This window comes from Engystomops pustulosus, chromosome 8 (genome assembly GCF_040894005.1).
Source record: "Engystomops pustulosus chromosome 8, aEngPut4.maternal, whole genome shotgun sequence".
NCBI lineage: Eukaryota > Metazoa > Chordata > Amphibia > Anura > Leptodactylidae > Engystomops > Engystomops pustulosus.
Window position 1 is genome coordinate 113,973,037 of NC_092418.1, and position 144,179 is coordinate 114,117,215.

Here is a 144,179-nt window from a genome sequence, read left to right on the forward strand (position 1 = left end):
ATAAAAAAACCAAAAACTGTACACCTTCTCCGTGTCATAAATAACTAAATAAAAATACTCCACATATGTTAAATATATACATAATTATCTCGGACATGCCCTTAAAAAAACCATGATACTGTACAAGCTGTATATATATATATATATATAATTTCTCTGTAACTCTAATGCTACTGTCTCTCGACTATCTCCAAAACTAGCTAAGACAGCATGATGACCACTTCACGGTTCTATCAACATTTTCTGTGCCCGCCCAAAGGGTCCTAGGAGGAGCTTAAGGTGCGGTCAGCCAATGGCCTGGCAGTTTCTGTGACCGGGACAGCGGGGCAGGAAGTTTTGTACTTTCAGACAAAATCTTGCAACACCAGCGTTGCGATCCATCAGTAGTCATGCGTTAGGACATGGCCGGCCCCTGTGTGCGATCCTCTGCGACCTCTGCAGCATGCGGTGAGGGTCCTCGTGATCCCCGGATGTCTCATCGGACAGGTCGCCAGCTTTGGAAACATATATTAATTTTGGGGGGGGGGGGGGGGGGGGGGGGAGCAGCGCAGAGGTGGAAGGTCATAGAATCTGATTAACCGTTCCTTTCACGTACTTTGAGCTCACAAGACACCCCTGAAACATGGTGTAGAGAAAGTGCGCCCCCCTGTGGCAGGGATGAAACACTCGTCCATCTCCAGGAAGGTCGATGTGTAAAGGGGGGGGGGCGAGAAACCTCACTGTGCCCCTGCACCAGCTTTGAATGGACCCCATTCAGATACAAAGGAGGAGGGAGGGCATGGAGTGCTATAGACAGTCCTTGCAGATGGCCACCTGTCCTTTCATGTAGTCCCTGCAGGGACAGACCCTCCTGTGGTTACTGTGGGACCCGGCGCAGCTGAACAGCAAGAGATCCCCTTGAAACACGCAATGTTTTTTATTCTCGTCCACTGACGGGACCACAATGTCGCTTGCGGTGTCCGAAGACTGGCAGTGGATTCCGAACCTACGGGAGAAACACAAAGATTGAGTGATGAATATTTACAACAGCGGGGGAGGAGGGTGTTGATCTTGTTGGGGGTCAGTGGGAGGAAGAGGTGGAGAAGAAATACAGATGGGTCATGGAGTTGGGGGGAGGTATATAGTAGGAGGAGCCCTTCTGCAGAATGTATATGCTGTGCTGATTTTGTAGCAGGCAGTGACCTGCTCATGCCGGTGATGGTATATGAAGGCCAGGGCTGTATGTAACATTGGGAGGTAGAATGTGGAGAAAAGAAGGTTACAAAGTTACGCTTTACATCGCTTGGGGACCCTGCTCCTATCACCATCAGCAAAAGATTGTGCCGATTTTGTAGGAGGCAGTGACCAGTTTCCTCAAGCGACAGGACTGGGGTGTAAAAGCTCTAACAGTGAAAGCGCCATGATGCAAGGAGCCTCAGGATGCAAAGAGAGGTCACTCTGATACACAGTGGGTGGGGAAGGGCCTACAGAAACACAAAGGAGAGCAGTACGTTGGTCTTTTGGGAACCGATGCCTTGTCTCCTGTACGCTGCCCAAGTTCCAGCAGCCCTGACCTTACAGAGATGGGAATAGACAGGTGAAAGGTCACATATGCATCACAGTGTATTTCAGGCACTTACTTGGCCAGGTCTTTATCTTTGTTGAGATGCTGGAAATACGAGGGCTCGCAGATCAGCTGGTTCTCCTGGCACACCTGTTTACAGGACTTGCCCGGCTCTGCCAGCTTCACCTGCAGGGCACCTAATGGCGGCCACATGACTTGTCCATGACAGAAGTCCTACATAGGAGAAAAAGAAGGACGGATATTCATTTAATGCAGCCTGCAGGTACAGGCTTTGGCCTGCAGGCGGCGCCCTAGTTCCTAATATGAAAGCAGAGGCGAGAAGTTGTACGAGCACATATGGTTTATTTCTACAAGAATAACGGACCCCGAGATGATCTATAAGGGATGCAATAGCTGTGCAGATAGATGCAGTCTGTTTGTATCGCAAATTATTGCACAACTACAACTCCTAACATTTCTCAGGCCACCAAAAACCATAATTCCTGAAGCTTTGTTTTTCATACTCTTGCACAACTACAACTCCTTTGGCAGAGGTTGCTGGGAGTTGTAGTTTTCTCAACAGCTTCCGTACCCGACTATAACCATGGTTTACAACCTCCAGCATGCCTTTAGCCATAGTAGTGTGCGATTATGCAGAACTGGTAAATTCTCCTAGTGCTGCAGAACTACAACTCCCAGCATGCACAGGAATGGTAATTTTGGAGCAGTGGGAGTTGCATGACTGTGTCAAACTGTTTTACGATGCCCTCGGGTACTGAAGCTGCTGGTGACCTCCCATTTGGGGTTATCGCCATCACACAAACTAAATATTTCCCCAGAGGGGGTGAAAAGAGTTAAGAATCTTTGAATTCTTGCACAACTTCATGCCTCAGTCATACAGAAAGGTCCCTGCCATGACCTGTGTGTGTCCTCCTTACCTGATTTTCAATGAAGGCGTTGACCCTCTGGAGCATTCCTTCACACGTGAACTCGTAGGGCAGGTACGGTTCATTCTGGGAGGAAAAACAAGGAATTTAATCCGTGGCATCCGGAGAGGTTAGGATGGAGCAAGCAGCTCAGGCAGAAGGAGGTGAAGGTTTTAGGATCAGCCGCAAGCCTCCTCTGCCAATGTACATTACATCAGCGTGCCAGACACCTTCTATTACTTCCGGCACTAAAGTGGAGCATAATTCGGCCCGATATCTGCCGCCATCTCCATCGGCTTGTGGCGGCTGGGAAGAGGAGCTAGGATAAAAGATAAAGGAGTAAAACTCTACCTTCTGATTCAATATCCCCTTCACCGCCTTCTCCACTTCATCAGGGTCGTTGATGTTCACCGTCCAGACATGAGGTTTTCCGATATACACTTCGGCGTAGGGATGCTGGGACGTTAGCTGCAGGAACATTAGACAAGGTCCGGGATTACAGATGCGACGCCCTCTCCTTGTTAGTGATCAATACCCCCCATACTTTACACTGCTCACCTCTCGCAATGTTGGTTTTCCTTTAAAGAAGTCCGTATTCCTGCTGCTTTTTGGTGGGTCGAATTTAGGGTTCAGGAATGCGCAGCCATTAGCAATGGCCTCAAGCGGAGCCGGGCCTTCATATGGGAAACCCAAGCCTACGAAAAGCTGAAACAGAACACAAAGAGCGTGAGCCAGGGAGCAAAATTACCTATATGGAGAATGACGAGGCAGATCTGCTGCATAGTGTAAACATAGCCATGGATTGGACAGCAATCACAACACTGGTCCATAGCACCTGGTCTGTCTCTTTTGTAAAGGTAAAAGTTGTACTGGGAAGAGGTTGAGGGCAGAGTAGAGCGATGAGTTGGCCTTGCACTGACCGATGTAGCGTAGAAGGTGGATACCATGTGGTTACAGCGGCATCACCCACTGTATTAACCACTCATGTTCATACTTTGTACAGTAGAGCCCAAAAAAGCACTTCAAAAGTTTCTGGGCAGGATGACATTGTAAAATAATGTAATATCTGCTCCCACAGCTCATGGAGGGAAGTCTCGCTGCAGGAGCGACCCTCTAAAATAAGCTGGAGCAGTGCCAGACGGTGGCTCTCGCACATTAGACGCGCTGTAGCGCCTCGATTCATTGTGTGTAAATGCTGAACTGTAACACAGCGAGTGAGCGCGCACCCACGCAAGTCTGACTGCTGCCAAAGAACATGGAGAATTACAGGCAAACAGCAGGGATCCAGGGCTGAAATCATCCGGGACCCTTTGGGTTATTCAGCGTGTCACCAAGCCTATAAATCTGTGCACAGCTGGAAATACAGAGAGACAAGGGCCACTGCTGCAGGATCAAGCGATAAACAGGGGAAATCAATGGTAAAAGGACAAATAATAGAAGAAAAAGAACAAAAAATACACAAGTTATAAAATGTACAAATATGCCGGCGGTCCTGGGAACCAGTGACACAAACTTTCCTGTGTGGTGTAGTATGTAGAGGATGTGTCAGCTCTCCTCCTGTGTGGTGTAGTATATAGAGGATGTGTCAGCTCTCCTCCTGTGTGGTGTAGTATATAGAGGATGTGTCAGCTCTCCTCCTGTGTGGTGTAGTATATAGAGGATGTGTCAGCTCTCCTCCTGTGTGGTGTAGTATATAGAGGATGTGTCAGCTCTCCTCCTGTGTGGTGTAGTATATAGAGGATGTGTCAGCTCTCCTCCTGTGTGGTGTAGTATAGAGGATGTGTCAGCTCTCCTCCTGTGTGGTGTAGTATAGAGGATGTGTCAGCTCTCCTCCTGTGTGGTGTAGTATATAGAGGATGTGTCAGCTCTCCTCCTGTGTGGTGTAGTATATAGAGGATGTGTCAGCTCTCCTCCTTTGTGGTGTAGTATATAGAGGATGTGTCAGCTCTCCTCCTGTGTGGTGTAGTATATAGAGGATGTGTCAGCTCTCCTCCTGTGTGGTGTAGTATATAGAGGATGTGTCAGCTCTCCTGTGTGGTGTAGTATATAGAGGATGTGGCAGTTCTCCTCCTGTGTAGTGTAGTATATAGAGGATGTGTCAGCTCTCCTCCTGTGTGGTGTAGTATATAGAGAATGTTTCAGCTCTCCTCCTGTGGGGTGTAGTGTATAGAGGATGTGTCAGCTCTCCTCCTGTGTGGTGTAGTATATAGAGGTTGTGTCAGCTCTCCTCCTGTGTGGTGTAGTATATAGAGGATGTGTCAGCTCTGCTCCTGTGTGGTGTAGTATATAGAGGATGTGTCAGCTCTCCTCCTGTGTGGTGTAGTATATAGAGGAGGTGTCATGTCTCCTGTATGGTATAGTATATAGAGGATTTGTCAGCTCTCCTCCTGTGTGGTGTAGTATATAGAGGATGTGTCAGCTCTCCTCCTGTGTGGTGTAGTATATAGAGGATGTGTCTCCTCTCCTCCTGTGTGGTGTAGTATATAGAGGATGTGTCAGCTCTCCTCCTGTGTGGTGTAGTATATAGAGGATGTGTCAGCCCTCCTCCTGTGTGGTGTAGTATATAGAGGATGTGTCAGCTCTCCTCCTGTGTGGTGTAGTATATAGAGGATGTGTCAGCTCTCCTCCTGTGTGGTGTAGTATATAGAGGATGTGTCAGCTCTCCTCCTGTGTGGTGTAGTATATAGAGGATGTGTCAGCTCTGCTCCTGTGTGGTGTAGTATATAGAGGATGTGTCAGCTCTCCTCCTGTGTGGTGTAGTATATAGAGGATGTGTCAGCTCTCCTCCTGTGTGGTGTAGTATATAGAGGATGTGTCAGCTCTCCTCCTGTGTGGTGTAGTATATAGAGGATGTGTCAGCTCTCCTCCTGTGTGGTGTAGTATATAGAGGATGTGTCAGCTCTGCTCCTGTGTGGTGTAGTATATAGAGGATGTGTCAGCTCTCCTCCTGTGTGGTGTAGTATATAGAGGATGTGTCAGCTCTCCTCCTGTGTGGTGTAGTATATAGAGGATGTGTCAGCTCTCCTCCTGTGTGGTGTAGTATATAGAGGATGTGTCTGCTCTCCTCCTGTGTGGTGTAGTATATAGAGGTTGTGTCGCCTCTCCTTCTGTGTGGTGTAGTATATAGAGAATGTGTCAGGTCTGCTGAAGCTATAAATTCATTTTTAATATGATCTAAGTGCAAATATCTCAGCTTACATTTTGAGTCCTTTGAAAATAAATCCTGCCTCTTAAAGGAATTATGTGCCAACAATAGCGGTGATATTTTTCCCCTCAATGTTACAGGGAAATTGATATTTTGGTTGCAGGGTGGTTGTGGAGATGGGATCTGCTTGCTTAGGACTATGGGCTATTATGAGAGTAAATATAGGCGATTAGTGCAGCATTATATCCAGAATGGGAAGGCACTTACACTGGTTTTATTCCAGCTGCTTTTAGTGAATGGCACAAAAGCCGACAAAGTCATCGAACGACATCAATAGACGGGGGAAACACGGAGCAAGCCATGTAAACACACCATTGTTTTAGAGGATACCACCCATGGTGCGCATATAATACAGGGAAACATCTCATGACGGCCATACAAAGGCAAAGTGGTCGTCCCGGGAGCGGGTGGGTGGGATGTTCTCATTAGGACGAGGTCAGGAATATAGAATTTCCATCACAGAAAAAGCGGATCTAAACAGGGTGGTACAGGGGCTGTTCACAGGGAGATGGATATATATAGAGTATACGTGTGTACAGTAAAATTATTTTACAGTGTTATAATCCATTAATCATAGTATGTAAAAGTCCCACAATGGGTTAAAAACGAAAAAAGAAGCCGTACTATTCTCACATGTCCAGCCCCCCCCATAAAGGGCTGCAAAAGTGACCCGCCTCCTCCCGTGATTGGCTAAGAAGCACTTCCTGTGTGTCTGTATCGGAAACAGGAAGTAGAAACCGTTTCATTCAGCCTTACACATTTTAAATATGGAAAACCTTCAGAAGACTGGGGCAGCATAAGATATTGGGTAAACAGATTTTTTTTGCGCCTTGTTAATTGCATTAAATATGTAAGATAAGGAAATACTCCCAAAGTATCAAGTGATCACAATTTACAAAATTACTACGTTATTATTCATTAACTTCAGGTAATTTTATGCTTACACACTGTAGGCAGACCTGTGACTTATTTGACAAATAACTTTTTTTTCTTATTTTACTTGGATTTGAGCTTTCAGTACTTTATTAAACTTCATTTCACATTATTTGGCTTATTTGAGTGGGGGGCTGCAGCCTGTGTGTGCCTAGGTCTCTGTTTCCTCATGCATTTTTCACACCATCCCCATGAAGGAGTGTGGATGAGAGGAGACATGCTAATGGCAGGGAATCAGGTAATGTGAAATAAAGTTTTATAAAGTCCTGAAAAGATTCCGAATGCTGGTAAAGGTATTCTGAAAATCAGCATAGCACAGGATATTGGAACCTGACCATTCCATGTAACAGGTTTGCTTCAATTGTGGATATAACCTTATGTGATGAAATGAGCAGCGACCAACTCACTGTAGTCTCTCGAAGCAGGAATTGGAGGTCCCGTCCGCTGAGTATACCATGATTCTTTACGTAATTGGGCATGTGGACTGTACCCTTCTCATGCACAGTGCCATGTATTTCCATGTACGTATGAATGATATCCAAATATTTATTCTTGTCCTTTGGGGAAAAAAAAGAAGCAGAATATTAAGTGTGTAGTGTATATATGGCAATTAGGAAGAATACAATCTAGTGGTTTAGCCATTACAATGGATATGAACACAGCGCCACCCTAACCCAAAGGCTGTGGCTGGTATTGCAGGACAGCTACATTCAATTGCTGCATAAAACAATTTGGCAATTATTTCAAATAAATTGTAAAGACAATTCTTCAACTTTCTCACTCAGTTTGCGCCTCTCTTCCTTGCCTTGTTTAAGATCTCTGCTTGCTTGCTTGCTTGCAATAGATGGAAACACAAAATACAATCTATTTAATCCTAGAATACGTATTGTAGCTGAAACATTGTGCGTGATATCTGTGTACTAAATACAGTGTATCGAAACTCAGAATAGCGCCCCCATCCTCTCACACAGCGGTAACACGCAGTACACGCAAGAGAAGATCATAGAATGTGTAAACAATGACCGTCCCCTTAAATACCACGTTATAGGAAGAGGCACTAATCCAATGCATTGCCAACGTACACTGCATGCTAATGTCGCACGGCCCATAGAACAGCATCAGATTCGTTTCAGTGTACAAGTAAGAGACACGCGAGCCCTAAATACTGCGAGACGACAGAGGAGAGTAATAAATGCTACAAGTGTTTCCAGTGTTCTAAGCCATCTACAGCTTGTACTCGAAATCATCCCAGATGTCAGAGATCCCGACTAATATTACAAGCAGCTGCTGTGTGCAGGACACGCCAGAGTGCGGGCGCAGGGCCTGGACAATGCTCTGTGAGCTCAACACATCAAGCAACGGGTTCTCTCCTGTCCTGATAATTTACTATGACATTGTGTATGTATCATTACAGAAATGCAGAAGGTGAAGACCTGTACTTCTCACATGTGATGATTTGGTACAGTGTATCAGTCTTGGCAATCGTCTCCTGTAACACAGCTGATCTAAAGCATCGCCCATTACTACATTAAGACAGTACTACTACTTTCTTCCAAAATAACAGCACAGCACCCAACCATGGTGTGCGCCGGTGCAGCTCAGCTGTATAGAGATGTAGGGAGCTTCTATGCAGCACAGTGTAGAGTGGCTCTGATAACATTACTCAGAACCTTTCAGTCTCATCAGCATAGTGATCAAAGTGGATTTTAGAAGGAAGGAGGCCATAGATAACAAATATAAGATTTCCAGAATCACAGTGCCGGGATCTAGGAGTTATGTCCCTTGATAATCATGATGGATTTTCACGATGGGGGATTTTTGGTCACCTATTCTTCCGTAAAACCGTTTTTTTAATGGAGTCATAGACATAAATAGATACAAGGGAATAGTCATCATGTGAAACAATACACACATTAAGAATTTTGGTAAAGAACATTGTGCCATCAGTGAACAACTTCTTATTCTCCATCCTTTAAGTAGGAGTCACAATACTCTGCCGTTCGCTGGTTAGCCCAGAGATCATGTAGATGAAAAGTAGTAACATAACTGGACAGACTGACTACATGGGGCTTATTTGTAGTCTGTTACCATGGAGACAAAGTCATGAATAAAAGGCAAAAAAAAAAAAAAAAAATGAATTGACTTTTGCCATTAATTTTCTCATCTATAAAGTAGGATCATAGTTTATACGGCTGAAAAAAAACAAAGATACATGTCCATCAAGTTCAACCAAGGAAGGGAAGGGGTCGGATTATCCTGTGTAGTTTATCTTCATATGTAATAGAGCAGTGGTGGCGAACCTATGGCACGGGTGCCAGAGGTGGAACTCAAAGCCCTTTCTGTGGGCACCCAGGCCATCACTCCAGGACAGAGTTCACCAAATAGGGTCAAATCTTCCTGCAGTCCCAGGAAACTAAAGAGATGCCACTCTCAGCGCTGTTTTAAAGCTACAGCTGACTTTAAGGAACTGTGCGAAAAGTGAAAAGGTTTTGACAGAACTGCATTAATCTTTGGAGGTCCTCATTCTGGACCCACCATTCTTCCTGTACAGAGAGACCCTGGAGAGAAGCTACAATGAGAGTCTGAATTTGCCCTCTTGTCAGCTGTATTGGTGCCCTCAGGGGGCTGATACGATTGGAAGATGAGGAAGAACAGGCAGCAATAAGTTACTGCTTAAAATTTCATGTTGGCACTTCAGGGTAAATAAGTGGATTTTGGTTCTAGTTTGGGCACGGTTCACCATCACTGCTCTAGAGCATTGGAAAAGTGAAATGTTTACAGACACCAAGACACGCAGTCACTTCATCATCCAGTTATTGGGCTAAATCAACCCCTTCATAGTCCACATTACAGGCAGATAGATACATACAAGATAGGGTCTGTAGGTTTGTTCTTAAGTTGAATTTGTATGCAAGTCGGAACTGTACATTTTATCATTGTAATCCCAGCCAGAACTTTTTTGGTCTCTGTGACAATTGGATTTTAAAAATGTTGGATTGTCATAAGAACCAGGAGTAACACTAAAGCTTCATTACAGACGCCTGTGATAACGGTTACAGCTGATTATTGTAATTTAGGGCTAAAGTACAGTAAATTATCAACATCCAGAGGTCCGTTTGTAACTAGGGGTCGTATGTAAGTCGAGTGTTCTTAAGTAGGGGACCGCCTGTACAAGAGTCCTATAACCCATCTTACCCAGCCGGACACGTAGGTCACCTTCACACAACGTAAGCCCCTGCAGTTTAACCACCACCATATGCTCGCTGCTCCAGGCCACGGATAAGGAAGGAAATTAATACGCACAGACTTGATCAAGCTGGTGGCTCAGTGGCAGCGCCATATGGAGAACAGCTTAAGGCTCTGCCGTTATCCCTCTCACAAAACACAAAAGACCGAGCCTCAGCTATTTCACAATGCAGAAGTGCGAGAGCCGCTCAATAAGGAAATCCATATAATCCCAATTCCCTCTGCCAGGAGGGGAGCGTCTTGCCATTTCTTGACAATAATCTCGCGGGGTGGTCCAGATGGCGACTGCGTTTATAATATTTTCCATCATCTGAAAATAGCGTTCACTTCTCATCACGTCCTGGGGAAACTCCAAGAAGATGAAAAAATTCCTCTTTTTCTGGCCTTAAAGGGCCGCTGCTTATAAAAGTGAAGTGTGAAGTCCTAAAATAAAGCAAATGAACTGTACCCAGGCCCAAAATCTACTCCAAACCATTGGGAATAATATGGAGTTAATACTCCTACTGTAACAGCTCTTCTCCTGCGGATAGGGACAGTCAGATTCCACGAGAATAGCTATGTACAGCCATTTGGCAACTTTGTTACTGTTTATTAATAAAAAAGAAACCCCCATGCATCCTGGGTATACAGCCACATGCTGGAGCGATGCAGGAGGAAATCGATCAGTAACCAATAGACCGTAGAAGCAGAGTAGTATACATGACTGCAGGGTCAGACTACATAGTTTGCAGTCTGTACGACTTTTATCTTAACACAAAAACGGGCACAAGAAGAACAGCACTTTTTTTCTGCGCGGTGGCAGAACTGTGTAATGGCAGATCTCATAATCTTTGCATTTGGAGATGTAAGCAATTTCACTATGAGAGCAAATACGTCCTCACACTGCTGTGCTCTTCTCCCCCTGCTCTAAGTAACTGCTGTAATTCTCAACAGAATCCTGCCCAAGCTTTTACTCAGAGAAGAAGCGAGGGGTTTGCTGAGCAGCTAAACACAGCATAAAGCACAGCAGTGTGAGAATATGCCCACAGTTCACTTAATGAAGCTACAATTCTGGAATATTAATCCATATTTCACAGTCCTGCTGCTACTAACTTACACAAAGGTATTATTACACATCTTTCTAGGGACAATACTGAACAGAAAGCAAACAACAGAGCAGTGTGAGGACCACTTCCCTACCACCAGTGGTTAAAAAAAAAACAATACTTCACAGTTCTGCTGCTACTAACATACACCATGGTAGAACTTTATTGGTTGCTAATGGGGGAAACACAATCTCACATTTGGAACATTGGCAATCAGAATGGATACAATTTTGCCGTAAGTGACACCAGACATTTCAGCCGGGCACCTGCTTGTTCCATTACCCAACCATGTGTACAGCAGGACCGAATTCATTACAGAAAAACCCACGTACCTTCCAGAAATTGTCGACTTTCCCGTAGACAAGCGACTGGTTCTGGCGTTTGATGTCATTCATGTGTCTGATGTCGCTGGCGTTGAGATGCTGCTCCACCACGAACCCCAGGAAGCTGTTATCAGGTGTGTGAGCTGCACCCCGGGGGATAGAAGAGACACAGCACAGTGAGGATCAGCTGCTACAAGGAATTTTATTCTGATCCACAGGGAATCGCACAGGAAAACCATTTAGCATCTCATTTGACTTTGAGCACTAGCGGTGACTGTACCGAGCGTCTGCCGACGGAAGATGTCACCGATTTTGTCACTAAACTTTGCAGTGTACTCATACTGTAACAATGTAAGAATCTGCATGTGAGCTCGTTGTAACAGAAACTACTGCCCTGCCATATAGCTCCAGTAGGTGGCAGCAGAAGGTACAAGTGATGTTTAATGGTGAATTCATTGGTCTCAATCAGTAGTTCTACCGGCGCTCCCCAATCTCCTCCCAGTAGTTCTACCGGCGCTCCCCAATCTCCTCCCAGTAGTTCCACCGGCGCTCCCCAATCTCCTCCTAGTAGTTCTACCGGCGCTCCCCAATCTCCTCCTAGTAGTTCTACCGGCGCTCCCCAATCTCCTCCCAGTAGTTCTACCGGCGCTCCCCAATCTCCTCCCAGTAGTTCTACCGGCGCTCCCTAATCTCCTCCGCGTAGTTCTACCAACGCTTCCTAATCTCCTCCCAGTAGTTCTACCGGCGCTCCCCAATCTCCTCCCAGTGGTTCTACCGGCGCTCCCTAATCTCCTCCGCGTAGTTCTACCAACGCTTCCTAATCTCCTCCCAGTAGTTCTACCGGCGCTCCCCAATCTCCTCCCAGTGGTTCTACCGGCGCTCCCTAATCTCCTCCGCGTAGTTCTACCGGCGCTCCCTAATCTCCTCCCAGTAGTTCTACCGGCGCTCCCCAATCTCCTCCCAGTGGTTCTACCGGCGCTCCCTAATCTCCTCCCAGTAGTTCTACCGGCGCTCCCCAATCTCCTCCGCGTAGTTCTACCGGCGCTCCCTAATCTCCTCCGCGTAGTTCTACCGGCGCTCCCTAATCTCCTCCGCGTAGTTCTACCAACGCTTCCTAATCTCCTCCCAGTAGTTCTACCGGCGCTCCCCAATCTCCTCCCAGTGGTTCTACCGGCGCTCCCTAATCTCCTCCGCGTAGTTCTACCAACGCTTCCTAATCTCCTCCCAGTAGTTCTACCGGCGCTCCCCAATCTCCTCCCAGTGGTTCTACCGGCGCTCCCTAATCTCCTCCGCGTAGTTCTACCGGCGCTCCCTAATCTCCTCCCAGTAGTTCTACCGGCGCTCCCCAATCTCCTCCCAGTGGTTCTACCGGCGCTCCCTAATCTCCTCCCAGTAGTTCTACCGGCGCTCCCCAATCTCCTCCGCGTAGTTCTACCGGCGCTCCCTAATCTCCTCCGCGTAGTTCTACCGGCGCTCCCTAATCTCCTCCGCGTAGTTCTACCGGCGCTCCCTAATCTCCTCCGCGTAGTTCTACCGGCGCTCCCTAATCTCCTCCGCGTAGTTCTACCGGCGCTCCCTAATCTCCTCCGCGTAGTTCTACCGGCGCTCCCCAATCTCCTCCCAGTGGTTCTACTGGCGCTCCCCAATCTCCTCCCAGTGGTTCTACTGGCGCTCCCCAATCTCCTCCCAGTGGTTCTACTGGCGCTCCCCAATCTCCTCCCAGTGGTTCTACTGGCGCTCCCCAATCTCCTCCCAGTAGTTCTACCGGCGCTCCCCAATCTACTCCCTGTAGTTCTACCGGCGCTCCCTAATCTCCTCCCAGTAGTTCTACCGGCGCTCCCTAATCTCCTCCGCGTAGTTTTACCGGCGCTCCCTAATCTCCTCCCAGTGGTTCTACCGGCGCTCCCTAATCTCCTCCCAGTAGTTCTACCGGCGCTCCCCAATCTCCTCCCAGTAGTTCCACCGGCGCTCCCCAATCGACTCCCAGTAGTTCCACCGGCGCTCCCCAATCGACTCCCAGTAGTTCCACCGGCGCTCCCCAATCGACTCCCAGTAGTTCCACCGGCGCTCCCCAATCGACTCCCAGTAGTTCCACCAGCGCTCCCCAATCTCCTCCCAGTAGTTCTACCGGCGCTCCCCAATCTCCTCCCAGTGGTTCTACCGGCGCTCCCCAATCTCCTCCCAGTGGTTCTACCGGCGCTCCCCAATCTCCTCCCAGTGGTTCTACCGGCGCTCCCCAATCTCCTCCCAGTGGTTCTTACGGTGTTCCTTAATCCCTCCCAGTAGTTCTACCCATGTCCCTTAATCCCTCCCAGTAGTTCTACCCATGTCCCTTAATCCCTACCAGGAGTTCTACCGGTGCCCCCTAATCCACACCAGGAGTTCTACCGGTGCCCCCTAATCCCTACCATCCCCAGTGGTGTCCACTACTCTGTCAGTCATCAAAGTATTCCTCCTCTCTAGGAGGCTTAATATGTCAGCCAAAACTAACCACAGCAGTATCCCCTAGTTTCCCCCCCTTCCTCTTAATAGTCACACCAGTATTTTTGCCTATAAATGACGCTCTGAACCTGTGCAGGACTTCTCTGACTCCATCTCTCTGGTGGATGTAGTTATTTGTGTTTTGGGAAGGTCAAAAAAAATTAAAAAAATAAAATAGGAGGAAATAAAAATCTATTCCCGCTTTTATGATGAAGTGAAAGAAAACTCTTTCCATTGTCAGTTGGTATTAATTTTAGGCTGTCAGTGCTCCAGGCAGGTTTCCTGCGACCTCAGTAGGACGGGGGGGGAAATAAATTTGAAGGTTAAATTGTACTTTAACAAGTTTTCAGAAAAATGGCTCGACGGAGAGCTTCAGAGCCCCAGCTGGAGAGAGCTGCAGAATATTAATCGCGCTTCTCCATCCACCTGTCCACATCTGTTATAGAGAAAGTCTGCCAGACGGAAAACATATCGGAAAAAAGGTAGGAAAAAAACCCACCAAGTTGCTTTCACATATTCAGCTTATACCGGGGTAAAAGTTCACAATTTAAAAAAAAAAAAAACTGAAAAATCTGATTACTAGTGGAAATGGTGTTAAAGTTACAATCTATACAGATTATTCAGGTTCTAAAGGGAACCCGTCAGCGCATTTTTAACAAATACAGCTAGTGACAGGTTCCATTAGAGCCCCATTGACTAAATGCCACCCTTCTCTTAGCTAAAAATAGTTTCCCTCCCATGCCCATAAAATCAACTTTGTCATCTTACCTGGCACACAGCCAGGAGTCGGAGGGTGTGTCCCATGCCTCTTCACCATTCAGCACTTCCTGTCATGCGACCAAGGCGATGTCACCTAACGCCCTTTAGCCACTAATATTTGCAAAATCTACCCCATGTATGTATCTGATCACATGATATCACATGATATCACATGACTTCATGTAATCAGATACATACATGGGGCAAATTCTGCAAACGTTAGTGCGTAAAGGACCTCAACCTGGTCACATGGCATTAAGTGCTAAATAGTGAGAAGATGGGGAGGAAACGCTGGACTGTACCGAGCAAGACACGCATCTCTGAATCACTGATGATCTGGGAGGTAAGATAAAGTTGATTTTAAGGGGATGTGAGGGGAACAATTTTTAACTAAAACAATGCTGGCATTTAGTTAATAGGACTCTATGTGAACCTGTCACTAGTATTTCTAAAAAAAATAAAAAAATAAAAAAAATGTGGTGACAGGACCCCCGATAAGTAATCTGCTTACATTTTCCCATACCAATCCCATGGTCATTTTTTTCTTAATAACTGGTTTCAATTTAACATATTTCACACATAAGTAACCAGCTGAGAACCTAACGCTTTCTATTTCGGAGATGAGATGAAAGGCCAAGTTGCTGTATAATGATCAGATGTCCTCAAGTTTATCTAGACACAAAAGCTAAGAAATCTATAAAACCAAAAATTGAGCAACGGGGATCAATAAGCAATTTGTATTCACTTAGCCAATGTTTTCGCCGTCAATCAGAATCTACAGTACTTCATTAAAGTTAACGTATCAAAAGGCAGGGACTAATCAGCACGGATCCCCAAGGATTAGGAATTTGTATCAAACTTGTAACCATGTAACTCCAGGAATGGAGGACTGGGGGGGCGGGAAGAGGGAATTCTGGTGACAGGTCTTCTTTAAAGAAGTGCAACACCTACGTTTTGCCTGCAGATTCCTGCTCAGCCAATCACTGGGTAACGCAGGCAGTTGTTGTCAATGATTGGCCGAGCAGGCTTATCTGTTATGTATTCCTGCACAATACCTTTAAGCCTGCTTTATTAATCAGATTTCAGATATGAATACATTATCAATGAAACTGTTCTCTATAGCAGTGATTTTCAACCTGTGTGCCGCGGGGAAAGTTCCCCGAACTATGGTGTCCCGGTGTAGTGCTGCCGCCGCGCCCCCGTGTTTCTGCCCCATACTTACCTACAAGCCCCGCGTCAGCGATCCGCCCATCTTCTGTAGCTCCTGCACCGCGCGGCCCATGTCATGTGACCAGAGGTGCGCGGTGCAGGAGCTACAGAAGGTGAGCGGATCGCCATTAGGAGTGAAGGTACGCGGAAGAAGACAACAAGGGTAAGTATATAAGGTTATTATTTGTAAAGGGAAGGAAGCTAGGGTCTCTTAACATTAGTAAGGGAAGGAAGCTAGGGTCTCTTAACATTAGTAAGGGAAGGAAGCTAGGGTCTCTTAACATTAGTATAGGGAAGGAAGCTAGGGTCTCTTAACATTAGTAAGGGAAGGAAGCTAGGGTCTCTTAACATTAGTATAGGGAAGGAAGCTAGGGTCTCTTAACATTAGTAAGGGAAGGAAGCTAGGGTCTCTTAACATTAGTAAGGGAAGGAAGCTAGGGTCTCTTAACATTAGTATAGGGAAGGAAGCTAGGGTCTCTTAACATTAGTATAGGGAAGGAAGCTAGGGTTTCTTAACATTAGTAAGGGAAGGAAGCTAGGGTCTCTTGACATTAGTAAGGGAAGGAAGCTAGGGTCTCTTAACATTAGTATAGGGAAGGAAGCTAGGGTCTCTTAACATTAGTAAGGGAAGGAAGCTAGGGTCTCTTAACATTAGTAAGGGAAGGAAGCTAGGGTCTCTTAACATTAGTATAGGGAAGGAAGCTAGGGTCTCTTAACATTAGTAAGGGAAGGAAGCTAGGGTCTCTTAACATTAGTAAGGGAAGGAAGCTAGGGTCTCTTAACATTAGTATAGGGAAGGAAGCTAGGGTCTCTTAACATTAGTATAGGGAAGGAAGCTAGGGTCTCTTAACATTAGTAAGGGAAGGAAGCTAGGGTCTCTTAACATTAGTATAGGGAAGGAAGCTAGGGTCTCTTAACATTAGTAAGGGAAGGAAGCTAGGGTCTCTTAACATTAGTAAGGGAAGGAAGCTAGGGTCTCTTAACATTAGTATAGGGAAGGAAGCTAGGGTCTCTTAACATTAGTATAGGGAAGGAAGCTAGGGTCTCTTAACATTAGTATAGGGAAGGAAGCTAGGGTCTCTTAACATTAGTAAGGGAAGGAAGCTAGGGTCTCTTAACATTAGTATAGGGAAGGAAGCTAGGGTCTCTTAACATTAGTAAGGGAAGGAAGCTAGGGTCTCTTAACATTAGTATAGGGAAGGAAGCTAGGGTCTCTTAACATTAGTAAGGGAAGGAAGCTAGGGTCTCTTAACATTAGTAAGGGAAGGAAGCTAGGGTCTCTTAACATTAGTAAGGGAAGGAAGCTAGGGTCTCTTAACATTAGTAAGGGAAGGAAGCTAGGGTCTCTTAACATTAGTATAGGGAAGGAAGCTAGGGTCTCTTAACATTAGTAAGGGAAGGAAGCTAGGGTCTCTTAACATTAGTAAGGGAAGGAAGCTAGGGTCTCTTAACATTAGTAAGGGAAGGAAGCTAGGGTCTCTTAACATTAGTATAGGGAAGGAAGCTAGGGTCTCTTAACATTAGTAAGGGAAGGAAGCTAGGGTCTCTGAACATTAGTATAGGGAAGGAAGCTAGGGTCTCTTAACATTAGTAAGGGAAGGAAGCTAGGGTCTCTTAACATTAGTAAGGGAAGGAAGCTAGGGTCTCTTAACATTAGTAAGGGAAGGAAGCTAGGGTCTCTTAACATTAGTAAGGGAAGGAAGCTAGGGTCTCTTAACTAGTAAAGGGAGGCCGCTAGAGGTTTTTATTAGTAAAGGGAGGCCTTTTATGACTGTTTTAGTGTCATTTTGTGCTATTTTGATTGGTGGTGTGCCCCAGGATTTTCTAAGTATAAAAAGTGTAAACAGGTTGAAAATCACTGCTCTATAGGTTTATCTGGATTGGGCCCCCAAGGAGGATGTAAAAAGCCTCCTACAGGTACCACATCTTCAGCTTGAATAACTGTATAAGTAATATCTACATATCTATACAATAAAACTGAGGTCCATAATGTAACTGCCCTTCGGTTTGCTTTATTAATCAGATTTTTAATTATTTTAATTTCATCTTTTAAAATCAGCAATGTATTCACATTGATATCACCTACTACTGGTGCCACACAGAAAACATAGAAAAAAAAAAAAACAGCCTGCCATACGAGAAACCTAATCTTTCAGCCTACTTTAATAATCAGATTTCTCTAAATAATTTCGGTTTAATATTCTCAAATATCGATAGGAACTAGATTTACAAATGGAGACAATGCCTTTGGTTGTTTTAATAATAAAATTTTTTTTTAGTCAATTTCCATTTATATTCAATATCTAGGACGACTAAATCTATAAATATCTAGAGATGCTGTCTTTTGGCTTTATTAATGAGATTTTTAAAGAATTCTTCAAGTGTAATATCTTAATTCTACATCAACATATATTGATTGAATACAAAAAAAAATTGTAAACTTACGGAACATGGTGTAAAACTGTTGAGGATTCAGATTCCACTTCCCCCAAGGTGTTTTGTGGCCTTTGGACTGGGCGTAGTGAGCATGATTAAACTCTGGTTCTGTCCCAAATGAGTCCAGAACTCGCAACATACATCTAAAGAATAGAAAAAAAAAATTATATATATACTTGTATGTAATGCCATTCTCCATCAGTATATGACACCCTCTTATTTACTAGAACAAGATTGTACCAGCATGGGTGCACCAGCCATGAGGCAAGTTGAGTCTCTTGCCTCAGGCAGCACCAATTGCAGCAAGATGGGGGCGGGATTAGCATTAGGGGCATAGTTATCTGCTACAAAACAGGACCTGCAAATTAAAATAGTACCTTTTCATAGCGGATGTAAAAAGATAACCTGACACACTACTACTGACTGGGGCGGAGGGGGCGCCATTCTATAGCTCGCCTCAGGCAGCAGAAAGTTGAGTTTTACCCCTTTGTACCAGTATTGTCTACAGTGCCCCATATGGGGGACCACAGTATAAAATGCAGAATTTTCTGGAACAACATGATTAAATAAAAACAAAAATTCTAATAATCATATTAAGTGAAAAATCTGCCCCATTTCTAGTGGTGGGACACATTTTTGATGTATTATAGATCACGGTTTTCTGTTACAGAGAAAACTAAACTCAGTTCTCCATTTTTCAATATCTATGAGTGGTCTAGAAGATTTAAGGTGGTATTCCCAAAAATAACAGCAAAGGTAATTAATGTGGGATTGCTGCAGGTCCCAATACAAATAGCCAGGGGCGTAACTACATTGGTAGCAGCCATAGCAAACGCTATGGAGCCCATCGTGTCAGGGGGCCCCAGCATCCGACCAGACACACTAAAGAGTGGAGGATATGCATCATTATATCCATATTATGCTGCACTTTGTACATCATAATATGTATATAACATATGTGATGTATATATGCTGCATCTGTGATGTGTATATGTTGCATGTGTATACGGTGTATGGCGTCTGCATATACTGTATGTGTGTATATATGCTGTGTGTTTGTAAAGGTCACTGTATGTGTGTGTATATGCTCTATATGAGCATGTGTGCAAAGGTGTACAAATATGCCAAAGCCTGCTATGGGGCCCTGCCACTCCTAGTTATACTACTGCAAATAGCCTATAGAAAAGGGTTGCCTTTAAGTGTGAACAACACAGTTTTTACACTGTGAACCTTCTAATACTGGAGTTTTAGGAGCCACACCAGTGAGCAGAGGATGGAAATAGCTTATGACTGAGTAGACAGAGCTGTCAGAAGACACAGACGACAAGTACAGCACAAGAGGCTGACGCTGCAGGTCCCTGGATCAATGTGGACATCACATCAGACAGATTCGTGCCGGCATCAAAAGAAGATTCCGCAGATTTACAGGGGATTACAGAAGAATTAGACTGGTACTCATACATACATGTATGCTTTCCTTTCCCAAATTCACAAGGGCTTCGAAATCTACTGTAAGAATATCGTAGCAGGATTGTGTCAAAAGTGTCCAAATCCGCTCTTATGGCAGATGCTCTGAGACAATGCTCTGTGTGATACATTGTTGCAAACTAGACTGGAGCCAAAAGCAGGACTGAGGAAAGGCGATAATCTGATTGGGGAAGGCGAGACCCCCAAATGTCATGAGTATGAGAGTCCATTCCACCCTAACTTATGAAGCAGGAGATTGTGTCAATGACTGGACCCAACTTAGAATGTCCATTGCTTTGCAGGACTTTTGGCACCAAATATACATCAAGGTTCTGCACAGTAGACACCCAGAAACTGGTAGAAGGTACAGCCTAAACACCACAGCAAGTTTAATAAAAACAAAACAAAAAAAAAAATTTTTTAGTAGATTTTTAGGTCTACGAAGAACATCTCAGGCACAATACTTACTGATAATGAACCCAAGATGGACCAAGTGTCTTCTTGAACTGGGCAAGGCCCACAATATCAATGTAGATGAGTTCCACCACCTTGTCCCCTTGGGTGGGACATCCCGATCTGTTCCCCACCACTTTCTTCATGATTCTAAGAAAAAAAATAATGAACATTTCATAACCACAGATTCTTAATGCATAGACCTAAAGAGGGAGATCAGCAACCAATTACAGCTTAGCTTTCATTTTCCAACAGCTGCTTATAAAATGACAGCTGAGCTCCGATTGGCTTCCATGGATAAAGGGGTTTTCCCACATATACAAGTTAGGCCCTAACCACAGGATAGGGCCTGACCTGCTGATCAGTGGGGGGGATCCTCAGTTTACATATATGGGACTAATATAACCAAGTTCAGTGCTGTCTCTGCAGCGTCCGTAGACAGTGAATGGAGTAGCAGGGTGCACGAAAACGAGGGGTCCAATGGGCTCCCAGGTACCTCAGTTGGACTCCTTGTCACTTTGGGAGATTAATGAAACAGACGTCCGTGCATGACCCTTCTGCTCCATTCATCTTTATGGGGCTGACGAAGTTCGCCAAGCGCGGTGCTCAGCGATTTCCGTTGGCTCTTTTGAGATGAATGGAGCAGAAGGGTCATGCGCGGCCGTCTGCTCCGTTACCCTCATGGAGCGACAAGGTGTCCGACTGAGGTACCTGGGACCCCATCAGACCCCTCGTTTGCGTGATATGTGGGTGTCTCATCACGGAGACCCCCACCGATCAGCAAGTTATGCCCTATCCTGTGAATAGGGCCCAACTTGAATTTGTGGTAAAAACCCCTTTAACTGGAACAGTTAAAATTTGTGACCATCTCCACTCTAGAATGCAAAATAGGATTTCCATTAATTGATCAACTTCCGATCATGTCCCGCTTCCGACTTCCCCCTTTCACAGTGATTAAGAGGTGAAGTTATTGTGAATTATGTTCTTGGAGTAGATGGCCAAGAATCCCATCCAGAAGGCTACAGTATACAGTTTATCAGAGGAGATAAATGGAGCCGCGCAGTCTATTTAGAGGAAGGACGAGAGAAATACATATTGGAGGCCAATCACTTAACCTTTCATGGAGGATCGTGCATAGGAGGACCAGAGGCAATTAGATGGGGACATCATTACACAATGTACAGACGGGGAGGACGGCATAATAGCATATGGATGAGCTCTGTCTAGTAATTGTCATCTATAAATCATAACCAAGATCGGAAGAAACATCGGAGAGTAATTAGAATAGAAGACTAAAAAAAAATAAATCTACCAGGGACATTACTCAAAGATCCAGGCATCACAACTGTGATCATCTTCTTATATCTGTTATCCATGACCTCCTTTCTTCCAGACTGGATCTGGGGGACGCTGTGGATGTTGGGGGGGGATCTGGGAGACGCTGTGGATGTTGTATATCTGAACTTTTCAAAGGCATTTGACACCGTGCCACATAAAAGGTTGGTATATAAAATGAGACTGCTGGGAATAGGGGGAAATCTGTGTATTTGGGTAATTGGCTTAGTGATAGAAAACAGAGGGTCGTCATTAATGGCACATTCTCAGATTGGGTTGACGTTACCAGTGGAGTGCCACAGGGGTCAGTATTGGGGCCACTTCTTAATATTATTTATTAATGACCTTGTAGTGGGTTTACACAGTCAAGTTTCAATATTTGCAGATGATACTAAGCTGTGTAAAGTAATAAATACTGAGGTCGATAGTTTAGCATTACAGAGGGATCTGTGGAAGCTTGAGGGATGGGCAGAGAAATGGTTGATGAGGTTTAATGTAGATAAATGTAAGGTTATGCACTTGGACCATGGGAACAAAAAGTATAATTATGTTCTAAACGGTCAATTACTTGGTAAAACTGGAGCTGAAAAGCACTTGGGGGTATTGGTGGATGGTAAACTTAATTTTAGTGACCAGAGCCAGGCGGCTGCTGCTAAAGCAAATAAAATAATGGGATGTATCAAGAGAGGAATAGATTCTCATGATAAAGACATAGTTTTGCCCTTATACAAATCCCTGGTCAGACCACACATGGAATATTGTGTACAGTTTTGGGCACCAGTGTATAAAAAGGATATAGTAGAGCTGGAACGGGTGCAGAGGAGAACAACCAGGATTATTAGGGGAATGGGGGAACTAGAATACACTGACAGATTAAAACAGTTTAGAAAAAAGACGACTGAGGGGAGACCTCATTACAATGGACAAATACCTGAACGGACAGTACAAGGATCTCTCCAAAGATCTTTTTATACCGAGGCCTGTGACCAGGACAAGGGGGCATCCTCTGCGCCTAGAGGAATAATGGAATTTTGGAATAATGCTAATGAGCCAGAAGTGGTATTGGGGGGGGGGTTTTACCGGAGCCCCTCCATGATGCAGCTTCACGGGGTGTTACACTATCTCCCCCCTCCCTTTGATCCAACATTTTCCAGTGTGCTCCTGCACAGTGTAACAGCCTGTGAAGCTACAGTCTAAACGGGCATTAGTGACACCCCTTAGAGCCCTTTAAGCTTATTAAAAAAATGTTAAAAGGTGATTTAACAGTAACAAGGAAAGCCACAGATAAACAAGTATATGACGATTATCAGAGTCCCGGTGCCAGGATCTATGAGTAAGTGTCCCTGGTTTTTCAGGATGGATTTTGATGGTAGGTTGTCCAGGATAAAAATGGTTTTTGAAGTTTGGGCCCTAATAGTTTTTAAACTAGAAATTATGTATAAAATAACATTTATTTGTAACAAGTGCATTCTCATACAACTCAAAATACAATCCGGTTAGGATTTTGTGGGCTAGACTGCAAGGATTCCCACCAATCCGGAAATAAAACAGACGCAGCTTTGATTCGGCTCCAGATCTCCTTCATTTTTCAAGTGCACAGTGACCCCTGGGCACCCAACATTGAACAGCATTGACTGCAATTCCCTGCACTGTCAAGTGACTGATGGAGGCGCCACTGTGCAAGGAGAAGACACAAAGCTGCATCAGCTGTTTATCCTCAGGATCAGTGGAGTTCCCTACTTATATGATCCCCTGATAATCCAGACCCGTTTCACCATTCATGCCAGATCTAAGGAATATTCTGCATTTGCATTACACAATGCTGTCCTACAATAATGAACCATAAGCTCCTTATACACAATTAGGGCCCGGAATTTGGGATTCTGCCTCTCTATTAGGCCAAGCCTTTACGGTCTCGGTCGGTTTAGCACTGAAGTCAGTTTTAGCAGAAGAAAGTAATCGTCTTACTCTTTCAGCTCAGCTATTGAAGCCGAAATCCGGACATCATGGCCCAATAAGTAAAGAGATGTAATTAAGTCACTCCACTGGACTAATTCACCGAGCGGCCCGCCACTGAATGCGTTCTCAGCTATCTTGAATCCAGATTCCTTTGTCAGTAACCCAAGATGAACGAGGATCTGGAAGAAGAAGCAGAGGAAATGCATTGTTTGCTTATCCAAGACACAACAGCAAAACATGTATCCAACAAAGTATCTACAAGATCAGAGGATAATGACATGTATGTACACAGTGACTGCACCAGCAGCAGAATAGTGAGTGCCGCTCTGGGGTATAATACAGGATGTAACTCAGGATCAGTACAGGATAAGTAATGTCATGTATGTACACAGTGACTGCACCAGCAGCAGAATAGTGAGTGCAGCTCTGGGGTATAATACAGGATGTAACTCAGGATCAGTACAGGATAAGTAATGTCATGTATGTACACAGTGACTGCACCAGCAGCAGAATAGTGAGTGCAGCTCTGGAGTATAATACAGGATGTAACTCAGGATCAGTACAGGATAAGTAATGTCATGTATGTACACAGTGACTGCACCAGCAGCAGAATAGTGAGTGCAGCTCTGGAGTATAATACAGGATGTAACTCAGGATCAGTACAAGATAAGTAATGTCATGTATGTACACAGTGACTGCACCAGCAGCAGAATAGTGAGTGCAGCTCTGGGGTATAATACAGGATGTAACTCGGGATCAGTACAGGATAAGTAATGTCATGTATGTACACAGTGACTGCACCAGCAGCAGAATAGCGAGTGCAGCTCTGGGGTATAATACAGGATGTAACTCAGGATCAGTACAGGATAAGTAATGTCATGTATATACACAGTGACTGCACCAGCAGCAGAATAGTGAGTGCAGCTCTCGGGTATAATACAGGATGTAACTCAGGATCAGTACAGGATAAGTAATGTCATGTATGTACACAGTGACATCACCAGCAGCAGAATAGTGAGTGCAGCTCTGGAGTATAATACAGGATGTAACTCGGGATCAGTGCAGGATAAGTAATGTCATGTATGTACACAGTGACTGCACCAGAAGAATAGTGAGTGCAGCTCTCGGGTATAATACAGGATGTAACTCAGGATCAGTACAGGATAAGTAATGTCATGTATGTACACAGTGACTGCACCAGAAGAATAGTGAGTGCAGCTCTGGAGTATAATACAGGATGTAACTCAGGGTCACTACAGGATAAGTAATGTCATGTATGTACACAGTGACTGCACCAGCAGCAGAATAGTGAGTGCAGCTCTGGAGTATAATACAGGATGTAACTCAGGATCAGTACAGGATAAGCAATGTCATGTATGTACACAGTGACTGCACCAGCAGCAGAATAGTGAGTGCAGCTCTGGGGTATAATACAGGATGTAACTCAGGATCAGTACAGGATAAGTAATGTCATGTATGTACACAGTGACTGCACCAGCAGCAGAATAGTGAGTGCAGCTCTCGGGTATAATACAGGATGTAACTCAGGATCAGTACAGGATAAGTAATGTCATGTTGTGGCTTTAGGACCCATTTCCAAGTGACTCAAACTTTTTGATTGCAGTTACCATTTCTTAAATTTGCGTAGTGGATTGGCGTCGGTGAAGCCCTTTAACACTAGAGATGTTCAAAGAAACTCTGGGAGCCATTTATTCCTTATAATTACATTGAAGGTGGGCTTGAAAGGGAAGTCATTTCACAGACGAAAGATCAGAGAATCAGAACATAAGAGCGGTAAACTGTGAAGCTTATCTCGCGCCCTGCAATGCTTAATGAAGAAAAAAAAGAAAATATTCTTGATTTTCCCATAGCACAATGATATAAAAAAAAGCAGGGCGGCGGGATGGAACGAGGACGGCTGCTCTGTGTAATTATAACATGCTAATGCGCCTGGGCCAACTCAACATCTGATGAAAGGGAGCCAAGGACTATGGCCGCATCTTGTGACCACTACAGAATTTAAAGAGGTCACATTCACCTTCATTTCTTGGCTCAGTATTCTGTGCAACATTATAGCAATCTGAACTTTTTTATTCTGATACAGAGGTCAAAATCCTCTGCACAGTAGTAATTATATGTAACAAATTTTAGCTGCTGGCAGCAACCACTAGGGCAGTGATGGGCAACCTTTTGAGCTTGGTGTGTCAAAATTCGCCAAAAAAAACGAGCATAACTCGGGTGGTGTGTCACCTTGACAAAAAAACATATTTTTGTGATATTTATAGTTTAAATAACAAATATGTATACTATTTAGCTTCTAGGGTACTTTAACCATGGATTGTATGATTGATCCTACCATGTACTGCCATACAATCAGACAGGTGTGAAATTGCTTAGCAACCTGCAAACTTTCAGTCATGAAAGTTTACAGGTTATAGCGAGGGTGCAGGCGCCGCTGTCCGCATTTCCTTCATGCCCTCTTGGCATGGAGAAGGTGTGCGGAGCAAAATAATCGCAATGTCTGGTGATTTACAAGGCGTTGCGGTTATTTCAGGGCTTGTACGTCACAAAACTGACTCACAAGCACTGATGACTGTCTTCTATCATACAGTGCACTGACCTTACTCACTGTATGATGGGAGTAGTTGTCCTCCCTCATCCCTGCTCTGGAACTGGTCAGTGTAGAGGTGGCAGCTGCTGGGACATCACACAGGGCAGCAGCAATGTGGCCTCTGACTGTGCTGCCATCCTCCCCCCACCACAACTATCAGGAGCTGCAGAGGAGTGTCCTGGATGTATGGCCGGGTCACCTCTCCTGCTGTGCCCTGTGCTGATACCTGTGCTGACTGGAGACACTAGGCACAGCTCACACATGGGGAGGGGCCGGCCCGGGGGAGGAGGAGGAGGGGGGAGTGCTGGAAGCTCAGTGCAATCTCTCAGCCTCCCGGCTACTGCACCTGATTATGTAGGATGAAACTTAACTCTCAGGCAGCCGCGTGTCAGTGAAAATGGCTACGCGTGTAAGCACTGACACGCGTGTCATAGGTTAGCCATCACTGCACTAGGGGGAGCCGAGTAGTTCATCAACCCGCAGGGCTGCAAATCAGGCAGAGGGGGGTTAATTTTTTTTAGAAGAGTAGAGACATGGGGCATCTTATTGCCCTAAAACACAGTTATGGTTGCATAAAAATAACAGAATGTCCTGCAGAGATGATCTTTTTAAAATATTTTTCACAGGCTTAATTGTTAGTTTGTTTCCTTTCTGCACAAGAGACGATTTGGACAATGCATCCGGAATAGTATGTAAAAGACTTTACACAACACGGACCCTCCAAAAGGAAAACCTGAATATTCCCAAGCCCCTTTGTATAGCAGGAGATTTCCTATGAGGGCCCTCTATGAAGTTCACAAGTTACAGTATCCTAGGACTCCAGAATAAAGGGCGAGAATTCCAATACCTTTTTCCTTTTCCGTTTCTCCAGATTCTGTTTTTCCGCCAGGGATTTGATTGCTTCTATCCAGGTATCATCCATCCGCTTTATTCTCAGCGTCATCCAGCGAAACTCCTCGTGCCTGGACATGACTTTATAGAGGTCGTCAAAATCGGTACGGATCTCGGTCTGAAAGAAAAACAGTGTTAGGGTCTAGTACGCTGCATGCGTTTCCCCTTATTCTACAACATATTCTTCTAGGTTTCTATGAATGATTCTAGACTCCTCTACTAGAGGTCATCTTGGGTACAAATTATTAAAGGGGTTGTTCCAGGTTCCGATGTAATTCGTTATCCAAAAATAGCTCAACGGGAGTCCAGTAACCTTAACTCCAAGTAGCCCCAGGGAAAACATCTGCCCCGCCGGTCCAATCATTATGAGGTCAGCCAGCGAGATCTACGCCTCGCCCAAAGCGAGATCTACGCCTCGCCCAAAGCGAGATCTACGCCTCGCCCAAAGCGAGATCTACGCCTCGCCCAAAGCGAGATCTACGCCTCGCCCAAAGCGAGATCTACGCCTCGCCCAAAGCGAGATCTACGCCTCGCCCAAAGCGAGATCTACGCCTCGCCCAAAGCGAGATCTACGCCTCGCCCAAAGCGAGATCTACGCCTCGCCCAAAGCGAGATCTACGCCTCGCCCAAAGCGAGATCTACGCCTCGCCCAAAGCGAGATCTACGCCTCGCCCAAAGCGAGATCTACGCCTCGCCCAAAGCGAGATCTACGCCTCGCCCAAAGCGAGATCTACGCCTCGCCCAAAGCGAGATCTACGCCTCGCCCAAAGCGAGATCTACGCCTCGCCCAAAGCGAGATCTACGCCTCGCCCAAAGCGAGATCTACGCCTCGCCCAAACCGAGATCTACGCCTCGCCCAAACCGAGATCTACGCCTCGCCCAAAGCGAGATCTACGCCTCGCCCAAAGCGAGATCTACGCCTCGCCCAAAGCGAGATCTACGCCTCGCCCAAAGCGAGATCTACGCCTCGCCCAAAGCGAGATCTACGCCTCGCCCAAAGCGAGATCTACGCCTCGCCCAAAGCGAGATCTACGCCTCGCCCAAAGCGAGATCTACGCCTCGCCCAAAGCGAGATCTACGCCTCGCCCAAAGCGAGATCTACGCCTCGCCCAAAGCGAGATCTACGCCTCGCCCAAAGCGAGATCTACGCCTCGCCCAAAGCGAGATCTACGCCTCGCCCAAAGCGAGATCTACGCCTCGCCCAAAGCGAGATCTACGCCTCGCCCAAAGCGAGATCTACGCCTCGCCCAAACCGAGATCTACGCCTCGCCCAAACCGAGATCTACGCCTCGCCCAAACCGAGATCTACGCCTCGCCCAAACCGAGATCTACGCCTCGCCCAAACCGAGATCTACGCCTCGCCCAAAGCGAGATCTACGCCTCGCCCAAAGCGAGATCTACGCCTCGCCCAAAGCGAGATCTACGCCTCGCCCAAAGCGAGATCTACGCCTCGCCCAAAGCGAGATCTACGCCTCGCCCAAAGCGAGATCTACGCCTCGCCCAAAGCGAGATCTACGCCTCGCCCAAAGCGAGATCTACGCCTCGCCCAAAGCGAGATCTACGCCTCGCCCAAACCGAGATCTACGCCTCGCCCAAACCGAGATCTACGCCTCGCCCAAACCGAGATCTACGCCTCGCCCAAACCGAGATCTACGCCTCGCCCAAACCGAGATCTACGCCTCGCCCAAACCGAGATCTACGCCTCGCCCAAACCGAGATCTACGCCTCGCCCAAACCGAGATCTACGCCTCGCCCAAACCGAGATCTACGCCTCGCCCAAACCGAGATCTACGCCTCGCCCAAACCGAGATCTACGCCTCGCCCAAACCGAGATCTACGCCTCGCCCAAACCGAGATCTACGCCTCGCCCAAACCGAGATCTACGCCTCGCCCAAACCGAGATCTACGCCTCGCCCAAACCGAGATCTACGCCTCGCCCAAACCGAGATCTACGCCTCGCCCAAACCGAGATCTACGCCTAGCCCAAACCGAGATCTACGCCTAGCCCAAACCGAGATCTACGCCTAGCCCAAACCGAGATCTACGCCTAGCCCAAAGATGTATTTGCACATTTACACTTCCATTGTATCAGAGAAATTTCAGATAATGGTCAGATGAAATCATTATCACAGTGAAAGGATCAAATATCCTGCATTGCTTCATCTGCAAACCCTTATGTAACTAGACAAGCCCTAAGTAATAATAAGAGTCACGAGCCCCATTACCATTGTCCTTTTATCAGTCTCCTCTTTGTGGGTTACGGCTCGCCATAGCAGTCGAGGACACCAGTTTTCAACCTGCAATGAAGAGGAGAAGATCTGAGAAAAACCCTAAAGTGCAGGGAGAAGACATCACATTTATGGAGGATTCTGTATAAGGGGAATACAGAAGCAAGGATCACAAACTGCACCAGGAAAGCAGCCTATAGGGGTTTTGCAAGATCTGCTTATACTTCAATGTGCCATACAATAAGCTTCTGGATCCAGAGACCAATTATAGCAACTGTAATAGGAAATTCTAGAATAATACAGCGGGTTCTCTGTGGAGGATCCTTCTTTTTCTCAGAGTGAACGGTCCGGCACAGATAACACCAATGGACACTGTGTAATGCTCAACTTAACCTGTGGTGGCGCTACAGAGAAACCTTACACTTGATGCAGTGTTTCAACACGGATCACAGCTGATCAGTTGCGGTTCCATAAGAGGTACAGTATAATGTTTATTGTGAAGGGTTCCTTCTAATCTGTAGTGGATCAGAGTTACTATATACATAGATTTGGGGGGAGGGGGGGTCCCTAACGCCCCCAATGTAAATGTGGATTGAAAGGTTGGAAACACTTTGGAGACCTTGCGTTACCAACCACACATAGGTGTCTCCTTATGAATAACATAGGGTGCAGAGTGGGACATCACCCACTTTGTATAGAGGACGTCTTTCGGGTGTCATTGGAGGTCTGATTTGTGTCTATTTGAAGCAAAACAAGGGACAGCAAGCAGAGCTCTAGAAAAAAGCCTAGTATTTGCTACAGAATATGCATCAGTCACATCAGTCATGTGACACATCAGTCATGTGACAGGTTGACAAGTTAAGCTGCTCTCCCATAAGTGCACCCATCATACAACACGTCATACGTCTGTTGAGGATCCAGTGACATACTGGGGCTCATTTACTAAGGGTCCGAACGCCGCACTTTCGTCAGGTTTCACATTTCCGTTTTGCGCTGAACTGCCCCGTGTTTTTGGCGCAAGCGAGCGGATTGTGGCGTATCGCCGCCAGCTTGCATGCAACAGAAATCGGGGGCCGTGGCCGTCGAACAACCCGACGGATTCGGACAAAGCGCAGAATTTAAAAGAGGAAATGTGTCGCAAGATCAGCACTTACGCTTACAGGGAAGAAGAAGGTGAACTCCGGCGGACCTCGGCGCAGCAGCGACACATGGAGGAAATTGGACGCAGGACCTTAGTGACTCCCGGCAGAACCCGAATGCTCGTCGGACACCGCACCGCGGGATCGCGACAGGACCGGGTGAGTAAATCTGCCCCACTGGGTTAAAGGGGGTATATTCTGGGACATTTATATTTGGATCTCCTATCCTAAGGATAGACGAGTAATACAAGATTAGTGGGGTCCAACATCTCTTCTGCAACTTTTGTTTCCTCCCAAAACGTTCCATCAAGAGCGGAGAAGTGAAAGTACTGAATGTGATCAAGAAACAGGCCAAGCGTAGGTCTCTGTTCAGATAAGGAATCTTCATCCTCACCCGCATGTTACGGAAGGAGTCGCACGCATTGTATTTGGTAACAGACGACTTTGTGTTTTTTCAGTTTTGGGTTTCGTATCAGACTCTGTACTTCATGTTGTGATGAGACTGCAGTCATATCCTGTCTCAGCAAGTCCCTCTTCACCTTGTCCTCAGCGCCATCTGCAAGCAGCGGGGCCGCCAATCTGCCGCTTCTGCTGCTCCCTCCATCCCCCTGCAAAAATCTTTACGAGGAGCAGTCATCTTTTCGCTCCAGAAAATGTCTTGTAATAAAAGAAGCTCCCAGAGAACAGACGCTGCGTCCCCATTAAAGATTAAAAGAACCTAAAGCATCCAAAAGGGGGTTCAGAATTATAGGTGTGTTTTTTAAAGATCTCTGCTTGCTGTCATTCCTCAGACCTCTCTATTGGTCTGGTGACCAATTCACAATTCATTGACAAACTGTTCAGATATGTATCCATTGGAAAGAAGGTTTCTGCTGGTTGACAGCAAGCAGAGATCTTGAAAGTGTAAAAATATTAGCTACAGAACAGAAAAAAATAGAAGAAAAATGATTCTTCTATGTGTGCACCCATCAAATAAAATCCAATCTGACATCTTAGCAATCCATTAATATAATTGTAGTTCAGGTATATTGTGGAGTTTTAAGATTTTGATCACCTATCACAAGGATATGTAATACGAGACTAGCAGAGTCCGAAATCTGACATGCCAACTGGCCTTCTGGAGAGGCTTTGGTGCCAGTGACGGGCTCCATAGTGAGCTCATTCCCACTGATGTAAGACTGTAGCGAAATACCAAGCATGGCCACTATAGAATGTACAGCGCTGAGCTTTGTGAGCAGTGACACCGCAGCGCTCTTACAAACACGAAACACCTTTGACCTCCAATCCCAACGATAAGTGATCAGTTGGCGTCAGACATCCAGCAACCTCACCAATCATTCATAAGAGCGCTGTGGCCTGTTCCTCGGCTTGTCAAGCATAGCGCCACACAACGTATAGTGGCTGTTCTTGGTATTGCAGCCGGACTCTACTGATTGGAGCCTCCTGACAGCTAATTAGCAGGGGTGGTGGTGTTAGGACCCCTCCTGATCAGATGTAGATAATCTAATGATAGGTGATCCCCCTGTATGACTTAATTATCACATTTCCAAAAAAACAAAAATCAAACTAATCAAATTTAATCAACAATCCTTCGGAAAAACACAACACCATGCTGTGTCCACAGCTCTAATGTGCGTCACCGTAGTAACAGACTACAAACAGTCAGATCCTGAACAAGTGCTATTGAAGACAAATGAATGGCAGAACAACTGCAGGGTTAGACTACACAGTTCTGGATGTAGTCTGTTACCATGGAGACACATAAGTCTTCACCAGGGGCTGTATACAAAAGTGCAGGATAAGTGATGTGTGCACACTTACCTCACTGAGGTAAATAAAGAAAGAGCAGGTGGAGCCATCAACGCCGTAATTGGAGTAGCAACTGTCAGAACGCCACATGTCCTTCATCCACTGGGGAGGAATACACAGACAATTGTGTTAGTCCAGGTCTGAACCCGTAACGAACCGCAGTGCATTGTGGGAGATGTAATTTAATAAAAGGGGAGGAGATCAGGTGAATACAGAAACGCAAGTCGTACCTTTACTTTACCCTCACAGTGAGGGTAGCCATCCATGGGAGGCAATTCACACTGCTCTTGGGCTCCATTAAGTAAATCTGTGGAAAGCAAAAATGTGATATTTGTCAGGTTTTGGAAGGATTATTAAAAAGTTATAAATTTGCGAAAGCCATATCACCAGAGTGGTCAACAAAAAGAAATTAAGGGACATCTACCACCAGGATGAAGGATTGTAAATCGAGCACACTGACATACTGGAGTGTGCCCCATCTGGCAGGATCTGCTCTTTTGGCTTCTTTTGCCCTAGTTTTTACAAAAGGGGCTGTTAAAATGATGCAAATGAGCCTGAGGGGCTCCTGCTCCATTATCACGTATGGAGCAGGGAGTCCCTCATGCTCATTTGCATAATAAAAAAGCCTTTAAAAAAACAAACAAACAAACAAAAAAAAAAAAACAGGGCATAAGAAGCTAAAAGAAGGAAAGATCCTACCAGAGAGGGCACACACCAGTATGTCAGTGTGCTCGATTTGCAGTCTTTCAACCTGGTCACAATCCTCACCTGGGACCTCATTTTCCATAGATAGGTTGCAGAAGCCCATTACAGCTGCAGTGCACAGATGTATTTCTGCTTTCACTAAGCATTTGCATTACAAAATAATTGTGTGTTTTAACTTACCTTGCACCCTGTCAGAATCCTCTGTGTAGTCCAGGGGTTGGGCTTTGGTGTGGATGCATTTAAAAAAAAACAACATATGACTTGTCTGTGCTGCAGACTCCTCAGCTCTTGACCCCCACCTTTGTGCTCCTGTACAGCTACTCCCCCCTGCTCCTTCACAGAGCTCACAGCCTGGTGAACTGACATCAATGGGGGAGGGAGGAGCCGTACAGGAGCACGAAGGTGGGGGCCAAGAGCTGAGGAGTCTGCAGCACAGACAAGTCACAGGTTCTTTGAAATGCATCCAAACCAAATCCAAACCAGGGTCAGGTCCCCCTGCACTGAGCCGCTCCGTGCAGCCATTGCCATCTACGGGGGTAGGGCGTATGTATGGCATCCCTGCTCCCTCATTATCATAATGACTAAGTTGATGTTAGAAGGAAGGAGGCCATGGATGACAAATATAAGAAGATCCCACAGTCCCGGTGCCCGGATCTATAAGTTATGTCCTTGGTTTATCAGGATGGATTCTGATGGTAGATTTCGTGTCATAGTATTTGTAAGTAGTCAGGGAGCCGGTTACTGTCCCCCACGTGATACTGGAGTGCCGGGGACACATGGCACAGCTGTGGTCACTATGTGCCGATCCAGGACGGTTTACATGTAGCGTCACATCCGACATCTGCTATTAAATACCACTGAGAGGATTAAGGTTTCCGGTGTCGGCTCAGGACGGGCATGAGCTGGCATAGGACGGGCGAGGGAGAACCCACAGCTGCTGGGCTCAGAGCGGTGACCGCTATCAATTACTACAAAACACTGGAGCAGCATCGCTTACGGACATGTAGCATTACTCCTGGCCACCTGGGAGATGGAGGAGACTCGCACATTTCTCTATATAGGAGGAAGAGTATGAAGGGGAAAAAAGTAAAAACAGGAGAAAACACAGCAAAGTTTTGCATTTTTTTTTTCCAGTGGGGAAGTCTCAGCGGCCATAGCGGTTCTGTTACATTGTAATCATAAATGTAGCCACAGTCTAGTATTAGTAACGTCATGCGACTGTTATACCTCAGGTTTCATTACTTTACCGATTGTAATATTTCTTGACGTCCCCTGCTCCCACTTGTAGTCTAAACAATGGTCTGGAACCTTAAAAAGATTCATCTTAGCACAAAAATCCCCGTCTTTATACATAACAAACGTCATAATAGGTGGTCACCGACCCTAGGCAACAGTCTATTAGCAGTAAAACGGATTAATAAAATGGAAACAGTCAGCAGGTGCGACCAGACGGCAGCCAGGGTTCAGTATTGTCCCTGGAAAGATGTGTAATCATACCTTTGTGTTATTGCTAGTAGCAGCAGGACTGTGATCTATGGAATAATATTCCAGGAGGATTGTGTCCCCACACAGCTGTGCTCTGTGCCCTCTGCAGATAATGTTACTTATTGTTCCTGGAGAGCTGTATAATGATACATATTATACAGTACTGCAATTGTATCAATATCCAAGAATAGCAGCTTTTCCATGTGACCTGAGCGTGTGTCCTCACACTGCTGTGCTGTTAGCTCCCTACGTGCTCCAAAGCTCCAAGCCTCTGCTGTAGTATTCAACCAGAAGCATGCTACAGCCTTAAAGTATAGCAGAGGGCAGGGCCAGTGGAGAATATCAGTGAGCATATCTACATTTCTGAATATTATTCCATATTTCAGTCCTGCTGCTACTAACAACACACACAAATGTATGAGTACACCTCTCTTCAGGGACAATACATAACACAACCTACAGATAGCAAAGAGCCCAGCAGGGTGAGGACAAACCCCCCACTGAACTTAAAGCTAAAAACCTGAAATTAAAATCCATATTTCACAGTGCTGCTGCTACTAACAACGAACACTAAGGTCTGATTACCATTCTCTCTATGGACAACACCTAACAGTGGATTCAAAAAGCACAGCAGTGTGAGGACACGGCCCTTGTGCCCTTGGAGAAGGTGCAATACAGGAATATAAATCCATATATCACAGTCCTGCTGCTACTAACAACCAACACAAAAGTAATGTTTACACATCTCTCCAGGGCAAATACCTGACGCTGGATGTAATATCTTCATACACTGGGAAAATAAGATCAGATGGAGGGGGCAAGTCACGAGGCTTCTAATTAATTTGCAGTTTCCCCAGACCTCGGCTCGATCTTCCATGGCAGTAAGTGGATGTGACAGCCTCGTCCTCTGAACAATGCTTCGGAAATATTACATAAACGCTGTATTTCTGAATCCGCGGCGTCTCTGCTCCGCGCCCAGAACGAGCTGCAGTCACTTCTCCGAAAAAATGACATCAATGTTTTCCACTCCACATCTATGGGGGGGGGGGGGTGGGGTGACATTTGTTATAGCTGCCAACTATTTCGGACCGATTTACAAAAGGAGAATTTGGCGCCATGTATTGCTAGGCTTCATTCCTTATCGGAGAGGTTTTCCATCCTGGGAAGGAGCGAGAGAACAGATGCCCTATTGATCCGTGGTCCGATAATACGGGAAAGGTCTGGAGCTCGCCCACCGACATAAACCACCACGTCCTCCAGCAGCGGAGAAAAAACAGCGAAGGTGTAAACAGCGGCCGATATAAAGGTGCCCATTATAAGTCTCCAAAACCAGGCGTCCTCACTAAAAAGGGCGACTAGTGTCTAAGGCACGGGGAAAGAAGATCAGAGGTGTCCCCACTGACATATGAGAAACTCGCACATTTTTTTATATTAAAAAAAGTTTAAATGTAACAAATTTTGAAACCAAATTGCAAGTTGCTTGGTGGTCTAGCACAGCACAGGAGCCACTGTCACCAGCCAGGCTGAGGTAAGTACCTTCCCAACAACCTCATTCACATTGAGCTTCATAAGTAGCCATGACATGTACGAGCGCCTGCACTCTGGGTACAGATGGCCTCCAACTCCCCGGAGTCAGACCCCGATAACCCGAGGCTTTCATCCACATGACTAATCCCCGAAGATCGGATCAAACACCATCATCACTTGTCCCAGGGGCTCGCTTGTGCAATGTTAACCCAAAAGAGACAATGGTTTTATTGTGCGGCTCATCCTTTGATACACCCTCTTTGCGAATTTCACTTCTCATCATCAAACCCCCCCCCCCCAACCCCTGAACACATACAACAATGTCTGGCATGCATGGACCAGTGTATGAGCATAGATTCAATTATTCCCATAGAACTGCATAGTCTGATATACCAAATCACACCCGCTCCCACAGGCAATAATATACTACTGCCCCCTACTATGTACATGGATATTCCTACTATAATACTGCCCCCCATGTACAAGAATATAACTACCATAATACTGCCCCCTATGTACAAGAATATAACTACTATAATACTGCCCCCTATGTACAGGAATATAACTAGTATAATACTGCCCACTATGTACAAGAATATAACTACTATAATACTGCCCCTATGTACAAGAATATAACTACTATAATACTGCCCCCTATGTACAAGAATATAACTACCATAATACTGCCCACTATGTACAGGAATATAACTAGTATAATACTGCCCACTATGTACAAGAATATAACTACTATAATACTACCCCTATGTACAAGAATATAACTACTATAATACTGCCCCCTATGTACAGGAATATAACTACTATAATACTGCCCCCTATGTACAAGAATATAACTACTATAATACTGCCCCCTATGTACAGGAATATAACTACTATAATACTGCCCCCTATGTACAAGAATATAACTACTATAATACTGCCCCCTATGTACAAGAATATAACTACTATAATACTGCCCCCTATGTACAAGAATATAACTACTATAATACTGCCCCCTATGTACAAGAATATAACTACTATAATACTGCTCCCTATGTACAAGAATATAACTACTATTATACTGCCCCCTATGTACAGGAATATAACTACTATAATACTGCCCCCTATGTACAGGGATATAACTACTATAATACTGCCCCCTATGTACAAGAATATAACTACTATAATACTGCCCCCTATGTACAGGAATATAACTACTATAATACTGCCCCCTATGTACAAGAATATAACTACTATAATACTGCCCCCTATGTACAAGAATATAACTACTATAATACTGCCCCTATGTACAAGAATATAACTACTATAATACTGCCCCCTATGTACAAGAATATAACTACTATAATACTGCCCCCTATGTACAGGAATATAACTACTATAATACTGCCCCCTATGTACAGGAATATAACTACTATAATACTGCCCCCTATGTACAGGAATATAACTACTATAACACTGCCCCCTATGTACAGGAATATAACTACAATAATACTGCCCCCTATGTATAAGAATAAAACTACTATAATACTGCCCCCTATGTACAGGAATATAACTACTATAATACTGCCCGCTATGTACAGGAATATAACTACTATAATACTGCCCCCTATGTACAGGAATATAACTACTATAATACTGCCCCCTATGTACAAGAATATAACTGCTATAATACTGCCCCCTATGTACAAGAATATAACTACTATTATACTTTCCCCCCGATGTACAAGAATATAACTACTATAATACTGCCCCCTATGTACAAGAATATAACTACTATAATACTGCCCCCTATGTACAAGAATATAACTACTATTATACTGCCCCCTATGTACAGGAATATAACTACTATAATACTGCCCCCTATGTAGAGGAATATAACTCCTATAATGCTGCCCCCTAGATATAACCTTATGTTCCCCATTCTAGTCTACAGCACAAATTATCAGTGTGACTTATCTGCAAACAAAACCAATCTGCACTAATGTTATCAAGAAAATCATTGCATAACTAATGCAGAGTCTTGGCAGAATAAGCCCATAAGCTCGGAGCTGTAATCTGCAGCGATGGACACATGATAGAGGAAATAGGTTTCTGAGAAGCTATAATGCAAGAGGAGAGGAGGGTAGTGTGGTTTTCCTGCTTCAGATTATTATACAGTATACAACACTACAAACTACTTGTGTATAAGAAAACAGGAGAATGCTGAAATTTCAGCTCTGAAGCGTGCAGAATAGTGAGTGCAGCTCTGGGGTATAATACAGGATGTAACTCAGGATCAGTACAGGATAAGTAATGTCATGTATGTGCACAGTGACTGCACCAGCAGCAGAATAGTGAGTGCAGCTCTGGGATATAATACAGGATGTAACTCAGGATCAGTAGAGGATAAGTAATGTCATGTATGTACACAGTGACTGCACCAGCAGCAGAATAGTGAGTGCAGCTCTGGGGTATAATACAGGATGTAACTCAGGATCAGTACAGGATAAGTAATGTCATGTATGTACACAGTGACTGCACTAGCAGCAGAATAGTGAGTGCAGCTCTGGGGTATAATACAGGATGTAACTCGGGATCAGTACAGGATAAGTAATGTCATGTATGTACACAGTGACTGCACCAGCAGCAGTATAGTGAGTGCAGCTCTGGGGTATAATACAGGATGTAACTCAGGATCAGTACAGGATAAGTAATGTCATGTATGTACAGTGACTGCACCAGCAGCAGAATAGTGAGTGCAGCTCTGGAGTATAATACAGGATGTAACTCAGGATCAGTACAGGATAAGTAATGTCATGTATGTACAGTGACTGCACCAGCAGCAGAATAGTGAGTGCAGCTCTGGGGTATAATACAGGATGTAACTCAGGATCAGTACGGGATAAGTAATGTCATGTATGTACACAGTGACTGCACCAGCAGCAGAATAGTGAGTGCAGCTCTGGGGTATAATACAGGATGTAACTCAGGATCAGTACAGGATAAGTAATGTCATGTATGTACACAGTGACTGCACCAGCAGCAGAATAGTGAGTGCAGCTCTGGGGTATAATACAGAATGTAACTCAGGATCAGTACAGGATAAGTAATGTCATGTATGTACACAGTGACTGCACCAGCAGCAGAATAGTGAGTGCAGCTCTGGAGTATAATACAGGATGTAACTCAGGATCAGTACAGGATAAGTAATGTCATGTATGTACACAGTGACTGCACCAGCAGCAGAATAGTGAGTGCAGCTCTGGGGTATAATACAGGATGTAACTCAGGATCATTACAGGATAAGTAATGTCATGTATGTACACAGTGACTGCACCAGCAGCAGAATAGTGAGTGCAGCTCTGGGGTATAATACAGGATGTAACACAATATGAGTACAGGGTGAATAATGCGATGGATGTAGACAGCCGCTACCATGTGGATAACAACGAGAAGCCGCAATGAGTCCACAGGATGGTTATAATGCACTTGGCATATTCTTTGTTAGAAGTGTCAGTAAAGTTCTGGCTCTCGTTGTATGAAAAGCGATCATCATTACTCAGTACACAGAAAAAAAAAATAGCCGTCACAATAAGAACATTGATAGGAGATTATCCTGGTACATTAGAAGCCTTTGTAACAGGCCATTTATTCTCAACAAACCAACGACAGTCACACAATCCGGAGCTTGACCTGTGCCAAGTGCCACCGAGTCCAGGTAAGATGAAGCCGGCAGATAGAGGGGATTCATTGCGCTGCCAGGACCTTGGGGAGATTCCAACAGTCTCACATTTCAGGGTCTCTTGTGTAAAGGAGCTGCAGGAATATGCCGCTTTTATCTCGCTGCTGTACAGATCTCCTGTACATGATCACTGAGGCCGAGAGACGAGAAGGGGGAGAAAAGGAAGTAACTTATTCCTATCCAAATACTGTGCAACACCGGGACATCAAACCAAGCGCCGAACCCCGAGCCGGAGCCGGTAGATTAATACTGCGCTCACACGGACCACACAAATAGGGAGCAGGGAAAAAAAAATTGCTCATTTCTGCCCATGTTCAAATTTCAGCCTCGCTTGTGGCAAGAACGTGGTTAAATTAGATTTCCAGGAACTATGGAAAATCCTGCATGTGCCGTTTTCTCTTCGGAGTCCTCAGCACCTGCCCAAAGTACCAAGGGCTCACGAGACATCACTTCATGGGCCAAAGAAGTTCTGTGACCCCCTCTAAACTTTTGCGCAGCTTCAGAAGAAAGGAGCTTGATCAGGGCAAGTAGGAATTAGGGAATTGCCCCCCCCCCCCCCGGGCACCAAAGAACTTGTGGAAATGCCCTTTAAGTAATAATAGTGATTGTAATAATCTTTATTAATGTAACATCATCTTATAGGAAACATCCAGCTCCTGACATGTTATAAGTCATGTAGAAAGGGGTTGTTGGTTAAAGGGGTTGTGCACAGCATGAAAAACATGGCTGTTTTCTTAAAAAAAAAAAAAAAAAAAACACAACAGCGCCGCCCCTGACCAGGATTTGTGCCAGTATGGACTCCTCTCTATGCAGCAGAGGTGCAATACTGGCACTAACCGCGTTAAAGTTTGGCACGGTTTTCGGAAGAAAGCAGCCAAGTTTTCCCCCCTTTAAATCGGCCATCAAAATCCATCCTAAAAAACCAGGGACATTACTCATAGATCCAGGGACCGGGACTGTGGGATCTTCTTATATTTGTTATCCATGGCCTCCTTCCTTCTAATATCAACTTTTATCAATATGCTAATGACCCTGAAGTGCTTGGGGGTGTTACCAGAGGCCTTCTGTGCTTGACAGGAGCCAGAAGGGTTCATGGGGGTGTGGTACCAGAGACCCTTCATGCTGTAGCTTCACAGACTGTTACACAGCCCCATCTCCTTCCGCTCACTCCATCAGCACTACTCCCCCCCCCCACCCCCTCTGACTGACAGTCATATTGTTTAATTTGTTAACAGAATGGTCCTGGACCGCCCAGTCTTTAAGATAATCCCTGCTTTCCCCGGACACATTGGGGGTCATTTACTAAGGGCCCGATTCGCGGTTTCCCGACGTGTTACCCGAATATTTCCGATTTGCGCCGATTTTCCCTGAATTGCCCCGGGATTTTGGCGCACGCGATCGGCTTGTGGCGCATCGCGCTGACATGCACGCAACGGAAATCAGGGGACGTGGAAGAACGAAAACCCGACGGATTCGGAAAAACCGCTGCATTTAAAAAATATTAAAAATTGGTCGCACGGGCCATACTCACATGCACCACGATGAAGACTATGAACTCCGGGGCACCTCGGCGGACCTCGGCGCAGCAGCGCCACCTGGTGGACATCGGGCGCAGGACCTTCATGAATCGCTGGAAGACCCGAACGCTCGTCGGAGAAGCCGCCGCTGGAACGCGAATGGACCGGGTAAGTAAATGTGCCCCAATATCTCTGACAGGAAAACAGAGGATCAGGCATGGGAATATCCAACTTGTCCAGTTGATAAATGTCAGATTATCTTTCAGTTATGTAACATATGTGATCACCTTTAGAAGAAGAATCTTATTTTTTTCTTGCTGTTCCTATATATTACATATCACTTTCTATAGGGATCGGCCACCTCAGGCCTCAGCTTTTCATGTATATAAAAATATAATCATCATAATCATGGACTGTAGCACAGACTCTCCAGAGCAGGGGCAGAAACTCTGTTAATAGTCACACAGTTATAAATAGGAGGTAACAGGTAAGCCTCCCTGACTGTATCCTTATGGCATCTCAGTTCAGCAACAAGATATGAGAATAATCATAGTGTCCCCTAGAAGCGATGGTTCTGACTGTCTGGTCACGTGATGCTAGTAAGTGCAGGATATAATAAATCGTCAGGAGGTGCAAGAGTAAATCTTAGTGCAAAGGCAATAACACATAGTACATTTTATAAAAAGGGGAGAACATAAAAAAAATAAAATAAAAGACACCCTCCGCACCTACCTGCAACATTTACTTTTTCCCCCGTAACAATGCTGGGTATAGCGGTCGTGGTACCATTGGTAGAATTGGATCCAGTACTGTTCACAACCAACGTGTCCACTTTGGACTCCAACTTCCCAATACGCTGCAAGATATATCCAGAAGAACTGCCAGCGTCTTCTTCAGGTCTAAAGGAGGAAAGAATCATTAGGCGTTACGGGTGATCCTGTGCGCTCTATACTCCGAGGCGCTCATCACATTAGGAGGTTTTGTTGTCAATATGAATTACCTCCGTCTCCTAAATGGAAAACAGATGGCGGCAAATAAGATGGTGATGTCCCATTACCAGGACTACAGATGATATTCTGATAAGGAGGCCGAGGAAAGAAGGGGTGGGGAGGCCGAGGAAAGAAAGGATGAGGGGTGTGTGTGGGGGGGGGGGGGGGGGGGGAGGCCGAGGCAAGAAGGGGCGGGGGTGGGGAGGCCGAGGCAAGAAAGGATGGGGGGTGGAGGAGGCACGAAGGGGTGGTGGGGAGGCCGAGGCAAGAGGAAGGGGGAAGGAAGTGCTATTTATGTTTTGCATTTTCTGATGAAGTCGTCTGTCACAGATCAGTTTTATCGAAGTTTTCTTTACCACTGACAAATACGGATAAAGAATCTCACACCATTAACAATAAAAAGGTTTCTCGGATGATTGCCGACACCCCCCAATAATAATAATGATGATCTTTATATAGCGCCATCATATTCCGTAGAACAAAATCGTAAGGGATACAAATAAAATAATACATGTCCATAATAAGGAACAATAGGAGCGAGAGCACCGCTCATCCCCCCCGCACCAGCCCCCATTCAGCCGCTGCCCAACCCCCCCCCCCGCACCAGCCCCCATTCAGCCGCTGCCCAACCCCCCCCCCCCCGCACCAGCCCCCATTCAGCCGCAGAGCAACTCCCCCCCGCACCAGCCCCCATTCAGCCGCTGCCCAACCCCCCCCCCGCACCAGCCCCCATTCAGCCGCTGCCCAACCCCCCCCCCCCGCCACCAGCCCCCCATTCAGCCGCTGCCCAACCCCCCCCCCCCGCACCAGCCCCCATTCAGCCGCAGAGCAACTCCCCCCGCACCAGCCCCCATTCATCCGCAGAGCAACCCCCCCGCACCAGCCCCCATTCAGCCGCTGCCCAACCCCCCCCCCCGCACCAGCCCCCATTCAGCCGCTGCCCAACCCCCCCCCCCCCGCACCAGCCCCCATTCAGCCGCTGCCCAACCCCACCCCACCCCGGAACAGCCCCCATTCAGCCGCTGCCCAACCCCCCCCCCCCGCAACCAGCCCCCATTCAGCCGCTGGCCACCCCCCCCCCCCCGCAACAGCCCCCATTCAGCCGCTGGCCAACCCCCCCCCCCCCCGCAACAGCCCCCATTCAGCCGCTGGCCAACCCCCCCGCCCCCCCCCGCACCCAGCCCCCATTCAGCCGCGGCCAACCCCCCCCCCCCCGCACCAGCCCCCAATCAGCCGCTGCCAATCCCCCGCACCAGCCCCCAATCAGCCGCTGCCAATCCCCGCACCAGCCCCCAATCAGCCGCAGCCAATCCCCCCGCACCAGCCCCCAATCAGCCGCAGCCAATCCCCCGCACCAGCCCCCCCAATCAGCCGCAGCCAATCCCCCCGCACAGCCCCCAATCAGCCGCAGCCAATCCCCCGCACCAGCCCCCAATCAGCCGCAGCCAATCCCCCCGCACCAGCCCCCAATCAGCCGCAGCCAATCCCCCCCGCACCAGCCCCCAATCAGCCGCAGCCAATCCCCCCGCACCAGCCCCCAATCAGCCGCAGCCAATCCCCCGCACCAGCCCCCAATCAGCCGCAGCCAATCCCCCCGCACCAGCCCCCAATCAGCCGCAGCCAATCCCCCGCACCAGCCCCCAATCAGCCGCAGCCAATCCCCCGCACCAGCCCCCAATCAGCCGCAGCCAATCCCCCCGCACCAGCCCCCAATCAGCCGCAGCCAATCCCCCCGCACCAGCCCCAATCAGCCGCAGCCAATCCCCCCGCCACCAGCCCCCAATCAGCCGCAGCCAATCCCCCGCACCAGCCCCCAATCAGCCGCAGCCAATCCCCCGCACCAGCCCCCAATCAGCCGCAGCCAATCCCCCCGCACCAGCCCCCAATCAGCCGCAGCCAATCCCCCCGCACCAGCCCCCAATCAGCCGCTGCCAATCCCCCCGCACCAGCCCCCAATCAGCCGCTGCCAATCCCCCCGCACCAGCCCCCAATCAGCCGCTGCCAATCCCCCCGCACCAGCCCCCAATCAGCCGCTGCCAATCCCCCGCACCAGCCCCCAATCAGCCGCTGCCAATCCCCCGCACCAGCCCCCAATCAGCCGCTGCCAATCCCCCCGCACCAGCCCCCAATCAGCCGCTGCCAATCCCCCCGCACCAGCCCCCAATCAGCCGCTGCCAATCCCCGCACCAGCCCCCCAATCAGCCGCTGCCAATCCCCCGCACCAGCCCCCAATCAGCCGCTGCCAATCCCCCCGCACCAGCCCCCAATCAGCCGCTGCCAATCCCCCCGCACCAGCCCCCAATCAGCCGCTGCCAATCCCCCCGCACCAGCCCCCATCAGCCGCTGCCAATCCCCCCGCACCAGCCCCCAATCAGCCGCTGCCAATCCCCCGCACCAGCCCCCAATCAGCCGCTGCCAATCCCCCCGCACCAGCCCCCAATCAGCCGCTGCCAATCCCCCCGCACCAGCCCCCAATCAGCCGCTGCCAATCCCCCCGCACCAGCCCCCAATCAGCCGCTGCCAATCCCCCCGCACCAGCCCCCAATCAGCCGCTGCCAATCCCCCCGCACCAGCCCCCAATCAGCCGCTGCCAATCCCCCCGCACCAGCCCCCAATCAGCCGCTGCCAATCCCCCCCGCACCAGCCCCCAATCAGCTGCTGCTTAACCCCCCCCCCCCCGCACCAGCCCCCATTCAGCCGCTGCCCAACCCCCTCCCCCCCGCACCAGCCCCCAATCAGCCACTGCCGAAACCCCCAGAACAGCCCCTAATCAGCCGCTGCCCAACTTCCCGCACCAGGCCCCATTCAGCCACTGCCCAACCCCCACATCACCCCCAATCAGCCGATGGCCAAGCCTATGTCCCCCTAATCAGCTGCTGCCCAACCACCTGCACCAGCCCCCAATCAGCCGCTGCCAACCCGCACAGCACCCTCCCCCCCAGTCAGACAGTCCCCAACTCCACACCCTGGTCCCTCAATCAGCTGATGCCAAACCTGACACAAACACCCATTTATATGATGCATAACACCTATGATATTATAATCCCCCAAAACATGAACATGTTCTACCCTCTCTTTCCCCCCCCCTTTTTTTTTTTTTTTTTTTTTTAATAATGACACTAAACAGAAAAAAAACAGAAAAAAAAACACAACATAAAATAACACCACAAATCGAGTCTGAGCACGCCTGTAATTAAATCATTAACAGCCTAGAATTATTTCGCTTTGGATAATACTCCTCCGGCGGAGCCCACGAGGGAAGAGCTCGTTCATCTGCTAAATATTTATATCCAGGAGCTTAAATTAACCCCGTAAACAGGTGGCGGAGGGGACATCCACACCAGCGCATGCACAGCTTTGTGTTTGTCTATGGGGGGGGGATGGGGATCTCCCTTAAAAAAAAACACCATAGGATAAAAAAACTGAAATTCAACTAACTTATGACTAAAAATAAAAAAGCACAACTAAAAATAATAATCATAAAAATAATGTGATGTCATGGGCCGCCCGGGGACCACAAGTCCCCGTCCACACAGTTTTTCCCACGACATCCCTGGATACTGTCAGATCAGGGTCACGAGGTCAGACCCTTTATTTGTGTCCAGTTTGGGATTTTTAGGCCCCGTGACTGGACGTCGCACTGGATTAGGATTCCTTATACCCTGGTAAAAAGAGATCACATGGATAAGTAGTTCCCTGGTCACAGACGTCTGGAGGTAAAGACGAAAATCCATCACTAGGTTTGCAATTTTTGGATATTCTAATTTTGATGGTGGGGAGGACGGACTAGTATTTCTAGCATTGTGACATGTTGGGAGTTGTAGTCTTAAAATTTTGGACATCGTTTGGGGGGGGGGGGGGAGCGGGGGGGGCGACTCTAGTAATTGTTCAGAATTTCTTCACCTTTAATAAACCATAATCAATTAACTTACCAAACATCTGCAGGATCGGGCAAGTAATTACGGATACAGTATATGCGCTTCCTTTAAAATAGTGAAGTAGCAGATCTGGGAATCTGTTGTGGAAACTGCCTGTACGACCCTAATCCCGAGTTACTCAGCTGGAAGGGATTCAAGGCAGAAAAAAAAAAAAAGTTGGCAAAAACATCTCACGCTGCTCCCAACAGCAAGACTGAAAAATACATTTTATAAGAAAGGGGAAGGGAAGAGAGAAAAAATCCCGGGCTACGGACCAAGGTAAGGAATCCAGCAGTGATCCTAACCCAGGATACACCGATCCCAAATACTAGGAGCACAGGGTGGTGGCAATACCCTGCAGGGAGTCACTGTAAAAACTACAAAATAATCACTTGTATATAATTCCAACCATAATGTAAATACAGATGTAAACTGCAAAATGGTTTCTCGGTTTTAAAAACCTACCTTAATACTGCCCCCTATGTGCAGGAATATAACTACTATAATACTGCCCCCTATGTACAGGAATATAACTACTATAATACTGCCCCCTATGTACAGGAATATAACTACTATAATACTGCCCCCTATGTACAAGAATATAACTACTATAATACTGCCCCCTATGTACAGGGATATAACTACTATAATACTGCCCCCTATGTACAGGGATATAACTACTATAATACTGCCCTCCATGTACAGGGATATAACTACTATAATACTGTCCCCTATGTACAGGAATATAACTACTATAATACTACCCCCCTATGTACAGGAATATAACTACTATAATACTGCCCCCTATGTACAGGGATATAACTACTATAATACTGCCCTCCATGTACAGGGATATAACTACTATAATACTGCTCCCCTATGTACAGGAATATAACTACTATAATACTGCCCCCCTATGTACAGGAATATAACTACTATAATACTACCCCCCTATGTACAGGAATATAACTACTATAATACTACCCCCTATGTACAAGACTATAACTACTATAATACTGCCCCCTATGTACAGGAATATAACTACTATAATACTGCCCCCTATGTACAGGAATATAACTACTATAATACTGCCCCCTATGTACAAGAGTATAACTACTATAATACTGCCCCCTATGTACAAGAATATAACTACTATAATACTGCCCCCTCTGTACAGGAATATAACTACTATAATACTGCCCCCTCTGTACAGAATATAACTACTATAATACTGCCCCCTATGTACAGGAATATAACTACTATAATACTGCCCCCTATGTACAGGAATATAACTACTATAATACTGCCCCCCTATGTACAGGGATATAACTACTATAATACTGCCCCCTATGTGCAGGAATATAACTACTATAATACTGCCCCCTATGTACAGGAATATAACTACTATAATACTGCCCCCTATGTACAAGAATATAACTACTATAATACTGCCCCCTATGTACAAGAATATAACTACTATAATACTGCCCCCTATGTACAGAAATATAACTACTATAATACTGCCCCCTATGTACAAGAATATAACTACTATAATATTGCCCTCCATGTACAAGAATATAACTACTATAATACTGCCCCCTATGTACAGGAATATAACTACTATAATACTGCCCCCCTATGTACAGGGATATAACTACTATAACACTGCCCCCTATGTGCAGGAATATAACTACTATAATACTGCCTCCTATGTACAAGAATATAACTACTATAATACTGCTCCCTATGTACAAGAATATAACTACTATAATACTGCCCCCTATGTACAGGAATATAACTACTATACTACTGCCCCCTATGTACAGGAATATAACTACTATAATACTGCCCCCTATGTACAGGAATATAACTACTATAATACTGCCTCCTATGTACAAGAATATAACTACTATAATACTGCCCCCTATGTACAGGAATATAACTACTATAATACTGCCCCCTACGTACAAGAATATAACTACTATAATACTGCCCCCTCTGTACAGAATATAACTACTATAATACTGCCCCCTATGTACAGGAATATAACTACTATAATACTGCCCCCTATGTACAGGAATATAACTACTATAATACTGCCCCCTATGTACAAGAATATAACTACTATAATACTGCCCCCTATGTACAGGGATATAACTACTATAATACTGCCCCCTATGTACAAGAATATAACTACTATAATACTGCCCCCTATGTACAAGAATATAACTACTATAATACTGCCCCCAATGTACAGGGATATAACTACTATAATACTGCCCCCTATGTACAGGAATATAACTACTATAATACTGCCCCCTATGTACAAGAATATAACTACTATAATACTGCCCCCAATGTACAGGGATATAACTACTATAATACTAACCCCATGTACAGGATATAACTACTATAATACTGCCCCCTATGTACAAGAATATAACTACTATAATACTGCCCCCTATGTACAAGAATATAACTACTATAATACTGCCCCCTATGTACAGGAATATAACTACTATAATACTAACCCCATGTACAGGATATAACTATTATAATACTGCCTCTTATGTGCAAGAATATAACTACTATAATACTACCCCCTATGTACAGGAATATAACTACTATAATACTACCCCCATGTACAGGATATAACTATTATAATACTGCCTCCTATGTACAAGAATATAACTACTATAATACTGCCCCCTATGTACAGGAATATAACTACTATAATACTGCCCCCTATGTACAGGAATATAACTACTATACTACTGCCCCCTATGTACAGGAATATAACTACTATACTACTGCCCCCTATGTACAGGAATATAACTACTATAATACTGCCCCCTATGTACAGGAATATAACTACTATAACACTGCCCCCCTATGCACAAGAATATAACTACTATGATACTGCCCTTTATGTACAGGAATATAACTACTATAATACTGCCCCCTATGTACAAGAATATAACTACTATAATACTGCCCCTATGTACAGGAATATAACTACTATAATACTGCCCCCTATGTACAAGAATATAACTACTATAATACTGCCCCCTATGTACAAGAATATAACTACTATAATACTGCCCCCTATGTACAAGTATATAACTACTATAATACTGCCACCTATGTACAAGAATATAACTACTATAATACTGCCACCTATGTACAGGAATATAACTACTATAATACTGCCCCCTATGCACAAGAATATAACTCCTATAATACTGCCCCCTATGTACAGGAATATAACTGCTATAATACTGCCCCCTATGTACAGGAATATAACTGCTATAATACTGCCCCCTATGTACAGGAATATAACTACTATAATACTGCCCCCTATGTACAAGAATATAACTACTATAATACTGCCACCTATGTACAGGAATATAACTACTATAATACTGCCCCCTATGCACAAGAATATAACTCCTATAATACTGCCTCCTATGTACAGGAATATAACTGCTATAATACTGCCCCCTATGTACAGGAATATAACTACTATAATACTGCCCCCTATGTACAAGAATATAACTACTATAATACTGCCCCCTATGTACAAGAATATAACTACTATAATACTGCCCCCTATGTACAAGAATATAACTGCTATAATACTGCCCCCTATGTACAGGAATATAACTACTATAATACTGCCCCCTATGTACAGGAATATAACTACTATAATACTGCCCCCTATGTACAAGAATATACCTACTATAATACTGCCCCCTATGTACAAGAATATAACTACTATAATACTGCCCCCTATATACAAGAATATAACTACTATAATACTGCCCCCTATATACAAGAATATAACTACTATAATACTGCCCCCTATGTACAGGAATATAACTACTATAATACTGCCCTCTATGTACAGGAATATAACTACTATAATACTGCCCCCTATGTACAAGAATATAACTACTATAATACTGCCCCCTATGTACAGGAATATAACTGCTATAATACTGCCTCCCAGCTATAATTATACCATCTACTTGTAAACTTAAAAATAAAAGCGCAGTATTAAAAAATCCTTAAAGATTATTCTGACAGCGCTTGGCGGCAGATGGTAGGAGTTATCTAGTAATTTGCATTGTTTTATAAAAACAGGAGATAAATAATAAACAGCAGATAAAAAAGTGGCCCGCTCCCGGAGATTGTCGCAGTAGCGGAGCTTTAGTAAAGACATGACATCTAAGAACAGTTAGCGGGTGCGATTCTTTGTGCTTACCATATGCTGTCATGGTGCCGACATATGGGCCGTCTACGACGTTTCTGTTTTCTTCCGCCAGAGCCTTTATGTAACGCTTGCTGAGATCCAGGATCTGCTCGCGGAGCACGGTGCTGCTCTCGTGCGGAGTTCTCTGCTGGATGGTGAAGTGGAGTAACATCATTCCCCATATGAAACCAAAAGTCACCAGGAAGAAGCCGAGCTTCTGAGAGGAGAGTTTCCAAGGAGTAAAGTGCGCCATGACCTTCCCAGCAGATATTCCGGGTCCACACAATGGTTTTTTTTGTTCTTTTTGTTTTGTTTTGTTTTTTATTTTCACAGGCTGCAGAAGTTACTCATAGCCATGGCGTGGACGTTCATAAGAGCGCCCGGAGAGGCAGCATCCTGCGGGTCACCACCAGTCTCTTCAGCTCCGGGATGCTGGAAAGAGAAGGAATAAGGGGTAATAAAATACATGACAGATGTCAGGAGATACGTCGGATACAGAGAAACTTTTTTGAGCTGAATTCTATAGATCATCGAGAAGATCACATTTCTTTCATCACCGGGAAATCCCCAACAGGAAACTCACAAAACTGAAAGCCATGAAGCAACGAGACGGGCGATCCTGTAACTATGTTATGCGAGTAACGGCAAGTATCAGCCCTTCCCCCCTCACCCATAATCATCATCCTGAAGCACCCGGCGCACCCCCAGGACCTTGTAAAGTCTCCTCATCACAGGCCGATCTCAACAATTACACCTTTTTGTGAGGATGAAAAAAAAATTCCTTAGAAAACAACTGGACCCAAGTTGGGTCCCAACTCGGAATGGCCAAAAAAACCCAATTTTTTTTCTCACGAGACCATCACATACAATGGACGTCCGGCAGCTAGACACCTGAATAAGTATGGCTCCAGCTAAAGGACAGAAGACGACGCGTAAAAAGGGAAAATGATCGCAGAAGACAGAAGACTACACAGGGTGTAAACCAACATTGGGAGCCAGAAGAACTGGACCCCACATCCACACTCTATACGATGATCCACTGCCGCTCGGCTACATTTACAAAAAGGAACTCGAGGTTCATAGTTACATTTTGATCAAATTGTATAAGCCACTATCCACTTTATAATGTCCTCTTTGTAGTGGGTCCCTACACAATTGTGTGCGGCTTCACATGACATCCACCGCCGCATCTGATGGCATCCAAGACCCAGTTATCCCCCAGCACCCCTACTGGCAGGCATAGCCCCCATGGCTCTGGGCCCCCACCAGCACCGCCCCAAAAAAGCAGCAGATGCCATGCACCACCGCACCACGTGAACAGGACTAAAATGCTCACCATGTGTGAACAGGCGTTGAATACTCACTGTTCCATGTGGTCTCAGACACTGGCTGAGAGGAGGTAGGGGGCCACCATATGCAGTCTCCTGCCAATTTAAAAACACCTGGGTCAGATGGGGCGGAGAGCTGGTACCAGGCATGGGGGCTATACGTGCCAATATGGGTGTTGGGGGGGGGGGGATCTTGGTCCGAACTGGTTCTGTGTTACAGGAGCGGTGGACGCCATGTGATGCAGCACACAATAGCGTAGGGATCCACTACACCGAGGTCACCATGAAGTGGATAGTGGCTTATACAATTTGATTAAAATATAACTAAGAACTTTGAGTTCCTTTTTGTAAATGTAGCGCGTGTTTTAAACACTTTTTAAACTTTATGGCCGAAGCTGCTTCAGCGCAGGGAGGCACACGCTCGGCGCTTACCATGCGTGCGACCGTGCACGCGGCTACATAGGAAGTGAAGGAGCGCATGGTGCGCCGAGTGCGTACCTTCCTGCGCTGAAGCAGCTTCGGCCATAAAGTTTAAAAAGTGTTTTAATCCGCGATACTGCGTTTTAAAACACTAACAAAAATAAGCTCCGGCACCAGCTCACCCTGATCTCACCCTGAGCTGGTGCTCGGTAGTTCCATCTTATACCCGCCACTTCAAGTGGTAGATTTCCTTTAATACATCCTTGGCCCAATTCAATCATACACAACCCCACGCTATGGTGTCCAATTTGACAGAACCTTAATTTCTGACTGAAACATTTATGAAAGATTAGGATTTGTAAGGTGCTACACAATATGATGCCGCTATATAAATCATAAACAAGCCCCCCCAAAGAGCAGCCTCCTAAAACAAGACCCCCCCAAAGAGCAGCCTCCTAAAACAAGACCCCCCCCAAAGAGCAGCCTCCTAAAACAAGACCCCCCCCAAAGAGCAGCCTCCTAAAACAAGACCCCCCCCAAAGAGCAGCCTCCTAAAACAAGACCCCCCCAAAGAGCAGCCTCCTAAAACAAGACCCCCCCCAAAGAGCAGCCTCCTAAAACAAGACCCCCCCCAAAGAGCAGCCTCCTAAAACAAGACCCCCCCCAAAGAGCAGCCTCCTAAAACAAGACCCCCCCCAAAGAGCAGCCTCCTAAAACAAGACCCCCCCAAAGAGCAGCCTCCTAAAACAAGACCCCCCCCAAAGAGCAGCCTCCTAAAACAAGACCCCCCCCAAAGAGCAGCCTCCTAAAACAAGACCCCCCCCAAAGAGCAGCCTCCTAAAACAAGACCCCCCCCAAAGAGCAGCCTCCTAAAACAAGACCCCCCCCCCAAAGTGCAGCCTCCTAAAACAAGTGCAGCCTCCTAAAACAAGACCCCCCCAAAGAGCAGCCTCCTAAAACAAGACCCCCCCAAAGAGCAGCCTCCTAAAACAAGACCCCCCCCCCAAAGTGCAGCCTCCTAAAACAAGACCCCCCCCAAAGAGCAGCCTCCTAAAACAAGACCCCCCCCAAAGAGCAGCCTCCTAAAACAAGACCCCCCCCAAAGAGCAGCCTCCTAAAACAAGACCCCCCCCCCAAAGAGCAGCCTCCTAAAACAAGACCCCCCCAAAGAGCAGCCTCCTAAAACAAGACCCCAAGAGCAGAACTTGAAACAAATATCCTAAATGCTCAATAAATAGTCCAGAATCCCTAAATATTCTTCTGGTCTGAGGTCTTTATATTTATGGTTCAGGATTCAGGTATTTGTTTTGGCCTGGGGTTCTAGTGTGGGGTCTCTGCTTGGGCACCTGTTCAGGGGGTTATTCATTAATTTAGGACTGGGTATATAAACGTAGCCTTCTGGTGTGAAGTCTTTTATACTTTGGGTTCTGGACTTTTGGTCTGGGGTCTTTATTTAAATTCCAGCTCCGAGTTCTCGGTTAAGCCGCCTGTTCTTTGGTTATTTAACAGAGATCCCAAACCAGAAAAAAAAACTAAATAAATAGTCAACTCAGACCTGAACCTGAAATAAATGACCAATCACAAAATCCTACTGGGCCCAATAGCATAAAGCCACACTGTAGTCCCAGGCTTCTGCCATGTTCTAAGAGTACGGTAGGTAGGCTTTTATTTGGTTTATGCTTTTGGTTTATGTTTTTTTTTTTTTGTTTTTTTATGTGGTTTTTTTGTGGTTTATGCTTATGGTTTTTTTTTGGTTTTTAAAGTAAATTTTTAATTTTGTAGATAATTTTCAAGAGGTCATTGAGGAACCTCTTTCTTCTCCAGACAATTATCAAAACTCCCAACACAAAACTATCTTTAGTTTGGGCTTTACCAAAATGCAATTGACCGCTGTGATAGCACCTGCCCTTTACCCTTCCGTACTCAACGGTTCTGGGCTCTGGTCATGTACAAGAGGTGTAAAAAGCCCAAGTCTGAACAATGTAATAATGAAGATAAAAGTTCAGAGACTAAGGAACGCGGAAAGGAACACAGATAATATACAGTAAACCAACTATTCACATTTCTAGCAGGCAATAAAGTTTTTACTTATTAACCCTCAAAGGAAATCTACCATCAAAACCCATCCTGATAAACCAGGGACATTACTCAGATCCAGACAGCGGGACTGTGGGAATCTTCTTATATTTGTCATCCATGGCTTCCTTCCTTATATAATCAATTTTTAAAATTATGCTAATGACCCTGAAGTGCTCTGGGGTGTTACCAGAGCCCTTCTGTGCTTAACAGGGTTCCCCTCAGTCCTGTAGCTTCAGAGGCTGTTATAATGAACAAAACAGGTCTTGCTCTGCACATTGTAACAGCTTGACCCCCGCAGAGCTGTTACAACTCATTAGCATAATTTTAAACGTTGATTGTAGAAGGGAGGAGGCCATGGATAACAAATATAAGCCGATTAGCAGAGTCACGGTGCCGGGATCTATGAGGAATGTTCCTGGTTTGTCCATGCTTGATTTTGATTTCCTTTTAAGGAGTTTTCCAGGATTTGAAAAATACGTCTGCTTTGTATAGAGCGGGTTATTTTCCGGTTACATGGCCATGTCCCATTGGTATAGTATTCTTTATCTACATACCTCACCCTATAACCACTTGCACTGTGGGTGACAGCTGCTTCAGTAAACAACACAGCCCAGGGGGTAATCACCAACAATTACGTAAAATTATAACGGAACAAGTACTAAGATAGATAACACTCTGTATTATGCGGCAGAAACGGGAGCAATTGTTCTACTATAGAAAATATTTTAGAAAAATTTGTCATATGTTTGAAGGCGTCTCAGCAGAACAAGCAGCCCCCAATAGCTTCACCACAGGACATAATGTAGTGGCTTAATGTACAAACACGGTAAGGCACTCCTCTATGGCAAGTTAATAGAGTCTATCCGGTGCCATTGGGAATTTACTCTCTTCGTTTTTTTGGGGGTTTTTTTTGCATGTGCTCTTTAAAAGGAAATCTACTATGTGATTTGATGCAGTATGAACCAAACATACCTTGAGAATGCTGCAGCTACACTGATGCAGACACATATCTTGATCTGAGTGGTTTTGCTGAAAAAACTATTATAAAATTATGAAAACCAAGGTCTGTTGCTTCTGTGCCTGGCTCCGGGGCTACTCACTTATCACCAATTACGCACCGCTCCAGAGAATGATGTAATCACTGTGTTGTGCCTGACAGGCAGAAGTAATCAATCGCTGCACCATCCCCAGTTGTTTATGAGTCCTCCATCTCCGGTTGATTAGTCCTGTCCGGATAGTTCAGGAAGCTCCGTGAAATGTGTTTATGATCAGAAAGCTGCATGCAACCCAGCTATCCCAAGATCCTGAATGTTAGAATAGTTTTTTCAGCAAAACCACTCAGTTCAGGGATTAAACAAGATAAGTTTCTGCAGCAGTGTAGCTACAACATTCTCAGGGTACGTTTGTGTTTGGTTCATAATGCACGAAATCAAATGGTAGATTTCCTTTCATCGCCAACTTTTTCATTTTTTTTTGGACTAGCAACAATATTTTTTCACCAATATCTTCATGAAAAATAAGAGTCTTAATTGATTTTGTTGGTCTCTCTTTTAGACAAAATTTTAAGCTTTAGGCTGCTAAAATAGTAAAAAAAAAATATATACATTTTTTTTTTTTTTTAACATTTCGGCCATTTTATTTTCACTGTAACAAGTGTAACGAGTAACCCTAAAACAGATATTTTAATAGTGTTTGGCACTTTATGGCGCAGATTATGCTGCATCACAGGTCTGTTTTGGGGTAACTGGGTGTCGCATAAAGTGGCTTTAGTGACAGGAGGGTCAAACGCATTTTTTGGGGTAAATTTATACTTTTTTTTACACTTTTCTTTTCCTTTGTAACTGGGCCAGATACATTTTTTCTTTTCCTATGTAGCTTGTGCTGTAACATGCCAACTGCGCCAAATATATGGTTAAAATCTAAGGAAGAAACACTAGGGATTCATAATGAAGGCAACTTAAAAAAAAAACTCTCATAATTACAGAGAACAAAAGTCTTCCTCCGAGGACAGGACCCCTGTGATGTGTAAGATATCACAAGGGCTGCGAGGTGTAAATCAATATTTGTGTCAAGCTTTTAAGGTTGTGCGGCAGCCGAGTACACAATGGCCCCCACACAATAGGAGCGGGGTAACGTCCCTGATAAGTGAAGCTGGCAGACGAGATTACACCACCTGGAGCGGGCACATAGGCAAGATAAGAGGTCGAGACGGGAACGAGACTCTGAACCACCCGAGTGTGACCGTCATTACAATAGACTATGAGAATGATGGCCGACCATCAGAGTCCACATAACACAAAATAATCATCAGCCCAGACACAAAATTATGCAAATAAGACACAGAAATGTCACAGATAGGAAGCGGCGTTGCAACAATACAACAGGGGGCACTGTTGAAATTGCTAAATCTGGGTGCCTATGGGCACAGTATTTGGCATTAAAGTTCAAGGTAAGATCCCAAACATCCCTAGCAGATGAGAAGCCATGCAGGACCCGATCCTCTCCGGCACTGGGTGTGGGGCAGACTTCCTTCATCAAAACGAAGTTTCAGCAGCTCATCCAAGACTTTGCACTCTGAAAAAGTTAATAACTCAACCAGGAGGGAGCTGAAAACTGATCTCCAGACGTCTGTAACATCAAAGGTTGAACGTTCCCACCAGTGTAGAGTAACCATAGGAGATGGGCAGTGACAGCTCCGGCATCTAAAGGGCAGGGGGTTGTCCATACACAGGGTGAAATATGTTAGCAGTACTCGTCTTACAGTTGCCCCTTTGGCCCTGCATGGCGTCAGAGTCACTATATAAAAGGAACATCTGAATTTAAGCCAAGTGAGTTAACGGAAGATAATCCATAATATTGGACAATCCCTTAAAGGAGAACTTTCCCCAACTCCACAGGTGCTGCTGCACTAATTTCGGAACGGTTAGAATTTTTTCTTTAGCCCCCTCCATTCCCAAGCATACTCTGCCCTTAGTTATAAGGGAAACTAGAGAAAAATAGATCCCGATGCAGACCTTCCTGAAAATTGAGAAATTCTTTATTCCATCTTTTTATGGATTCCATAACTGGAAAGGCAAATAACTACAGGCAAAGCCTACGCGTTTCGACATAATCTTACTCATGGCCTCAGTTTGAGGATCCAATATCAGATTGGGATCTTTATTGTGAGGTAGGATGGAGCAGACCGCCCACATGACAGTAGAACGACCAATTAGCATATTGGGAGATGACACTTACAGCAGCGTTTTCTCGGTAACACTGGGAGCTAGAGGAAAGATTCCAACTTGAGCAAAATCCATGGAGCAACATCTGTGATAGGAAGCAAAGATTTGGTGGAAAGTCACCTGTAAAAATGTATACCTACATAGCAACCAACTCTAGGATACAAGAAGTGTGAAGCTAGAATGTAACCCAACGACGGCTAAAATTACAATCTGTCCCCTATTCAGCCACTGATTACCTGCAAAGTGGATCCCACTTCCAGTTATTTTATCCTGGTGGTAATCGTTATCCAAGTATATGTCAGATGTGCAAAGTCCAAGAACGTCTAACGCGCCTTATCAGTGGCTTGACTTCGTAAAGTTCACAGTAAACATCGGATAACCATATAGGAGCGGGCGATCTTATCTTGTGGCGTCTCCTATCCACATCCTGTTGGAATGGAAACTTTTTGGCCATAAAAATCCACCTATGTCGTCGTTAGGATAAGAGACAAATATCAGCACCCCAACAATCTGGATAAGGGACTGCAAAGTTCAGACGAGCTCAGCCTCACTAACGTGAGGTCACAGGACGAGATAGCGGATCGCCGGGTGTCGTAGACCCACTGATTGATCTTCTCAATAGGTCACCAATATCCTAGTCGTAGACGAAACCTTTTAAACAACCTACTTTCCCAGGCACAGTTTTCACTTACCATTTTTCCTACAGGGATACACACATCATATATGATAAGTATTGGTTTTTGGGGATTCGAAGTAAGCTGGATGTATCGGTAGTAACACTGGAAAGGGTTAACCCGCGACAGTATGCGTCTCTCTATGGGGATCGGAGGCTGTAAGTAAAAGAGCTGAGTGCATGAAGATCCGCGCCTCATCCCATCTCCTACCTGGAGGATGACAGGCGTGCCGCCGCTTCCCCTCAGCGCCATTTGTTCCCAATAGGAAGAGTCTGGTGATTCTCAGAATCGCGGCTTGTAACGCCTTTGGCTTTGTACGTAAAAATGAATTTCCCGAAGGAGAGAACTTTCAAGTGTCAAAATCCGGAGAAGATTTAGAACCTGCAGTAAATGAGTCAGACAATTTCTGAAAAACTTCCTAATAATAATAAGAGGTGGCGTCTTCCAGCTCGAGGTTTCTGGAACTAACGTAACGACGTAAGGAAAGAAGCGAGAGACGTGCGAATTAATAACTGTCCATTTAAAATAGGGCATGTGCAAGAACATGGGCACTCGATACCCCAGCTATACCCATGCACATTGTAATGCGCTCTATAGGGGTCTGTACTGTCCCCTTGTGTACAGAGTGCCCCCACATGGTATGTCCTGGGACAAGGAGAATGACAATACTCAGTGATCAATTTACACAGTAATTTTCAGGAGGAATAAAAAAAATAAATAAAACTCCAGAACAGATACATTTGAGAAATACTAGTCATAGATATGGCAGATGAGGAACTTACTGATGCTATAATCATAGGATAGGACATCAGGGTCAGTGGGGGTCCTAAACAGGATGCCCCCACTGTTCTGCTGAGGGTGTCAAGATCTGCAGTCCCACAATTGAGTGACCTATACCTTGGCCTGGCCACTATACAGAGGATGGCGCTATCTTCCTCCAGTGCTGATCTTGCAGGCACTGGACCCACAACAATCTGATGTGAATAAAACAAAGATGACCTGAGGGCGCAGCAGCCAAGTGCCCCAGGAAGGTAAGAAGTAGAACCAGTGGTGGGGGTCCGCGTACATAACACAAGCCAGTGCTGCCAGGAACAAAGAGATGCTGGGAGGTCTATCATTACAGGCAGCAAATATCCCACCAGTGCTGTTACATACTGGAAAAGCTGGGGAAACTGGTCCTCACACTGCTGTGCTCAGTGCATCTTGCACTACAGCAAAATTCTGGTTACATAATACACCAATGACTGGGAAAATAGAGAAGAGACCGAAGCAATTCAAAGCACAGGGCTAAAAGCACAGCAGTAGCAAACCATCCAATCACTAGTCCGTCAAATTTTGGGACATATCTTTAAGTAGGACATATTGTCTCCCCAGCTACGCCCTTACGGTTCTTATAACAATCCAACATCTTTGAAATCCAATTGTCACAGAGACCAAAAAAAATTCTGGCTGGGGTTACAATTATAAAATATACAGTTCCGACTTGCACACAAATCCAACTTAAGTACAAACTTAAAGAACCTATCTAGTACGTAACCCGGGGACTGCCTGCATCTCTTAGAGATCACCTCTACAAGGACTTATTCTTCTATGGTGCTTCTTAATAACGATATAAATTGACAAGAGGGCGTTTCTATTATAATTAGATTTAACCAATTTATGATCCATTTGTTTCAATGGAGTAGAGTGCAATACCAGACACAACCCATGGGCAGGAGTGGCGCTGTACCCAGCAAAATGCAGCCACGTTTTTCTAACAGACCAACAAATATTGTGAAAGTTTAGTCAATAGAGACAATGTATTTGTGAGTAACAAATAAAAATTTCAGAAAACAAAATGAAATTAAAGTGAGAATTTCCACCTTCAGTATTTGGTTGTACACATCAGTAACCAAAGTGACGGCGCGGCAAGAAATAGATTTTTAGTTGCAGGATAAGACAGACACAGGTTTCCTGCTGCAAACATCAACACTAAAGAAATTTCTCAGTGAATATATTTACATCTTATTATCTCATATCTTTTCCACTCCAAAAACTATGCAGATATACAGCATAATTGTGATTCATAAAAATAGGGAAATCCTTTAAAAAAAAAAAAAAAAAAAAAAAAAAGACTAATCTTATTTTACAATTTTTTTTTATAACGATGTAAAAAAAAGTTATGAATATTATAGTGTTCTGGAATTGCATCCTGTATTATACCCCAGAGCTGCACTCACTATTCTGCTGCTGGTGCAGTCACTGTGTACATACATGACATTACTTATCCAGTACTGATCCTGAGTTACATCCTGTATTATACCCCAGAGCTGCACTCACTATTCTGCTGCTGGTGCAGTCACTGTGTACATACATGACATTACTTATCCTGTACTGATCCTGAGTTACATCCTGTATTATACTCCAGAGCTGCACTCACTATTCTGCTGCTGGTGCAGTCACTGTGTACATACATGACATTACTTATCCTGTACTGATCCTGAGTTACATCCTGTATTATACCCCAGAGCTGCACTCACTATTCTGCTGCTGGTGCAGTCACTGTGTACATACATGACATTACTTATCCTGTACTGATCCTGAGTTACATCCTGTATTATATCCCAGAGCTGCACTCACTATTCTGCTGCTGGTGCAGTCACTGTACATACATGACATTACTTATCCTGTACTGATCCTGAGTTACATCCTGTATTATACCCCAGAGCTGCACTCACTATACTGCTGCAGGTGCAGTCACTGTGTACATACATGACATTACTTATCCTGTACTGATCCTGAGTTACATCCTGTATTATACCCCAGAGCTGCACTCACTATTCTGCTGCAGGTGCAGTCACTGTGTACATACATGACATTACTTATCATGTACTGATCCTGAGTTACATCCTGTATTATACTCCAGAGCTGCACTCACTATTCTGCTGCTGGTGCAGTCACTGTGTACATACATGACATTACTTATCCTGTACTGATCCTGAGTTACATCCTGTATTATACACCAGAGCTGCACTCACTATTCTGCTGCTGGTGCAGTCACTGTGTATATACATGACATTACTTATCCTGTACTGATCCTGAGTTACATCCTGTATTATACCCCAGAGCTGCACTCACTATTCTCCTGCTGGTGCAGTCACTGTGTATATACATGACATTACTTATCCTGTACTGATCCTGAGTTACATCCTGTATTATACTCCAGAGCTGCACTCAGTATTCTGCTGCTGGTGCAGTCACTGTGTACATACATGACATTACTTATCATGTACTGATCCTGAGTTACATCCTGTATTATACCCCAGAGCTGCACTCACTATGTACATACATGACATTACTTATCCTGCACTGATCCTGAGTTACATCCTGTATTATACCCCAGAGCTGCACTCACTATTCTAATGCTGGTGCAGTCACTGTGTACATACATGACATTACTTATCCTGTACTGATCCTGAGTTACATCCTGTATTATACCCCAGAGCTGCACTCACTATTCTGCTGCTGGTGCAGTCACTGTGTACATACATGACATTACTTATCCTGTACTGATCCTGAGTTACATCCTGTATTATACCCCAGAGTTGCACTCACTATTCTGCTGCTGGTGCAGTCACTGTGTACATACATGACATTACTTATCCTGTACTGATCCTGAGTTACATCCTGTATTATACCCCAGAGCTGCACTCACTATTCTGCTGCTGGTGCAGTCACTGTGTACATACATGACATTACTTATCCTGTACTGATCCTGAGTTACATCCTGTATTATACTCCAGAGCTGCACTCACTATTCTGCTGCTGGTGCAGTCACTGTGTACATACATGACATTACTTATCCTGTACTGATCCTGAGTTACATCCTGTATTATACTCCAGAGCTGCACTCACTATTCTGCTGCTGGTGCAGTCACTGTGTACATACATGACATTACTTATCCTGTACTGATCCTGAGTTACATCCTGTATTATACCCCAGAGCTGCACTCACTATTCTGCTGCTGGTGCAGTCACTGTGTACATACATGACATTACTTATCCTGTACTGATCCTGAGTTACATCCTGTATTATACCCCAGAGCTGTACTCACTATTCTGCTGCTGGTGCAGTCACTGTGTACATACATGACATTACTTATCCTGTACTGATCCTGAGTTACATCCTGTATTATACCCCAGAGCTGCACTCACTATTCTGCTGCAGGTGCAGTCACTGTGTACATACATGACATTACTTATCTTGTACTGATCCTGAGTTACATCCTGTATTATACTCCAGAGCTGCACTCACTATTCTGCTGCTGGTGCAGTCACTGTGTACATACATGACATTACTTATCCTGTACTGGTCCTGAGTTACATCCTGTATTATACACCAGAGCTGCACTCACTATTCTGCTGCTGGTGCAGTCACTGTGTACATACATGACATTACTTATCCTGTACTGATCCTGAGTTACATCCTGTATTATACCCCAGAGCTGCACTCACTATTCTGCTGCTGGTGCAGTCACTGTGTATATACATGACATTACTTATCCTGTACTGATCCTGAGTTACATCCTGTATTATACTCCAGAGCTGCACTCAGTATTCTGCTGCTGGTGCAGTCACTGTGTACATACATGACATTACTTATCCTGTACTGATCCTGAGTTACATCCTGTATTATACCCCAGAGCTGCACTCACTATTCTGCTGCTGATGCAGTCACTGTGTATATACATGACATTACTTATCCTGTACTGATCCTGAGTTACATCCTGTATTATACTCCAGAGCTGCACTCAGTATTCTGCTGCTGGTGCAGTCACTGTGTACATACATGACATTACTTATCCTGTACTGATCCTGAGTTACATCCTGTATTATACCCCAGAGCTGTACTCACTATTCTGCTCCTGGTGCAGTCACTGTGTACATACATGACATTACTTATCCTGTACTGATCCTGAGTTACATCCTGTATTATACCCCAGAGCTGCACTCACTATTCTGCTGCTGGTGCAGTCACTGTGTACATTCATGACATTACCTATTCTTATGCAATACAGGACATAACTGGATAAGTAATGTCATGTATGTACCCAATGATGCAACCAGCAAAATATCGAGTGCAGCTCTAGAGTATAATAAAGAACATAAAAGGATCAGTACTAGACTACTAAAGTAATACACAATAGCTCATGCAGATTACATGTATAATCCCTAGAGATTATAATTTTTTCTACTTCTTCATAGTAAAAAGCTAAATTAGTTTTCAATATAAAACATACGTCCACATACAAATATGTGTACGGAAATATTGTTCTATAAATCTTCCACTTTGTTCCTGTCAATACATGCTGGGGGTTGTAGTACCACCAGAGCTGTGGACTACTAGTAAAACTTCTGTTTTGGGCTCTGAGCACTTGATGTATATAGAAGAAACTGGAACATCCAACCCAACATCGGATACAAAATAATGTGCAAGATCAGAAGAACAGCAAATACTAGAATAATATACAGCGAGAACTAAAGATTAAGGAATGATAGGGACCAGCGCAGGCAATGTGGGGAGATATAGGCAGAATAGATACATATCAGATAGACAGACAAGCGATACACAGAATGATACAGAGATAAGCAGATAGAGGACTGCAACAAATGATAGAGATAGATACATATCAGAAAGATCGAAATAAGACACATAGAAAGAAACAGATGGGAAGATAGATAAATGGAACAAATGATAGAGATAGATACATAGAAAGATACATAGATAAGCAGGTAGATGACTAGAACAAATGATAGAGATAGATACATAGAAAGATACATAGATAAGCAGGTAGATGACTAGAACAAATGATAGAGATAGATACATATCAGAAAGATAGAAATAAGACACATAGAAAGAAACAGATGGGCAGATAGATAAATGGAACAAATGATAGAGGTAGATACATAGAAAGATACATGGATAAGCAGGTAGATGACTAGAACAAATGATAGAGATAGATAGAATAGATACATATCAGATAGAAAGATACAGAGATAAACAGGAAGATGAAACATAGATCAGAGATGATTGAAACAATTCATAGGCAGAAAGCGGATACATAGCCGATTGTTACAGATAAACATATAACAGATACATAGAAGTAGATACATAAATAGTGATCAGACAGATGGCCGATAACCGACGGCTCAACAGATCAATATTTTGGATAGATCTTTTACATAATAAATTGATACATAAGAGAAAAATAGGGTAAAGAAACTAACAACTGATGCATATGAAATAGATAGAAAGATCTGAGACTTCCTGATCAGTCACCAAACCTGCTAGCCGCTGCTGCCAGAGCTGGTGCCCTCGTCCATGCTGTGTGGCACTGCCCATGTGCCACCTCCTGTACAGGCTATAATGTGTAATTTGGCAGATAAGTAACCAAAGCCAGTTTGGGGCACTGTCCTTGCCAGAGGGAGGACCTGTTATCTGGCGGTGCCAGGTACCTACTATTTAAAGGGACCTTCAGCATCAAAACACAACATCTTAAAGGGGTTTTGCCAAGGATAATACCAGCTGTCCCCAGGATAGGGGTGTCACCTGCTGATCAGTGGGGTCTCAGCAATGACAGAGCCTCCTTATCATAGGTGAGCACAGGTGTGACATCACTAAGCACATAACAACCAGATATATGAGAGCCATAGGGTAACCCGCCGCACCGGTCTGGTCAGGGTTAATAATTACCTTTACGGGGGTAGGAGAGCGGCACGGACACATCTGCACTGAAGGCTACAGAGAGATTGCTACACAGTAATTTCCACCCGTGTCCAACTGATGGAGAAGTAAAAAGTCACAGAAACTCTCAATAAAGGAATGGAAGGGATTTTTAGGTGCAGGAATTTCTGCTGCATGTGAATGGTGCCAAAGAGAGATTTTACAGCAGAAGTCTATGGGCAGAGGGGTCTCCTAATCTAATAGAGGAGGTCGAGTACATAATCCTGTAGGGCGTCATTGGATACAATTTTGCAAATTGGGGAGATCAGAAATTGGGAGAAGAAAAGGCCACTGCACAGGGTCAGCGCACCAGGCTGGGGAGGTGGGCACCGCTGCAAGGGGCCAGCATACTAGGAGAAGGAGGTGGATGCCGCTGCACCGGGTCAGGGTGTATATGGGGAGGAGGGGGGGCTGCACCGGGTCAGGGTGTATATGGGGAGGAGGGGGGGCTGCACCGGGTCAGTGTATATGGGGAGGAGGGGGGGCTGCACCGGGTCAGTGTATATGGGGAGGAGGGGGGGCTGCACCGGGTCAGAGTGTATATGGGGAGGAGGGGGGGCTGCACCGGGTCAGAGTGTATATGGGGAGGAGGGGGGGCTGCACCGGGTCAGAGTGTATATGGGGAGGAGGGGGGGCTGCACCGGGTCAGAGTGTATATGGGGAGGAGGGGGGGCTGCACCGGGTCAGTGTATATGGGGAGGGGGGGGCTGCACCGGGTCAGTGTATATGGGAGGGAGGGGGGGCTGCACCGGGTCAGTGTATATGGGGGGGAGGGGGGGCTGCACCGGGTCAGTGTATATGGGGAGGAGGGGGGGCTGCACCGGGTCAGTGTATATGGGGAGGAGGGGGGGCTGCACCGGGTCAGTGTATATGGGGAGGAGGGGGGGCTGCACCGGGTCAGTGTATATGGGGAGGAGGGGGGGCTGCACCGGGTCAGTGTATATGGGGAGGAGGGGGGGCTGCACCGGGTCAGTGTATATGGGGAGGAGGGGGGGCTGCACCGGGTCAGTGTATATGGGGAGGAGGGGGGGCTGCACCGGGTCAGTGTATATGGGGAGGAGGGGGGGCTGCACCGGGTCAGTGTATATGGGGAGGAGGGGGGGCTGCACCGGGTCAGTGTATATGGGGAGGAGGGGGGGCTGCACCGGGTCAGTGTATATGGGGAGGAGGGGGGGCTGCACCGGGTCAGTGTATATGGGGAGGAGGGGGGGCTGCACCGGGTCAGTGTATATGGGGAGGAGGGGGGGCTGCACCGGGTCAGTGTATATGGGGAGGAGGGGGGGCTGCACCGGGTCAGTGTATATGGGGAGGAGGGGGGGCTGCACCGGGTCAGTGTATATGGGGAGGAGGGGGGGCTGCACCGGGTCAGTGTATATGGGGAGGAGGGGGGGCTGCACCGGGTCAGTGTATATGGGGAGGAGGGGGGGCTGCACCGGGTCAGTGTATATGGGGAGGAGGGGGGGCTGCACCGGGTCAGTGTATATGGGGAGGAGGGGGGGCTGCACCGGGTCAGTGTATATGGGGAGGAGGGGGGGCTGCACCGGGTCAGTGTATATGGGGAGGAGGGGGGGCTGCACCGGGTCAGTGTATATGGGGAGGAGGGGGGGCTGCACCGGGTCAGTGTATATGGGGAGGAGGGGGGGCTGCACCGGGTCAGTGTATATGGGGAGGAGGGGGGCTGCACCGGGTCAGTGTATATGGGGAGGGGGGGGGCTGCACCGGGTCAGTGTATATGGGGAGGGGGGGGGCTGCACCGGGTCAGTGTATATGGGGAGGAGGGGGCTGCACCGGGTCAGTGTATATGGGGAGAGGGGGCTGCACCGGGTCAGTGTATATGGGGGGAGGGGGCTGCACCGGGTCAGTGTATATGGGGAGGAGGGGGCTGCACCGGGTCAGTGTATATGGGGGGGAGGGGGCTGCACCGGGTCAGTGTATATGGGGGGGGAGGGGGCTGCACCGGGTCAGTGTATATGGGGGGGAGGGGGCTGCACCGGGTCAGTGTATATGGGGGGAGGGGGCTGCACCGGGTCAGTGTATATGGGGAGAGGGGGCTGCACCGGGTCAGTGTATATGGGGGGAGGGGGCTGCACCGGGTCAGTGTATATGGGGAGGAGGGGGCTGCACCGGGTCAGTGTATATGGGGGGGAGGGGGCTGCACCGGGTCAGTGTATATGGGGAGGAGGGGGCTGCACCGGGTCAGTGTATATGGGGAGGAGGGGGGGCTGCACCGGGTCAGTGTATATGGGGAGGAGGGGGGGCTGCACCGGGTCAGTGTATATGGGGAGGAGGGGGGGCTGCACCGGGTCAGTGTATATGGGGAGGAGGGGGGGCTGCACCGGGTCAGTGTATATGGGGAGGAGGGGGGGCTGCACCGGGTCAGTGTATATGGGGAGGAGGGGGGGCTGCACCGGGTCAGTGTATATGGGGAGGAGGGGGGGCTGCACCGGGTCAGTGTATATGGGGAGGAGGGGGGGCTGCACCGGGTCAGTGTATATGGGGAGGAGGGGGGGCTGCACCGGGTCAGTGTATATGGGGAGGAGGGGGGGCTGCACCGGGTCAGTGTATATGGGGAGGAGGGGGGGCTGCACCGGGTCAGTGTATATGGGGAGGCCGGGTCAGTGTATATGGGGAGGAGGGGGGGCTGCACCGGGTCAGTGTATATGGGGAGGAGGGGGGGCTGCACCGGGTCAGTGTATATGGGGAGGAGGGGGGGCTGCACCGGGTCAGTGTATATGGGGAGGAGGGGGGGCTGCACCGGGTCAGTGTATATGGGGAGGAGGGGGGGCTGCACCGGGTCAGTGTATATGGGGAGGAGGGGGGGCTGCACCGGGTCAGTGTATATGGGGAGGAGGGGGGGCTGCACCGGGTCAGTGTATATGGGGAGGAGGGGGGGCTGCACCGGGTCAGTGTATATGGGGAGGAGGGGGGGCTGCACCGGGTCAGTGTATATGGGGAGGAGGGGGGGCTGCACCGGGTCAGTGTATATGGGGAGGAGGGGGGGCTGCACCGGGTCAGTGTATATGGGGAGGAGGGGGGGCTGCACCGGGTCAGTGTATATGGGGAGGAGGGGGGGCTGCACCGGGTCAGTGTATATGGGGAGGAGGGGGGGCTGCACCGGGTCAGTGTATATGGGGGGGAGGGGGCTGCACCGGGTCAGTGTATATGGGGGGGAGGGGGCTGCACCGGGTCAGTGTATATGGGGGGGAGGGGGCTGCACCGGGTCAGTGTATATGGGGGGGAGGGGGCTGCACCGGGTCAGTGTATATGGGGGGGAGGGGGCTGCACCGGGTCAGTGTATATGGGGGGGGAGGGGGCTGCACCGGGTCAGTGTATATGGGGGGGGAGGGGGCTGCACCGGGTCAGTGTTTATGGGGGGGGAGGGGGCTGCACCGGGTCAGTGTTTATGGGGGGGGAGGGGGCTGCACCGGGTCAGTGTTTATGGGGGGGGAGGGGGCTGCACCGGGTCAGTGTTTATGGGGGGGAGGGGGCTGCACCGGGTCAGTGTATAGGGGGAGGAGGGGGCTGCACCGGGTCAGTGTATAGGGGGAGGGGGCTGCACTGGGTCAGTGTATATGGGGAGGGGGCTGCACCGGGTCAGTGTATATGGGGAGGAGGGGGGGCTGCACCGGGTCAGTGTATATGGGGAGGGGAGGGGGCTGCACCGGGTCAGTGTATATGGGGAGGGGGCTGCACCGGGTCAGTGTATATGGGGGGGAGGGGGCTGCACCGGGTCAGTGTATATGGGGAGGGGGCAGGCCGGGTCAGTGTATATGGGGAGGGGAGGGGGCTGCACCGGGTCAGTGTATATGGGGAGGGGAGGGGGCTGCACCGGGTCAGTGTATATGGGGAGGGGGCTGCACCGGGTCAGTGTATATGGGGAGGGGGCTGCACCGGGTCAGTGTATATGGGGAGGGGGCTGCACCGGGTCAGTGTATATGGGGAGGGGGCTGCACCGGGTCAGTGTATATGGGGAGGGGAGGGGGCTGCACCGGGTCAGTGTATATGGGGGGGAGGGGGCAGGCCGGGTCAGTGTATATGGGGAGGGGAGGGGGCTGCACCGGGTCAGTGTATATGGGGAGGGGGCTGCACCGGGTCAGTGTATATGGGGGGGAGGGGGCTGCACCGGGTCAGTGTATATGGGGAGGAGGGGGCTGCACCGGGTCAGTGTATATGGGGGTGAGGGGGCTGCACCGGGTCAGTGTATATGGGGGTGAGGGGGCTGCACCGGGTCAGTGTATATGGGGAGGGGGCAGGCCGGGTGACAGCGGGCACGGGCTCTGTCGGGCCACTCCCGGGGGCTCCTGTAAGGGCAGCACGTCTGTGTGAGGAGCGGGTTACCTGCTGCTAGCTGCCTGGTACTGATGCCTCCTCGCCCTGCAGAATGGCCGCCACTGCGGGGTACAGCGAGCACAGGCCGCGCAGGACATCGCTCCCATGGTCCAATCCCCGGGGCTCACCCGCCACAGTCACCCTCCGTCCTCATACCCTGCACAGCGCCAGGGCGAGCGAGGGCGGGACCCAATGCACCTCACAGCAGAGGCAGAGCGAACCACCAGCGCAGCACGGGGGCGCACTCCACTACACAGCGCGCTACTGTACAGGGAGAGCGCCGGCAGCAAATCAGGCGACACCCCTTTTCCAACACAAACATTTGGTAGACGCTGACAGCCAGACAGACAGAAGCGTGATCCAATGGCAGAGAGAGACAGCAGTGTGGTGACCAATCTGCGCTCGGTGGGCGGGGCTTACTGCTGGTTGTAGTCTGTCTTTGTGGAGCGGAGCTCATTCAATGTGTGAAGGGCAGACGAGGAGGTTGTGTGGAGGAGATGCTGTGATGTCCTTGTACAGGCAGTCAGTACCACACACGACTCATACATCTGCCCCTTATTATTAAATGTCTCATATTATGGATGGACCCGGTCTAACCTAGTGTCATGGCAGCAATCCTGTCCTGAGATGGAGTCCTGAGTAATCTGAGACAGACTGGTTGTTCAGATAATACATCCATATAACAAAGAAGACAGGGTGATAAGACCAAATCCTGGCAATTACCTGCAAACCCTATGGGGCTCATTCACTAAGTGTCCGTCGGCGCATTTTCGGCAGGTTTCCAGTCGTTTTCCAGAGCACTTACCTCCCTTGTCTACCTGGCCACTTGATGGCCCAGAATGGTCAGCACATGGTCATTAACCATTAACATTAAACTTTAGGCCACATGAACGTTGCCTTTGTCCTTCCAGACGCAGTCTATAGCAATGTGTAAAATGCAGATGCCACATGGGAGTCACCCGTCCTTATATCCGGATCAGTTTCTAGGTAACACGTGACCCTTCAAAAGGTCCAGGATAAGCCAATGACGTAATTTACCCACCATCCAGTTTTTTTGTGGACTGTCATGTTGGGGACTTTGCTAATGAAGGGCTCGTGGCCTTGTGGTGGCCTAAATCTAAACCATAGTAACCCCGGCAGATGCTGCATATCTCCGATTTCGTTGTGGAAATGCTGCATTTAGAAATGGACACCAAAAAGTGAATAGGGGTCATGTTACAAATCGCACCAGAAAGGTCGTATTCCTTGTGACTGTATTGTCCCAGTTATGGTGACCTGCGAGTGGTAACACAACACTGCGAGGAGTTACTTTCTTTATACTAAGGTAGTGAACGTGTGATGTTCAGTCACAAAAGAGGTGATGAAGGCAGGATTGGTGTGCGTCATTCCAGCCTTAAAGGGCATCATAATCAAGTGTGATAATAGGGACAATGATTAGTAAGGGGTCCGATCTTGTGATCACTAAAGGGTTAAGTCTAGTGACCAGTAAGGGGTGAGCTCATGATCAGGAGGGGGTCTGTTCTTGTAAATGGCAGGGATCATTCTTGTGAATTCTGGGGGTCCCAACAGTTGGACCGATTGCATTTTTATCCCTTATTCCCTACAATGGTACAACCCCTTAACCCCCCCAGGAAAAAGCAGGGTCTACCCCTGTTTTACTCCTCCCAATGCAGACATTTAGGGGTCTGTTCTCGTGATCACTAATGGGTCCGTTCTTGTGATCTCTGGGGGTCCCAACAGTCAGACCAATTACATTTTTATACATTATTCCCTACAATGATACAACCCCCCAGGAAAAACAGGGTCACCCCTGTTATACTCCTCCAAGTGCAGTCATTTAGGGGTTCAATCTCGTGATCAGTACTATACTAATATAGGGATCCGGTATGTTCTATGCCAACCCCAGTAGTGGAGTATAAAATAGGTGGTTTGGGTGGTAGCCTGGGGCCCAAGCCTTCTAGGGGACGCATGGCCTCCAAAAACATCCACCAAATTCCATACTGAGAACGACCTTCATGCTCGATATCCTCATACATCAGTTCATACTCTCAATACACATGTACACATGAGCCACTACAGGACCTTTGAAGGTCCTCCAAGCCTCAGGTTGAAACTGCAGGTTGAAAACAGCAGAAGGGACATAGGGGCTATAATATGTCTACAGCCCAGGGCCCATGGCAGTCTTACCCACCCCTAGTATTGTGTCCATGTGCAGCTCTCAGCCAGTCTGTAGGACCGGCTCTACTCAATGCCATAATTCAGTCCCAGCAGGATTAACAGCAACACATTGAGCTGCTGCCTTTTAAGTCCTCATATCCGATTCCTTAAGACGACACTCCTAATTGCCACCATATTAGTAAAAAACTATTTAGCTGTAGTTTACACTTCATACGGCCCCCCGGTGTGCCATTAACCGCCGAGGAAATAGAAACTATATTTCAATTCATCCTTTTTAGTGTTGTTAATTCTGTTACATAAAAATCAGGGGAATTGTTAATAGAATTAAGGGAAGAGTCCTATCTGCTGACGCTCACGACGGCCCACACGTAACACCTGCTAGAGGTGATCGTCATATTGCCTGTCCCATCATTTTGTTATCCCCTATTTAGTAGTGGGATGAGCCGAGGATGCATGTGTATACTGTTAATCTCATGTGTATGGCTCGTTTTATGGGGTAGTTCCACAAACTGAACTTATCCACATATTAGGGGATAAATGTGTGATCCCTGTGGGTCAAACCACTGCGGCCCTATTAAATTATGACAATGGGGTAATGTGTACCCCAAATATCAAAGGAGCCACAGCTTATACTCCTGATCAGTGAGGATCCTAGTGTTGGACTTGTATAACTTGTGGGAACTGAAAATCACCTAAATCTTCTCTGTGGATGTCATTATATCACATGGCGGATGTAAGATAAGAGACTTGATTGTAGTCATTGAAGTCTTAAATTGATGACTGACAAGTTGTATGAGGGTGCAGTCACATGTCGCGTTTAACGCATGCATTTAAAAACGCATTGCAATAGCTGGAGAGTGATTTGCCTAATTAAACAGCTGCTAGCACCTGCGATGCGTTAACATCGCGGTTAACACATTGTTAACACATGCGTTAACATCGCGGTTAGCGCATGCGGTTGTTAACACATTGTTAACACATGCGTTAACGTCGCGGTTAACACATGCATTTTGTAAACACAGGTGTTAAGAGGAGTTTAATTAGGCAAATCACTCTTCAGCTATTCCAATGCGTTTTTAAACGCATGCGTTAAACGCGACGTGTGAACGCACACCCTTAATGGGGTGTGAAGTCTCAGTGTCCAATTTAAGGGCAGTTTCCCGTAAGATGAAATAAAGTAAAAGTCCCCAAAAACACCACCATTCCTTATTGATATATAATAAAGTACAAAAAAACCCTACATATTACCGTATTTTCCGGGCCATTAGGCGCACCGGAATATAAGGTGCAACAGTCCGATGCGCCTTATATATGTAATAATTCCATATATAAGGTGCATCGGACTATAAGGCGCAGGGTCGGGGGCGTGGCGGAGGTCCGGGGGCGGAGCGGAGACCCGACGGGACGCGACGGGACGCAACGCCGAGAAGAGACGCGGGACGCGGGGAAGGTGAGCAAGGAAAGTGAGGGGGAGGTGGAGAATAGCATACTTACATAGGTCCCCGCTACCGGAGACAGCAGATCTCCAGCGGGAACTGCAGACCGACGCGGCAGAAGCTGTTCGTGCCGCGTGGTCTGCAGTTCCCGCTGGAGATCTGCTGTCTCCGGTAGCGGGGACCTATGTAAGTAGAGTCCGCTGCCCTCATATAGGGCGCACCGGACTATAAGGCGCACTTTGGATTTCCAAGGAAATCCAAGGCTTTTAAGTGCGCCTTATAGTCCGGAAAATACGGTAGTTATTGCAGCGTCTGTAACAATCAGTACAATAAATCGGTAACATTATTGGACCTGCTTGGTGAACTCTGTAAAAACAATAAATAAATAAACTTGACAAAAATGTAAAGTTTTCATCTAATCCCTTCACAAAAATACTCAGAAAATTGATCAAAACCAGTGATGTGTGCCAAAATGATACAACTGTAAAAAAACAACTCCTCACGTAAAAGCTCTATACACCCTTAACCAGCTCTGTCAACCGAAAAATTATGCCTCCAATAAGATACTGAAACAAATGAGAATTTCACTGTATTAGTCAAATTGTATAAATATATATATTTATGGTGTGGTGAATGGCCCCTCCAAAAAATCCACAAAATCCAAAACCAGAATTGATGATTTCCTTTTCCTCTATACATTTAAGAGGTAGTAAAATCTCATCAATAAGCTGAAGACCCACTAAAATGAATGACTTACAGACGACCCCTAGTTACAGACGGACCCCTCTGCCCCCTGTGACCTCTGGTGACCTCTCTGGATGTTACTATAGCTCCAGACTGCAATGATCAGCTGTAAGGAGTCTGTACTGAAGGATTAGTGATAATCCTTGGTCCCATTACAGCACAAAATTTTGAAACTCCAATTGTCACTGGGGCAAAAAAATTTTTGGTCTGGATCTACAATTATAAAATATACGACTTACATACAAATTCAACTTAAGTACAAACCTATGGAACCAATCTTGTACGTAACCTGTATTTGTAAAGTGCATCTATTCTGGCAGAAAACAAGCCCTTAAATGTCAAAATTGGCAAAAAAAAAATTAAGGTTGTAAAACCTTAAAAAAGGGACAATGCATAATCTGCTCTAAATGGCGCGGCCCATGCGCCCGTACAGTAGGTTACCCCCACATATGGGGCATTGTGATACTATGGAGAACTGATTATCAATCTATGTGGAGCGTCTTGGTATTTTATCCACTGAGAATGTGTAAATTTTTGAAAAACACATTTAGCCAAAAAAAAAAAGTAAATTGCACCTGATCTTGTTTTAACCCCTGTGAAACAATAAAACGGTTAACACACTTCGTAAAAGTTGCTTTCCATACGCTAAGGGGCGGAGTTTTTGAAATAGTGTAATTTAAGGAGTTTTACTATTATTTAGGCCTCTCAAAGTGACTTGAAAGATGAGCAGGTCCCTCAAAAGTCTGATTTAGCATTTTTTTATGAAAATGTGAAAAATCGCACCTAAAGTTTTAAGCCTGATTACGTCCTACAAAAATGAGAGGACACATAAGAAACCATGTCCACATAGAACAGACATTCGGTACTGTTATGACATTGGGGGTCATTTACTAAGGGCCATTTCACGTTTTCCCGACGTGTTACCCGAATATTTCCGATTTGCGCCGATTTGCCCTGAATTGCCCCAGGATTTTGGCGCACGCGATCGGATTGTGGCGCATCGGCGCTGGAATGCACGCGATGGAAATCGGGGGGGGGGGGGGGGGGCGTGGCCGAACGAAAACCGCATTAAAAAAAAAAATCTGCCACGGAGCTTGCACTTACCTTCACTCAGCCCGGCTCGGTGTACTCCAGGGCGTTCAGATGCTTTTCAGCACAGCAGCGCCACCTGGCGGACGGCAGAGGAACTACCTTATTAAATCCCGGCCGGACCCAAATCCAGCGCAGAGAACGCGCTGGAAATCTGTCCCAATGTGTGGGAAAAGTAGAAACTTTAGAATTTCAAAAACTGAGAATTTTTCCAAATTTTCGCCAAATATCTGTTTTTTTAACCATAAATAAGCGCAAAACATATCACTTATTTTTGTTTTCAACTCACATGAAGTACAAAGTGTCACGAGAAAACAATCTCAAAATCGACTGGATATGTTACAACGTTCCAAAGTTATGACCACTTATAGTGACACAGGGCAGGTTTGAAGAAATGGGCCGTGTCAGGAAGGTGCAAAAGGGCCAAGTCATTAAGGGGTTAATCCGCCCCTGGTGCTGAGAATTAGTAAATTTTGTGAAAAACACATTCATTTAGCCAAAAACATGTAAATTTCAAAATTGAACCTGATCCTTTTCTTGATGTAGCTAGGGCTTGATTTTTGTAGATCAAGTCGCATTTTTCAACGTCAACTGTTTTTAAGGGCAGCACGGTGGCTCAGTGGTTAATATTACAGCCTTGCAGCGCTAGGGTCCTGGGTTCAAATCCCAGGGTCAACATCTGCAAAGAGTTTCTATGTTCTCTCTGTGTTTGTGTGGGTTTCCTCCAGGTCCTCCAGTTTCCTCCCACCCTCTAAAACATACAGGTAGGCTGATTAGATTGTGAGCCCCATTGGGGACAGGGACTGATGGGGCAAGATCTGTGCAGCGCTGCGTAATCTGTGTGCGCTATATAAATAAAGGAATTATTATTATTAAGGGGTTTTAATTTTGGGTGTTCACCCACCAGATCACCTGACTATAATGTACATGCCGGTTTGGGAGCTAACATCCTACAGAGCTACACCAGTCCATGGGCAGTGAACTCCATTGACATGAAGGTGGCTGACATGCAATACCGCATACAACCTGTAGACAGGTGTGGCGCTATTTCTCAATGATATTATCCATGCTTTTTTCCAATCCTATCTGTACAACCCCTTCAGAGTAAGAAGACCTACAAGCAATTGCCCCAATAAATATACATTTAGCTACTTCTGCCTAATGTTATTTTCCCAAACTCAGAACTCTCACATTAATCATTTCTCGACATGTTAAGAAACTGGAGAAATCCGGTGACTTCCAGTGAAAGGTGAAGCTGTGCCTTATACAGTCGCAATTTACAACCTGTAATTCTGCAAATTATGCAAATCGTTGGTTTTTTTACAAGAAAACTCACCCAGGTCATCTGCTCTCTCGCTACATGAAGTTTTTTTGCTTCACTATTTCTAGTCCTCTACTTCCCTTAGAGATGATTCTAGCTTTAAGCAAATACTTGTCATTATTTGCCTTAGAAAAGTAATATTTTTATGCAGCGGCCATAGAGCGATCCGTAATCAGCCTCATGATGGAGATGGGTTGGATGGGATGGATACAAAAATTTAATCTGTCCATAACAATTACAATTTATAGGGGTTGGCCAACAAAGGAATCATTTTTTCTTGACTATTGACTGTGAGTTGGAAAAGTAAAAGAAGCTGCAGTATACCCTGCCGCTCAAAAGTTTGAAGTCACTTAGAAATCTCCTTATTTTTTAAAGAAAAGCATGTTTTCTTTCAATGAGGCGAACATTAAATGAATCATAAATACAATCTATACATTGCTAATGTGGTAAATGACTATTTACATGGGGTTTTTAATGCAATATCTACATAGGTGTATATAAGCCCATTTCCAACAACCACCACTCCAGTGGTTTAATGGTACATTGGGGCTCATTTACTTACCCGTCCTGACTCGTTCCCCGCAAGTGCATTGTCCCCATATAATATACTTTGCCGCAATTCAGATCATGCACCCGATATCCTGCATGAGTCGCTTCCCCGCTCAGGTCCCTGGAGTTCACCTTCTTCTTCCTGGTGCATGTAAGTGCATTGTCTGTGTATAATGTGCTGTGCGGGGAGTCACTAAGATCCTGCGCCCGATATCCTGCATGTGTGTCACTTCCCCGCTCAGGTCCCCGGAGTTCACCTTCTTCTTCCTGGTGCATGTAAGTGCATTGTCCGTGTATAATGCGCTGTGCAGGAAGTCACTAAGATCGTGCGCCCGAGATCCTGCATGTGTCGCTTCCCCGCTCAGGTCCCCGGAGTTCACCTTCTTCTTGCTGGTGCATGTAAGTGCATTGTCCGTGTATAATGCGCTGTGCAGGGAGTCACTAAGATCCGGCGCCTGATATCCTGCATGTGTCGCTTCCCCGCTCAGGTCCCCGGAGTTCACCTTCTTCTTCCTGGTGCATGTAAGTGCATTGTCCGTGTATAATGCGCTGTGCGGGGAGTCACTAAGATCCTGCCCCCGATATCCTGCATGTGTCGCTTCCCTGCTCAGGTCCCCGGAGTTCACCTTCTTCTTCCTGGTGCATGTAAGTGCATTGTCTGTGTATAATGCGCTGTGCGGGGAGTCACTAAGATCCTGCGCCCGATATCCTGCATGTGTCGCTTCCCCGCTCAGGTCCCCAGAGTTCACCTTCTTCTTCCTGGTGCATTGTCTTGCAACACAATTTGAAAGTTATATCCCGCGCTCAGTCTGAATCAGTTGGATCGTCCAGCGGTGCAACCCCCGATTTCTGTTGCATGGAAGCCAGCGCAGCTGCGCCACGATCCGATCGCGTGCAACACAATCCCCAGTTAAATACCTGTCACAGCATTGCAAATCCTGAAAACATCGGAAAATCCGGCGAATGTGCGGCCACGGACCCTTAGTAAGTAAGCCCCATTGTGTTTGTTAAAAGGTAAACCCTTGATAACTCTTGAACAAGCATGCAAGCACAGCTGAAAACTGTTTGGCTTATTAGAGAAGCTACAAAACTGACCTTCCTTTGAGTTGGTTGAGATTCTGGAGGATCATATTTGTTTGTTCTATGAAACTCTCACACTGGCCAGAAAAAAAGAACTTTCATGTGAAAGTCGACAGTCTATTCTCGCTGAATTTCTAGTCTGTGCGCTGGCCTTTGGGGTAGAGAGTGCCATATTTGAGATGGTTAATGAAAGGAAAAGATGAATATGGGGAAAAGAACACAGCAGTGTATATACTTTACCAGTCCCTCATCTGCTCCAGTCCCTACACTTATGGTCCTTGCTGGTCTCTGGAAGCAGAATATATAGGACCAGAACAAATCCCTGCAGATGTCAGGGGAGATAATGATTGAGTAAATTTCATTTCGGAGGTGACCGGGTGTCACTGTACTCTATTATTATCATTACTTTCCCTAGTATTTTGCAGCTCGGCTTATCCAATGTCGGTTCATTGTTTTTTGTGATCAACCAGTTCTTCTGGCAAAACAGGTAAGGGAGATTTTAATGGTCCTTAGAGTTTATAGTCTGGACTTAGGATGGGTTTGGCATGTAAATTAGGTGACCTGTCTACGCCTACCTCAAGTCTTGTAGTCATCCACTGCTCTGGTCCATCCATGACAATCTTATGGTTTATATAATAGGGAACTATATAGAATATGAGTTTTTTAGGATCTGGGGGTCCAGCTTTATGTAAAGAGGGTTGTCTTTTTTAAGAAACCCTTAATGGGAACCCCTATTTACAGTCCAATGTTTTTTATGCTTATCCAAACATTTTGACTAGACCTGGCCCAAAAAGATTCATGGTTTGTGTAAAACCTGCTCAGATATCAATGGTCATGGACAGGTCGGAGATCCCAAGGTTGGTCTTATAGATTTAATTTTTTAAAAATCCAAATAATGAAATGTACAGTAAAATTTAACTTTTTCTTATATGCAATTAAAAAAAAATTCAGTATGGAGAACATGACATGAGTACAACCACGGTAAATGTCACACTGTTGTCTTCTTTATCTCCATGTCCACCAGACCACCACCAAAGTGAAGGTAAGGAAGGACAGAGGTAAAGTAGGTTGTAGAGTGGTATAAGGGTTATACATCTCTCCCTAGTACACCCTATAACAATGGTGGCGAACCTATGGCACGGGTGCCAGAGGCGGCACTCAGAGCCCTTTCTGTGGGCACCCGGGCCATCACCCCAGCACAAAAGACAGGACTCAAAGAATTTTCCTGCAGTTCCAAGCAACTTAAAAGATACTGCTTTCAGTCATATTTTGATACTTGTTTCGCTACTTGGGACTGTAGGAAGAGGGAGAATGTATAGACAGGGCCGAATTACCTATGGAAGTCCTCCTGCTGGCCCCACGATTCTCTGTGTACAGAGGGACACTGGAAAGAAGCTAAAAGGATGTAAATTGTCCACCTTTCCACTGTGTTGATGTCCTCAGGAGGCCAATATGATTGAAAGTTGTGAAAGAACAGGGAGCTTTGTGTTTGGCACCTTGTGATAAATAAGGGGAGTTTGGGGTTGTTTTTTGGGCACTCGGCTACTAAAAGGTTCACCATCACTGCCCTATAATCACATATGCTAGTAATCCCTGAATGCCTCAACTCGGAGTCCTAAATAGCTGCCACCCTAATTGGAACCTGTTAAACCTGTCCCTATTAAAACGACCCCACAGATGGTCCCAGCTTGTTCTACAAGTGGCTGAGATAAGTATAATAAGCAGATCCCTATCGATGATTTAAATAGAAGGGATGTGTGAACAATTTCCTACATGACATATTTAACCCTCTACGGGCTCATCGGGTGCATGGCACCAACCTTTTAGTTTTTTTTGCCAAATGGTGCACAAATGGCTAATCCAAGAAGCTCCTTGCAAAACTGTGTATAATCACAACATTTGGATTTTTTTGCTTTGGTGCTTCAAGTTGTGGGTAAGTCCCACCCAAGCTTTCTTGTATTTGGTCTACAAACTCAAACATGCAATTGTCATGTCTTTGTGTAGTGACTTCCCAGGGTGGAGTTTCTATTAGGACCCTCGGCCATGGGAGGTTGTGAAAAAGGGTGTCTTGCTCTGTAGGGTCCTGCATGTCCTTGGACAACTTCTATAGTTTTCATATTCACTATAAGGACCAGAATATTATATTTAACACACAGGGGCTCATTTTCTAAGGGTCCGAATCGCGCACTTTCATCAGGTTTCCCGACGATTTCCGATTTGCCCCAAATTGCCCCAGGATTTTGGCGCACGCGATCGGATTTTGGCGCATCAGCGCTGGCTTTCATGCAACAGAAATCGGGGGGCGTGGCCGTCGAACAACCCGACGGATTCGGAAAAACCGCAGAATTTAAAAAAGAATTTATGTCGCAAGATCAGCACTTACATACACCGGGACGCAGAAGGTGAACTCCGCCGGACCTCGGCGCAGCAGCGACACCTGGTGGATATCGGGCACACGGACCCGTGTGAATTGCGCCGGACCCGAATCAGCGTCAGACAACGTACCGCAGGATCGCGACTGGACCGGGTAAGTAAATGAGCCCCAGTAACAATGTTAGTGTTCTTATGGGTGGATTTGGAAATGAAAGTTGTGATTGGGGACATCACATGACATCACAAGGGGTGAATGAATAGCGACTCTGGCCTAACCCCAACCAACCTACTGAGATTTCTGTCTGTAGAGTCAGTGACCAATTGGCCCCTGAGCATGTTGGGATCTCAATGAACCAATGTAACGATCAATGTATTTGGATGAAGGTCCTTGGTCTCAAGTGACAAGTTGTGAAACATTAACCATTTTTGTTGTGCAGATTCCCAAGTAAGAAAACAGATTTTGAAGAAATGGCTTGAGTTGTTACAGAAAACATCTTGGGCTTTGGAGGATCTGTCCTCTCTTACATTGAACAGATAACCCATTTATTGGGACACCTAATGTTTCCTTTCTCACAGCCAGACTGTATGGATTTATTGACTGCATCTGATCAATAGGGGTGCCTAAAAGTATAACACTCATGCTTCTCCCATCTCTATGGGAAGGCACCAAAAAGGGAAAAAAGGAAGTTTCTTGCAGTCCTGGAAGGGTAGGACCTCACATCCCTTAAGACAATGGGTCCATTCGCGATCCAGCGGCGCATTCTCTGCGCTGGATTCGGGTCCGGCCGGGATTCATTAAGGTAGTTCCTCTGACGTCCACCAGGTGGCGCTGCTGCGCTGAAAAGCATCGGAATGCGCTGGAGTTCACCGAGCTGGGCTGAGTGAAGGTAAGTGCAAGCTCCGGGAAAGATTTTTTTTTTTAAATGCGGCGGTTTTTCCGAATCCGTCGGGTTTTTGTTCGGCCACGCCCCCGATTTCCGTCACGTGCATCTGCATCAAGTATGGATGGTTTTTTTTTTGCATTTTTTATATGTGTATTATGTGTAGTTCATTTTTTATATAGATTTAGTCTTGTGGTTGCTTTGTATAAGCTTGAGCTGCTAAGTATGTACATATATACTATTACCATTGCAATCATTTGATGGCAACCACAACCACAGCATCTTAAAGGGAACTTGTCACCACATTTTCACAGCTATTGACAAGTTCCCATTGTGCCCTATTAACTAGCTGACATCCTTCTTTTAGCTAAAAATTGTTTCCCTCACATCCCCATAAATCAACTTTATCTGATATTACCAGGCATAAGAGGCGATGTGCCCTGTTCAACTGGCCCCTCCCCTCTACAACTCCCCATGTCCCCTGACATAATCACAGCTCCTTTAGCCTCCTAACAATAGCAAACTGTACATCATGCATATATCTGATGACATGACATTATCATGTCATGATTACAGAAAGCCTCCGTGGACTTCTACTCCTCCCCATCCTCCATGTAGGTTGCTGTAATTTCATGCGATCAGATTCATACATGGGGTAGACTGTGAAAATGCAAAATGACCTTAGATGATGTCACCATGGTCCCTTGACATTAAGTTGCTGATGATGTAACAGGGCTCTAACTTAATATTCCACATAGCAGAAGTTCTGTAACACTGAGGCTTGTCAACAGTGGCGGACTGGCCCACCAGAGTACCAGAGTGCCCTCCGGTGGGCCTTGGTTCAACCCTACTGAGGTCCAACAGAAAGCGACCCAATTTAGAAGCAGCTAGAATCTATTTCTTCATAATGGATAATGAAGAGTGGGCCCCAGAATAATTTTTCTCTGGTGGGCCTAAGACAATCCATTCCGACACTGTTCAATCAATACAAGTATCTCATTGGATTCAAGTAGTGACATTGTACTCACGTCAGGTGAGTTGCAAGTTTACAAACTGATTTTTTAACATTGCATTGCCATGGAAAGGAACTATTTAAGGATAAGTGCAATGCTATTTAATCATAGTTTTATGATTTGGATGTATTCATTTGCATGACTGGTTCTTTTTAAATAACCAGAGACACCAGCTTGACCAGCTTGTGCCCTACACTAGTGAGTAGTCACAGTTTCGACACATAGTAAAAATAGTCACAGTTGCCAATTTTGTCAGTGCCCCCAATAATCACAGTGCCCTCACAGTAGCCAATAGTCATAGTGCTCTCACAAGTAACCAACAATGACGGAGTCCCCCCACAGTAGCTAACAATGACTCACCTTTCCCCCGCAGCAGCGGTCTTCTTCTCCTCTGTGCGGTGGCTGTACATGGCTCTGAACCAGACAGACATGTCATCATGTCTTCTGGGTTCAGAGCTGGCGCGTTCAGCTGCCACACACAGAAGTAAAGAAGAAGGCTGCTGCTACTTCAGGGGAGTGAGGGAAAGGTGAGTATTAGAGTAAAATCCTTTATGGTGCTCTCCAGACTAGAGCAGCATAGGTCCAGGAGCCAAGCCAGATAACACCCATTATTGACACCCGTGGCCTTCAATGTAAACAAAAAACACATACAAAAAAACGTAAGGACACAAAAGAAAAGCGAGGAGGTTGTTACTTTAACCGCATTGAGCAACAATTTCCAAATCAAACAAAATTTTCCACTATCACGCGGTGGAAAATCTGGACCTAAAATCCGCTCGTAATCCGCAATGTGTGCAGATATCCTTAAGACTAATCTCAGTAGCTCCCCCTATTGGTGTCAGTTGGCAGCCAGAACTTCTAACTTCTACTCATGTAGCTCTCCATTTATGCAGGGAATTTGGATTTCTGTATCCGAAAAAAAGAAGAAATCTCCAATATCCATAAATAATACGATAACAGATTTTTTTTTGTAACATTCTAGATATTTTAAGAACTTGCCACTCACATTTGGAAACGTTGGCAGACCCGACGGTTAACCAGAGCCGCAGGAGACATCTGGATCTCCACTGCAAATTCTCTTCTCGGTTCCTCTGTTGTCTCTGCCTTCTTTCGGCACAGATTGTGCATTGTATAAGTCACTTTGAGATGACAGCATTATTAAAGATTTAGCCCTGGCTGCGAGGAAATCTCCTTACAATTGATATACAAGTGCTGCATTAAGATAGACTATCGCGGCTCATCCAGTACGGCTTTGCACGTCTTCACAAAATCTGCTCTTATTTTTCTCGTGGGATAATTAACGGTGTCTCCTTATACAGTTCGCTAATTAATAACATGACTCAACAGTCGGACTTATTTTCTACATCCCCGCAGCCTTGAGAAGGAAGATTAAAACATCTCCTTGTCTTCTTGGCTCGTAAGACGTTGAATGGAGACGCAGAATTCTTGCGAGAGATGAATCGTCAACTCTGCGCCGACAAAGGCAGAGGACAAACAAAGATTTATGAAGGCAACAGCCTACGGCTACACATGTCAGGATACACAGAACAAACCCTTCTGCTGCGGTCACATGACCTCCATTATTGGGATATTTTTCACATTTCGTAAATTCTATTTCCTCTATGAGAAGATGAGAGAATTTGTTTAGCCCCAGAAAAGTATCAAGATTTCTGGGTTGTTCAAAGCCTTCCCACAAACCCAAATTATATATTAATTAGGTATTATTAGGCACAATGATCTTTTACTTCCTTTTCCCACTCTCTTCTGCTTTTTTTTTGTGTAATTTCTGTTTTTTATTGTACTTTTTGCATTGTAATTGAAGGTGCAGGAAGCTTAGTATGAGCATCGCTGTAGTTTGTTCTATGAAATGGAGAAGAAAGTTGTACAGTATAAGTATTAAGTCAATAAAAAAAGCAATAAACGCTGCAAACGCTTTGTAGAACTTTCATGCAGTCTACAATTAACATCCATTCTGACATTACTCATAGATCCAGGCACTGGTACTGTGGTATCTACTTATACAGGCAGTCCCGGGTTACATACAAGATAGGGTCTGTAGCTTTGTTCTTAAGTTGAATTTGTATGTAAGTCGGAACTGTATATTTTATCATTGTAATCTCAGCCACAACTTTTTTGGTCTCTGTGACAATTGGATTTTAAAATTGTTAGGTTGTCATAAGAATCAATATTAACAATAAAGCTTCACTATAGACGCCTGTGATAACTGTTACAGCTGATTATTGTAGCCTAGGACTAAAGTACAGCAAATTACCAACATCCAGAGGTCCGTTTGTAACTAGGGGTCGTATGTAAGTCGAGTGTTCTTAAGTAGGGGACCGCCTGTATGTGTTATCCATGGCCTCCTTCCTACTACAATAAATGTTTTAATTATGCTAATTAGCCTGAAGGCTCTGGGGGGCGTTAGCAGAGCCCCCCCATGCTGTAACTTCACAGGCTGTTAAACTGTGCAGAATCACTTCCCTCTCCTACTGTGTGATGATAATAATAATAATAATAATAATAATTTTTCCTATTTATACACTCACCGACCACTGTATTAGGCACACCTGTCCAACTGCTTGTTAACACTTAATTTCTAATCAGCCAATCACATGGCGGCAACTCAGTGCATTTAGGCATGTAGAGATGGTCAAGACAATCTCCTGCAGTTCTCCCGAGCATCAGTATGGGGAAGAAAGGTGATTTGTGGCCTTTGAACGTGGCATGGTTGTTGGTGCCAGAAGGACTGGTCTGAGTATTTCAGAAACTGATGATCTACTGGGATTTTCACTCACAACCATCTCTAGGGTTTACAGAGAATGGTCCGAAAAAGAAAAAACATCCAGTGAGCGGCAGTTCTGTGGGCGGAAATGCCTTGTTGATGCCAGAGGTCAGAGGAGAATGGGCAGACTGGTTCGAGCTGATAGAAAGGCAACAGTGACTCAAATCGCCACCCGTTACAACCAAGGTAGGCAGAAGAGCATCTCTGAACGCACAGTACGTCCAACTTTGAGGCAGATGGGCTACAGCAGCAGAAGACCACACCGGGTGCCACTCCTTTCAGCTAAGAACAGGAAACTGAGGCTACAATTTGCACAAGCTCATCGAAATTGGACAGTAGAAGATTGGAAAAATGTTGCCTGGTCTGATGAGTCTCGATTTCTGCTGCGACATTCGGATGGTAGGGTCAGAATTTGGCGTCAACAACATGAAAGCATGGATCCATCCTGCCTTGTATCAGTGGGTCAGGCTGGTGGTGGTGGTGTCATGGATCCATCCTGCCTTGTATCAGTGGGTCAGGCTGGTGGTGGTGGTGTCATGGATCCATCCTGCCTTGTATCAGCGGCTCAGGCTGGTGGTGGTGGTGTCATGGATCCATCCTGCCTTGTATCAGTGGGTCAGGCTGGTGGTGGTGGTGTCATGGATCCATCCTGCCTTGTATCAGCGGGTCAGGCTGGTGGTGCTGGTGTCATGGATCCATCCTGCCTTGTATCAGCGGGTCAGGCTGGTGGTGGTGGTGTCATGGATCCATCCTGCCTTGTATCAGCGGTTCAGGCTGGTGGTGGTGGTGTCATGGATCCATCCTGCCTTGTATCAGCGGCTCAGGCTGGTGGTGGTGGTGTCATGGATCCATCCTGCCTTGTATCAGCGGGTCAGGCTGGTGGTGGTGGTGTCATGGATCCATCCTGCCTTGTATCAGCGGGTCAGGCTGGTGGTGGTGGTGTCATGGTGTCTTTGGGCCCCTTGGTACAACGCCACAGCCTACCTGATTATTGTTGCTGACCATGTCCATCCCTTTATGAGCACAATGTACCCTGTAACATCTGATGGCTACTTTCAGCAGGATAATGCGCCATGTCATAAAGCTGGAATCATCTCAGACTGGTTTCTTGAACATGACAATGAGGTCACTGGACACAAATGGCCTCCACAGTCACCAGATCTCAATCCAATAGAGCATCTTTGGGATGTGGTGGAACGGGAGATTCGCATCATGGATGTGCAGCCGACAAATCTGCGGCAACTGTGTGATGCCATCATGTCAATATGGACCAAAATCTCTGAGGAGCTTCCAGCACCTTGTTGTATCTATGCCACGAAGAATTGAGGCAGTTCTGAAGGCAAAGGGGGTCCAACCCGTTACTAGCATGGTGTACCTAATAAAGTGGCCGCTGAGTGTATAGTGCACACAGATTATCCAGTGCTACACGGAGCTTGTTGAGAGATTGGGGTCCCTGTCCCAAATGGGGCTCACAATCTAATCAACCTACCAGTATGTTTTGGAGTGTGGGAGGAAACCGGAGGACCCGGAGGAAACCACACAAACACAGAGAGAACATACAAACTCTTTGCAGATGTTGACCCTGGGACTTGAACCCAGGACCCCAACGCTGCAAGTGTGAGATTACATCCGTTAAGAGGAGGGGGGAAGTGCCGAGTGGAGTTGATACAATGTAACAGCCGGTGATGCTCCCATGCCCTTGGGAAAGTTGTAAAAGTTGCTTAAGAAGGAAGGCGGCCGTGGATAACACATATAAGAAGATCCCACAGTCCCGGTGCCTGGATCTATGAGTAATGTCCCTGGTTTATCAGGATTTTGATATTAGATTTCTTTTAATTATGAAAAAAATGAATCGCTTTGTCAAGAGACTTGGTTAAGAGTAGAATAGCATTTATTTATTTTGTTCCCTTTGGTAACATACTACGATTGTCATGTGTGTAGTCTGATCCTGCATAATCTTACATATGTAATAAATATAATCTATATCCTACAATATGATGTATAAGGTAATGATGTAATGTCATAATAGGCTATAACATTTTCCTGCTTGAAAATGGCTGCATTGAGCTAGCCGAAACGTTGCATGTCATTGCCACTGGTGCATAAATAAACACTACTCAACACGGAGTGCTGCTCTCCTGCTGCTTCTTTTGGATCCTTCTAGTGCCTTGAGTCAGGCCCAAAGAGCTTGCACCCACTTGGATTTTAATCCATTTCACTGTGCCGCCCTCATCTTTCTTCTGTGCTAGGCTATAACAGTCCTATAATAATCATCTATACCGGCAGTCCCCGGGTTACATATAAGATAAGTTCCTTAGGTTTGTTCTTAAGTTGAATTTGTATGTAAGTTATAATTGTAGTTCTAGACAAATTTTTTTTCGCCCCAGTGACAATTGTAGTTTCAAAATTTTTTGCTGTAATGGGACCAAGGATTATCAGTAAAAGTTCAGTACAGACACCTTACAGCTGATCAATGCAGTCTGGGACTATAGTAACATCCAGAGAGGTCACCAGAGGTCACAAGGGGAAGAGGGGTCTGTCTGTAGGTCAGGTGTTCTTAAGTAGGGGACCGCCTGTATCTCCGATCCCGGACCTGTCTACAGAGAATGCAGAGGTTGCAGCCTAAAACACACATATGACCCCAGTATTATAAACCATGGGTAATGGCTGCATTACCGATATTATAGGCAAAATATATCAAAAAGTGAAAAGAACTAATTAGAACATTTGGTAGTTCAAACGGTTATAATGTATAATTGCTTTTCATGTATTGTAAATATGTTTTTAAACATAAGTGAGTGTAAAAAACTTCAGCAGCAGCAGACGACTCCTATTATTAGACCGCAGAAAGCCAGAAGTGACAACTGTGCCCCGAACACAGGATTGACACTTATTCAATTACAAAAACAGCCATCTGCTACTTTATTTTCCCAGGCACCACACAAAGACGAGAATTCATGAAGCCGGAGGTTTCCCAATCACATGTCCGTGTCATGACAGGATGGGGTTAACCCATGTGGACAAAGCTTTGTTCGTAGTCAGATGTATCTAAGATAAAAAATCTTGATAAAAAGTATTCTACTATTTTGGGTGAACATCTCCTATGCTGACCTACACGTCTCTATGGTTGCAGACTACAAACATGTCACTTCTGTAGTCAGATCTCGAGGGCTATGTCAAGTAATCAATGCCTTCTAGATTCTTGGTTTCGGAATTCCCTCTTATTTTGTTTAACCTCACATTCATTAAACATTCCATGAAAATGTGTAACCGGGAAAAACTATGGAAGGGAGATAACCTGAGAGAAGACCTGATCAGATGGACATCACAGTCTGCACCCGACAATGGGGAAATGATATGTGATATATAAAATGAAATAGTATGACATTGTTACGGGCGTCCCAGCGATCCATGTCCCCTCTCCGTGGCGGCACCCTTCTTAGCCCTCACTTACCTCTCCACGCTCCTGCTTCCTCCTAGTCCGGCCGGCACATACATCCCGCTCCCTAGGGCACACACGCGTCGGCTCTCGAAGATTAAAGGGCCAGCGCACCGCTGATTGGCGCCGGCCACTTCCTGGTTTTCCATATAAGCGGCTGCTCCCATCAACCCAAGCCCGATCTTTGTGCTGTATGCCTCTGAGAAAGCTTCCTCCCTGCATTCCTTGTGTTCCTGTTCTGCTGGTAAATTTTTGAGACAGTTGGACAACCCCTTCAAGGAACGTCAGGATTTTGCAATCCTTGGGGCAGATTTACTTACCCGGCCCATTCGCGATCCAGTGGCGCATTCTGTGTGGTGGATATCGGGTCTTCCGGCGATTCACTAAGGTAGTCCCTCTGCCGTCCACCAGATGTCGCTGCTGTGCTGAAGTTCCCCGTGGCCCGCTGGAATGCCCTGAAATTCACCGGCTTATACCTGGTGAAGGTAAGCGCGAGTCCCGCCACACAATTTTTTTTAAATGCGGTGGTTTTTTCTGAATCCGTCGGGTTTACGTTCGGCCACGCCCCCCGATTTCCGTCGCGTGCATGCCAGCGCCGATGCGCCAAAATCTGATCGCGTGCGCCAAAATCCCGGGGCAATACAGGGAAAATCGGCGCAAATCGGAAATATTCGGGTAACACGTCGGGAAATCGAGAATCGGGCTCTTAGTAAATGACCCCCTATGTATGTTGACACCACCGGCCCTACCTAATCAATTTTACGTCTTGACCGCGCTGTGTAAACAAAGCTTTACTGGATGCGTCAAGAGTTATTATGGTCAGTGAAGTTCTGATGCAGATTTGTCAGACATAAGGATCTGCTGGATTTTGCTATCTATGTTGGGTATTTTCCCTTGACGGACGCTTGTTACTTCTAGTCATGCTGTCTGTAAGAGATGGATATACTCCTAAACTGTACCTTTTGCAAGTGAACTGGGGACAAGTCCTCACACTGCTGAGATCTTAGCACTCTGCATTGAACTTCACACAGCCCCTCCCATTGCTCTGTATTCGGGTGCAGCTTTTAGGATAGGTCAGCGGTAAAGGGTTGTAGTGCAATTTAACTCAAAGAGCTAAGAGAACAGCAGTGTTAGGACACGCAATTGTACTTGGAGAATCTAGCAATATATCCATATATCCTGCTGCTTCTCACAATACACACAAAGGTCTGATTACACTTCTCTCCAGGGACAATGCCTAACACCGGCTCCATCGTCATAGTGGTTTTAACCTAAGCATACTTACACGCTGGCATGCGCCCCTGTGATACGGGATCTGTTTGTAATTTAGCTGTTAATGACTTATTTTTTTGTGTCAAATGAATTTTGAAATATGCAAATGAGCCTCAGGGGCTCCTATGTACATCACAGAAGTCCCTTCTGCCTCTGTTGCTTTCGCTGTCTCTCTGTCAGGGGAAAGGAGAGAGAAGACGGACATAAGCACGGAAGGAAGGTGGGAATATTTAGCAGCTGATGGAGTCAGGAGGCGCCTCTGTGACGTATACAGCCCCCGAGGCTCATTTGCATATTTGTGGTTGGTGTAAATACAGATAAATAGTATCACACTACTGGTAATGTTTATATTGGAGGCATAGTTATACTTTTTATAGGATAAGCAATAGTGTTCATACCCTTTCATCAATTCTAGCTCCATCAGCACTGAAATATCAAGCCCAATGCTTCTGATGAATCCTTTTTCGCCTGTATAAACCCTCAAAAGAATCAGAAAACAAGTTAGTAAATAATCCTATAAATAAAAAAAATGTGTCAATTCACTGCAGGGTTTAATGGAAGTCTTTGTTGGTTCTTATTACAGGTTAGGAGATAAAGCTCTCACAGGCAGACACTTTATTTATGAGCCATTATTCCTGTACAAAAGCAGCGGATCCAGGCTCCGGCACATCTCAGGGCGTGATAGCGCGAGTTGTAAATTTACCGCACTACGTTGTCATGAAGTGTTCCCATCCCAGGGATCGGTTTGTAGTAAGACACTTTTGTAGCTAAGACAGAAATTTTATGGCTCGGTGCCGTGTCGGGGGAACCCAGAGATGTAAGGAAGAAGAGGAAAAGATTGCACAGTGGTTACCTCTTCTTAAAGGGGATGGCCAGGATTTAGTAATGGGGGATAAACTTCAGATAGGCCATTAACACTTCATCTGTGGTGGTCAATCACCTAGCCCCTGCTCCCATCCATTGCCCTGTAAATGCCGCAAGTGTATCGTTGTATCAGAGAGAAGCTGTAATTACTCCAGTTTCTACCCATCTGGAGTATGTCCAATGTCTACAGGGCAACATACATCTGATCGAAGCCGGTTCTGGATGTCGGCCAATACTAAATTCTGGTCGACCCCTTGAAAAGAAGTCTACCACCTCTGGCATTAACGTACAAGTATAGGTCTGATCATTGGGATTGTGGCCACTTAAACCCATTGGCCGGCATGTGTGACAGAGCAGTTACTCTACTACTTTATGCTCTTCGTTAACATTAAACCTTGTTGGCATCCTGTGGATGCTGATATGGTTTAAAGCATAACTCCAAATTTATCATGATTTACATCATAAGTGATTCCCCTTTAGAAACAGAACTATGCCCATGTTGTGTTACTCACCTTTTCTTTAAAAAGTCATGGCATATTTCGCTCTGAAAGTGAGTGATAATCTTTCTCACCAGAGCTGAAGTGGACAGACTGTCCTCTTCCTGTATCTGCCCTGAAGCTGAGTCCATTTCACTCTGCCCACAGATTCCATGATAAATTGTGTTCTCTCATTCAGCAATTTAGCAGCAAATCCATTGAGATTCCTACAAGTAAATCCACTGAACACTTCATAATGAACTTGCAGGATGTATATAGTGACTGGCCTAGCAGCTTTCATTACAAGTGGTAGAAATCAGAAATAAAACAGTTACATGAAGTATATTGTGTGCTGTGTGAGCAATAAGGATTAAAAGCTTCTCTGCACAGTGCAGAAAATGCAGAGTACAAGATGGGGGAAGGGAAGGCAGCATGACGTGAAGAGACAGAGAAAGTTCTGTAGAAGCACAGATTGGGATGGAGGGACTGATAGGGAACAGGGGAGATCTTGTATCCCACTATTCTGTGTAGGAGACATCTGTATCCACAGTCCTGAACACAATCAGCTCTGCTATACACACAGAGAGATCTGTAACATGACCTCCCCCTCCTTCCTTGTCTTTGAGAAGGGAGCTGCAGCCCCTCCCCCCGCACCTGTAAGTTCGTAGATTTATTTACAGGATGGATTCATAGGGCTTGTCAGCACAGGCAGGGAAAGCAACTACTTCAGGACTGGGCTTAACTGAGGAGGATAGCAAAGAAACTGCAGGATATAGGTAACAAAGATAATAGACAAGGTTGGTCTACATCCCAAGAGCTATTGATTTGTGAAAAAAGTTACAGTTGTGCTTTATAGTAAATGGATCTGAATGCATCCTACCCCTATGGACTGACCCCACCCTGTAGTAAGACACTTTTGTAGTTAAGCCAGATATTTTATGGCTTGGTGCCGTGTCGGGGGAACCCAGAGAGGAAGAAGAGGAAAAAGATTGCACAGTGGTTACCTCTGTAGAATCACAGATTGAGATGGAGGGACTGATAGGGAACAGGGGAGATCTTGTATCCCACTATTCTGTGTAGGAGACATCTGTATCCACAGTCCTGAACACAATCAGCTCTGCTATACACACAGAGAGATCTGTAACATGACCTCCCCCTCCTTCCTTGTCTTTGAGAAGGGAGCTGCAGCCCCTCCCCCCGCACCTGTAAGTTCGTAGATTTATTTACAGGATGGATTCATAGGGCTTATCAGCACAGGCATGGAAAGCAACTACTTCAGGACTGGGCTTAACTGAGGAGGATAGCAAAGAAACTGCAGGATATAGGTAACAAAGATAATAGACAAGGTTGGTCTACATCCCAAGAGCTATTGATTTGTGAAAAAAGTTACAGTTGTGCTTTATAGTAAATGGATCTGAATGCATCCTACCCCTATGGACTGACCCCACCCTGTAGTAAGACACTTTTGTAGTTAAGCCAGATATTTTATGGCTTGGTGCCGTGTCGGGGGAACCCAGAGAGGAAGAAGAGGAAAAAGATTGCACAGTGGTTACCTCTGTAGAATCACAGATTGAGATGGAGGGACTGATAGGGAACAGGGGAGATCTTGTATCCCACTATTCTGTGTAGGAGACATCTGTATCCACAGTCCTGAACACAATCAGCTCTGCTATACACACAGAGAGATCTGTAACATGACCTCCCCCTCCTTCCTTGTCTTTGAGAAGGGAGCTGCAGCCCCTCCCCCCGCACCTGTAAGTTCGTAGATTTATTTACAGGATGGATTCATAGGGCTTATCAGCACAGGCATGGAAAGCAACTACTTCAGGACTGGGCTTAACTGAGGAGGATAGCAAAGAAACTGCAGGATATAGGTAACAAAGATAATAGACAAGGTTGGTCTACATCCCAAGAGCTATTGATTTGTGAAAAAAGTTACAGTTGTGCTTTATAGCAAATGGATCTGAATGCGTCCTAACCATGTGGACTGACCCCACCCTGATTACATAGCTTGCAGTATGGGTAATTCTGGTAATAAGTGGCGCACCACTGGTAATTTTCATATGGGAGGCATTGTTATACTTTTTACAGGGTCGGTGCTGTTGGGCACATTAAATGTTGTAATAATACAGGTGAATATTTGCCCTTCTTCAGGACGGAGGAAGTGCTATAGGTTAATATATTTATTTTCTCTTCCAATAATTTCTAACTCAGTTTGGCAGCACTGCTGCTATCGCCATGATACGTCAGTCTCCGCACGGATGTGTTCGTGATTGTCCAGATACTCACCTATTTTTTATGTGCAGTGACTCATTGCCGCGTGTGATTGTGTAATGAATGATGTCCATGACTCATCTGTGAAACCGAAGAATGGAAGTATTCTGTGCAGGGGGTGTAATGTGATGCACCTACACGTACACTCAGCTGCTGCTATAGGTATCTCTAAAGGGCATTGAGAATGACGCCTTCTGAAAGATAAGCTAATAGTTCCATTCTTAGGATTCTCATAAATTTTCTAGTACCTTGCTGGTCATTGATGGGTTAAAAGAGTATGGGTCCATCATTCATAACTCTAAAGTTACAATACATGCCTCTCGCTCTGGAGGACCTGATGTATTACATACATTTAGTTGATTTCAATGAGCAGTGTGCAATGCCGCTTTTATCCTCTGGGGGTGCTATAGAGAACTTATAGAACTGTATGTAGAGAGATTACATTGTATCAAATAATTCCTAGAAATGTTCTCTTTTTAGATGCTGAATAGGGTTTAGCGGAACCGAGCATTGCAGATTCGGGTCCCCAAACCTGAGCTTCATCTAGAAGTTTGGGATCAGCATTTGGGCTCACCCCCGGCCCCCGATCACTGATGTTAACCCCCGGCTGCATGTTAATCCAAAACAAACTTTTGTTAAACTTTGGCAAACCCAAACCTGATTGGGTCACATCCTCACTATTCTTCACAAATGCGGAACTCTTTGAATTCTTGTTATTCTGGATTCTGATTTGTAAAGTTGCAGCTAATTATGATAATTCTATGATTACAAAATAAGCCAATGAAATGACATCACACAATCACACATGGCTGTGCCCAGAGACTCGTCCTAAGGTACATACGAGCTGGAATCTATATGTGGGAAAGAGATGGATACAGACACCTCCATCCATTGTATTGTGGCCATGCTGGGTACTGCAGCTCTGCTCCTATTTGAGTGATTAGGAGGTGAGTTGCTGATGGCTGCAATATAGTGGACACAGCTTCCAAATCCGTCTACATAACATTTGTAGTATTCCGAAAACATGACGTATTCCGAAAACAGGTCACCCGTCTCAACCAGACAACCCCTTTAAGGGCCTGGGTGTCGTAATTGTCAAATAGGAGCCCTAATAGGATTGACAGCCTCATTTTTCAGACCTGTTCCTTTCCATAATATGTACATTGCTCCTTATGGATGACAGAGAAGTATCCGCATCTATAGAGTCCTGTATGCATTGATTAATCACCTTTCATTATTAAAGAGAACCCGTCATGCAAAATAACCCCCCTAAACTAAATATATTTTCATAAACTGCCATTAGAGAGCATTGCCTATATCCCTTCATTGTCCCTCTACATGCCTGTAAACCTAAGCAATGAGGTCCTAAAGCTGTATGCAAATGACCTGTGAAATGTCCAATGAGTCATTAGCATATTCAAGCTGTCCACTTTATTCATGAGTGGCAGGCACAGCCACACCCCCAGTGCTTGACTGACAGCCTGTATAATGGTGTGAGGCTGTATAATGATGTGCTTCCTGGTGCTGGTGGCCCCGCCCCCAGTGCATGACTGACAGCCTGTATAATGATGTGAGGCTGTATAATGATGTGCTTCCTGGTGCTGGTGGCCACGCCCCCTGCAGCCTGTGTGTGCATGTGTGTGTGTGTATAGGAGACATACAGCAGCTCCAGGCAGCCATGTTATAGCAGAACATGTCAGGTACTTGTGTAGCTGATGTCTGTGTCTCTCACCTGTATATTAGGAGGATGCAGCATGTCAGCAGATGCAGCACACACACTGGCAATGCTTTACTATACATTACACACAGACATGAGCAGGGGGAGGAGAGGGGAGGGGGAACAGGGGTGACATCACTGCCTCTGACCATGTGACCAACCTCATTTACATGATAAAGAATAGATGATTTTACAATGAATAATATATGAAATAACTAGATAAAGGCTGGGATGGGATCCTTGTGAGCTTCTCCAACAGGTAGAGGTGACAGGACTAGTGACACAGACCTGATGACAGGTGTCCTTTAATAAGGGGATGTGAGCCGCCGTAGCCTTCATGTTAATGAGCAACACATCTACCGCCGGCTCATTGGTTCCCCGGAGATCATTGCCAGAATTATTTTATCTTAAATTGGAAATAGAAAATAATTGATGGTGGTGACACTAGGAAATGTTCTGCCATCAGTAGGATCTGCAAAGGGGGGCACATACTTTTATGAGTCATTATCATTGTACAGTCAGTATCATTTTTATGCTGTAGGAAAAATGATCCATGGAGGAGTTAGGTGTGAAAATATTGCAGAAAATAAAGTTATCACCTACTGAGAAAATATCCAAGTGATCCTAAGAGACATTGCAATATATCTTAAAGGAGTTTTCCCACCAAACAAGTTAGGCCCCTCCCACAGGATCGGAGCATATTCGGGGCTTATTTACTATGGGTCCACGGATTGCACTTTCGTCTGATTTTGCAACGTTTTCGGGATTTGCACCACTGTGACAGGTGTTTAACAGGGATTGTGATCGGATTTTCTGTTCATGCAACAGAAATGGGGGGGGAACATGCCGTCTGACGATCCGACTGATTCGGACTGAGCGCAGGATTTAACTTTTAAATTATGTCGCAAGATCAAGCACTTTCATGCACCGGGAAGAAGAAGGTGAACTCCGGGGACCTGAGCGGGGAAGCGACACATGCAGGATATCGGGCGCAGGATCTTAGTGACTCCCCGCACAGCGCATTATACACAGACAATGCACTTACATGCACCAGGAAGAAGAAGGTGAACCCCAGGGACCTGAGCGGGGAAGCGACACATGCAGGATATCGGGTGCAGGATCTTAGTGACTCCCCGCACAGCGCATTATACACGGACAATGCACTTACATGCACCAGGAAGAAGAAGGTGAACTCCAGGGACCTGAGCGGGGAAGCGACACATGCAGGATATCGGGTGCAGGATCTTAGTGACTCCCCGCACAGCGCATTATACACGGACAATGCACTTACATGCACCAGGAAGAAGAAGGTGAACTCCGGGGACCTGAGCGGGGAAGCGACACATGCAGGATATCGGGCGCACGATCTTAGTGACTCCCCGCACAGCGCATTATACACGGACAATGCACTTACATGCACCAGGAAGAAGAAGGTGAACTCCAGGGACCTGAGCGGGGAAGTGACACATGCAGGATATCGGACGCACGATCTTAGTGACTCCCCGCACAGCGCATTATACACGGACAATGCACTTACATGCACCAGGAAGAAGAAGGTGAACTCCGGGGACCTGAGCGGGGAAGCGACACATGCAGGATATCGGGCGCACGATCTTAGTGACTCCCCGCACAGCGCATTATACACGGACAATGCACTTACATGCACCAGGAAGAAGAAGGTGAACTCCGGGGACCTGAGTGGGGAAGCGACACATGCAGGATATCGGGCGCACGATCTTAGTGACTCCCCGCACAGCGCATTATACACGGACAATGCACTTACATGCACCAGGAAGAAGAAGGTGAACTCCAGGGACCTGAGCGGGGAAGTGACACATGCAGGATATCGGGCGCAGGATCTTAGTGACTCCCTGCACAGCGCATTATATACGGACAATGCACTTACATGCACCAGGAAGAAGATGGTGAACTCCGGGGACCTGAGCGGGGAAGCGACACATGCAGGATATTGGGCGCACGATCTTAGTGACTCCCCAAACAACGCATTATACACGGACAATGCACTTACATGCACCAGGAAGAAGGAGGTGAACTCCGGGGACCTGAGCGGGGAAGAGACACATGCAGGATATCAGGCACATGATCTTAGTGAGTTGTGGCACAGGACATTATACACGGACAATGCACTTACATACACCAGGAAGAAGCAGGTGACCTCCTGGGACCTGAGCGGGGAAGCGTCACATGCAGGATATCAGGCACACGATCTTAGTGAATTGTGGCACAGGACATTCCTGTTGGACAATGCACTTTCGGGGAACGCGTCAGGATGTGTAAGTAAATGTGCCCCATTGATTGTTGGGGGTCTCAGTGATCCCGTGGGACCCTGTGTTCTCAGAAATAAACGCTCCACAGGTCCCCGCAGGATACATCGAGAGGTCGGAGGCTGCGCACGAGTTTCAGCGTATGATAAATAACCCCCAGTATGTGTGTTATACTATATGTATTGTGTATGTAGTTAGTGGGTAATGAATTTCTACTTGAATATAATAGTTCCCTGTATACATGTATATTTGCCTGTATTATATATGTGTGAACATGAACTGTCCACTTCATGTGTGTGTATACTATATGTCTGAACTTGTGGTTTGTCTATTGTATAAATCTTCATTGAGCCAATGCCTGTGTCTGTCTCTGTGAGCATGTTATATGACTATATACATGTGTGTGTATTGTATGCACTTACTGTATGTATGTTTACTATACGTTCTACTGAATGTTCAACCGGGGCGGAGGGAAATATGTTTAAATACCCCAAACCATGGTTGTGATGTATCCTGCTGCAGATTCATTCACTTTAATGAGGTAATTGATGTTCCAATGATTAAACTCTGGACTTTGTTTGACCTCCCTCATTAAAATGAATGGATCTGCTATGGGAAACAGAACGTCCTGATGCTCTTCTCCGGTTTTCTGTAATATCCCATGGTCGTATGCTCTGCAGAGCTGAAATGTAATCTGACTGGTCTGGTGCCTTAGTATGTATGTACAACACCCCTGCTTGTACATAGGCAGGCTGGTAGTTGTGAAGAGCGCCCTCTCCAGGTCAGGAGCTGATAGAGGGAGTCGTGAACCCTCTATGAAGGTTCTGGAACTGGAACAATGAGTTGTAAACTGGAGTGTGATTGGAGAGAGGCTACTACCTGACCGGGGGGAGTAATAAAACCCCTGTGCAGGGGGAGCACGGGTCTCTAGACCGCATGGTCTGTCTACAGAGTGAAGAGAGAGACAGTGCACAGTCCACCTTCAGTACTGACACTTATCCTAATCCCAGGACCAGAGTCAGGACACTCAAATCCAGAGCTGCAGCTTCATCAGTTTGGACACAGCTCCATCCCAGCCTGCATCTACTACTAAGCTGCTGCCCTATTCCTGAGGACACCTTTCCATGACCTCTCCTGTACCAAAATCTGCTGTTGACCGTTTAGGCCCATTGCCTGCTTCCTGTTTAATAAAGAACTGTTGATTTGCTCAACATTCCCTCCGTCTGATCCCTGGATATAGCTGTTACCACCACGGGCTCCCCATCCATCACCCAGGGACTTATCTTACAGACACTCAGGGGTTGCTCCAGAGAGAACCAGTACATCGGCCTCTCCCTCCATATTTCTTGCACACACCACCTGCTGGAGACCTGCCAGACTATAGGACAGCCCTCCGGTCCCCATACCAAGCACCGTGACATCAGCGCGCCTGAATATCTGTTGAATGCAGGTCGGTTGGAACATTCTTGCAGCTTTACCTTGTTTCTCTGAAACCAGTTTCCTTGGCTGTGCGTTTCGGATCAATGACCCACATTATTATTAAAGCCAGTTTTCTGTCTCACTTTGCACTGAGAACTTCTTGCACATGAATTTTTGAAGCGTTAGCTCCATTTTTGTGTTGTGGCTGCTCTGTGTCTGCTACCTAAAGGGGTCTTCTGGTGGCGATTTGGACCGGGCGCCACATTTATTATAGAGAGGATTGTGTTGCACATAGTACAGTTTGCATTACTTTTGATAAATCTTGGCCATCGTGTTGCTGAATTGTCAATCCTTGGCTTATCTCCATGATCCTTATCTTCATGATAGACGGTAGATATGTCTTTGTACAATTTTCCATTTATCCTTCCATTTCTTATACGAAGTTTGACAGCACCACATGCTGAAAAGCAACCTCCACAATTATGTCCACAACCTCCAAAAATCACGGCTGGTCTGGTGTTTTGGTGGTGGTATGCCCCCTCCCCCATTAATGTAGCCCTGCAGGGCCCTCTGTGCTTAACTTCGGCTTCTTCTCCCCGGCCCTGCAGCTCCGTCTTCTCCTCAAGTCTCCATCTATTTGCGCATACACTATGACGTCACGCGACCGCAACACTGCCGCATCATAGTGTATGCACCCGTGCCGCAAGAGGAGAAGATGGAGCCGCTGGGCCGGGGAGAAGGTAAGTATAGACTTCTTTTTTTGACCGCCATTGGGGGTATCCACTGGCTCTTGGCCTCCACACACGGGGTGTATTATGGCATCCGATGAGTTCAATTTCGGTCTCTGTATTTGACAGGTTTTTCTGGCACATACCTATCGTTCAGATGTGTAGTTTTGCATGGTGAGGGTGCACACAAGCCATGGGGATTGAGTGCTTTACTATTCATTTCTTTGAATATTGATTCCAGGAGACCGTAGGCTCTTAGACGACTTTTCTGATAATCCTTTTCACTCCTCTGTCTGAAATCTTTTGGGGAGAAGCTGGTCATGGCTGTTCTATGGTGAATTTAGGTTCCTTTGGGCATGATATGGATATGTGTGTATATATATATATCTGTATATACTGTATGTGTAGGGCAGTTCTGTGGTGCTTCAGCCTAATTTGTTGCAAATGTAGAAATTCTCCTTCTCCTGTCGGCTCCAGGTCATTGTAGATGGAGCACCTGGTGTAGTAACTGTAGGAATATTTTCTCTTTAGTCAAATTCTGTATATGATGTATACAAATAAGTATCTAATTGTGTTAAAGGCTGTAATTATGGAGAAGACAAGGCTGTAAATACGTACATAAGCCATTGTCCTTCATGATAATAACAGGGAGGTTACCAATTTCTGTGTAGACAAGGGGCGACCGTGACAGAGCAGACCGTAAATTATAGGCGTCTGCACTGATCATGTAAGTTAGTGGTATATTATCTCCATAATGTGTCCAAATGTCCAAATATATTCACTTCCCACTTGTTTGTACAGGACGGAGGTGAACAAAGGTGATCCCAGCCTGAGGGACTGAATGTTACGACCTTCAAGAGCTACACATTTTAGGATAATGATATGTTACATTTTACTTTCATGATCAATAGATGCGGTAGGGAGGAAGGTTCCTGCTACGGTTGACCTATCCATAAAATTTCCACCAAACTGACCTCAGATAACAGTGCAGGCAAGAAGAGAATGCCATACAATAGTCTCAATACATGTTGTAACTGTGCGGTCAAAGAATGACCCTCAAAAATGTGCAACCAAAAATGACCCTCGTAAAAAGTTCTCACCTCACGAGAGAGTTTTGCTATAAAACCGCGCAGCCAAAGAATGACCTCATAAAACAATGTCCACAACAGTGACCCTATATAATACTGTCAACATAAGACTGACCCCATAAAACAGTTTCTTCAACACTGATCCCATATAATATAGTCCATAAAAGAGTGACCCCATAAACAAGGATGACTTTATATAATGCTGTTAACGGAAGAGTGACCACGTACTGCACAACCAGGCATTCGCCAAAACGAAACCATAAATCTATTTTGGAGATTGCCCCCATACATTGTACCCAGTGGGGCTTATTTACTAAGGGTCTGCGGACGCACTTCCGTTCGACTCTCTGACCTTTTTGGGCTTTGCAACAGTGGATTGTGTTGCACGGGATTGGATTTTGGCGCAGCTGCACTGCTTTCATATGGAAGAAATCGGGGGGGGGGGCATCGGACGGTCTGACTGATTCAGACTAAGCGTGGGATTTAACTTTCAAATTGTGTCGCAAGACAATGCACTTACATGCACCATGTAAGTTCATTGGGGACCCAGGGACCTGAGCGGGGAAGAGACACATGCAGGATATCGGGTGCAGGATCTTAGTGACTCCCCGCACAGCGCATTATACACGGACAATGCACTTACATGCACCAGGAAGAAGAAGGTGAACTCCGGGGACCTGAGCGGGGAAGCGACACATGCAGGATATCGGGTGCAGGATCTTAGTGACTCTCCGCACAGCGCATTATACACGGACAATGCATTTACATGCACCAGGAAGAAGAAGGTGAACTCCGGGGACCTGAGCGGGGAAGTGACACATGCAGGATATCGGGCACACGATCTTAGTGACTCCCCGCACAGCGCATTATACACGGACAATGCATTTACATGCACCAGGAAGAAGAAGGTGAACTCCAGGGACCTGAGCGGGGAAGCGACACATGCAGGATATCGGACGCATGATCTTAGTGACTCCCCGCACAGCACATTATACACAGACAATGCACTTACATGCACCAGGAAGAAGGAGGTGAACACCGGGGACCTGAGCGGGGAAGCGACACATGCAGGATATCGGGTGCAGGATCTTAGTGACTCCCCACACAGTGCATTATACACGGACAATGCATTTACATGCACCAGGAAGAAGAAGGTGAACTCCGGGGACCTGAGCGGGGGAAGCAACACATGCAGGATATCAGGTGCACGATCTTAGTGACTCCCCGCACAGCGCATTATACACGGACAATGCATTTACATGCACCAGGAAGAAGAAGGTGAACTCCGGGGACCTGAGCGGGGGAAGCAACACATGCAGGATATCGGGTGCAGGATCTTAGTGACTCCCCGCACAGCGCATTATACACGGACAATGCACTTACATGTACCAGGAATAAGAAGGTGAACTCCGGGGACCTGAGCGGGGAAGAGACACATGCAGGATATCGGGCGCAGGATCTGACTCCACGCACAGCACATTATACATGAACAATGCACTTACATGCACCAGGAAGAAGAAGGTGAACTCCGGGGACCTGAGAGGGGAAGCGACACATGCAGGATATCGGACACACGATCTTAGTGACTCCCCGCACAGCGCATTATACACAGACAATGCACTTACATGCACCAGGAAGAGGAAGGTGAACTCCGGGGACCTGAGCGGGGAAGCGACACATGCAGGATATCGGGTGCAGGATCTTAGTGACTCCCCGCACAGCGCATTATACACGGACAATGCACTTACATGCACCAGGATGAAGAAGTTGAACTCCAGGGACCTGAGCGGGGAAGCTACACATGCAGGATATCGGGGCACGATCTTAGTGACTCCCCGCACAGCGCATTATACACGGACAATGCACTTACATGCACCAGGAAGAAGAAGGTGAACTCAGGGGACCTGAGCGGGGAAGTGACACATGCGGGATATTGGGCGCACGATCTTAGTGACTCCCCGCACAGCGCATTATACACGGACAATGCATTTACATGCACCAGGAAGAAGAAGGTGAACTCCGGGGACCTGAGCGGGGGAAGCAACACATGCAGGATATCAGGTGCACGATCTTAGTGACTCCCCACACAGCGCATTATACACGGACAATGCACTTACATGTACCAGGAATAAGAAGGTGAACTCCGGGGACCTGAGCGGGGAAGAGACACATGCAGGATATCGGGCGCAGGATCTGACTCCACGCACAGCACATTATACATGAACAATGCACTTACATGCACCAGGAAGAAGAAGGTGAACTCCGGGGACCTGAGAGGGGAAGCGACACATGCAGGATATCGGGTGCAGGATCTTAGTGACTCCCCACACAGCGCATTATACACTGACAATGCACTTACATGCACCAGGAAGAAGAAGGTGAACTCCGGGGACCTGAGCGGGGAAGTGACACATGCAGGATATCGGACACACGATCTTAGTGACTCCCCGCACAGCGCATTATACACGGACAATGCACTTACATGCACCAGGAAGAGGAAGGTGAACTCCGGGGACCTGAGCGGGGAAGCGACACATGCAGGATATCGGGTGCAGGATCTTAGTGACTCCCCGCACAGCGCATTATACACGGACAATGCACTTACATGCACCAGGATGAAGAAGGTGAACTCCAGGGACCTGAGCGGGGAAGCTACACATGCAGGATATCGGGGCACGATCTTAGTGACTCCCCGTACAGCGCATTATACACGGACAATGCACTTACATGCACCAGGAAGAAGAAGGTGAACTCAGGGGACCTGAGCGGGGAAGCGACACATCCAGCATATCGGATGCACGATCTTAGTGACTCCCCGCACAGCGCATTATACACGGACAATGCACTTACATGCACCAGGAAGAAGAAGGTGAACTCAGGGGACCTGAGCGGGGAAGTGACACATGCGGGATATTGGGCGCACGATCTTAGTGACTCCCCGCACAGCGCATTATACACGGACAATGCATTTACATGCACCAGGAAGAAGAAGGTGAACTCCGGGGACCTGAGCGGGGGAAGCAACACATGCAGGATATCAGGTGCACGATCTTAGTGACTCCCCACACAGCGCATTATACACGGACAATGCACTTACATGTACCAGGAATAAGAAGGTGAACTCCGGGGACCTGAGCGGGGAAGAGACACATGCAGGATATCGGGCGCAGGATCTGACTCCACGCACAGCACATTATACATGAACAATGCACTTACATGCACCAGGAAGAAGAAGGTGAACTCCGGGGACCTGAGAGGGGAAGCGACACATGCAGGATATCGGGTGCAGGATCTTAGTGACTCCCCACACAGCGCATTATACACTGACAATGCACTTACATGCACCAGGAAGAAGAAGGTGAACTCCGGGGACCTGAGCGGGGAAGTGACACATGCAGGATATCGGACACACGATCTTAGTGACTCCCCGCACAGCGCATTATACACGGACAATGCACTTACATGCACCAGGAAGAGGAAGGTGAACTCCGGGGACCTGAGCGGGGAAGCGACACATGCAGGATATCGGGTGCAGGATCTTAGTGACTCCCCGCACAGCGCATTATACACGGACAATGCACTTACATGCACCAGGATGAAGAAGGTGAACTCCAGGGACCTGAGCGGGGAAGCTACACATGCAGGATATCGGGGCACGATCTTAGTGACTCCCCGTACAGCGCATTATACACGGACAATGCACTTACATGCACCAGGAAGAAGAAGGTGAACTCAGGGGACCTGAGCGGGGAAGCGACACATCCAGCATATCGGATGCACGATCTTAGTGACTCCCCGCACAGCGCATTATACACGGACAATGCACTTACATGCACCAGGAAGAGGAAGGTGAACTCCGGGGACCTGAGCGGGGAAGCGACACATGCAGGATATCCGGTGCACGATCTAAGTGACTCCCCGCACAGCGCATTATACACGGACAATGCACTTACATGCACCAGGAAGAAGAAGGTGAACTCCGGGGACCTGAGCGGGGAAGCGACACATGCAGGATATCAGGCACAGGATCTTAGTGACTCCCCGCACAGCGCATTATACACAGACAATGCACTTACATGCACCAGGAAGAAGAAGGTGAACTCCAGGGACCTGAGCGGGGAAGCGACACATGCAGGATATCGGGCGCACGATCTTAGTGACTCCCCGCACAGCGCATTACACACGGACAATGCACTTACATGCACCAGGAAGAAGTAGGTGAACTCTGGGGACCTGAGCGGGGAAGCAACACATGCAGGATATCGGGCGCACGATCTTAGTGACTCCCCGCACAGCGCATTACACACGGACAATGCACTCACATGCACCAGGAAGAAGAAGGTGAACTCCAGGGACCTGAGCGGGGAAGCGACACATGCAGGATATCGGGCGCACGATCTTAGTGACTCCCCGCACAGGACATTATACACGGACAATGCACTTACATGCACCAGGAAGAAGAAGGTGAACTCCAGGGACCTGAGCGGGGAAGCGACACATGCAGGATATTGGGTGCAGGATCTTAGTGACTCCCCGCACAGCACATTATACACGGACAATGCACTTACATGCACCAGGAAGAAGAAGGTGAACTCCAGGGACCTGAGCGGGGAAGCGACACATGCAGGATATCGGTTGCAGGATCTTGGTGAATCACGGCACAGCGCATTATACACGGACAATGCACTTTCTGTGAACTCCTCTGGACAGGTAAGTAAATGTGCCCCAGGATGTTGCAGCAGCCTCTTCCCCATATTCAAACAATTTATAATAATAATTCCTTTGCCAGCAGTCCCAAATGTGTTATATATTTTCAGTATCAATCTTAGTGATGCTCAAACTGGGGCCACGGGCTATGAAGATTCGACTAATAGGTTGGCAGGTTGAGATTATTTTTGGAGAGACTTAGATGCCCCAATTGTACTGACATAAATGTTGGTGTTTCATCCATCCGCACTCTTTATAAGTGTAAATCACAAGCAGACGGCCGCGCATGACCGTTCTGTTCTATTGCTCTATGGAGCTGATGGAGATCGCCGAGCGCTGAGACCCCCACTGATCAGCAAATAAGGCCTACCCCGTGGATAACTATACGTAACTTTGTCTATGGGCACAGTACACTTATTTATATACAAAACCTGGTGGAACTGGGGACCACCAAGTAACCATTTTACCTGCCCCACCAATATGGCAAAACTACCCCGGGCTGGTTGAACCTACCTGCTTCTGTCACAGACGACTTTGCTTGTGCTCCTTGTAGACGTCCATGTCTCCACTTGTTGGGCTCCCGCCGCCGGCTTCACTATAACACATGTAGTGACTCATGTCACATCCTGTCCTGTGGGGAAGATGTCCCCGTCAGGCCTGTTCTGTATCTTCAGGCCTCTCTGAAGCGTTGTGGGCGTGCGCTGGTGGTAAATGTAAAATGCAAATGCAGTATTTACTGACTGAGTTATTTGCATTCGTCTTCGGTTTTAGTCAATATGGAAAAAAACCTATGAAATTTATTTGGAGGAAATGGAAGGAATAACAGATTTAATAAATCCTCCAATATTTTAGAATTTAGCTTTGTTTTACAGAATTATTACCATTTTGCTTGAGCTGATCTGAGCTGTGATCTGCATTCTTCTTTGTTGAAGTCAGGTGGACAGCAAAATCCTGATTGACTTCTATGAAGGACTGTACTGGGCATGCTCTGTGCTGTGGACATGCTCTGTGATGTGAGCATGCTCTGAGATGTGGACATGCTATGTGATGTGGACATGCTCTGTGATGTGGACATGCTCTGTGATGTGGGCATGCTCTGTGATGTGGGCATGCTCTGTGATGTGGACATGCTCTGAGATGTGGGCATGCTCTGTGATGTGGACATGCTCTGTGATGTGGACATGCTCTGTGATGTGGGCATGCTCTGTGATGTGGGCATTCTCTGTGATGTGGGCATGCTCTGAGATGTGGGCATGCTCTGTGATGTGGGCATGCTCTGTGATGTAAGTATGCTCTGTGATGTGGGCATGCTCTGTGATGTGGACATGCTCTGAGATGTGGACATGCTCTGTGATGTGGACATGCTCTGTGATGTGGACATACTCTGTGATGTGGACATGCTCTGTGATGTGGACATGCTGTGTGATGTGGGCATGCTCTGTGATGTAAGCATGCTCTGTGATGTGGGCATGCTCTGTGATGTGGACATGCTCTGAGATGTGGACATGCTCTGTGATGTGGGCATGCTCTGTGATGTGGACATGCTCTGTGATGTGGGCATGCTCTGTGATGTGGACATGCTCTGAGATGTGGACATGCTCTGTGATGTGGACATGCTCTGTGATGTGGACATACTCTGTGATGTGGACATGCTCTGTGATGTGGACATGCTGTGTGATGTGGGCATGCTCTGTGATGTGGACATGCTCTGTGATGTGGGCATGCTCTGTGATGTGGGCATGCTCTGTGATGTGGGCATGCTCTGTGATGTGGACATACTCTGTGATGTGGACATGCTCTGTGATGTGGACATGCTGTGTGATGTGGGCATGCTCTGTGATGTGGACATGCTCTGTGATGTGGGCATGCTCTGTGATGTGGGCATGCTCTGTGATGTGGACATGCTCTGCGATGTGGACATGCTCTGTGCTGTGGGCATGCTCTGTGATGTGGGCATGTTCTGTGATGTGGGGATACTCTGTGATGTAGGCATGCTCTGTGATGTAGGCATGCTCTGAGATGTGGACATGCTCTGTGATGTAGGCATGCTCTGTGATGTGGACATGCTCTGAGATGTGGGCATGCTCTGTGATGTGGACATGCTCTGTGATGTGGACATGCTCTGTGCTGTGGACATGCTCTGTGCTGTGGGCATTCTCTGTGATGTGGGCATGCTCTGAGATGTGGGCATGCTCTGTGATGTGGGCATGCTCTGTGATGTAAGTATGCTCTGTGATGTGGGCATGCTCTGTGATGTGGACATGCTCTGAGATGTGGACATGCTCTGTGATGTGGACATGCTCTGTGATGTGGACATACTCTGTGATGTGGACATGCTCTGTGATGTGGACATGCTGTGTGATGTGGGCATGCTCTGTGATGTAAGCATGCTCTGTGATGTGGGCATGCTCTGTGATGTGGACATGCTCTGAGATGTGGACATGCTCTGTGATGTGGGCATGCTCTGTGATGTGGACATGCTCTGTGATGTGGGCATGCTCTGTGATGTGGACATGCTCTGAGATGTGGACATGCTCTGTGATGTGGACATGCTCTGTGATGTGGACATACTCTGTGATGTGGACATGCTCTGTGATGTGGACATGCTGTGTGATGTGGGCATGCTCTGTGATGTGGACATGCTCTGTGATGTGGGCATGCTCTGTGATGTGGGCATGCTCTGTGATGTGGGCATGCTCTGTGATGTGGACATGCTCTGAGATGTGGACATGCTCTGTGATGTGGACATGCTCTGTGATGTGGACATGCTCTGTGATGTGGACATGCTCTGTGATGTGGACATACTCTGTGATGTGGACATGCTCTGTGATGTGGACATGCTGTGTGATGTGGGCATGCTCTGTGATGTAAGCATGCTCTGTGATGTGGGCATGCTCTGTGATGTGGACATGCTCTGTGATGTGGGCATGCTCTGTGATGTGGGCATGCTCTGTGATGTGGGCATGCTCTGTGATGTGGACATACTCTGTGATGTGGACATGCTCTGTGATGTGGACATGCTGTGTGATGTGGGCATGCTCTGTGATGTGGACATGCTCTGTGATGTGGGCATGCTCTGTGATGTGGGCATGCTCTGTGATGTGGACATGCTCTGCGATGTGGACATGCTCTGTGCTGTGGGCATGCTCTGTGATGTGGGCATGTTCTGTGATGTGGGCATGTTCTGTGATGTGGGGATACTCTGTGATGTAGGCATGCTCTGTGATGTAGGCATGCTCTGAGATGTGGACATGCTCTGTGATGTAGGCATGCTCTGTGATGTGGACATGCTCTGAGATGTGGGCATGCTCTGTGATGTGGGGATACTCTGTGATGTAGGCATGCTCTGAGATGTGGACATGCTCTGTGATGTAGGCATGCTCTGTGATGTGGACATGCTCTGAGATGTGGGCATGCTCTGTGATGTGGACATGCTCTGTGATGTGGACATGCTCTGTGCTGTGGACATGCTCTGTGCTGTGGGCATTCTCTGTGATGTGGGCATGCTCTGAGATGTGGGCATGCTCTGTGATGTGGACATGCTCTGTGATGTGGACATGCTCTGTGCTGTGGACATGCTCTGTGCTGTGGGCATTCTCTGTGATGTGGGCATGCTCTGAGATGTGGGCATGCTCTGTGATGTGGGCATGCTCTGTGATGTAAGTATGCTCTGTGATGTGGGCATGCTCTGTGATGTGGACATGCTCTGAGATGTGGACATGCTCTGTGATGTGGACATGCTCTGTGATGTGGACATACTCTGTGATGTGGACATGCTCTGTGATGTGGACATGCTGTGTGATGTGGGCATGCTCTGTGATGTAAGCATGCTCTGTGATGTGGGCATGCTCTGTGATGTGGACATGCTCTGAGATGTGGACATGCTCTGTGATGTGGGCATGCTCTGTGATGTGGACATGCTCTGTGATGTGGGCATGCTCTGTGATGTGGACATGCTCTGAGATGTGGACATGCTCTGTGATGTGGACATGCTCTGTGATGTGGACATACTCTGTGATGTGGACATGCTCTGTGATGTGGACATGCTGTGTGATGTGGGCATGCTCTGTGATGTGGACATGCTCTGTGATGTGGGCATGCTCTGTGATGTGGGCATGCTCTGTGATGTGGGCATGCTCTGTGATGTGGACATACTCTGTGATGTGGACATGCTCTGTGATGTGGACATGCTGTGTGATGTGGGCATGCTCTGTGATGTGGACATGCTCTGTGATGTGGGCATGCTCTGTGATGTGGGCATGCTCTGTGATGTGGGCATGCTCTGTGATGTGGACATGCTCTGTGATGTGGGCATGCTCTGTGATGTGGACATGCTCTGTGATGTGGGCATGCTCTGTGATGTGGACATGCTTTGTGATGTGGGCATGCTCTGAGATGTGGACATGCTCTGAGATGTGGACATGCTCTGTGATGTGGACATGCTCTGTGATGTGGGCATGCTCTGTGATGTGGACATGCTCTGTGATGTGGGCATGCTCTGAGATGTGGACATGCTCTGTGATGTGGGCATGCTCTGTGATGTGGATATGCTCTGTGATGTGGGCATGCTCTGTGATGTGGACATACTCTGTGCTGTGGGCATTCTCTGTGATGTGGGCATGCTCTGAGATGTGGACATGCTCTGTGATGTGGACATGCTCTGTGATGTGGACATGCTCTGTGATGTGGACATGCTCTGTGATGTGGGCATGCTCTGTGATGTGGACATGCTCTGTGATGTGGGCATGCTCTGTGATGTGGACATGCTCTGTGATGTGAGCATGCTCTGTGATGTGGGCATGCTCTGTGATGTGGACATGCTCTGAGATGTGGGCATGCTCTGTGATGTGGACATGCTCTGTGATGTGGGCATGCTCTGTGATGTGGACATGCTCTGCGATGTGGACATGCTCTGTGATGTGGGCATGCTCTGTGATGTGGACATGCTCTGAGATGTGGGCATGCTCTGTGATGTGGACATGCTCTGTGATGTGGACATGCTCTGTGATGTGGACATACTCTGTGATGTGGGCATGCTCTGAGATGTGGACATGCTCTGTGATGTGGACATACTCTGTGATGCGGGCATGCTCTGAGATGTGGACATGCTCTGAGATGTGGACATGCTCTGTGATGTGGACATGCTCTGTGATTTGGGAATGCTAAGTGATGTGGACATACTCTGTGATGTGGACATGCTCTGTGATGTGGACATGCTCTGTGATGTGGACATGCTCTGTGATGTGGACATGCTCTGTGATGTGGACATGCTCTGTGATGTGGGAATGCTAAGTGATGTGGGCATGCTCTGTGATGTGGACATGCTCTGTGATGTGGACATGCTCTGTGATGTGGACATGCTCTGTGATTTGGGATTGCTCTGTGATGTGGGCATGCTCTGTGATGTGAACATGCTCTGTGATGTGGACATGCTCTGTGATGTGGACATGCTCTGTGATTTGGGAATGCTAAGTGATGTGGGCATACTCTGTGATGTGGACATGCTCTGTGCTGTGGGCATGCTCTGTGATGTGGGCATGCTCTGAGATGTGGACATGCTCTGTGATGTGGACATGCTCTGTGATGTGGGCATGCTCTGTGATGTGAGCATGCTCTGTGATGTGGACATGCTCTGTGATGTGGGCATGCTCTATGATGTGGGCATGCTCTGTGATGTGGACATGCTCTGAGATGTGGATATGCTCTAAGATGTGGACATACTCTGTGATGTGGGCATGCTCTGAGATGTGGACATGCTCTGTGATGTGGACATGCTCTGTGATGTGGGCATGCTCTGAGATGTGGACATGCTCTGAGATGTGGGCATGCTCTGAGATGTGGGCATGCTCTGTGCTGTGGGCATGCTCTGTGCTGTGGGCATGCTCTGTCATGTGGACATGCTCTGTGATGTGGGCATGCTCTGTGATGTGGACATGCTCTGTGATGTGGGCATGCTCTGTGATGTGGGCATGCTCTGAGATGTGGACATGCTCTGTGATGTGGGCATGCTCTGTGATGTGGGCATGCTCTGTGATGTAGGCATGCTCTGTGATGTGGGCATGCTCTGTGATGTGGGCATGCTCTGTGATGTGGACATGCTCTGTGATGTGGACATGCTCTGTGATGTAGGCATGCTCTGAGATGTGGGCATGCTCTGTGATGTGGGCATGCTCTGTGATGTGGGCATGCTCTGTGATGTAGGCATGCTCTGTGATGTAAGCATGCTCTGTGATGTGGGCATGCTCTGTGATGTGGACATGCTCTGTGATGTGGACATGCTCTGTGATGTGGGCATGCTCTGAGATGTGGGCATGCTCTGTGATGTAAGCATGCTCTGTGATGTGGGCATGCTCTGTGATGTGGGCATGCTCTGTGATGTAGGCATGCTCTGTGATGTAAGCATGCTCTGTGATGTGGGCATGCTCTGTGATGTGGGCATGCTCTGTGATGTGGACATGCTCTGTGATGTGGACATGCTCTGTGATGTGGGCATGCTCTGAGATGTGGACATGCTCTGTGATGTGGACATGCTCTGTGATGTGGACATGCTCTGTGATGCGGGCATGCTCTGAGATGTGGACATGCTCTGTGATGTGGGCATGCTCTGAGATGTGGACATGCTCTGTGATGTGGACATACTTTGTGATGCGGGCATGCTCTGAGATGTGGGCATGCTCTGTGATGTGGGCATGCTCTGTGATGTGGACATGCTCTGAGATGTGGGCATGCTCTGTGATGTGGGCATGCTCTGTGATGTGGGCATGCTCTGTGATGTAAGCATGCTCTGTGATGTGGGCATGCTCTGTGATGTAGGCATGCTCTGTGATGTGGACATGCTCTGAGATGTGGACATGCTCTGTGATGTGGACATGCTCTGTGATTTGGGAATGCTAAGTGATGTGGACACGCTCTGTGATGTGGACATGCTCTGTGATGTGGACATGCTCTGAGATGTGGACATGCTCTGTGATGTGGACATGCTCTGTGATTTGGGAATGCTAAGTGATGTGGACACGCTCTGTGATGTAAGCATGCTCTGTGATGTGGGCATGCTCGGTGATGTGGGCATGCTCTGTGATGTGGACATGCTCTGTGATGTGGACATGCTCTGTGATGTGGACATGCTCTGTGATTTGGGAATGCTAAGTGATGTGGACACGCTCTGTGATGTGGACATGCTCTGTGATGTGGACATGCTCTGTGATGTGGACATGCTCTGTGATGTGGGCATGCTCTGAGATGTGGGCATGCTCTGTGATGTGGACATGCTCTGTGATGCAGGCATGCTCTGTGATGTGGACACGCTCTGTGATGTGGACATACTCTGTGATGCGGGCATGCTCTGAGATGTGGACATGCTCTGTGATGTGGAAATACTCTGTGATGCGGGCATGCTCTGAGATGTGGACATGCTCTGTGATGTGGACATGCTCTGTGATGTGGGCATACTCTGAGATGTGGACATGCTTTGTGATGTGGGCATGCTGTGTGCTGTGGGCATGCTCTGTGATGTGGGCATGCTCTGTGATGTGGGCATGCTCTGTGATGTGGACATGCTCTGTGATGTGGACATGCTCTGTGATGTGGGCATGCTCTGTGATGTGGGCATGCTCTGTGATGTGGACATGCTCTGTGATGTGGACATGCTCTGTGATGTGGGCATGCTCTGTGATGTGGGCATGCTCTGTGATGTGGACATGCTCTGTGATGTGGACATGCTCTGTGATGTGGACATGCTCTGTGATGTGGGCATGCTCTGAGATGTGGACATGCTCTGTGATGTGGACATGCTCTGTGATGTGGGCATGCTCTGTGATGTGGACATGGTCTGTGATGTGGACATGCTCTGTGATGTGGGCATGCTCTGAGATGTGGACATGCTCTGTGATGTGGACATGCTCTGTGATGTGGACATGCTCTGTGATGTGGGCATGCTCTGTGATGTGGGCATGCTCTGTGATGTGGATATGCTCTGAGATGTGGACATGCTCTGTGATGTGGACATGCTCTGTGATGTGGGCATGCTCTGAGATGTGGACATGCTCTGAGATGTGGACATGCTCTGTGATGTGGGCATGCTCTTAGATGTGGACATGCTCTGAGATGTGGGCATGCTCTGAGATGTGGGCATGCTCTGTGCTGTGGGCATGCTCTGTGATGTGGACATGCTCTGTGATGTGGACATGCTCTGTGATGTGGACATGCTCTGTGATGTGGACATGCTTTGTGATGTGGACATGCTCTGAGATGTGGGCATGCTCTGTGATGTGGACATGCTGTGTGATGTGGACATGCTCTGTGATGTGGACATGCTCTGTGATGTGGACATGCTCTGTGATGTGGACATGCTCTGTGATATGTACAGGGAGAGGGAGGAGAGAAGAAGGGATGATCATTTTCCATCTATCACCTCTCTTGTGAATGTTACACCCAGCATTATCTATTTGTAGTTCATTGCTAGCTGGTGCAGTGTCATGGGTGTCCCTGCGATCCACGTCTCGGATCACAGGCACATCCGCACCCGTCGCCAGTCCCGCACTAACTTCTCCACGCTCCCGCTCCCCTGCCGGTTAGGCCGCGCATGTACCTGCTCCCCAGGGCGCGCGCTCACCTGCTCTCGAAGAATTAAAGGGCCAGCGCACTACCGATTGGCGCTGGCACTTCCAGGTTTTCCATAAAGGCCGGCTGCTCCTATCAACCCTGGCCGGATCTTTGCGCTCACTGCCTTAGAGAAAGCTTCCCTTGTGGTTGTTCCTATCCTTGTTCATGTTCGCGTTCTGCCTTGATCTCTAGTTTCGACCTGGACTTGACCTCTGACCTTGCATCTCTGCCACCTGCCCTGAGTGCCTGCCCGTGCATGACTCTGAGTCTGCCAGCTGTATTGCACCCCGACCTTGGCTGCCACCGTGGGCTACGCCGCCGCAGCAAGACCATCCGGGCTCTGGTGAAGAACGGGTGCCACTTATATTCCGGTCCCAGGTGTCGGCTAGTGTCATATCCAGCGGTGGTCCGGGGGGTTCACTGACCCCGAGTCCTGACATGTAGTTTTGCGAAACAAACGTTCAAGGTGAGTGTCCGCACAGTCTAGGTAGGGCTCCTTTCCTATACATGGATTGGGTTTTGGTCTTACAGGTCATCCCTACTTAAAGGGGTTTTCTGGCCCCTCTGAGTCAAGTGAGTAGCAGAAGTGCCACTATACAGTGTACGGAGCTGGAAACAGACAGCTATACCCAATGTATAGACCTATACCCAATGCATACACCTATACCCAATGTATAGACCTATACCCAATGTATACACCTACACCCAATGTATACACCTATACCCAATGTATAGACCTATACCCAATGTATACACCTACACCCAATGTATACACCTATACCCAATGTATAGACCTATACCCAATGTATACACCTATACCCAATGTACAAACCTATACCCAATGTATAGACCTATACCCAATGTATAGACCTATACCCAATGTATACACCTACACCCAATGTATACACCTATACCCAATGTACAGACCTATACCCAATGTACAGACCTATACCCAATGTATAGACCTATACCCAATGTATAGACTTATACCCAATGTATACACCTATACCCAATGTATAGACCTATACCCAATGTATACACCTATACCCAATGCATACACCTATACCCAATGTACAGACCTATACCCAATGTACAGACCTATACCCAATGTATACACCTATACCCAATGTACAGACCTATACCCAATGTATAGACCTATACCCAATGTATACACCTATACCCAATGCATACACCTATACCCAATGTACAGACCTATACCCAATGTACAGACCTATACCCAATGTATAGACCTATACCCAATGTATACACCTATACCCAATGCATACACCTATACCCAATGTACAGACCTATACCCAATGTACATACCGATACCCAATGCATACACCTATACCCAATGTACAGACCTATACCAATGTATAGACCTATACCCAATGTATACACCTACACCCAATGTATAGACCTATACCCAATGTATACACCTATACCCAATGTATAGACCTATACCCAATGTACAGACCTATACCCAATGTATAGACCTATACCCAATGTATACACCTATACCCAATGCATACACCTATACCCAATGTACAGACCTATACCCAATGTACAGACCTATACCCAATGTATAGACCTATACCCAATGTACAGACCTATACCCAATGTATACACCTATACCCAATGCATACACCTACACCCAATGTATAGACCTATACCCAATGTACAGACCTATACCCAATGTATACACCTATACTCAATGTATACACCTATACCCAATGCATACACCTACACCCAATGTATAGACCTATACCCAATGTATAGACCTATACCCAATGTATAGACCTATACCCAATGTATACACCTATACCCAATGTATACACCAATACCCAATGTATACACCTATACCCAATGTATACACCTACACCCAATGTATAGACCTAAACCCAATGTATAGACCTATACCCAATGTATAGACCTATACCCAATGTATACACCTATACCCAATGTATAGACCTATACCCAATGTATACACCTATACCCAATGTATAGACCTATACCCAATGTATACACCTATACCCAATGTATACACCTATACCCAATGTATACACCTATACTAAATGTACAGACCTATACCCAATGTATACACCTATACCCAATGTATACACCTATACCCAATGCATACACCTACACCCAATGTATAGACCTATACCCAATGTATAGACCTATACCCAATGTATAGACCTATACCCAATGTATACACCTATACCCAATGTATACACCAATACCCAATGTATACACCTATACCCAATGTATACACCTATACCCAATGCATAAACCTATACCCAATGTATACACCTATACCCAATGTATACACCTATACCCAATGTACAGACCTATACCCAATGTATACACCTATACCCAATGTATACACCTATACCCAATGTACAGACCTATACCCAATGTATACACCTATACCCAATGTATACACCTATACCCAATGTATACACCTATACCCAATGTACAGACCTATACCCAATGTATACACCTATACCCAATGTATACACCTATACCCAATGTACAGACCTATACCCAATGTATACACCTATACCCAATGTATACACCTATACCCAGTGTATACACCTATACCCAATGTATACACCTATACCCAATGTATACACCTATACCCAATGTATACACCTATACCCAATGTATAGGTCTGGAGAAAAGCAGTGCACGTGATCGACGTCAAGGTCTGGTTCTTGGACCCTTCCCCTATCACTGCGGATAGGTGAGTAGTATGGACACTACCTGGTTGACCAGTAAATCCCTTTAACTTATTTTTGCTTTTGCATTTTTTGCTCAGCTCCTTAACTTTTTTAAATTCTTCTGCATAGAAATCTGCATAAGGACTTGTTTTCTGTGTAACACATTGTATTTCCTAGTGACTGTATAAACTGGGAAGCGGGAAAAAACTTCCAAATGTGGTGAAATTGACAAGTAAAAAAAACTAATTTGCGCAATATTCTTGTGGGCTCCGCTTTTCCAGCTCTCATTCTGCGCTCCAGATGACGCCTCTTCTTTATTCTTCGGGTCGTTACGATCACATGGATATCAAATCCTTCTAGGTATTATTATGTTTGAATCGATTTTCAAAAATTGCCTCCTTTTGTGTGATAAAAATGCTAATTTTTTTCCATATTCTGACACGAATATCTTTTTCATATTACGTATTGGAGCTGTGTAGAAAAGTGTCATTTTTTTGCAGGACAAGATGATGTTTTCACTGCTACTTTTTTGGGTCCCGTACAATCTACGAATCCCTTTTTATGAAAATATTTATGTGTTGCAAAATGGCGCAAAAGTGGCGATTCAGACATTTGGGAGCTATTTCCTGTTACAGGGTTCATCAAGGGGAATAATTGGCTTTATATCCTTATAGATTGTGAGTTTTGGGACGCGGAGGTACTAACATGTTTATGTTTTTTTATGTTTATTTTTAGTTATTAAAAGGGAGTGATTTGAACTTTTATTTTTTCTTCCTTTTTTCCCTGTCTTTCAGCCCGTAATCCCTCTCCATCCTCCCCTTGCCGTCCACCAGCTTATTAGTTAGAGTTCAATACCAGTTACAGGCTTTGGACAGGGGTGATGCTGATTCTGCAGAACAACAAAAAAAATTCTCCTATTTTTGGAAATTTAGTTAAGATTTTAATGTTTAGAGGCAAGGTCCTTCCCTAAAAAGTAATGGTCCACATTTATTAAAGTGTTTGCCCCAGTTTTCTTTCTGACATTGCACTAGAAAGAACGTGCAAACTGCCTGTACCTGTATTTATAAAGTGTCTGCACCGGTTTTGTGTCGCGGCTGCTCTGTGCCTGACAAGAGAGAAAAAAATGTGCAGCTTAAGGGGCGTCAGACCGTGCACCACAATTTTGCAGCATGAACAAAGTGCACCAAAATAAATGGTGCATTCTGCCGGAGCAGTGCAGGGGGCGCCACATTCATAAAGAACGTGGGGCACATTTCCTAAGAGTGGTGCAAACTGCGCTGAATGCGGTTGGCCTGTGTATAGTGCAGGGTACTCATATAAATCATGAATCTGGTGCTCCCTGCACTGGCCTGACAGAGATCACTAACTTTTTTGTGGTGCGCCTTTAAGGACATCTACCACCACCACATTTAGGGGTGGTAGACTGTCCCAAAGGTATGCTCGTTACCTTAGGTGTGACCTTCTGCTGGCATGCATATATGCCGAAATATGCAGTAATAAACTTTATGCAAATGAGCTGGAGGCGTTCACTATTTGGCTAGCCGAGCGCCTCTTGGCTCCATCCGAACATAATTTGTGCACGCCCTTTCATCTATATAAATCCTCGGCGCCGGCAAAGTTGCCCATGTGTTTTTCTTGCGTAGCCGTACTTAACTCGCCGGCTGCTCATAGAAGGTAGTTCCAGCGCATGCGCGAGATTAGCAGACAGCCATGTGACATCACCGGCTGCCTACAGTGATTTCCTCCGGTGCCATAGATGTACAGTATATAGATGAGGGGACGTGCATAAGTTATGTTCTGATGGAGCAAGGTGGCACTCGGCTAGCCAAACGGTGAGTGCCTCTGGCTTATTTGCATAAAATTTATAACTGCATACTTCGGTATAGAAGATTGCCTGGAGCATGCCAGCAGGAGGTCCCCATCACCCCTAAGGTAACAAGCATACGTTTGGGGACAGTCTACCACCCCTAAATGGGGTGGTAGATGTCCTTTTACATAGGACATACAACACAATTATGTTGGATTTGCATGATAAATCTGGCGCACGGTTCAAATGTGCACCCGAACGCCCCCTAATTTGTGCAACTGCCAACTGCGCAACTGCGCCACAAAACGGTTGTGTGTGTGCGACACAAAGGTGTCTCAGACACTTCTTAAATACCAGTGCAAGCAGTTTGCATCTAAAAGACTGTGCAAAGTCCAACAGGAAAGTGGCGCACGGCGCTTAGTAAATGTGCCCCGTGTGACACATATCATGAATCTGTCGCATTCTGCCCTATACACAGGTAAACTTCACATAGAGCACATAGAGGAGTGTACATTATTTCCGATAAATGTGGGCCAATGGGGCTCAATTACTTACCCGGTCCAGTCGGGATCCCGCGGCGCGCTGTCCAACGCTGATTCGGGTCTGCCGGGATACACTAAGGTCGTGCACCTGAGATCCAGCAGGTGTCACTTCTGCGCTGAGATCTGCCGGACTTCACCTTCTTCTTCCTGGTGCATGTGAGTGCTGATCTTGCGACACAAATTCTTTTTTAAATTCCGTGTTTTTTCCGAATTTAGGGAGAGTTGCCATATATATATATGCAGGTTTGAATTGAATTCAAACCTGCATTACCAACCTGGGACCGGACCAGGTTCTTTTTGTCCCGGCGGGCACAGCCGCATTCACACGGAGCGACCCCCCTCCTCAACAGGTGAGCTTACACTTTTTTTTTTTTTTTCGCTTGCCATATATATATATATATACTTTTCCCGGTTTTGGTCTTTTCTTTCAGTCTTGGCTCACGCGTTTCTTCCGCTCAGAAGGAAACACGCCGCCGAGGTAATTGCTGCTTTGTCAATAGGCAAACTTCATTTGCAAGTAGGACAATCAAAAGCGATGTAGGCAAAAAAAAATCTGTGTTCCCCGCGGTTGTTGACTGAGCGATTTGCTGCGCGGTTGTTGGTTTTCCATTAAAAGTAAAACAAACATTTGTTCAAGTTCAGGTGGCGCTGACTGACATCTGCTCCAGAAATGTCACAACGCAGAAGAAAAAGCCTCCGACAAATGTCCCTGTTATGTACACGGCGTCCATTCTCACAAAAACCTCACGGAGTGAGGAAAGCGCGGGCTGTGTTCATTCAAAGGGAAGCAGTGACATCTCCAGCAATGTATAATGTGAACATGTGGCCCCATAGGTGAGGGGCCCCCATCACTAGCACATTGTGGCCTTAATGGATAAATCTGGATTGATATTTAAAGCTTTTGGATGCTCCATGGGTCTGGCCACCTGGTACCGTACACCCACCCATGATCAATTTCTCGGGGGGAGCAGGACACGGTCAATCGAGGCTGAGTAGATGGTACAGGACACTAAATTGGGCAAGATAGTCCACACCCACAGTGCGCTGAAATTCTCATTGGCATATAAATAAGTATGAGGATTTCTCTACATTTTAGTTCAAGCACTTCACCCACAAGACGAAGTCTGTGAGGTCAAACTACAGGGAGTATTAGGTATTGTCCCTGGAGAGATGTGTAATCAGACCTTTGTGTATGTTATTAGTAGCAGCAGGACTGTGACATGTGTATTTATTTTCCAGGATTGTAGCTTCTCTAATTGCACTGGGGGTCGTACTGTGCTCTGGGCTCTATGTAGACAGCGTTAGGTATTGTCCCTGGAGAGATGTGTAATCAGACCTTTGTGTATGTTATTAGTAGCAGCAGGACTGTGACATGTGTATTTATTTTCCAGGATTGTAGCTTCTCTAATTGCACTGGGGGTCGTACTGTGCTCTGGGCTCTATGTAGACAGCGTTAGGTATTGTCCCTGGAGAGATGTGTAATCAGACCTTTGTGTATGTTGTTTGTAGCAGCAGGACTGTGATATATGGATTTATTTTCCAGGATTGTAGCTTCTCTAAGTGCACTGGGGGTGTGTCCTCACCTACTGTGCTCTGGGCTCTATGTAGACAGCATTAGGAATAGTCCCTGGAGAGATGTGTAATCAGACCTTTGTGTATGTTGTTTGTAGCAGCAGGACTGTGATATATGGATTTATTTTCCAGGATTGTAGCTTCTCTAAGTGCACTGGGGGTGTGTCCTCACCTACTGTGCTCTGGGCTCTATGTAGACAGTGTTAGGCATTGTCCCTGGAGAGATGTGTAATTATACCTTTGTGTATAGTGTTAGTAGCCTCCGGCTTCTTCTCCCGTCTTCTCCTCTTCCCGCCCCCGCACACATACACTATGCTGCGGTGGGGTCGTGGAAGTGTGACGTCATAGTGTTGCGCATAGAAAGGAAAACGAGAAGCTCGAGCTGAGTATACCATGAGAAATCTGCCATCAGAAGTAGATCTGATGGTGGATTCCTCCTGCTGCCTCTGCCCTAACCTGTCATTTAATATTCCTGGAACCTAACTTGTTAAAAACTTTATTTTAGTAAAATGTAAATTACTTGCAAAGGCTCCAGGGGCGTGGAGTAGCCTTAGCTCCCAATGCTCGGCCGAGCTAGAACACGCCCCAGTAGGTAATTTACATATTAGTAAAATAAAGTTTTTTTTAACAAGTTAGGTTCCAGGATTATTAAATTACAGATAAGGGCAAAAGCTGGAAGAAGGGACCATCGGATCTACTTCCGATCTGAAATTCCTCATGTTAGGTTTCCTTGAAAGCTCTGCGGTGGACATTTCATTTATGGAGGAAGGGCTCTGCAGTGGACATTTCATTAAAGGGGGTCTCTGCAGTGGACATTTCATTAAAGGGGGGCTCTGATGAGGACATTTCTGTAACGGGGCATCTGCTGTGGACATTTCAGTAAAGGGGGGCCAGTACAGACTGTAGGGGTGTTGTCAAGTGGAGGAGATTAGACCTCTGGCATTGGTTTGTACGCTGGGGGACTTAGTTGATTGAACAGCCCAGCGCCCATGGGGCACTTAAAGTGTGCAAAGAAGTCATTTAAGTGTCATGGTTTGGGAAATGTTTTCTGCAGCAGGAGTTGGATCTCTCATACAACAAATGGTAACAAACGTGTTACCTGAATATTTCCGATTTGTGACGATTTTCCCCTGAATTGCCCCGGGATTTTGGCGCACTCAATCATTGTGGCGCGGGACTCGCGCTTACCTGCACCAGGAATAGGCCGGTGAACTTCAGGGCATTCCAGCGGGCCTCGGGGAACTTCAGCGCAGCAGCGCCACCTGGTGGACGGCGGAGGAACTACCTTAGTGAATCCCGGACGGACCCGAATCCACTGCAGAGAACGCGCCGCTGGATCGCAAATGGATCGGGTAAGTAAATCTGCCCCATTGAGTGAAGAAACAAACAGCAACCAATTTTCATGCAGGACAATTCCCACTGTTGCACACCAAAACCTGTAAAGTGCAGTTCTAGTGGCAGGGTGACCCCTTACAAAAGATCCAGCAAATTTTGATCAATCATTACTTCCAAAACAAGTGATCATACATTATTCTCTAGTTCTTTTCTCCACTGTATGTGATCAACGTAAAAGAATTGGATTACTAACATCATAGTAACCAATAGCTGTCACCAATTAATACAAGAAAACTCCTTTAGATTAACGTAGTTTATATCCTCTCTACTATATGTAATGGCAACTCTCATGTAACAACGAATGTGCCTCAAGAAATCCTTTGGGTAAAACTTTCTGTGTCCTAGGAGGGCTTTTTTGCAGGACCAGTTATATTTTTTTAATGGCATCAGTTATTATATGTTCCATTCTGCCCCAAATGTATTTTTGCGTAAGGCAGAACAGAAAACAAAAATCAAATTTTTTTCCAAAATTTTAAGTTCCATTTATTAAAGTGTTTGCATCCGTTTTCTGTCTGACTTTGCGCTAAAAAGAAGGTGCAAACTGCTTGGCCTTCTATTTATAAAGTGACTGCGCCAGTTTTGTGTCGCGGTCGGTCTCTGTCCGACAATACAAACAAAGGGGCAACTTATAAAAAGTGTCCTAGGGTTAGACAGTGCAGTTAGACAAGACGGTTCTTATTCTGCACCAGATTTATGTAAGTGTCTAACGCTGGATGATAAATCTGTCCTAGTATAAGACTGTCTAGTTGTACTCTGCACCTCCTATTAATCGTCTTACTTAGCGACAGAAAATTAGGACACAATTCTGCTGGGTCAGCAGTATTTCTGGCGCACGGACCTTTTTGGCGTGAGGTCACACCCCCTTTACACAGGCCACACCCTTTTTGTCAAGCTACTCTTAGGAGAGACAGAAAACTGTCTAAACTACAAAATTCACAAAATTCTGTGGTAGACAGATTAATAAGACAGACAATTCTGCAGCAGGAAAAAAGTGCACCAAAAAGTAAGCAGTGCAGTGCAGGGGGCGCCAGATTGATGAAGAACAGGTGCGCAGCTTGTTATAATAATAATTCTTTATTTATATAGTGCACACAGATTATGCAGCGCTGCACAGATCTTGCCCCATCAGTCCCTGTCCCCAATGGGGCTCACAATATAATCCACCTACCAGTATGTTTTGGAGTGTGGGAGGAAACCTGAGGAAATCCATGCAAACACGGAGAGAACACACAAAGGGGGTCATTTACTAAGGGCCCGAATCATGTTTTTCCGGCGGGTTACCCGAGTTTTTCTGTTTTGCGACAATTTTCTTTGAATTGCCCCAGGTTTTTGGTGCACGCGATCGGATTGTGGCGCACCAGCGCCGGCGTGCACGCGAAAGAAATGGGGGGGGGGGGGCGTGGCCGTACGAAAACCCGATGGATTCGGAAAAACCGCCGCATTAAAAAAAAAAAGTGTCACTGGACACGCGCTTACCTGCACTCGCCCCGGCTTGGTGAACTTCTGTGCGCTCCGATGAACTTCAGCGCAGCAGCGACACCTGGTGGACATCGGCGGAACTGCCTTAGTGAATCCCGGCCGGACCCGAATCCTCTGCAGAGAACGCGCCGCTGGATCGCGAACGGACCGGGTAAGGAAATCTGCCCCAACCTCTTTGCAGATGTTAACCCTGGGCGTTGAACCCAGGACCCCAGCGCTGCAAGGCTGTAGTGCATAAAAGCAGAGATCCGACAAAACTGTGGCGAATTGATACAGAAAATATATTGGAAAATTGTATAATTTTTCATAAAATCAAAAACAATAACATTAATTTTCTGAGGTGGTAATGCCCCTTTGACTTTCCACTGACTGACACCAAATAGAGCAGATTTATCAAAAGTGCAAAGTTATACAGTATTAGGCCCCTTGGACACTGTTTCCCCGTGCTGTGCTGTTGGCCGAAAAAAGAGCGCTCTCTATCTTTTGCCTGGAGGGGAGATCTTATTATTTGTCCTTCTGCTGTTTGTTCATCACATTGCAATGAGCTAAGACGCGCTGTTCGATATCTGAGGATAGTCGTGACTCCTGGCCAAGAGCAAATGGCAGGATTATTTGCCTTTTGGCCGGCATGGCGCCTCTTCTAGGCACGCTGGGCAGGTTGTGGGTTACACGAGTAAATAAACAGTCTGATTGAGGATTTGTACAGGGCGAAGGTGATGAGGTCCGGGCTGGCAGCAATCTGTGTCTTCTAAGCCTTGATGATATGACTTGTTTGATTGTGTCTTAGAGCCGGGTGTAGCCTTTGTCATAGGATCCTGTGCACACACATCCAGAAATGTTTAGAGAATATTTCACTGATCTGTGAAAAACAAAAAGTCACAAAAACAAATCATACAAACAATTAAAGATGTATCCTTTAGTATCATTTACCACCATCTATTAACATTTTTCAGTCCGGGCTGCTCCACTGATTTTATAGCACTTAGAATTATTTTCTTTAGCCCCATCCACCAGTGCAGCTAGTCCCCCCCAATATGCTAATGAGGCTATTTACTGTCAAGTGGGCAGTACTCCAACCCAGGACCGCCCACCTGACAGGAGAGAACCTGAATAAATTGGAAGCTGAAACGGTTCAGGAACGTTGGGGCTAGAGAAAAAATTCCAAGTGTCCCACAATCACTGGATTGGTGCATCTTAAAGTCTGCCCGGACCTGAAGGAGGTGGGGAAAAACATCCCCCTTAAGACACTTTTAAAGAAAAACCTATGGACCCCAAAGATCTATCATTCCATAAAATGTAATTTCTGTAACAAATATGAAATGCCCATTATTATAAGTGCCTCATTGGGGCACATTTACTAAGGGTCCGAACGCCACAGTTTCGTCGGTTATCGCGATTCTTTTCCAGTTTTGCGCTGAATTGCCCCGGGTTTTTGGCGCACGTAATCGGATTGTGTCGCATTGCACTGGCTTGCACGCGACACACATCGGGAGGCGTGGACGTCGGACAACCTGACTGATTTGAACAAACTGTTGAATTTAAAAAGCAAATTGTGTCACAAGATCAGCACTTACATGCACCAGGAAGAAGAAGGTGAACTCCAGGGACCTGAGCGGGGAAGCGACACATGCAGGATATCGGACGCAGGATCTTAGTGACTCCCCGCACAGCGCATTATACACGGACAATGTACTTACATGCAGCAGGAAGAAGAAGGTGAACTCCAGGGACCTGAGCGGGGAAGCGACACATGCAGGGTATCGGATGCACGATCTTAGTGACTCCCCGCACAGCGCATTATACACGGACAATGCACTTACATGCACCAGGAAGAAGAAGGTGAACTCCGGGGACCTGAGCGGGGAAGTGACACATGCAGGATATCAGGCGCAGGATCTTAGTGACTCCCCGCACAGCACATTATACACGGACAATGCACTTACATGGACCAGGAAGAAGAAGGTGAACTCCGGGGACCTGAGCGGGGAAGCGACACATGCAGGATATCGGGTGCAGAATCTTAGTGACTCCCCGCACAGCGCATTATACACGGACAATGCACTTACATGCACCAGGAAGAAGAAGGTGAACTCCGGGGACCTGAGCGGGGAAGTGACACATGCAGGATATCAGGTGCACGATCTTAGTGACTCCCCGCACAGCACATTATACACGGACAATGCACTTACATGCACCAGGAAGAAGAAGGTGAACTCCAGGGACCTGAGCGGGGAAGTGTCACATGCAGGATATCGGGCACACGATCTTAGTGAATCGCGGCAGACCCAAATCCTCGTCAGACAACGCACGGCGGGGATCGCAACAGGACGGGTAAGTAAATGAGCCCCAATGTGTCACCTTTAGTTTTTTGGACTTGTGATTTTACTTCCTTATAGCAAAGTGAATGCATTGTTCACACAAGGTGATACATTTATGAACACAATAGACAGACATCCCAGCAGCCAAAACAATGCAATGTCTGTTGCCAGCTGCATTACCTAACACTAGAAATCATCTCCCATCATCAGATTTTGAATACTGCTTTGTCTATCAGAAATATAAAGAGCCAGGGATATGGAACAGGCCGTTCCTTTAGCGCGCCTCTAGATCTGAGGACAGCCTTGAAGCATCTTGGGAAATAAACCTCTTAGTCACAGACTTCTGGAAAACAGGATGGAATATAATTCATCGCTGCCAAGGGGTCCTCAGTTTCCTGGCAAATAAGATGTAAACAAAATTATAATCTCCTTCTATCATTTTACCACCAGCAAGAACAAAATAAATGACATGTGTTCAGCAAGTGCGGCGAGCCTAACCCTATGAGGACTTTTCTCCTAGGGGGATGGATGAGCTTTGACTACTTTCTGATATTCTGATACAGTGGGGCTCATTTACTAAGGGTCTGTCAGACGCATTTTCGTCGGGTTTCCCGGCGATTTCTGTTTTGCGCTGAATTGCTCCAGGATTTCGGCGCACGTGATCGGATTGTGGCACACGACAGAAATCGGGTGGCGGGCCATCGGAAAACCCGCACCGGGAAGAAGCAGATGAACTCTGCGGACCTCGGCGCAGAAGCGACAGATGCAGGAATTTGGACGCACGGGCTTAGTGAATCGCACCGGACCCGAATCCTCGTCTAAGAAAGCACCGCGGGATTGTGACAGGACCGGGTAAGTAAATCTGCCCCATTGTTAACTGTTCTGACCTTAGTCGAGATGTTTGACACTGGTGGCCATGAAGGTATGAAGATAGAGCCATCTGCAGACTGAAAGTCATAGGTTTATCTGCACCTTAATCCCAATACTGATATCTTGCTGCCTGTTCCTACCTTGCTCAATATAGAAGATAATGGCTGGGGGGGGGGGGCTAAGGTGCATTGTGTCAATGAAGATAGAATCAAGCTGAGGTGTCCAGCTGGTTGGGTAGAATGACCCAACTCTAGATTAAAAATCTGAGGTTTGGCTATACCCTAAACCTAATAGTGAGGTCTTGCTGCCCGTGACGGCTTTGGACTAGATGGAAAATATTGTCAGCCATGGAAAATCTGTTGCAAGACTTTCCATGAAGGTAAACTTAAACAAAAGTATCATGAAAGTTTGGAAGCGTGATCCTTCTCCAGATTGAAGGTCCTCTGACGGTCCGGTGCGCGCGTCTCCGCCTCCTAGGGCGTGCGTGCTGGCTTCCAGAGATTTAAAGGACCAGCGTGCCAAAAATTGGCGCTGACCAGCTGCCAATTCTGTTAAATTCCCAACCCTTTCCTGTGTCTCTTGCCGGATCTTGTGCCTCACAGTCCTAGAGAAAGCTTGTCTGATGCCCTTTGTTTATATTCCAAATTCCCGTTGTGACCCTGTTCCGTTATTGACTCTGATCCTGTGCTGCCTGTCCTGACCTACCACTACATCCCCCACTCTGATCCTGTGCTGCCTGTCTTGACCTCCTGCCTGTCCTCGGCCACGAGTTTGCCTTACAATTCAGTACTATGCAGTGGCCACCACTGCGGACACAGTTACATCTGTGGAACAACCTGGTGGTACCACGCCGCAGCAAGTCCAACCTGCTTTGCGGCGGTCTCTGGTGAAAACCATGTACCATTTAGACTCCGCTCCCTGGTGTCGGCTTATGTCATCGTCCGCAGTGGCCTAGTGGGTCCACCAACCCTGGTGCCTGACAATGTGATTAGGTTACGTAATTCATTTGTGGATTAAAAATGTGAGATGATTATGGACACCCTATTCCTAAAAGGTCATGCTGCCTTTCCCGACCTTGGTCAAGATGAAAAATAATAGGGGTCAAGGATATATTGCAATATATTCCAGGAGAGGTATCATGATGGTTAGGTGGCAGGACCCATGTCCAGATTGAAAGGTTTATCAGCACCTTTGTTCTAATAGTGATTTCTTGGAGCAAAACTGGACTAGAACCTCAATAATCGGCCATGATGAAACCAGGTCAACATTTGCCCAGGTTCTATTGATGGCCCTCAAGCACTAAAATATAATATATTATTAATACTAGTGGCTTCAATATCTAGATTTCGGGTGTGGGCCTAAATAAGTCTGTGGGAATTTATTGTGCCCTTCTGTACCTACAATTCATATAAGGAATGGACCACCCTTGGCAGATACACAGATAGATAGATCCTGCAGATAGATCACAAATGGTTAACATAAGCATTAACATTCTGTGTTTAAAGGGTTAATAAATGAGTGGAAGGGTAAACATAATTTTGCGATCATGTGACGTTTCGGAGAACAGTCGAGGGTTTCATCTCACATGATGCAATTGAGCAAGGAATCTGCAAATAAGATGATTGCCCAGAGCCTTCCTTGTCTGGTGTTGCCAGCTCTTATGAGAGGTCCTGTGTGTTGACTTTACGTAGAGTAGGGTTTATGATGGCGGTATTTGTACCGTTCTCCTGGCAAACCGCCTCCTCGCCGTTTATCTGAAGTGTTTCATAAACAAGAAGCTTGGAACGTTTTCAAGTCAGAAGTGACGCTGATAGATGGGAGTGACGGATCACACCGAGTTACTTTCTAATACATTCACTTTCCATTGTGTCTTATGTTTATACAGACTCCTTATATCTGTGGATGTAAGAAGCTTCTAGAATAAAGTCATCAACTGCAAAGTATCCAGAAAGTCATCACTGATGATCTCTCTCTATTTTTTGTGACTTGCAAACGTATTGATACTCCTTGCACTTTCCTCAGTGTGAAACTTTACAGCCACAAACATGTTTTTTATTGATACTTTATGTGAGCAACAAGAATAACGTATAAAGTATAAAGCAAACAGTCCGATTGTGGAGCAGCACAGCGAGTGTAATGGATCAAGTCCAATGGTGGGTGCACACCTCCACCAAACCCGATCCACCGGTTTGTAAGGTCAGATATCCAAAAATAATGCAACGAGGCAGCACCCCAGTAAGTATAAAGGGGATCTTTATTCACCCATGGCAAAATAAGGTGCAACGTTTCAGCTCATCCATAGATGCTTCCATCCATGCTTGATAATGGCTCTATGGATGAGCTGAAACATTGCACCTTATTTTGCCATGGGTGAATAAAGATCCCCTTTATACTTACTGGGGTGCTGCCTCATTGCTTTTTTTTGGATAAAGTATAAAGTATATGTGAGAAGTGTAAATAACATGATCCAATCTTTTCCAAATTGAAAAGGCTGGAGGTTCTCCCCGTTTGTCTTTGCACATCTAGAGGTTGGAGGTTCTCCCCGTTTGTATTTGCACATCTAGAGGCTGGAGGTTGTCCCAGTTTGTATTTGCACATCTAGAGGCTGGAGGTTCCCCGTTTGTATTTGCACATCTAGAGGCTGGAGGTTCCCCGTTAGTATTTGCACATCTTGAGGCTGGAGGTTGTCCCAGTTTGCATTTGCACATCTAGAGGCTGGAGGTTGTCCCAGTTTGTATTTGCACATCTAGAGGCTGGAGGTTCTCCCCGTTTGTCTTTGCACATCTAGAGGTTGGAGGTTCTCCCCGTTTGTATTTGCACATCTAGAGGCTGGAGGTTGTCCCAGTTTGTATTTGCACATCTAGAGGCTGGAGGTTCCCCGTTTGTATTTGCACATCTAGAGGCTGGAGGTTCCCCGTTAGTATTTGCACATCTTGAGGCTGGAGGTTGTCCCAGTTTGCATTTGCACATCTAGAGGCTGGAGGTTGTCCCAGTTTGTATTTGCACATCTAGAGGCTGGAGGTTCTCCCAGTTTGTATTTGCACATCTAGAGGCTGGGGGTTCTCCCAGTTTGTATTTGCACATCTAGAGGCTGGAGGTTCTCCCAGTTTGTATTTGCACATCTAGAGGCTGGGGGTTCTCCCAGTTTGTATTTGCACATCTAGAGGCTGGAGGTTCCCCGTTTGTATTTGCACATCTAGAGGCTGGGGGTTCTCCCCATTTGTATTTGCACATCTAGAGGCTGGAGGTTCCCCGTTAGTATTTGCACATCTAGAGGCTGGAGGTTCTCCCCGTTTGTATTTGCACATCTAGAGGCTGGAGGTTCCCCGTTTGTATTTGCACATCTAGAGGCTGGAGGTTCTCCCCGTTTGTATTTGCACATCTAGAGGCTGGAGGTTCCCCGTTAGTATTTGCACATCTAGAGGCTGGAGGTTCTCCCCGTTTGTATTTGCACATCTAGAGGCTGGAGGTTCTCCCCGTTTGTATTTGCACATCTAGAGGCTGGAGGTTCCCCGTTTGTATTTGCACATCTAGAGGCTGGAGGTTCCCCGTTTGTATTTGCACATCTAGAGGCTGGAGGTTCTCCCCGTTTGTATTTGCACATCTAGAGGCTGGAGGTTCCCCGTTTGTATTTGCACATCTAGAGGCTGGAGGTTCTCCCCGTTTGTATTTGCACATCTAGAGGCTGGAGGTTGTCCCCGTTTGTATTTGCATATCTAGAGGCTGGAGGTTCCCCGTTTGTATTTGCACATCTAGAGGCTGGAGGTTCCCCGTTCTTCTTTACACATCTAGAGGCTGTAGGTTCTCCCCGTTTGTATTTGCACATCTAGAGGCTGGAGGTTCCCCGTTAGTATTTGCACATCTAGAGGCTGGAGGTTCTCCCCGTTTGTATTTGCACATCTAGAGGCTGGAGGTTGTCCCAGTTTGTATTTGCACATCTAGAGGCTGGAGGTTCCCCGTTTGTATTTGCACATCTAGAGGCTGGGGGTTCTCCCCATTTGTATTTGCACATCTAGAGGCTGGAGGTTCCCCGTTAGTATTTGCACATCTAGAGGCTGGAGGTTCTCCACGTTTGTATTTGCACATCTAGAGGCTGGAGGTTCTCCCCGTTTGTATTTGCACATCTAGAGGCTGGAGGTTCCCCGTTAGTATTTGCACATCTAGAGGCTGGAGGTTCTCCCCGTTTGTATTTGCAAATCTAGAGGCTGGAGGTTCCCCGCTTGTATTTGCACATCTAGAGGCTGGAGGTTCTCCCCGTTTGTATTTGCACATCTAGAGGCTGGAGGTTCCCCGTTTGTATTTGCACATCTAGAGGCTGGAGGTTCTCCCCGTTTGAATTTGCACATCTAGAGGCTGGAGGTTCCCCGTTTGTATTTGCACATCTAGAGGCTGGAGGTTCCCCGTTTGAATTTGCACATCTAGAGGCTGGAGGTTCCCCGTTTGTATTTGCACATCTAGAGGCTGGAGGTTCCCCGTTTGTATTTGCACATCTAGAGGCTGGAGGTTCTCCCCGTTTGTATTTGCACATCTAGAGGCTGGAGGTTCCTCGTTTGTATTTGCACATCTAGAGGCTGGAGGTTCCCCGTTTGTATTTGCACATCTAGAGGAAGGGGGTTCTCCCCATTTGTATTTGCACATCTAGAGGCTGGAGGTTCTCCCAGTTTGTCTTTGCACATCTAGAGGCTGGAGGTTCTCCCCGTTTGTATTTGCACATCTAGAGGCTGGAGGCTCTCCCCGTTTGTATTTGCACATCTAGAGGCTGGAGGTTCCCCGTTTGTATTTGCACATCTAGAGGCTGGAGGTTCCCCGTTCTTCTTTACACATCTAGAGGCTGTAGGTTCTCCCCGTTTGTATTTGCACATCTAAAGGCTGGAGGTTCCCCGTTAGTATTTGCACATCTAGAGGCTGGAGGTTGTCCCAGTTTGTATTTGCACATCTAGAGGCTGGAGGTTCCCCGTTTGTATTTGCACATCTAGAGGCTGGGGGTTCTCCCCATTTGTATTTGCACATCTAGAGGCTGGAGGTTCCCCATTTGTATTTGCACATCTAGAGGCTGGAGGTTCTCCACGTTTGTATTTGCACATCTAGAGGCTGGAGGTTCCCCGTTTGTATTTGCACATCTAGAGGCTGGAGGTTCCCCGTTAGTATTTGCACATCTAGAGGCTGGAGGTTCTCCCCGTTTGTATTTGCACATCTAGAGGCTGGAGGTTCTCCCCGTTTGTATTTGCACATCTAGAGACTGGAGGTTCCCCGTTTGTATTTGCACATCTAGAGGCTGGAGGTTCCCCGTTTGTATTTGCACATCTAGAGGAAGGGGGTTCTCCCCATTTGTATTTGCACATCTAGAGGCTGGAGGTTCTCCCCATTTGTATTTGCACATCTAGAGGCTGGGGGTTCTCCCCATTTGTATTTGCACATCTAGAGGCTGGAGGTTCTCCCCATTTGTATTTGCACATCTAGAGGCTGGAGGTTCTCCCCATTTGTATTTGCACATCTAGAGGCTGGGGGTTCTCCCCATTTGTATTTGCACATCTAGAGGCTGGGGGTTCTCCCCATTTGTATTTGCACATCTAGAGGCTGGAGGTTCCCCGTTTGTATTTGCACATCTAGAGGCTGGAGGTTTCCCGTTTGTATTTGCACATCTAGAGGCTGGAGGCTCTCCCCGTTTGTATTTGCACATCTAGAGGCTGGAGGTTCTCCCCGTTTGTATTTGCACATCTAGAGGCTGGAGGTTCTCCCCGTTTGTATTTTCACATCTAGCGGCTGGAGGTTCCCCGTTTGTATTTGCACATCTAGAGGCTGGAGGTTCCCCGTTTGTATTTGCACATCTAGAGGCTGGAGGTTCCCTGTTCTTCTTTACACATCTAGAGGCTGGAGGTTCCCCGTTTGTATTTGCACATCTAGAGGCTGGAGGTTCCCCGTTAGTATTTGCACATCTAGAGGCTGGAGGTTCCCCGTTAGTATTTGCACATCTAGAGGCTGGAGGTTGTCCCAGTTTGTATTTGCACATCTAGAGGCTGGAGGTTGTCCCAGTTTGTATTTGCACATCTAGAGGCTGGAGGTTGTCCCAGTTTGTATTTGCACATCTAGAGGCTGGAGGTTCTCCCCATTTGTATTTGCACATCTAGAGGCTGGGGGTTCTCCCCATTTGTATTTGCACATCTAGAGGCTGGGGGTTCTCCCCATTTGTATTTGCACATCTAGAGGCTGGGGGTTCTCCCCATTTGTATTTGCACATCTAGAGGCTGGAGGTTTCCCGTTTGTATTTGCACATCTAGAGGCTGGAGGTTCCCTGTTCTTCTTTACACATCTAGAGGCTGGAGGTTCCCCGTTTGTATTTGCACATCTAGAGGCTGGAGGTTCCCCGTTAGTATTTGCACATCTAGAGGCTGGGGGTTCTCCCCATTTGTATTTGCACATCTAGAGGCTGGAGGTTTCCCGTTTGTATTTGCACATCTAGAGGCTGGGGGTTCTCCCCATTTGTATTTGCACATCTAGAGGCTGGAGGGTCCCCCATTCTTCTTTGTACATCTAGAGGCTGGAGGTTCCCTGTTCTTCTTTACACATCTAGAGGCTGGAGGTTCTCCCCGTTTGTATTTGCACATCTAGAGGCTGGGGGTTCTCCCCATTTGTATTTGCACATCTAGAGGCTGGAGGTTCTCCCCATTTGTATTTGCACATCTAGAGGCTGGAGGTTCTCCCCGTTTGAATTTGCACATCTAGAGGCTGGAGGTTCCCCGTTTGTATTTGCACATCTAGAGGCTGGAGGTTCCCCGTTAGTATTTGCACATCTAGAGGCTGGAGGTTCTCCCCGTTTGTATTTGCACATCTAGAGGCTGGAGGTTCTCCCCGTTTGTATTTGCACATCTAGAGGCTGGAGGTTCTCCCCGTTTGTATTTGCACATCTAGAGGCTGGAGGTTCCCCGTTTGTATTTGCACATCTAGAGGCTGGAGGTTCCCCGTTTGTATTTGCACATCTAGACTGGAGGTTCCCTGTTCTTCTTTACACATCTAGAGGCTGTAGGTTCTCCCCGTTTGTATTTGCACATCTAGAGGCTGGAGGTTGTCCCAGTTTGTATTTGCACATCTAGAGGCTGGAGGTTCCCCGTTTGTATTTGCACATCTAGAGGCTGGAGGTTCCCCGTTCTTATTTACACATCTAGAGGCTGTAGGTTCTCCCCGTTTGTATTTGCACATCTAGAGGCTGGAGGTTCCCCGTTAGTATTTGCACATCTAGAGGCTGGAGGTTGTCCCAGTTTGTATTTGCACATCTAGAGGCTGGAGGTTGTCCCAGTTTGTATTTGCACATCTAGAGGCTGGAGGTTCCCCGTTTGTATTTGCACATCTAGAGGCTGGGGGTTCTCCCCATTTGTATTTGCACATCTAGAGGCTGGAGGTTCCCCGTTAGTATTTGCATATCTAGAGGCTGGAGGTTGTCCCAGTTTGTATTTGCACATCTAGAGGCTGGAGGTTCTCCCCATTTGTATTTGCACATCTAGAGGCTGGGGGTTCTCCCCGTTTGTATTTGCACATCTAGAGGCTGGAGGTTCCCCGTTTGTATTTGCACATCTAGAGGCTGGAGGTTCTCCCCGTTAGTATTTGCACATCTAGAGGCTGGAGGTTCTCCCCGTTTGTATTTGCACATCTAGAGGCTGGAGGTTCTCCCCGTTTGTATTTGCACATCTAGAGGCTGGAGGTTCTCCCCGTTTGTATTTGCACATCTAGAGGCTGGAGGTTCCCCGTTTGTATTTGCACATCTAGAGGCTGGAGGTTCCCCGTTTGTATTTGCACATCTAGAGGCTGGAGGTTCCCTGTTCTTCTTTACACATCTAGAGGCTGTAGGTTCTCCCCGTTTGTATTTGCACATCTAGAGGCTGGAGGTTCCCCGTTAGTATTTGCACATCTAGAGGCTGGAGGTTGTCCCAGTTTGTATTTGCACATCTAGAGGCTGGAGGTTCCCCGTTAGTAGTTGCACATCTAGAGGCTGGAGGTTGTCCCAGTTTGTATTTGCACATCTAGAGGCTGGAGGTTGTCCCAGTTTGTATTTGCACATCTAGAGGCTGGAGGTTCCCCGTTTGTATTTGCACATCTAGAGGCTGGAGGTTCCCCGTTCTTATTTACACATCTAGAGGCTGTAGGTTCTCCCCGTTTGTATTTGCACATCTAGAGGCTGGAGGTTCCCCGTTAGTATTTGCACATCTAGAGGCTGGAGGTTGTCCCAGTTTGTATTTGCACATCTAGAGGCTGGAGGTTGTCCCAGTTTGTATTTGCACATCTAGAGGCTGGAGGTTCCCAGTTTGTATTTGCACATCTAGAGGCTGGAGGTTCCCCGTTCTTATTTACACATCTAGAGGCTGTAGGTTCTCCCCGTTTGTATTTGCACATCTAGAGGCTGGAGGTTCCCCGTTAGTATTTGCACATCTAGAGGCTGGAGGTTGTCCCAGTTTGTATTTGCACATCTAGAGGCTGGAGGTTGTCCCAGTTTGTATTTGCACATCTAGAGGCTGGAGGTTCCCAGTTTGTATTTGCACATCTAGAGGCTGGGGGTTCTCCCCATTTGTATTTGCACATCTAGAGGCTGGAGGTTCACCGTTAGTATTTGCACATCTAGAGGCTGGAGGTTGTCCCAGTTTGTATTTGCACATCTAGAGGCTGGAGGTTCCCCGTTAGTAGTTGCACATCTAGAGGCTGGAGGTTGTCCCAGTTTGTATTTGCACATCTAGAGGCTAGAGGTTGTCCCAGTTTGTATTTGCACATCTAGAGGCTGGAGGTTCTCCCCGTTTGTATTTGCACATCTAGAGGCTGGAGGTTCCCCGTTAGTATTTGCACATCTAGAGGCTGGAGGTTCTCCCCGTTTGTATTTGCACATCTAGAGGCTGGAGGTTCTCCCCGTTTGTATTTGCACATCTAGAGGCTGGAGGTTCCCCGTTTGTATTTGCACATCTGGAGGCTGGAGGTTCCCCGTTTGTATTTGCACATCTAGAGGCTGGAGGTTCTCCCCGTTTGTATTTGCACATCTAGAGGCTGGAGGTTCCCCGTTTGTATTTGCACATCTAGAGGCTGGAGGTTCCCCGTTTGTATTTGCACATCTAGAGGCTGGAGGTTCCCTGTTCTTCTTTACACATCTAGAGGCTGTAGGTTCTCCCCGTTAGTATTTGCACATCTAGAGGCTGGAGGTTGTCCCAGTTTGTATTTGCACATCTAGAGGCTGGAGGTTCCCCGTTAGTAGTTGCACATCTAGAGGCTGGAGGTTGTCCCAGTTTGTATTTGCACATCTAGAGGCTGGAGGTTGTCCCAGTTTGTATTTGCACATCTAGAGGCTGGAGGTTCCCCGTTTGTATTTGCACATCTAGAGGCTGGAGGTTCCCCGTTCTTATTTACACATCTAGAGGCTGTAGATTCTCCCCGTTTGTATTTGCACATCTAGAGGCTGGAGGTTCTCCCCGTTAGTATTTGCACATCTAGAGGCTGGAGGTTCCCCGTTTGTATTTGCACATCTAGAGGCTGGAGGTTCCCAGTTTGTATTTGCACATCTAGAGGCTGGAGGTTCTCCCCGTTTGTATTTGCACATCTAGAGGCTGGAGGTTCCCAGTTTGTATTTGCACATCTAGAGGCTGGAGGTTGTCCCAGTTTGTATTTGCACATCTAGAGGCTGGAGGTTCCCCGTTTGTATTTGCACATCTAGAGGCTGGGGGTTCTCCCCATTTGTATTTGCACATCTAGAGGCTGGAGGTTCCCCGTTAGTATTTGCACATCTAGAGGCTGGAGGTTGTCCCAGTTTGTATTTGCACATCTAGAGGCTGGAGGTTCCCCGTTAGTAGTTGCACATCTAGAGGCTGGAGGTTGTCCCAGTTTGTATTTGCACATCTAGAGGCTGGAGGTTGTCCCAGTTTGTATTTGCACATCTAGAGGCTGGAGGTTCTCCCCGTTTGTATTTGCACATCTAGAGGCTGGAGGTTCCCCGTTAGTATTTGCACATCTAGAGGCTGGAGGTTCTCCCCGTTTGTATTTGCACATCTAGAGGCTGGAGGTTCTCCCCGTTTGTATTTGCACATCTAGAGGCTGGAGGTTCCCCGTTTGTATTTGCACATCTAGAGGCTGGAGGTTCCCCGTTTGTATTTGCACATCTAGAGGCTGGAGGTTCTCCCCGTTTGTATTTGCACATCTAGAGGCTGGGGGTTCCCCGTTTGTATTTGCACATCTAGAGGAAGGGGGTTCCCCGTTTGTATTTGCACATCTAGAGGCTGGAGGTTCTCCCAGTTTGTCTTTGCACATCTAGAGGCTGGAGGTTCTCCCCGTTTGTATTTGCACATCTAGAGGCTGGAGGCTCTCCCCGTTTGTATTTGCACATCTAGAGGCTGGAGGTTCCCCGTTTGTATTTGCACATCTAGAGGCTGGAGGTTCCCTGTTCTTCTTTACACATCTAGAGGCTGTAGGTTCTCCCCGTTTGTATTTGCACATCTAGAGGCTGGAGGTTCCCCGTTTGTATTTGCACATCTAGAGGCTGGAGGTTCCCCGTTTGTATTTGCACATCTAGAGGAAGGGGGTTCTCCCCATTAGTATTTGCACATCTAGAGGCTGGAGGTTCTCCCCATTTGTATTTGCACATCTAGAGGCTGGGGGTTCTCCCCATTTGTATTTGCACATCTAGAGGCTGGGGGTTCTCCCCATTTGTATTTGCACATCTAGAGGCTGGAGGTTCCCCGTTTGTATTTCCACATCTAGAGGCTGGAGGTTTCCCGTTTGTATTTGCACATCTAGAGGCTGGAGGTTCTCCCCGTTTGTATTTGCACATCTAGAGGCTGGAGGTTCTCCCCGTTTGTATTTGCACATCTAGAGGCTGGAGGTTCTCCCCGTTTGTATTTGCACATCTAGAGGCTGGAGGTTCCCCGTTTGTATTTGCACATCTAGAGGCTGGAGGTTCCCCGTTTGTATTTGCACATCTAGAGGCTGGAGGTTGTCCCAGTTTGTATTTGCACATCTAGAGGCTGGAGGTTTCCCGTTTGTATTTGCACATCTAGAGGCTGGGGGTTCTCCCCATTTGTATTTGCACATCTAGAGGCTGGAGGTTCCCCCATTCTTCTTTGTACATCTAGAGGCTGGGGGTTCTCCCCATTTGTATTTGCACATCTAGAGGCTGGAGGTTCCCCGTTTGTATTTGCACATCTAGAGGCTGGAGGTTCCCCGTTTGTATTTGCACATCTAGAGGCTGGAGGTTCCCTGTTCTTCTTTACACATCTAGAGGCTGTAGGTTCTCCCCGTTTGTATTTGCACATCTAGAGGCTGGGGGTTCTCCCCATTTGTATTTGCACATCTAGAGGCTGGAGGTTCCCAGTTTGTATTTGCACATCTAGAGGCTGGGGGTTCTCCCCATTTGCATTTGCACATCTAGAGGCTGGAGGTTCTCCCCGTTTGTATTTGCACATCTAGAGGCTGGGGGTTCTCCCCATTTGTATTTGCACATCTAGAGGCTGGAGGTTCCCCGTTTGTATTTGCACATCTAGAGGCTGGAGGTTCCCCGTTAGTATTTGCACATCTAGAGGCTGGAGGTTCTCTCCGTTTGTATTTGCACATCTAGAGGCTGGAGGTTCTCCCCATTTGTATTTGCACATCTAGAGGCTGGGGGTTCTCCCCATTTGTATTTGCACATCTAGAGGCTGGAGGTTCCCCGTTTGTATTTGCACATCTAGAAGCTGGAGGTTCCCCGTTAGTATTTGCACATCTAGAGGCTGGAGGTTCTCCCCGTTTGTATTTACACATCTAGAGGCTGGAGGCTCTCCCCGTTTGTATTTGCACATCTAGAGACTGGAGGTTCTCCCCGTTTGTATTTGCACATCTAGAGGCTGGAGGTTCTCCCCGTTTGTATTTGCACATCTAGAGGCTGGAGGTTCCCCGTTTGTATTTGCACATCTAGAGGCTGGAGGTTCCCCGTTTGTATTTGCACATCTAGAGGCTGGAGGTTCCCCGTTTGTATTTGCACATCTAGAGGCTGGAGGTTCCCCGTTTGTATTTGCACATCTAGAGGCTGGAGGTTCCCCGTTTGTATATGCACAACTAGAGGCTGGAGGTTCCCTGTTCTTCTTTACACATCTAGAGGCTGTAGGTTCTCCCCGTTTGTATTTGCACATCTAGAGGCTGGAGGTTCCCCGTTAGTAGTTGCACATCTAGAGGCTGGAGGTTGTCCCAGTTTGTATTTGCACATCTAGAGGCTGGAGGTTCCCCGTTAGTAGTTGCACATCTAGAGGCTGGAGGTTGTCCCAGTTTGTATTTGCACATCTAGAGGCTGGAGGTTGTCCCAGTTTGTATTTGCACATCTAGAGGCTGGAGGTTCCCCGTTTGTATTTGCACATCTAGAGGCTGGGGGTTCTCCCCATTTGTATTTGCACATCTAGAGGCTGGGGGTTCTCCCCGTTTGTATTTGCACATCTAGAGGCTGGGGGTTCTCCCCATTTGTATTTGCACATCTAGAGGCTGGGGGTTCTCCCCATTTGTATTTGCACATCTAGAGGCTGGAGGTTTCCCGTTTGTATTTGCACATCTAGAGGCTGGGGGTTCTCCCCATTTGTATTTGCACATCTAGAGGCTGGAGGTTCCCCCATTCTTCTTTGTACATCTAGAGGCTGGAGGTTCCCTGTTCTTCTTTACACATCTAGAGGCTGGAGGTTCTCCCCGTTTGTATTTGCACATTTAAAGGCTGGAGGTTCTCCCAGTTTGTCTTTGCACATCTAGAGGCTGGAGGTTCTCCCCGTTTGTATTTGCACATCTAGAGGCTGGAGGCTCTCCCCGTTTGTATTTGCACATCTAGAGGCTGGAGGTTCCCCGTTTGTATTTGCACATCTAGAGGCTGGAGGTTCCCTGTTCTTCTTTACACATCTAGAGGCTGTAGGTTCTCCCCGTTTGTATTTGCACATCTAGAGGCTGGAGGTTCCCCGTTTGTATTTGCACATCTAGAGGCTGGAGGTTCCCCGTTTGTATTTGCACATCTAGAGGAAGGGGGTTCTCCCCATTAGTATTTGCACATCTAGAGGCTGGAGGTTCTCCCCATTTGTATTTGCACATCTAGAGGCTGGGGGTTCTCCCCATTTGTATTTGCACATCTAGAGGCTGGGGGTTCTCCCCATTTGTATTTGCACATCTAGAGGCTGGAGGTTCCCCGTTTGTATTTCCACATCTAGAGGCTGGAGGTTTCCCGTTTGTATTTGCACATCTAGAGGCTGGAGGCTCTCCCCGTTTGTATTTGCACATCTAGAGGCTGGAGGTTCTCCCCGTTTGTATTTGCACATCTAGAGGCTGGAGGTTCTCCCCGTTTGTATTTGCACATCTAGAGGCTGGAGGTTCTCCCCGTTTGTATTTGCACATCTAGAGGCTGGAGGTTCCCCGTTTGTATTTGCACATCTAGAGGCTGGAGGTTCCCCGTTTGTATTTGCACATCTAGAGGCTGGAGGTTGTCCCAGTTTGTATTTGCACATCTAGAGGCTGGAGGTTTCCCGTTTGTATTTGCACATCTAGAGGCTGGGGGTTCTCCCCATTTGTATTTGCACATCTAGAGGCTGGAGGTTCCCCCATTCTTCTTTGTACATCTAGAGGCTGGGGGTTCTCCCCATTTGTATTTGCACATCTAGAGGCTGGAGGTTCCCCGTTTGTATTTGCACATCTAGAGGCTGTAGGTTCCCCGTTTGTATTTGCACATCTAGAGGCTGGAGGTTCCCTGTTCTTCTTTACACATCTAGAGGCTGGAGGTTCTCCCCGTTTGTATTTGCACATCTAGAGGCTGGGGGTTCTCCCCATTTGCATTTGCACATCTAGAGGCTGGAGGTTCTCCCCGTTTGTATTTGCACATCTAGAGGCTGGGGGTTCTCCCCATTTGTATTTGCACATCTAGAGGCTGGAGGTTCCCCGTTTGTATTTGCACATCTAGAGGCTGGAGGTTCTCCGTTAGTATTTGCACATCTAGAGGCTGGAGGTTCTCTCCGTTTGTATTTGCACATCTAGAGGCTGGAGGTTCTCCCCGTTTGTATTTGCACATCTAGAGGCTGGAGGTTCTCCCCATTTGTATTTGCACATCTAGAGGCTGGGGGTTCTCCCCATTTGTATTTGCACATCTAGAGGCTGGAGGTTCTCCCCATTTGTATTTGCACATCTAGAGGCTGGGGGTTCTCCCCATTTGTATTTGCACATCTAGAGGCTGGAGGTTCCCCGTTTGTATTTGCACATCTAGAAGCTGGAGGTTCCCCGTTAGTATTTGCACATCTAGAGGCTGGAGGTTCCCCGTTTGTATTTGCACATCTAGAAGCTGGAGGTTCCCCGTTTGTATTTACACATCTAGAGGCTGGAGGCTCTCCCCGTTTGTATTTGCACATCTAGAGACTGGAGGTTCTCCCCGTTTGTATTTGCACATCTAGAGGCTGGAGGTTCTCCCCGTTTGTATTTGCACATCTAGAGGCTGGAGGTTCCCCGTTTGTATTTGCACATCTAGAGGCTGGAGGTTCCCCGTTTGTATTTGCACATCTAGAGGCTGGAGGTTCCCCGTTTGTATTTGCACATCTAGAGGCTGGAGGTTCCCCGTTTGTATTTGCACATCTAGAGGCTGGAGGTTCCCCGTTTGTATTTGCACAACTAGAGGCTGGAGGTTCCCTGTTCTTCTTTACACATCTAGAGGCTGTAGGTTCTCCCCGTTTGTATTTGCACATCTAGAGGCTGGAGGTTCCCCGTTAGTAGTTGCACATCTAGAGGCTGGAGGTTGTCCCAGTTTGTATTTGCACATCTAGAGGCTGGAGGTTCCCCGTTAGTAGTTGCACATCTAGAGGCTGGAGGTTGTCCCAGTTTGTATTTGCACATCTAGAGGCTGGAGGTTGTCCCAGTTTGTATTTGCACATCTAGAGGCTGGAGGTTCCCCGTTTGTATTTGCACATCTAGAGGCTGGGGGTTCTCCCCATTTGTATTTGCACATCTAGAGGCTGGGGGTTCTCCCCATTTGTATTTGCACATCTAGAGGCTGGGGGTTCTCCCCATTTGTATTTTCACATCTAGAGGCTGGGGGTTCTCCCCATTTGTATTTGCACATCTAGAGGCTGGAGGTTTCCCGTTTGTATTTGCACATCTAGAGGCTGGGGGTTCTCCCCATTTGTATTTGCACATCTAGAGGCTGGAGGTTCCCCCATTCTTCTTTGTACATCTAGAGGCTGGAGGTTCCCTGTTCTTCTTTACACATCTAGAGGCTGGAGGTTCTCCCCGTTTGTATTTGCACATTTAAAGGCTGGAGGTTCTCCCCATTTGTATTTGCACATCTAGAGGCTGGAGGATCCCCGTTAGTATTTGCACATCTAGAGGCTGGAGGTTCTCCCCATTTGTATTTGCACATCTAGAGGCTGGAGGATCCCCGTTAGTATTTGCACATCTAGAGGCTGGAGGTTCCCCGTTTGTATTTGCACATCTAGAGGCTGGAGGTTCCCCGTTTGTATTTGCACATCTAGAGGCTGGAGGTTGACCCAGTTTGTATTTGCACATCTAGAGGCTGGAGGTTCCCCGTTTGTATTTGCACATCTAGAGGCTGGAGGTTCCCCGTTTGTATTTGCACATCTAGAGGCTGGAGGATCTCTGTTCTTCTTTACACATCTAGAGGCTGTAGGTTCTCCCCGTTTGTATTTGCACATCTAGAGGCTGGAGGTTCCCCGTTTGTATTTGCACATCTAGAGGCTGGAGGTTCCCCGTTTGTATTTGCACATCTAGAGGCTGGAGGTTCTCCCCGTTTGTATTTGCACATCTAGAGGCTGGGGGTTCTCCCCATTTGTATTTGCACATCTAGAGGCTGGAGGTTCCCCGTTTGTATTTGCACATCTAGAGGCTGAAGGTTCTCCCCATTTGTATTTGCACATCTAGAGGTTGTAGGTTCTCCCCGTTTGTATTTGCACATCTAGAGGCTGGAGGTTCTCCCCATTTGTATTTGCACATCTAGAGGCTGGGGGTTCTCCCCATTTGTATTTGCACATCTAGAGGCTGGAGGTTCCCCGTTTGTATTTGCACATCTAGAGGCTGGAGGTTTCCCATTTGTATTTGCACATCTAGAGGCTGGAGGTTCCCAGTTTGTATTTGCACATCTAGAGGTTGGAGGTTCCCCGTTTGTATTTGCACATCTAGAGGCTGGAGGTTCCCCGTTTGTATTTGCACATCTAGAGGCTGGGGGTTCTCCCCGTTTGTATTTGCACATCTAGAGGCTGGAGGTTCTTCCCGTTTGTATTTGCACATCTAGAGGCTGGGGGTTCTCCCCATTTGTATTTGCACATCTAGAGGCTGGAGGTTCCCCGTTTGTATTTGCACATCTAGAGGCTGGGGGTTCTCCCCATTTGTATTTGCACATCTAGAGGCTGGAGGTTCCCCGTTTGTATTTGCACATCTAGAGGCTGGAGGTTTCCCATTTGTATTTGCACATCTAGAGGCTGGAGGTTCCCAGTTTGTATTTGCACATCTAGAGGCTGGAGGTTCCCCGTTTGTATTTGCACATCTAGAGGCTGGGGGTTCTCCCCGTTTGTATTTGCACATCTAGAGGCTGGAGGTTCTCCCCGTTTGTATTTGCACATCTAGAGGCTGGGGGTTCTCCCCATTTGTATTTGCACATCTAGAGGCTGGAGGTTCCCCGTTTGTATTTGCACATCTAGAGGCTGGAGGTTCCCCGTTAGTATTTGCACATCTAGAGGCTGGAGGCTCTCCCCGTTTGTATTTGCACATCTAGAGGCTGGAGGTTCCCCGTTTGTATTTGCACATCTAGAGGCTGGAGGTTCCCCGTTTGTATTTGCACATCTAGAGGCTGGAGGTTCCCCGTTTGTATTTGCACATCTAGAGGCTGGAGGTTCCCCGTTTGTATTTGCACATCTAGAGGCTGGAGGTTCCCCGTTTGTATTTGCACATCTAGAGGCTGGAGGTTCCCCGTTTGTATTTGCACATCTAGAGGCTGGAGGTTCTCCCCGTTTGTATTTGCACATCTAGAGGCTGGAGGTTCTCCCCATTTGTATTTGCACATCTAGAGGCTGGGGGTTCTCCCCATTTGTATTTGCACATCTAGAGGCTGGAGGTTTCCCGTTTGTATTTGCACATCTAGAGGCTGGGGGTTCTCCCCATTTGTATTTGCACATCTAGAGGCTGGAGGTTCCCCCATTCTTCTTTGTACATCTAGAGGCTGGAGGTTCCCTGTTCTTCTTTACACATCTAGAGGCTGGAGGTTCTCCCCGTTTGTATTTGCACATTTAAAGGCTGGAGGTTCTCCCCATTTGTATTTGCACATCTAGAGGCTGGAGGATCCCCGTTAGTATTTGCACATCTAGAGGCTGGAGGTTCCCCGTTTGTATTTGCACATCTAGAGGCTGGAGGTTCCCCGTTTGTATTTGCACATCTAGAGGCTGGAGGTTGACCCAGTTTGTATTTGCACATCTAGAGGCTGGAGGTTCCCCGTTTGTATTTGCACATCTAGAGGCTGGAGGTTCCCCGTTTGTATTTGCACATCTAGAGGCTGGAGGATCTCTGTTCTTCTTTACACATCTAGAGGCTGTAGGTTCTCCCCGTTTGTATTTGCACATCTAGAGGCTGGAGGTTCCCCGTTTGTATTTGCACATCTAGAGGCTGGAGGTTCCCCGTTTGTATTTGCACATCTAGAGGCTGGAGGTTCTCCCCATTTGTATTTGCACATCTAGAGGCTGGGGGTTCTCCCCATTTGTATTTGCACATCTAGAGGCTGGAGGTTCCCCGTTTGTATTTGCACATCTAGAGGCTGAAGGTTCTCCCCATTTGTATTTGCACATCTAGAGGTTGTAGGTTCTCCCCATTTGTATTTGCACATCTAGAGGCTGGAGGTTCTCCCCATTTGTATTTGCACATCTAGAGGCTGGGGGTTCTCCCCATTTGTATTTGCACATCTAGAGGCTGGAGGTTCCCCGTTTGTATTTGCACATCTAGAGGCTGGAGGTTTCCCATTTGTATTTGCACATCTAGAGGCTGGAGGTTCCCAGTTTGTATTTGCACATCTAGAGGTTGGAGGTTCCCCGTTTGTATTTGCACATCTAGAGGCTGGAGGTTCCCCGTTTGTATTTGCACATCTAGAGGCTGGGGGTTCTCCCCGTTTGTATTTGCACATCTAGAGGCTGGAGGTTCTTCCCGTTTGTATTTGCACATCTAGAGGCT

At 46.7% G+C, this 144,179-nt stretch overlaps 1 protein-coding gene across 1 annotated transcript; it reads right to left on the bottom strand.

The window, feature by feature from the left end:
• Positions 1–531: 531 nt before the first annotated feature.
• On the bottom strand, positions 532–64,328 carry MGAT5 (alpha-1,6-mannosylglycoprotein 6-beta-N-acetylglucosaminyltransferase). The gene is given in 18 exon segments (XM_072122278.1): positions 532–985; positions 1,620–1,777; positions 2,482–2,556; positions 2,821–2,937; positions 3,028–3,174; positions 7,015–7,164; positions 11,271–11,404; positions 18,156–18,289; positions 20,082–20,216; positions 23,370–23,539; positions 26,819–26,980; positions 29,088–29,159; positions 32,051–32,140; positions 32,269–32,345; positions 41,744–41,878; positions 41,881–41,910; positions 50,182–50,601; positions 64,219–64,328. Coding segments are annotated over 17 exon segments (2,226 nt in total). The 5' UTR covers positions 50,423–50,601; positions 64,219–64,328; the 3' UTR covers positions 532–786.
• Between the last annotated feature and the right edge of the window lie 79,851 nt (positions 64,329–144,179).